This window comes from Pristiophorus japonicus, chromosome 9 (genome assembly GCF_044704955.1).
Source record: "Pristiophorus japonicus isolate sPriJap1 chromosome 9, sPriJap1.hap1, whole genome shotgun sequence".
Lineage (NCBI taxonomy): Eukaryota > Metazoa > Chordata > Chondrichthyes > Pristiophoridae > Pristiophorus > Pristiophorus japonicus.
Genome location: NC_091985.1, coordinates 59,454,642 through 59,598,820, shown reverse-complemented (window position 1 = coordinate 59,598,820; position 144,179 = coordinate 59,454,642). Strand labels below are relative to the sequence as shown.

Here is a 144,179-nt window from a genome sequence, read left to right as displayed (position 1 = left end):
AGATTTGGGCATTCTAGTGCATACATCCTTAAAGGTACATGAGCAATGCTGTGCAGTGATAGCTAGAGCAAATAGGGTGTTGGGGTGTATCCATAGGACATTTGAGTATAAGACGAGGCGTATTGTTTTGTCCTTGTACAAGATCTTAGTCAGGCTGCACTTGGAGTACTGTGTCCAGTTTTGGTCTCCTCACATGGTGGGTGATATTGAGGCTCTGGAAAGGGTGCAGAAGAGAACCACTAGACTAATTCCAAGTCTAAAGCATCTTAGTTATCAAGATAGGTTAAAATAGTTGGGACTGTATACCTTAGAGCAGCGTAGACTTAGAGTAGATATGATTGAGGTTTATAAGATAATGAAGGGAATAGACAGTGTTCCAGCTGACCGTTTATTTCAATTAAATAGATTAGACAGGACCAGGGGGCACAAATTTAAGTTGTATAAGGCCAAATCTGGGTTAGATGTCAGGAGGTGGTTCTTTTCTCAGAGAATAGTAGACCTCTGGAACAAGCTGTCGTTTCATGTGGTGGATGCAGACTCACTGAACTCCTTCAAGCAAAAGCTGGATTTGTTTCTGACTGCGGCGGAGATTAACTCTTACAGAAGATAGGTACTGCAGGGAATTCAATGGCCAGAGTGATCTCCTGGACTAGTTTTGATTGCCTAAGTTGGAGAAGAATTTCCTAGATTTTTTTCCTCAAATTGGCCTGGGTTTTTTATTTGTTTTTTTGCCTCTCCCAGGAGATCACATGCTTTTGGCTGGGGTGGAGTATACATGTTGTGATACACAAAGAATCACAATTGTGTGGGACAGGCTCGATGGACCAGATGGTCTTTACCTGTCCGTCATCCTCTCTCTGTTACCTCTCAAAAAATTCAGTGAGGTTGGTCAAGCAAGACATTTCTTTTTGAAATCCATGCTGACTATTATTATATTTTTGGTTTCTAGATGTTTTTCTATTTTCTCCTTTAGTAGGGTTAAGCTGACTGGTCTATAGTTCCCTGGACATGTTCTATCTCCCTTCTTAAATATAGGCTTACATTAGCTATCCGCTAGTCTTGTGGCATTACACCTTTTTCTAACGAATTATTAAATATGTGTAGTATTGCCTCTGCTATCTCTTCCCTAGATTCTTCTAAAATACACGGGTGTAATCTGTCCGGACCAGAGGTTTTATCCTATTTGAGCTAGATTAGTTTATTTAATATATCTCATCTTTTTATTTAAATACAGTTATCTCATTTCTAATCTCATCATCCGATGTCAAGTGCACCTGTTCTGTCTCCCTGGTAAATACTAAAGCCAAGTAATTATTTAATAATCTGTATGCATTGATATTATTCATTTGTCTAAACATTTTACAAAATCTGGATCATGTCTTCTCTCAATCTTCTTTTCATTCATGTAAGCAAGTTGAGTTTGATTGTCACTTCAGATCTTAGAATCCTAAGTCCAGCAGAATCCATTGTTGCTCTTTAATGAGCCCTCATCAATAAATCAATATCCTTTGTCTCACTTAGCCTGGTAGTTAGTCTTACATTCCAGTCTTACATTCTTTTCCTTGACAATATTAATTATTAAAATACTATAAGGGGGAGGTCACACCAGCAAGCAACAGCATAGTAGCTTTGATGTATTACTGCATTATAAACTCCATGCAAAGCTTTCATTACTGTATTCTGACAGCTGTTTCAAAATTCCAAATGTGGCCCCATCAATGCTCACCATAAATTGTATCATGTCTATAAAAACAAGTTAGGAAGTTACAGATCTTCTTCCTGCTGCTGGGCTGCAGGTATGTTGTATTGTGGCACCATGTTCACTCTCATGGATATATTCCATTGCCTTATAGTTAATGCTCATCCCTGTTTCAATGAAAGTATAGGCAAGTGTATCAGTGGGCTGCAATATGGTGCCAAAGCCATTGTCCGGAAAGAATGGCTATTTTACCCCTTCCTAAATCAAAGAGTTCACAACGAACTTGCTGGTAAATTGACTGTAATTGTTACCTCCTTTGATAGTCAAGGATGGGAAGGTTGCTCTATCTCAACTTGCACATATTGCTTTTGTCTTTGATTATGATGATTCGAGCGTGCTCCAAATACTTTTTCTTGTGCCCATTTCAAACATCTGCTTCCATAGGTAAGCCTTGCTCTCTATGAACTGAAACTTGACATTACGGGGTCGATGTTGACATTGAGGAGGCCGGCTATGGTAGGATACCTGTCCCGGCAGCAAAGAGATGATGCTCATTTTGAGGCAGTGAGCCGGTGAACTGTAGGGTGTCAAACGGGCGTCCCAATGCAGCTCACCAGATTAAGGTTGGCAAATGTTGGGCCGCTCTGTCCGGCAGCAATGTAAATGCATCAGGGTTCGATCACAAACAGGAGAGTCCCATGGCAGCAGTGGCCGAGATTATTTTTGTGGAGCTCTTGCTCCTCCTAGCCCCATAAAAATAATTCCAAACTTATCTTTGCTGGGAATCTATCATCTGTGGAACTGATCAGGGAGTGCCTAGCGCACACTCCAATCAATTCTCTCCCAAAATGGCAATCGGGTCCTATGTACATCATAGGACCCCAATTTGTAATTTAAAAAGGGCCTACCCTCTGGAACTGGCAGGTACTTTGACCACCTGGCGGTAGGCCCCTCTCAAGATGACAGCGGCTACAATGGAGGCGCGAACAGGGCGGTAAGTATTGCACCGCTATTTTAACTGTATTATTGTCATGTTTGCACCAGTTGGGACAAGGTCAAATCTAACCCTATGTGTGGCGTAATCTGAGATAGCATGCCCCAGACAAACAATCCTTTAATCGCTACTAAATCATATATATGGAGTTTCACTATGTCTCAAGTTACTTTCAAAGACAACATTATTAGACAGATTTAATCATAGAAAGAGCTGTTTACAGAAGGAGCAGTAAAAGTGAGTTATTAAATCAGTTCAAAAACAGCAATCAGGAGCCAGTTCAAAAGAGATTAAACAAACTAGTAAGATGAGATCATTTCAAAGCCTCCTTGTAGATCATTCAATAATAGAACAGATGGAAGGGAGGGTGAGGAGGTGGGGGGGAGAGGCGCGGGGGAGGAATTTACAAGATCGATAGATTTTTGGATACTAGGGGAATCAAGGTATATGGGGATAGTGCGGGAAAGGTGGAGTTTAGGTCAAAGATCAGCCATAATCTTATTGAATGGCAGAACAGGTTCAAAGAGCCGAATGGCCTACTCTTGCTCCTTTTTCTTACGTTCTCATGAAAATAATGTGACAAAAGTTATTGATAAATGCCTATAGAGGACAAAGAAACCACCTCACCAGAGGTGCTGCCAAGGTTGCCCTTTAATTGCCCACTGCAAGATGGGTGAATTCTCTATCTACTGATATTCCATTTCTACTTGTGAAGAATGCTTCCTTTCACTTGCTGCCTCCACCGGTTGCCTGGCCAATACCAGGAACCATGGTCAATGTACCTGCATCATAGCAGCTTAGGACACAACATGCTGCTGGACTGCCAACAATGTTGTACTGTAGCATTATATTCACTCTCCTTGATGTAGTATATTCCCCTAATAGTTAAAGTGCATCCTAGTTTCAGGAGAAAATATAGATACAAAAGATCTATCTCACTATGTCCAGGATACAAGGCCAACAAAACTTAATAGTGCAGGAAGGTAATGAGTCATGCATTGTCTGTTAGTGATTAGGAATATAGTAGTTACATTATATTCTAAGATTAGCAATTTAATTTTTTGTAATGAAACATGGAAGCAAAACACTGATTACTTCTGGTCATTATGAAAATAGCTGATTTGATTAGCAGCCACTTTTATTGACCTAAAACATTGAATAGGATGAGAAACAATAAACAATTTTGAAGATGCTGTTTGAAATTGCACTCTAGTTTTATGGGTGCCAGGTACTCTCTGGTATCTCGCTCAAATGTCCATTCTTCATGTCTGAGACAAGTCAGTCAATGTTAGCAAACTACTTGTCAATGGTTGGGGAGGTGGGGGAGGCGTGCAGTAAAGGCAGCATCTGTTCTTATCTGATATCTACAGATGTGTATTTTTAACCACTGGACAGCAATCAAGGTCAGCAACACTGGCTGATTTCCCTCTGCCTAGCCCTGTGGCACTGCAGCAATTGTAGTGTCCCTACTTTTGAGAATAGTTAACACACCAGGGATTGGGAATTGAAGTTGGAAATTAGGTTAGTTTTTTGAGTGTGGCATTGGTTGGGATTGTGGCCCTGAACAAAATTTTAATGAGTAAAATTTTCAGAGGGATTGCACGAGCACAAGTTGCTGTTGGCATCCTTCTGTCAGAAACATTTCTAATTTGAGTATGGTGCAAGGCTCTGCAACTTCCATCTCCTTCTCACAGCATGAGTGCAAATTGACAATCCTGTAATTACAATGTTTGAAGATCAGATTCTTCACTTGTCCTGACATTGAATCTCAGATGAGGCAAGACATTTGCAATTCATCTTCCTGTAGCAGGCAAGTTATTATCCAGTTATAGCCAGAGAATCACCTGCAATGGTTTCTCTTCCCGTTTGTTGTGTATGGAGAAAGAGTCAGACTGAACACTGTGAGCTCAAAATAAAGTGTGACCGTAGTCTTTTATTGCAGGTCTCCAGAGTGCCTCTCCAACCTGTGAAGCCTCCTTAAATACGCTCCCAAGGGATTATGGGATCCCCTGGGACTCCAGGGGATGACCCCTCTGGTGGCTGTACAGAATAAATACAAGTCCACATATATAATACCATTCCCACATCATTACCTCTAGTGTCCCTCAAGGATCTATCCTTGGCTTCATCCTATTTCTCATCAACCTGCTGCCCCTTGGGACATGATCTGAAAATACAGTGTCAGTTTCCACATGTATGCTGACGACACCCAGCTCTACCTCACTACCGCCTCTCTCGACCCCTCCACTGTCTCTAAACTGTCAGACTGCTTGTCCAACATCCAGTTCTGGATGAACAGAAATTTCCTCCAACTAAACCATTGCCTTTGCTCCCCGCCACAAATTCCGTTCCACAGCCACTGACTCCATCCCTTTACCTAGCATCTGTCTGAGGCTGAAGCAGACTGTTCGCAAACTTGGTGTCATATCTGACCCCGAGAGGACCTTTCGACCATGATGCGCACCATCACTAAGACCACCTACTTCCACCTCCATAACATCGCCCGACTCCTCCCCACCTCAACTCATCTGCTGCAGAAATCCTCATCCATGCCTTAGTTACATCGGGATTTGAGTATTCCAATGCATTCCTGGCTAGCCTTCCACTTTCAACCCTCTGTAAACTTGAGGTCATCCAAAACTACGCTGCCCGTGTCTTAACTCGCACCAGGTACTGTTCACCCATCATTAATGCTCCCTGTAATTTTTTGGGGGGCCTCGCGGCCCCTTTAACAGGCTGCACAACCCATTCAAAAGTCTGAGCATGCGTGTTCTTTTCAATGTAAAAGCCGGCACACTGGCTGCGCGGAACCCCTGAAGCACTATAGTTGTCCATCACCCCTGTGCTCGTTGACTCACATTGGCACCCGGTTAAGCAATACCTCAATTTTAAAATTCTCATCCTTGTTTTCAAATCCCTCATGGCCCCGCTCCTCCCTATCTCTGTAATCTGCTCCATCCCTACAAAGTATCTGCGCTGTTCCAATTCTGCTCTCTTGAACATTCACGATTTTAATCACTCCACCATTGGCTTCTATTGCCTAGACACTAAGCTCTGGCATTCCCTCCCTAAACCTGACTGCCTCGCTACCTCTCTTTCCTCCTTTAAGATGCTGCTTAAAACCTACCTCTTTGACCAAGCATCTGCCCTAATATCTCCTCATATGGCTCGGTGTCAAATTTTGTTTGACAACGCTCCTGTGAAATGCCTTGGGACATTTTACTAAGTTAAAGGCAAATTAAAATCTCCCACTGCAAGACTTTGTTGAATGTAAGTGTTTGGTTAAATAGTTTTGTTCCAGTTCCCCACATGGCCCAGTTAGTATATTAAATGCTCAGGATATTACTGAACCATTCTGAGCAGTATAACTCCAGGTTCTGTTGTTGATCTGTATTGAGTTAGCTCATTTCAGCCAACGTGGCAATCAGGGCACAACAACTGGACTCAGTGCCCGGGGACAAAGGAGGAGGGAAAAAGAATCAGCCAAATTTGCTTTCTCCTAATCACTTTCCAGTGACTTCTTCTGGAAAGTTCCCATTGTAAAGTGGAATGTTGAGTTAGGAAAAGACGTGACTGTGATGCATCATCATCATCATCATCATCATAGGTGGTCCCTTGAACGAGGATGACTTGCTTCCACGAATTCACAGGTGTTTTGATGAAGGACCCGATGTTCCAGTCCTGAACTCCAATTGAGGGGGTGGAAGGTGCCTGTGCATTAATTTTTTTAACGTGTGGTGACCGTTGCACACCAGCCACCACACGGGCTTGACAGAGCTAGGCCTTTATCCAGTGGCCAGGATTAACCATGACGACTGGAGACCTGCTCTGTTGCATGGACCTAGTGAGCACACATATCGCAGTGTGGGCTGGTCCGTGCTACCCCTGGGCCCTTGGCTCTTCTGGGCCCCGTCCCTCATCTGTCGCACCTTCACCATGATCTCTCACAGCTCCTCTGCCATAAACATTTACTGCATCTCGCCACAAACACTCCTCTGTACCTGGGCCCTGCCGATGTTCCTGGCCACGCTCCAAAATGGCGACCAGGGTTTTGATGACGTCATCCAGTCTCCCATCTCAAAACCGTTGCACACTTGGAGCAGCTTGCGCTGAAGGTTGAAGTGGTACGCCACTCCAGCTCTTTTATTGCCCGACCTGCGGAGCTGTTCTCTCGCAGGTCGGGGGGCCATGATGTCCCAGGCCCGCTGCTCCAGCTCCGCAGGCCGGGCCATAAAAGAGCTGGAGCGCCGGGCCTGGGACATCGTGGCCCTCTCACCTGCAAGAGAACTGTGATGCATTATGCAGTTGAATAGCTGAATACCACTCACTGTCTCGTCTCACACTTGTAGAATACTGAAGAAGATACTGGAGGGTAGCTGGCACCCATGCGACCATACTGCAGAGTTAGTCAGCATTGCCCGGAAAGGATTGAGAAAAAATGGAGGGATATGCAAATGTATTTGTTTTTAATTCCTATTTGCAACACCTCATTGTCTGTAACAGTTTGTTTCAAATATTTTTTTTAATCCTGTATAATTAATAAATTAGACTTTAAAAATGTGAAAATCCGGTAAGCAGTCTGTGCCCCATTGTTTGACTGGGTGTGCTTGATGCTGGGTCTGGTGTAATCTTGTGATGGGACCTGGTATTTGTTGAAGAGAGGCAGTGCTAATAAACTTCATGTTAATAATTTACAGAGACACCCGTCTTTTAAAAGGAAAAGGTGACTATTACAGGTACAGTGTTGAATATGGTGTTATGAAAAGAATACATACATGGTGGAGCTGACAATTCTGTAGGATACGAAGTTAAAGGAACTGCATGAAAGAAAGATGTTGAACTATATGCTCGGTGACTGAGGTCTGAGTGCGGAGCTGCAGGGTGGAAATGTGAAGGGTATGTGGTAGAGATGGAGTCACTGGCTTTGTGGGGTCATGATGAGAGGAACAAAGGCTGGTGGTCTGATGAAGAGGCCTGAGAGTGCAGCAGAGAAGCTGTCGGAGTGAATTGCTATCGAACATATGAAATGGCGGACAGGAAAAGACCCACTGGTCCATTTAGTCTGTCCCATGCAGCCCATTACTTGAGAAAAGATTCAGGTTAAGAATGCCTGCGGGCACTAGTGGAGATGTCCATTGAGCAGTAGTGTTGTAAGCACTAAAACCTGAAGACCTGCATGTGATTTATTCAAATTATAAGGAAAAAATTGATCTTCCAGGATTTTTTTTTTCTTTTGAATCAGTAATATCTTTTCCTTAAACATTATTGGGTAGAACGGCTGTGATCGATCTAATTATTAAATCCTAAAAAGTGTATTGCTATGTGCATTAATTCTAGGTAAAGGTGAAAACAAAGGTGTGCTTAATTTAAGCTGTTTTTTAAAAAGATTATAAATTTTCACTGCAATGAAACAAACATGTGACATCTTGCAGAACTGGTACTGTTAGAAGTTTATGGTTCTTTATGCGAACAAAGAAAGTTAAGAGGAGATCTAAAGAGATGTTCAAAATTCTGAGAGTTTTGATAAAGTAAATCAGGACAAATTATTTCCCCGGGTAGATGACTCGGTAATGCCAAGCCTCAAATTTAAGATCATCATCTGAACAAAGGGGGAAGTTGAAAGAATGTGTTTTTACAGAGAGCTTTGTTAGGACATGGAATGCTTTAGCAGAAATATTGGCGGAAGCAGAATCAATAATAGCTTTTTAAAAAGTGAATCAATATATAAAAGAGAAATGCAACTAACTGGAAAGCTCTTTCAGAGACCCTGCACAAGTGCACTGGGCTGAATGGCTTCCTTCTGTGCTGTAAGATTCTATGATTCGAGATTGTGATATTGATAGGATCCGACTTGCTATTCACAAAAACACAGAGAAATCTTTGAAATTGTCTCAAATCTGCTCATGTGGTAAGCTTGTGACTGATCAGCAAGCAACCTGCAGGAAAATGTCTGAGACTGAATTCACAGGGAGAAAGAAACTAAATACTTGTAATGAAATGCATACATTACATACAGAGACAAGAGCACCATAAAGGCAAATGCGTAGATTATAAATGCACTGCAGTAAAAGTGTGCCTGTACTCTATAGCAGTGTAATAAAGTATGAAACAAGAAACAATAATTATGTTCATGGGGTTGCTTTTTCAACAAATTAGGTAATATTTCCAATGTATTAAATATTAAGAGATCTTATAAATCAGAACTCTAAATTGAACAAGAAACAATGAAACTAATATATTTCATGGTTATTAGACAAGTGCTGAATGCATTCCTAGGTTTTAAGGAGGATCTTAAAGGAGGAATGGGAGATGGAGAGGTTAATTCAAAATTACAAGATTGAGGAGATGATTCAATGGAGGTTTTCATAAAACAATTGACATTGCTTTCATGGCCCACACCATCACAATCTCAAGATAGATACAGATGAGGAAGGCCATCTTAGCTCATCCTCCAGAAACACTGTACCGTCTCGCCTTCCCGCCGTCTCCCCAAAATAATCACACCATGCAATGTTTTTTAAATAACTCCAGGTTTTTTGCCTCCATGACTCTACCCTGAAGTCCATTCCTTGTGCCAATCATTATTTGTGTGACAGATAACATAATGTGGAAAATTAAAATCTCTTTTAACTGTAGACCGGTTGGTGTGGAACATGTTTGTACATTCCATTTCCAAGGCACTTTGTCTTCCATGGTAATGTAGCTGTTCAGTGTTCACAGGAATTTCTGTAATGTTGCTTCATTGGCTCTTAGAGAGTGGACGTTCTCTATTCAACTTAGCATTAACATTATTAATGTTCTTTTACAGTTTGATAGACAAAAGAGTTCCAGGAAAAAGTGGAAGTTGCAATCAGAGACAGCTGAACATCATGGAGGCCCTCACTACACTTTCCAGATGGTACCTATATGCTATACATGGTTACTTTTGTGAGGTAATGTTTACAGCTGGATGGGAATTCGTAGAAAATACAAACTGGAAATTCCCGGGGGTTACCAGTGTGTGGTCCCTCTTTATCTACGGCACTTCAATCCTCATTGTGGAGAAAATGTACCTTTACCTTCGGACTAAGTGTAACCTCCTAATAAGATGCCTGATTTATACACTCTGGACGTATGTCTGGGAGTTTACGACTGGCTTTATTCTCCAACAGTTTAATGCCTGCCCGTGGGATTATTCCTCTTTCCGGGGGAACTTTATGGGGCTAGTTACTCTTGAGTATGCAATGCCATGGTTCCTTGCTTCAATAGTCGCAGAGCAGATGGTGATTAAAAACACTTTGCGGTTACGTTTTGATGGACATGGAGAGCCAGATTCAAGTCAGAAAGGATGCAAAGAATACGTGATGCACAAAAAACACTTATAAATGTAAATGTTTTGGGTCTGGTTAATTATTTCAACCTTGCTAAACTTTTTCTTACTTAAAATCCATCAGTTCATTTTATTTTTTGTTATTTATTCTGGTATATTTTTTGTCTTATTCCAGTTTTCTCCCTTTTTGTTCCTGAAAATGCTCTTGTTACAGTTCCATGATGTACCAGCAGTATCCATTTGCTAGTTTGCTCATGGTGACATTCTTCATGTATAAGCCTTGCTTACTATAGGCATCACAGCTGAGCTTGATCCTGTCTTCACCCAATGTCCACACACTTGCTTTGTCAACAGGTATCATTAGTGGCAAACAGCAGTGGCAACTTTGGTGGGTTTTTTGCATTCCTATTTCACAGGCACTGAGGCTGATTGTAGCACTCCAATTTCTGATCTGGCTGAGGTAAACTAACTCAGTATGGGCTGGATATCTAACCTGGTCTGTATGGCATAGTATTGCACCACATGGACCAGAAAAGACTCTGCACTATTTGGTGGGGTCCAAAAACCCATAGCCCTCAAATATCCATCCAATTTTCCTTTAAGTATGTGGCAGCATTGCCTCCCTGAGCAATCCATTTGAAGCATTTGCTGCTCTCTGCATAAAACACGTACATCCAAGCTCGCTGTGCACCTTCCCTCTTCTAAGATTGAGTATGTCTCCCTGGTTCTAGAGTTTATGGTAAGCTCGAATATATTATCAGCGCTCAAGTTAGCATTTTCCTTAAGAATCTTGAATACAAATATGTTCTTGCATTCTGGAAATCCTGCAGATCTCAAAATAATGTGATTATGTTTTGGATCAAGTGGAGTCCTGATGTACCTCATCGTCTCTGCTACTCTTGGTGGTGTCCTGCACTGTAGATCGCGGCGCTTCACCTGAGCTTCCCCAACTTGTCAAAGGTCCCTTGTAGCAATCCCATATTTTTCACTGATAATGCTTGTCCAAATTACTGGAAGGAAGGGAACAAGTGATTGTAACTGAAAGAAATTGTTGCGTTTTTCATGGGTCTGTATCACAATAGATATTTAAGCCTGTAATTTAATACAATAAATTAAAATTCATTTTAACTCTACAAAAATTACAGTGAAACTGCATTTTAATAACTTGCTGCACAGGCACTTGCCCATGTAGTAATGTAACTGAAACTATGTTTGGGATGTGGTGCATTCCATCTGTTGCCCAGTTGTGCAGTAGTAACAATGGTTGCTGACAGGGATGGAGTGAAGTGTGATTTGCTGTGCCCGATGGTTCTTTCCTTGGACAGTGGACAATATCATGGCTTTAAGCCAGAAGCCTTATGCCAGTCTTCCAGTTGCTTGGAGGCAGGTGGAACATTATGAAGCAACTTGAGCAACTTCCAGTAATGATAGTAATGAATTTACTACACCAGCATACGATTCAGCATTCACACAAACCAATGTCACAGTGTTATCAGTACCAAAGTCATCAAATGTACTTACTATTCCATTAGTTTCTTTCAGACCATTAATATTTATAAGAAGAACATAAGGAATAGGAGCAGGAGTAGGCTATATGGCCCCTCGAGTCTGCTCCGCCATTTAATAAGCTCATGGCTGATCTGATCATGGACTCAGCTCCACTTCCCTGCCCGCTCCCCATCACCCCTTATCTCCTTATCATTTAAGAAACTGTCTATTTCTGTCTTAAATTTATTCAGTGTCCCAGCTTCCACAGCTCTCTGAGGCAGCGAATTCCTCAGATTAACAACTCTCTGAGAGAAGAAATTTCTCCTCATCTCTGTTTTAGATGTGGAGGCAAACATCCTCTCTGCATCCACCTTGTCAAGCCCCCTCATAATCTTATACATTTCGATAAGATCCCCTCTCATTCTTTTGAATTCCAGTGAGTAGAGGCCCAATCTACTCAACCTTTCCTCATAAGTCAACTCCCTCATCCCCGGAATCAACGTAGTGAACCTTCTCTGACCTGCCTCCAAAGCAAGTACATCCTTTCGTAAATATGGGAATCAAAACTGTCATGTATCTTACATTATTATATATAACTGTATCCTAACATGCTATACATGACTGTAATAAGATATGATCTGTAACCACCAGCATACCTTACAACCAGGGGTGCACTTGTAAAAGACAGGTATATAAGGACAGGTCTCAGGCAAGTGCAGCATTCCAGAGCTGTGAAATAAAGGTGCAGTTCCAGAGTGACCTTGACTTCACTACATGCCTCGTGTGAATCTGTACTGAGGGGACAGGACTTTACAGTGGCGACGAGTTACGGGATTACAGAATCCACAGAATGGCGAACAACGGATCAGATGAAAAGTACAATGCTGGAGACAATTGGGAGAACTTTATAGAAAGGCTCCAGCAAAGCTTTGTAACCAAAGACTGGTTAGGAGACGACAAAGCAGACAAGAGAAGAGCCCATCTCTTGACCAGCTGTGGCTCGAAAACATACGCTTTAATGAAGGATCTGCTGGCACCCGAGAAACCAGCAAGCAAGTCGTTTGAAGAATTGAGCACACTGGTAAGAGACCACCTGAAGCCAGCGAGAAGCCTACATATGGCCAGATACAGGTTCTACAACTACAGACGCTATGTGGGCCAGAGCATACCTGACTTTGTGGTGGAACTTCGGAGGTTGGCTAGTTTATGTGAGTTCTCCGATGAACTGAGGAGAGAAATGCTGAGAGACTTTTTCATTGAAGGAATAGGCCATGCAGGCATATTCCGAAAGCTCATAGAGACCAAGAACCTGACCTTAGAGGCAGCAGCACTGGTTGCACAGACATTCTTGGCAGGGGAAGAAGAAATGAGGTTGATTTACAATGCAGGTACGACAACTAACGAAATAATGGAACAAGGAGTTCACAACATTAGACAAGCTGCTACCCCCACACACAGACAAAACCGGGAGAACAGGCTCTCGACAGCAGGCAGTGGCGCCAGAAGCCATCAAGGGCCACAGGAACGGCCGTTCACACCTCATCAACCCAAAATGCGAGCAATCAACTACAAACTGAGAGAAGCTCAAGATAGATCAGCCAGACGCAGCTCATTCTTTGGGAACAATGGAAGCAGTCTGTGCTGGAGGTGTGGGGGTGGGCACTCATTAAGGGGATGTCGATTTCAGCAGGCTGTTTGCAGAAATTGTGAATATACAGGGCATTTGGCCCGCATGTGCAAAAAAACGGCAGCTCGGCTGGGTCGGAAAGCGGACCAGAAGACGGTGGGGACAATACCCGGGACACTGATGGACAGCGGGTCAACACGATCAATGGCCGCTGCTCCTACAACAGGATGCCTCCTATAATGATGAGGGTCCTTCTCAACGGGATATCTGTCAACATGGAGCTGGATACGGGAGCGAGTCAATCTCTCATGGGCGCTCAACAATTTGAAAAACTGTGGCCGCATAAAAGAGACAGACCAAAACTCACAAGGGTCGACACCAAACTAAGAACCTATACCAAAGAAATCGTACCAGTCCTCGGCAGCGCCATGCTCTCTGTCACACACAAAGGGACAGTGAACCGACTTCCCCTGTGGATTGTCCCCGGAGACCCCCCAGCACTGCTGGGGAGAAGCTGGCTGGCAAAACTAAACTGGAAATGGGATGATGTCCATGCCATGTCATTAGAGGAACGGACCTCCTGCTCAACAGTTATAAAGCGATTTGAACATCTCTTTCAGCCAGGTGTGGGCACTTTCAAAGGGACCAAAGTCAAAATCTACATCACACAGGATGCTAGACCGGTCCATCACAAGGCCAGAGCTGTACCCTATGTGATGAGGGAAAAGATTGAACATGAACTAGTCAGGCTTCTGCGGGAAGGCATTATATCACCTGTGGAATTTAGCGACTGGGCAAGTCCCATCGTCCCAGTCATAAATCCTGAAATCACGGCTAACTGCTTTCTGAATTATTATACACAAACCAGATTGTTTAACATACACACAATGTCATCAGATCATTATTCGCATAAGATAATGTCATGAATTACTATACACAACTCAGATGATCAGCAGAGGAGTTTTTTTGATTCCATGCATAGATTATTATTCGCATAGTAACAAGTTAGACTCAAATACTCAACATTTCAATGGCTAAAAGGCACCATATCGTCTAGCAGCCTGTTTTAATCCAATCTTGAATCTTCCAACTTTTAACCCGACCGCGGCCAAAGCAAAGCGTTCAGAAATCAGGATCGCGCTCCCACATACAGCACCATTCACGACCACCGGACGTCTCACAGTGTTTTACAGCCAATGAAGTAGTTTTGGGGTGTAGTCACCGTTGTAGTGTAGGAAACGCTGCAGCCACTTTGCACACAGCTAGCTCCCACAAAGAGCAATGTGATAATGACCAAATAATCTGTTTTTGTTATGTTGTTTGAGGGATAAATGTTGACCAGGACACCGAGGATAACTCCCCTGCTCTTCTTCAAAATAGTGCACGGGATCTTTTTTATCCACTTGGGAGAGCAGATGGGACCTCGGTTTAACATCTCATCCGAAAGACGACACCTTTGGTAGTGCAGTGCTTCCTCAGCACTGCAATGTCAGCCGAGATTTTTTTTGTGCTCAAGTCCCTTGAACCCACAACCTTCTGACTCAGAGGCGAGTGTGCTACCCACTGAGCCACAGCTGACACTAAATGGGTCATTTTCAGGTTGGCAGGCTGTAAATAATGGGATACCACAAGGATCAGTGCTTGGGCCTCAGCTATTTACAATCTATATCAGTGACTTAGAGGAGGAGATCAAATGTAATGCACCGAAGATTAATGATGATACAAAGCTATGTGGGCACGTAAGATGTGACGAGGCTGCAAAGGGATATAGACAGATAATCAGAGGGACCTGGGTGTCCTTGTAAATGAATCACTGAAAGAGTTAACATGCAGGTACAGAAAGCAATTAGGAAAGCAAATGGTATGTTAGCCTTTATTACAAAAGGATTGGAGTATAAGAGTAAGGGGGGGGGGCGAAATTGCCCTTCGCCCAGTTTGGGTCGGATAAGTAGAATCATAGAAACATAGAAACATAGAAAATAGGTGCAGGAGTAGGCCATTCGGCTCTTTGAGCCTGCACCACCATTCAATAAGATCATGGCTGATCATTCCCTCAGTACCCCTTTTCTGCTTTCTCTCCATACTCCTTGATCCCTTTAGCCGCAGGGGCCATATCTAACTCCCTCTTGAATATATCCAATGAACTGGCATCAACAACTCTCTGCAGTAGGGAATTCCACAGGTTAACAATTCTCTGAGTGAAGAAGTTTCTCCTCATCTCAGTCCTAAATGGCCTACCCTTATCCTAAGACTGTGTCCCCTGGTTCTGGACTTCCCCATCATAGGGAACATTCTTCCCGCTTCTAACCTGTCCAGTCTCGTCAGAATCTTGTAAGTTTCTATGAGATCCCCTCTCATCCTTCTAAACTCCAGTGAATAAAGGCCCAGTTGATCCAGTCTCTCTTCATATGTCAGTCCCGCCATCCCAGGAATCAGTCTGGTGAACCTTCGCTGCACTCCCTCAATAGCAAGAACGTCCTTCCTCAGATTAGGAGACCAAAACTGAACACAATATTCCAGGTGAGGCCTCACCAAGGCCCTGTACCACTGCAGTAAGATCTCCCTGCTCCTATAGTCAAATCCCCGAGCTATGAAGGCCAACATACCATTTGCCTTCTTCACCGCCTGACTGATGAACCATGATACACAGGTCTCGTTGCACCTTCCCCTTTCCTAATCTGCTGCCATTCAGATAATATTCTGTCTTCGTGTTTTTGCCCCCAAAATGGATAACCTCACATTTATCCACATTATACTGCATCTGCTATGCATTTGCTCACACACCTAACCTGTCCAAGTCACCCTGCAATCTTTTAGCTTCCTCCTCACAGCTCACACCGCCACCCAGTTTAGTGTCGTATGCAAATTTGGAGATATTACACTCAATTCCTTCATCTAAATCATTAATGTATATTGTAAAGAGCTGGGGTCCCAGCACTGAGCCCTCCGGTACTCCACTAGTCACTGCCTGTCATTCTGAAAAGGACCCGTTTAGCCCGACTCTCTGTTTCCTGTCTGCCAACCAGTTCTCTGTCCACATCAGTACATTACCCCCAATAACATGTGCTTTGATTTTGCACACCAATCTCTTGTGTGGGACCTTGTCAAAAGTCTTTTGAAAGTCCAAATACACCACATCCACTGGTTCTCCCATGTCCACTCTACTAGTTACATCCTCAAAAAATTCCAGAGATTTGTCAAGCATGATTTCTCCTTCATAAATCCATGCTGACTTGGACTGATCCTGTCACTGCTTTCCAAATGCGCTGCTATTTCATCTTTAATAATTGATTCCAGCATTTTCCCCACTACTGATGTCAGGCTAACCGGTCTATAATTACCCGTTTTCTTTCTCCCTCCTTTTTTAAACAGTGGTGTTACATTAGCTACCCTGCAGTCCATAGTAAATGATCCACATTCGACAGACTGTTGGAAAATGATCACCAATGCATCCACTATTTCTATGGCCACTTCCTTAAGTACTCTGGGATACAGATTATTAGGCCCTGGGGATTTATCAGCCTTCAATCCCATCAATTTCCCTAACACAATTTCCTGCTTTATAAGGATATCCTTCAGTTCCTCCTTCTCACTATACCCTCGGTCCCCTAGTATTTCCGGAAGGTTATTTGTGTCTTCCTTCATGAAAACAGAACCAAAGTATTTGTTTAACTGGTCCGCCATTTCTTTGTTCCCCATTATAAATTTACGTTTGTCTTCACTAATCTTTTTCTCTTCACATATCTATAGAAGCTTTTGCGGTCAGTTTTTACGTTCTAAGCAAGCTTCCTCTCATACTCTATTTTCCCCCTCCTAATTAAACACTTAGTCCTCCTCTGCTGTATTACAAAATTCTCTCAGTCCTCAGGTTTGTTGCTTTTTCTGGCCAATTTATATGCCTCTTCCTTGGATTTAACACTATCCTTAATTCCCCCTGTTATCCACGGTTGAGCCACCTCCCCCATTTTATTTTTACTCCAGACAGGGATGTACAATTGTTGAAGTTCATCTATGTGATCTTTAAATGTTTGCCATTGCCTATCCACCGTCAACCCTTTAAGTATCACTTGCCAGTCTATTTTAGCTGGTGCACGCTCCGATGAGGTCATTATCGCCGTTCGTACAGGAGCGGGGCAGATACCTTCTCCACATCAAAAAAATCAGTTGGTGAATTACTGCCCCAATCGATGGGGCGGGGAATAGAGGGAAATTGCTCTCTTTTCTTCTGAAAAATCATTGGAGCGGACTTTGGGGCGGCAGAGGGGCAGAAGCGAGTTGGGAACAGGGTGGAAGGCGGGCAGTGTCATCAGCGCTGTGCTGAGCACGTCAGGATGATGCTTAACAACGTCCCTCCCCTTCACTTAAAGGCCAACTTGGCGTCCACTGGGCCACCAGGGAGGGCTTCGGCCCAGCCAGCTGGCCGGCACACGAGGAGGTGCTGAGCTGCCTGTGGGTGGCCCGGCCGAATATATGGCCGCTATTGTCGGGCCGATTGCAGAGTTGGCCGACAATTAAAATAAAATGGCAGCTGCGGCGGTGCGCCCTCCCCTTTAAGGGCGGACGCCTCACCCAGCCACTGGCAGCATCCTGCCGTGCGAAGCTGTCGGGGGCACCGACAAGCGGCTGATTGATTATTTGCGGGGAAATGTCGCTTCCGGGTGGGGACTAGGTGGTGCGCGCTCTAATGAGGTCATTATTGCCGATCGTACAGGAGAAAGAGGGCAATGTCCCGATCGTCGTAGAGTCCGCCCCGACTGGACACAAACTCATTTCCACCCCGTTACCGCCGTAAGTGCTCTTAAAAAAAAGGGGGGGGGCAATTTCGGCCACAAGAAGTCTTGCTGCAATTATATCATCATATCATCGGCAGTCCCTCGAAAGAGGATGACTTGCTACCACATGCGATCACAGGTGTTTCAATGAAGGACCCGATGTTCCAGTCCTGAACTCCAATTGAAGGTGCCTTTGTGTGGATTTTTTTTAACGTGTGGTGACCGTTGCACACCAGCCTCCACATGGGCGTGACAGAGCTAGGTCTTTATCCAGTGGCAAGGGTTAACCAGGACAACTGGAGACCCGCTCTGCTGCACGGACTTAGTGCACACACATGTCGCAGTGTAGGCTGGCCCGTGCTGCCCCTGGGCCCTCGCCTCTTCTGGGCCCTGTACCCTCATTCGCTGCACCTCCGCCAAAATCTCTCGCCGCTCCTCCGCCACGATCTTTTGCCGCTCCTCCGCAATTATATAGGACCTTGGGTGAAACCACATCTGGGTTACTGAGTATAGTTTTGGTCTCGTTATCTAAGGAAGAATATACTTGCCTTAGAGTGTAACGAAGGTTCACCAGACTGATTCCTGGGATGGGGGGTTTGTCCTATGAGGAGAGATTGAGGAGGCGAGGCCTATATTCCTTAGAATTTAGAAGGTGATCTCATTGAAACATATAGGGGAAGAAATTGTCCCCCGCCCGAAATGGGATGCAAGCACCCTGTTTCATTGGTTTTTAGCGCAGCTGTGGTTGAGGTCGCCTCTTGAGCGAAATTCCGCTCTTTGTTGTTTTTTTAAATTCATATCCGGAAGTCGCTCTTAATGGGAGCGGTAACTACACGAGGGGGTGGAAACGTGGCAATGGCAACACTTGAGGGGTGGAAGTACAGAGTGACCGCCGTGGTGATGTCAACACGGCGCCATGTCACCACAGCTCTCCCCTTCACTTAAAGGGGAGAGCCTTGGCAATGTTAAAACTTTGGTCCACTGGTCCACCAGGGAGGGTTTCGGCTGGGCCAGCGGCCTGGCACCCAGGAAGGGGTGTCAGGCTACCTGTTGGCAGCCTGGCCGAACCTGGGGGCATAATTGTCAGGCTGCCATGGCAGTCAGCCGACAAAAGAAACATGGAAGCAGTGGTAGTGCATCCTCCTCTTTAAGGGAAGCTGCGCCGGCATTGCAGAAGGCCACAGCCTCACTGGACCACCGGGAAAAAAATGGTTTTGGCACAGCCGGGCGGGCAGAAGATTTTCAGAGGGGAATGTCGTCGGTGGGGGAGGGGGGGGTCATGGAGGAGGGTAGATCAGCGGTGCGCACTGTGATGATACGCTTAAGACGGATTGGCAGCAGCGGTGTGGTGGGGGGGGGGGGATAGGGGTGCCCTGGGAAAATTTGGAAGGGTAATTGGGCTATCAGCGGCTATTCCACAAAAAGCCGCCGGCCATTGCACTCCGCAGCGACGCAGCCGATTTGCAGTGCTAACAGGCCTTAAGGGGCAATTTTGGCCCTATAAAATTCTTACAGGACATAGAAATATAGACATAGAAATTAGGTGCAGGAGTAGGCCATTCGGCCCTTCAAGCCTGCACTGCCATTCAATAAGATCATGGCTGATCATTCAACCTCAGTACCTCTTTCCTGCTTTCTCTCCATACCCCTTGATCCCTAACTCCCTTTTGAATATATCTAACGAACTGGCCTCAACAACTCTCTGCGGTAGAGAATTCCACAGTTTAACCACTCTCTGAGTGAAGAAGTTTCTCCTCATCTCGATCCTAAATGGCTTACCACTTATTCTTGGACTGTGACCCCTGGTTCTGGAACTCCCCAGCAATGGAAACATTCTTCCTGCCTCTAACCTGTCCAATCCCATCAGAATTTTATATGTTTCTGTGAGATCCCCTCTCATTCTTCTAAACTCCAGTGGATACAGGCCCAGTTGATCCAGTCTCTCCTCATATGTCAGTCCTGCCATCCCGGGAATCAGTCTGTTGAACCTTTGCTGGGGGGGGTCTAGAACTAGTCTCAGAATAAGGGGTCGGCAATTTAGTTCTGAGATGAGGAGAAATTTCTTCACTCAAAGGGTTGTGCATCTTTGGAATTCACTATCCCAGAGGGCTGTGGATGCTCGGTCGTGGAGTATATTCAAGACAGAGATCGATAGATCTTTGGATACGAAGGGATTCAAGGGAAAAGGGGATAGTGCAGGAAGGTGGAGTTGAGGTAGAAGATCAGCCATGATCTTATTGAATGGTGGAGCAGGCTCGAGGGGCTGAACGGCCTACTCCTGATCCTATTCTTATCCACATTTTCTAAATATTCGAATCTAATCCAGATACATTTTAAAAGTATCTGGGAAGGCCAATGAAACTCTGGAGCACTTTTTAAACCGGGTTTGACAGCATACTGGCGTAAAATTCTAAACAGTATCAAAGTTAAGTGTTGTCTTTCAGAAAGACTCAGCTGTCTTTCCCCTGTGGTCGGTTCGAGCAGCCTTGCTGAATTTGCAGTACAAATCAGTCTTCCTTCCTGCTCTCTCTGTTTTCTCCCATATTTAAAGCATGTTTCTCTTCTTGCTTAGGCCCAACTGTGTGAAGACCAGGCATGACATCCTACAACACAGAAGGAGACCATTTGGCCCATCGTGCCTGTGTCGGCTCTTTGAAAGAGCTATCCAATTCGTCCCACTCCCCTGCTCTTTCCCTATAGCCCTAGTAAATGTTTCCTTTTCAAGTGTATATCCAATTCTATTAGCATATACTAGTACTACTATGAAAATGGTTAAGAATGGTGTGAGAGGACCCTGGGATGATTCACCCCCTGACTTACCATTCCCCCCATGGTAATGTATCTGATCTCCACGGAGCAGTAACTGAAATCATTGTAATTATATCAATCTGTTGTTGCTGAAGTTTAAAAGGGCACAGCATATATTAGGTTGCTTGCACTGCCAGTGGTTCGAGACAGGAAGTCAGAGCTGCTCTGTGTTAAATCCAGTCAGCTACGGGAACACGCCGATATAATAAAGACTCTGAACAAAGTCCTCCCGAGTCCGGAAATGTTTTTAGTCCTAAAACACAATCTAATCAGGGAGTGCACATTCAGAGAAAGGCTAGGCACAACAGGGCAAGTTTATAAAGCATTTTTTCCATTCATAAATGTTTTTTAAAGGACACGTAATGCTTAGGGGGAAGAGTTCCAGTAAAGATGTATAATGGATATTCTGTAAAATGCATTTGTTCATTTCACTGAGAACCTGCTGCTTGGTTTCCCCCTGGCAGTGCTTTTTTGCTTCTTTAAGGAATACACAGGATAGCTCTGTCAGGTTTATTACAAGGCTTTTATCTTGAAATATTCCTTTAAATTATTTTCTCTCTTCTGGTTCACTTTTTACAACAACAACTTTAATTTATGTAGCACCTTTAAAATAGTAAAACGGCCCACGGCGTTCCACAGGAGCATTATCAAACAAAATTTGAAATTGAGCTAAATAAGGAGATAATAGGTCGCAAGAGGTAGATTTTAAGGAGCGTCTTAAAAGAGGTAACGAGGTGGAGAGGTTTAGGGAAGGAATTCCAGAGCTTAGTGCAGCTGAAAGCATGGCCACCAATGGTGGAGCGATTAAAATCGAGGAATTGCAAGAGGCCAGAATTGGAGGAGTGCAGGGATCTCAGAGGCTTGTAGGGCTGGAGGAGGTTCGAGAGATAGGGAGGGGTAAGGCCAAGGAGGGATTTGAAAACAAGGATGAGAGTTTTAAAATCAAGGGAGCCAGTCCGGGAGTAAGCCCAGGGGTGATTGTGAGAATGGGACTTAGTGTGAGTTAGGATACGGGCAGCCGAGTTTTGGATGAGCTCAAGTTTATGGAGGGTGAAAGATGCTATGCTGGCCAGGAGAGCATTGGTATAATTGAGTCTAGAGGTAACAAAGAAATGAATTAGGGTTTCAGCAGCAAATGAGGTGAAGCGGGGCAGAGATGTGCGATGTTACGGAGGGGGAAGTAGGCGGTCTTGCTAATGGAGCGGATGGCGGGGGGGGGTTGTAAACTCATCTTAGAATCAGATAGGATGCCAAGGTTACAAATGGTTTGCTTCAGCCTTGGACTGTGGCCGAGGAGTGGGAAGGAGTCGGTTGCTGAGGAACGGAGTTTGTGGCGGGACCGAAGACTTCAGTCTTCTCATTATGTATGGCAAATGAAACTTTGCATCTGAAAAATTGCATTGCCTGTTTATTTTTATATCTGTTAAGGGTGTTTGAGGTTCATTAATCTCTTTTATTTATATATATATATATATATATATATATATATCCGAGAGAGAACTCAAAAACAATACCACCAGTGGAACTGCTAACTTAAAGTGGGAAAATCCAGAAGGACCTTACCATCAAAGGGGAAATGTTCGAAATAAGTCCTGAATTTAGACAACTAAGCTCTTCACTAATAATAAGTATTATTGCAAAAATGTTTGCTGTAAATAACAAGTGAGAGTTAGTTTGATATCAAGTTTTGGAATTATGATTTTCACTGTAAACCCCCAAACGCTTGCCCACTGGAACTGTATGCTAATTCAATAAAGGTAGGTAAGATTACTTTGCTTTCAGAAAGCTATTAGAATTTGCATTAATATTGGTCAGAACAGTGTGCCACTAAAGAGGCAGGAAGCGTGGGAGGAATTGTAAGACAGATTATTTAATATCTGAACTTTCATTTGCAGTGAAAATGCATATTTTATGGTAGTCGTCCTATTTGATTATAGTAATGTGCTGACTCAATGAAATCACTTTGGTGGCAAATAAAAGTAGCGTTTTAAGTACACTTGGCTGACTTCCTTGACTGAGCTAGACAGTGGGAGAGAGAACGAGGCCATAACAGAAAGAAAAAGTAATCAATACAGAAATGCAACACTGAATATCCATTAAAACCCACTAGATACATAATGGAAAATTAAAGGACCAAAACTGGTTTCCATCTCACGGGAGCAGAGTGTGGTCGCAGTGCAGCGGTTAGCGAGTAGGGGGACGAGGTTTGTGGTTGATGTCGCTTTCAATCTTTGAAATTTCCCCAAGGGCCAGAGAAAAGAAACGGTGAATCGAACCGTCCCAGTACGTGACAGATGAAGGGAATGGCGCTCCAAGCAGAGTTGGAAAATGCGCAGTGCAGTAATAGGTTTCGCAACAGTAAATGTCAGTTATTAAGTGTACAGTAATTAAACATACTTATGACAAAACCTTGCCATTATACAAGTCTGTTGTTTTGAACGTGGTACATTGTGCCCTCATAATGAATTGGGATTCTCTTCAATATCAATGTTGCCTGGACTGGAGAATTTTGGCTATGAGGAAAGATTGGAGATGCTGGGTGTGTTTTCTTTGGAACAGAGCAGGCTGAGGGGAGACCTGATTGAGGTGTATTAAATTGAGGGGCCTGGATAGAGTGGATAGGAAGGACCTGTTTCTCTTGGCAGAAGGATCAACGACCAAAGGCATACATTTAAAGTAAATGGGGGGAGGTTTAGAGGATATGAGGAGAAATCTTTTCACCCAGAGGGTGGTGCGGGTCTGGAACTCACTGCCTGAAAGGGTGATAGAGGCAGAAAGCCTCACCACATTTAAAAATTACTGGGGTGTGCACTTAAAGTGCTGTAACCTACAGGGTTACGGACCAAGAGCTGGAAATTGGGATTAGGCTGGATAGCTCTTGGTTGGCCAGGGCAGACACGATGGGCCGAAATGACCACTTTCCGTGCTGTAAATTTCTATGAAAATCCCACAGACCCTTTTTAGGGGAAGGGGCAGATGTGTGGCAATTGGGATTTGGACCAACAATTCCGCCAGACTGCTGAATCCATCCCAACTTGTGAGGAAGGGTTGTTTAAATATTGAGGGTGGCTGCCTTGTGCCGGTACAGATGCAGCAGAGTTCCACCTCCACCGCTGGGCACCTGGATCAGCACCCTGGCACTCCGAGGGGGAAGCTCGGGGCTCTTTCTGGTCCGAAGTTTAAAAAGTTTAAAAATTCCGAAGTCCAGCAGGGCATCAAGCTGCTGCATTCTTAAGGTAATTGATCCTTTTAGGATCCAGTAGCTTTGGTCCTGTTTATCTTTGGTGCCTTCAGGAGGTCCAGCGTGGAACCCATCCTTTGCTTATCAGGCATGTGATTGCCTAGCTTAAGATTGGAGAACTGGATGTTGGGTAGCCCTGGACCACTCAGACACCCCAGAAATCAATGCAAGGCTTAAGTGAGCAAGCTTAACAACCCAGGAAAAGATAAGCGAGACAGAAGCTCAGCAATTCTGCATGCAGTCCCTGCAGCCTACTGGTACTGGCAACAGGCTCAGAAGAGCGGCTCGTCACTTAGACCAGTTTCGACCAGATAGTCTCAACCAGTCCTTGGAAGCCCTGTGACCATATTTATGGCAGTACTCTTGGCTGTCACTCCAGAAGTCATCAGTGTCCTTCGAGGTGGAGCAGGGGAGTTCTCCCCAGTGTGCTGGCCAATATTTATTCCTTCAAGTCAACATCACTCAAACAGATTATCTTGTCATTATCACATTGCAGCTTGTGGGAGCTTGCTGCGTGCAAATGGGTTGCTCAGTTTCCTACATTACACTTCAAAAGTACTTCATTGGCTGTAAAGTGCTTTGGAACACCCAGAGGTCATGAAAGGCGCTATATAAATGTAAATCTTTCTTTTTATTTAATAAACTTTTGCTGGTGTCTTAATGTTGCAGTAGTCTCCTGGGCTGTCAGTCTCCAGGGTACTGCAGGTCGTGGGAAACTTCCTGCAATGTGTTGCATATACTGGCGTTGAACGCCTCCCATTTTTCCATCAACGCAACCATAGGCATGGAAACAGTCTTCACGCGTATTGATGTTCTGTAATCATAGCTTTTTTGAAGGCTGGGTCCCTAGGTTCCTCAGTTTCCATGGATGTACAATACACTGCCTCTCCCACTCCCAGGTCGTCATTCTCATTAGTGCTCAGTGCTTCACCCAGTGACAACCCTTCTGACTCATTGGTTTGTGTGGATGCTTGCACAAGGGGAGATGTTCAACTGAACAGCAGACTGGTCCTCAGTTTAATATAAAAAGATGCAATGGTAATTTTTGGAGCAGGGACTTCTCCCAGTGTTCTGGCCAGAATTAATTGGTCATTATCTCATTTCTAAAAATCTTACATCTGTGAGCACTATACATAAAACCTTATTGCTGTTATGTTAATATCACACTTTCATGTCAACTTTTTCCATATTAATTTCCACATTTATAATGGAAACTGCCCATTTAACTGCCATGATGTGATTAGACTCTCCTACCAGTGGTGGCACTGAAATGCCTCAGTTTTTCACCTCCCTGCTCCTCGGTCTGTTTCCCAAATTCCCATAAGTTTTGCTATTTAAATATAAATTCAAATGATTTAGAAAAATAAGGACAGGCTTTAAAACAGACAGCGAGTTACATCTGCATGTCCTGGTCCAATTACTTCCCCATCACCCAAATCAGCCCATCATCCATCATCAGCGGTGTCTTGAGTCTTGACTCCCCATTTGCAACAACAACAACAACTTGTATTTTATAGCACCTTGAACATAGTGAAACATCTCAAGATGCTTCACAGGAATATTATGAGATTTAAAAAAAAAAATGTACACCGAGTCGCATAAGGAGAAATTAGGGCCGGTGACCAAAAGCAAGGAGTGTCTTGAAGGAGAAATGAAAGGTAGAGAGCAACAACAAGAAAGATCGAGTATTGTAATAATAATAATGTGTTTATTTGAATAGCTTTGTTGTACAATTCACTAGGATTTTTTTGGCACAGCTGATCCATGATGAATCCCACATGAATGGATTTATAACCATTATTACAGCAAAACAATTACCACCAGGAAATCATCGAATCAATATATGTTACATTCTACTGCAAATTGATTGAGCTCTCGTATCTCAAACATTCCTGTGATTCAACTCATGACATGATCAATGGAATAGTCTGCTAATTTAATATAAGAAATAGGAGCAGGAGTAGGCCCGAAGGCCTCGCGAGCCTGCTCCGCTATTCAATAAGATCATGGCTGATCATCGACCTCAACTCCACTTTGCTTTGCTTTCTGTCCCTCTCCTTTGAAGATTGTCATTATTTTAAACAAGCAATTCACTACTTGTCCAACATTCGAAAATTTGCATTTATAATAAATGCTGAGGATTCACTTCAAATTATTCAAACTATTGCATATACGATGAAATGAAACAGGTGAAGAAAACCCTATGCCTTCAGGACTGTTATTTATCATAGGATTTCTTCAGAGTTGGATTTTGTACGATATAAAGCGCAATAGTTCCTTCAGCCCTTTTCCAAAAGTACCTTGTATAAAAAAAAAGATAGTAAGCTTGAGCTCAGAGTATGCATTCTTTATTTCAGTAGTGATAATATGCAAGATTGTTTTTATTTCTGGGTCACATGGAGCAGGAAGGTTGCCGGGTTCTGTTCCTGCTCTGTGGTGGGTTAATGGACATCAGTCGAGATGATGTTTGGGTGCTGTAGTTATCCTGAGCACCCCTTGGACTAGCAAGTGGGAGAATAGAAACATCAGGCAGGGTTTCCACTCCTGATCACTATCCATTCACCCCAGCTGGGAGTGTGGTCTTCAGATGAGAATAGGATTGGCCTCTGTTGTGTTGCCTCCCCTCCCTGGTGACTGAATAACCCAACGACATTCGCTGTCTGGGTACACACGTGAATAATGTCCATTTGGGACAGACAGTGGAGAGTGACTGGTGACTGCAGACGAACACAAGGAGAGGAGGGCAGAAAACTGAGGTGGTGGGGATGGGGGAATGGTCTGGTTTGGGATTCATATAAATAGCACCAGGTCAAATCGCTTGCAACTCAGTACTTAGGTAAAACAAACGATTCTGGTGTGCGCTCTCAAAACCTGGAGTATATGTTTCAAAATTAGACTGGTAGCAACCTGACCTGGTCCTTTTTTATTAAAACCAAAAAAAATCTTACTTCCGTCATTGTAACCACTGTATGCAGTGTTACTATATGAATATGTCATAGTTTGATCCTATAAACAGGGAAGAACATAAGAAATAGGAGTAGGCCACCTGGCCCCTCGAGCCTGCTCCGCCATTTAATAATATCATGGCTGATCTGATCATGAACAGCTCCACTTCCCTGCCCATTCTCCATAACCCTTTATTCCCTTATCGCTCAAAAATCTGTCTGTCTCCACTTTACATTTATTCAATGACCCAGCCTCCACAGCTCTCTGGGGCAGAGAATTCCATAGATTTGCAACCCTCAGAAGAAATTCCTCCTCATCTCAGTTTTAAATGGAGGGCCCCTTATTCTATATCCCCTATTTTTAGTTTCCCCTCGGAGTGCAAATATCCTCTCTGCATCCATCTTGTCGAGCCCCCTCATTATCTTATATGTTTCGATAAGATCACCTCTCATTCTTCTGAACTCGAATGTGTATAGGCCCAACCTACTCAACCTATCTTCATAAGTCAACCCACTTATCTCCGGAATCAACCTAGTGAACCTTCTCCGAACAGCAGGAGTAATAAAACCAGTTGTCCAATTGAAAGGTCCCATTTTCTCGAGGTAGCATTGTGGATCTAGTGATATTGCAGAGTCAGTCGTCTTCAGCATATACACTTACTTAGTCTTTAATGGGATGAGCAGGCTGCTTCCTGCAGTCAGATTGATAGATTTGCCATCCATCTCCACAACAGATGCACCCTCCTGAAAAAGGGAACACGGTGGAAAAAAAAGTCAGGATCGTGCTTAGTTGTGATCTGCCTGACATATTGAACACCCGGGTGGCACACACCATCAAGACTGTTGTCAGTGACCACTTATGGATGTGTGAGGTTCAGGTCTCTTAATCCAATCTCTGCTAAATACATCGATTGTATCCAAAATACAATGAAGTGATTGGGAACTTCATGAAATCACTCAAGCAAATTCCTTGCTACTGGAATTGCTTAAGAAACAGGCCATCTAAAAATTCATGAGACTGCAGAACAATAAGAGGGCCCTCAGATGGTCAAATTTAGAATTACAGCCCGCTATTACATTACAGTGAATGTAGTAGGTATGCTAGCAGACTTCGGGAGGACATTTTCATGACACAAAGGAAGTACATTTTTATATAACAGCTCTTCATTAGTTTATATTTTCTACCACCATGTAAATTGTTGCATTGTTGACACTCATCACCAAATAAAGTCTTGGTCTCTTCTGCTGTTCCTCTGGCACCTTCTCTTTCTTCAAGTATCTACTTTATTCCACCCCCTCACCTTTCCTTTAAGACCCTTGCTGTTTACCACCTCTGAAGCCTCACCCAGAGTCTCTCACCGAGATATCCTCCCTCAGTCGCTGCACTGAACAACTCCTCATCCTCAGGTGATTTCAATCTCCATTTCAGCTCACCTTATCCTCTCTCTCCTCCTGTTCCCCCTCAAACTCTCTCTCCATATAAACTCCATAGCCAGCCTCTCAATCATGCCAGCTCCCTTAGCCTTTCTACTCCCCTGGTCTCGATCGATGACAAGACCACCTCCGACCACTTCTTTGTATCCCTCAGCACCCACAACCCTTAGACACTACCTCTTTACAACCTCTATTTCTCTGTTCCTACGGAACAAATGATATGTAATGCATTGGATGCTGGGTATCAATCATTTGAATGTAATTTCAATACGCTCAGCCGGATACAAGCAACGTATTGTAGATCTTTAGCGGAAAGCCCAATGAGAGGGAAAATGTCTAATTTTCTGCCCTGCTCGGTCCAGTTCCACCCAGACATCAGTAGAGGAAGGGTGGCAGTTCCTTTCAGATGTCTTAGTGGGCAGTAAAACAAACATATTGCATTGAGTAAATTAAAACTGCCTCTCCTAAAATAAATTTTACCAAAATTATGAAAACATTTTTAAATATTGAAAAACATCTAATAAAATCAACAATACAAAAAAAAACTGACCGTAAAAACATACAAACAAAAAAAAATGCAAAGTCCATTCACCTTTAAAACAGCTCTGTTGCAGCTGGAGCTTGTCTTCTTCCCATTCAAAATGTGCTCTGATAGCAATAAAAAAAAAACTAATTCCAAGGGAAAAACTCAGCAACTTGGGCCAGGTATTCATTGAAATATTCCGGGGCCTTATTGAGGGCTTGACATGAAAGGTGCACTGATGACACAAAATGATGCAAGATGGAAACTTGTGGGCATAAGGAATTGGGCAAAAACATGCCTAAACGCCCAATTTTCCCATCCCTCTGTTCCGTGCTGTGCATGCACAGCTGATGGAAAACGTAGCCTGAACTTTAAAAAGCCATGGGCTACACAATGACAATTTTGTTCATTCTGGCACATGTGGTGCCAGAAATGTTTTAACTGTTTATACCGTTGGCATCTGGAGAAGGATACATTTTTTTTTTAAGCTGCAGTACCTCTGCGTTACTTTTTCTGTCAACTCTGAAGAAAAAAATGAAACCTTATATTAAAAAGATATGGGAGAACTGAAATCTAGATTCAAATCATGTGCAAGAGTGTCGGCAAAATATTACAGGATAAATATTAAAGTCTCTCACCAGCTGCCATATCCAGATGTCTACACTCTCCTTTCCCTCGCTCTCTCCAGTTGCATATACAACCGTCTGTCAGAACAACACACATAGGCACTTTATGATTATCAAGTCGACACTGAAGCATAATAGGAATGAACATGTTATTACTTTAAATTCCAAAGACACATGTAATATTCCATCCACAGTATAATGTGGATAAATGTGAGGTTATCCACTTTGGTGGTAAAAACAGAGAGACAGACTATTATCTGAATGGTGACAGATTAGGAAAAGGGGAGGTGCAAAGAGACCTGGGTGTCATGGTACATCAGTCATTGAAGGTTGGCATGCAGGTGCAGCAGGCGGTTAAGAAAGCAAATGGCATGTTGGCCTTCATAGCAAGGGGATTTGAGTACAGGGGCAGGGAGGTGTTGCTACAGTTGTACAGGGCATTGGTGAGGCCACACCTGGAGTATTGTGTACAGTTTTGGTCTCCTAACCTGAGGAAGGACATTCTTGCTATTGAGGGAGTGCAGCGAAGGTTCACCAGACTGATTCCCGGGATGGCGGGACTGACCTATCAAGAAAGACTGGATCAACTGGGCTTGTATTCACTGGAGTTCAGAAGAATGAGAGGGGACCTCATAGAAACATTTAAAATTCTGACGGGGTTAGACAGGTTAGATGCAAGAAGAATGTTCCCAATGTTGGGGAAGTCCAGAACCAGAGGTCACAGTCTAAGGATAAGGGGTAAGCCATTTAGGACCGAGATGCAGAGGAACTTCTTCACCCAGAGAGTGGTGAACCTGTGGAATTCTCTACCACAGAAAGTTGTTGAGGCCAATTCACTAAATATATTCAAAAAGGAGTTAGATGAGGTCCTTACTACTAGGGGGATCAAGGGGTATGGCGAGAAAGCAGGAATGGGGTACTGAAGTTGAATGTTCAGCCATGAACTCATTGAATGGTGGTGCAGGCTAGAAGGCCTACTCCTGCACCTATTTTCTATGTTTCTATGTTTCTTCGATGAAGGGAACATGTGTGTTTATTGGAGCTGAGCTCAACAAAGCTGCAACAGAATTAAACTCCTTTTACCTCAGTTTCAAACCGGTCACCAAACATGTCCACAACCCGCTTCACTTCAATATCCTGATGGTGCTGGTGGAGCCAGTCTTGCAATGAAAATGCCTCCATAACAGTACTGACAGTATTGATGCAAAATGGAATTTGTTTGCATAATTTGTCTGTGAATCAAGCAAGACATAAAATCAGGACTGTTTATCCTACTGATCCACACAACAGTCAAATATCACCCAACTATAATGCTGTGACAGAGAACATAACAATATAAGAATTAGGAACAGGAGTAGGCCATCTAGCCCCTCGAGCCTGCTCCGCCATTCAACAAGATCATGGCTGATCTGGCCGTGGACTCTGCTCCACTTACCCGCCCACTCCCCGTAACCCTTAATTCCCTTATTGGTTAAAAATCTATCTGTGATTTGAATACATTCAATGAGCTAGCCTCAGCTGCTTCCTTGGGCAGAGAATTCCAGAGATTCACAACCCTCTGGGAGAAGAAATTCCTTCTCAACTCGGTTTTAAATTGGCTCCCCCGTATTTTGAGGCTGTGCCCCCTAGTTCTAGTCTCCCCGACCAGTGGAAACAACCTTTCTATCTCTATCTTGTCTATCCCTTTCATTATTTTAAATGTTTCTATAAGATCACCCCTCATCCTTCTCAACTCCAACGAGTAAAGACCCAATCTACTCAATCTATCATCATAAGGTAACCCCCTCATCTCCGGAATCAGCCTAGTGAATCTTCTCTGTACCCCTTCCAAGGCTAGTATATCCTTCCTTAAGTGAGGCGACCAAAACTGCACGCAGTACTCCAGGTGCGGCCTCACCAATACCCTGTACAGTTGCAGCAGGACCTCCCTGCTTTTGTACTCCATCCCTCTCGCAATGAAGGCCAACATTCCATTCGCCTTCCTGATTACCTGCTGCACCTGCAAACTAACTTTTTGGGATTCATGCACAAGGACCCCCAGGTCCCTCTGCACCGCAGCATGCTGTAATTTCTCCCCATTCAAATAATATTCCCTTTTACTGTTTTTTATCCCCCCCAAGGTGGATGACCTCACATTTTCCGACATTGTATTCCATCTGCCAAACCTTAGCCCATTCGCTTAACCTATCTAAATCTCTTTGCAGCCTCTCTGTGTCCTCTACACAACGCACTTTCCCACTAATCTTTGTGTCATCTGCAAATTTTGTTACACTACACTCTGTCCCCTCTTCCAGGTCATCTATGTATATTTTAAACAGTTGTGGTCCCAGCACCGATCCCTGTGGCACACCACTAACCACTGATTTCCAACCCGAAAAGGACCCATTTATCCCGACTCTCTGCTTTGTTAGCCAGCCAATTCTTGATCCATGCTAATACATTTCCTCTGACTCCGCGTACTTTTATCTTCTGCAGTAACCTTTTGTGTGGCACCTTATCGAATGCCTTTTGGAAACCTAAATACACCACATCCATCGGTACACCTCTATCCACCATGCTCGTTATATCCTCAAAGAATTCCAATAAATTAGTTAAACATGATTTCCCCTTCATGAATCCATGTTGCATCTGCTTGATTGCACTATTCCTATCTAGATGTCCCGCTATTTCTTCCTTAATGATAGCTTCAAGCATTTTCCCCACTACAGATGTTAAACTAACCGGCCTATAGTTACCTGCCTTTTGTCTGCCCACTTTTTTTTAAACAGAGGCGTTACATTAGCCGCTTTCCAATCCGCTGGTACCTTCGCAGAGTCCAGAGAATTTTGGTAGATTATAACGAATGCAACTGCTATAATTTCCGGCATCTCTTTTAATACCCTGGGATGCATTTCATCAGGACCAGGGGACGTGTCTACCTTGAGTCCCATTAGCCTGTCCAGAACTACCCCCCTAGTGATAGTGATTATCTCAAGGTCCTCCCTTCCCACATTCCCGTGACCAGCAATTTTTGGCATGGTTTTTGTATCTTCCACTGTGAAGACCGAAGCAAAATAATTGTTTAAGGTCTCAGCCATCTCCACATTTCCCATTATTAAATCCCACTTCTCATCTTCTAAGGGGCCAACATTTACTTGTCACTCTCTTCTGTTTTATATATCGGTAAAAGCTTTTCTATCTGTTTTTATGTTTTGCGCAAGTTTACTTTCGTAATCTATCTTTCCTTTCTTTATTGCTTTCTTAGTCATTCTTTGCTGTCGTTTAAAATTTTCCCAATCTTCGAGTTTCCCACTAACCTTGGCCACCTTGTACACATTGGTTTTTAATTTGATACTCTCTTTTGTTTCCTTGGTTATCCTCGGCTGGTTATCCCTTCTCTTACCGCCCTTCTTTTTCATTGGAATATGTTTTTGTTGAGCACTATGAAAGAGCTCCTTAAAGGTCCTCCACTGTTCCTCAATTGTGCCACCGTTTAGTCTGTGTTCCCAGTCTACTTTAGCCAACTCTGCCCTCATCCCACTGTAGTCCCCTTTGTTTAAGCATAGTATGCTCGTTTGAGATACTACTTCCTCACCCTCAATCTGTATTACAAATTCAACCATACTGTGATCACTCATTCCGAGAGGATCTTTTACTCGGAGATCATTTATTATTCCTGACTCATTACACAGGACCAGATCTAAGATAGCTTGCTCCCTTGTAAATTCTGTAACATGCTGTTCTAAGAAACAATCCCGTATGCATTCGATGAATTCCTCCTCCAGGCTACCCCGTGTGATTTGATTTGACCAATCGATATGCAAGTTAAAATCCCCCATGATTACTGCCGTTCCTTTTTCACATGCCTCCATTATTCCCTTGATTATTGTCCACCCCACCGTGAAGTTATTATTTGGGGGCCTATAAACTACGCTCACCAGTGACTTTTTCCCCTTACTATCTCTAATCTCCACCCACAATGATTTAACATTGTTCATTAGAGCCAGTATCATCTCTCACAACTGCCCCGATATCGTCCTTTATTAACAAAGCTACCCCACCTCCTTTCCCTTCTTGTCTATCCTTCTGAATTGTCAGATACCCCTGTATATTTAATTCCCAGTCTTGACCATCCTGCAACCACGTTTCTGTAATGGCCACCAAATCATACCCATTTGTAATGATTTGTGCCGTCAACTCATTTACTTTATTTCGAATGCTGCATGCGTTTAGGTAGAGTGTTTTAATACTAGTTTTTAAACCATGAATTTTAGTTTTGACCCCTCCTGCAGCCCCTTTATATTCATACATATTGTCCCTTCCTACCACCTTGTGGTTTACACTTACCCCAGTGCTATTCTGCTCTGTTGCCTCCTGCCTTTTGCGTTCTTTCTTGGGGTCCTGTTCATCTGAGCTCTCACCCACCCTAACTAGCTCAGAGCCCTCTCCTGTGTTCCGAATACTCCTTGCATTGAGGCACAGAGCTTTCAGGCTTGCCTTTTTATTACACTTTGACCCTTTAGAATTTTACTGTACAGTGGCCCTTTTTGTTTTTTTGCCTTGGGTTTCTCTGCCCTCCACTTTTACTTATCTCCTTTCTGTCTTTTGCTTCTGTCTCCATTTTGTTTCCCTCTGTCTCCCTGCATTGGTTCCCATCCCTCTGCCATGTTAGGTTAAGTCCTCCCCAACAGCACTAGCAAACACTCCCCCTAGGACATTGGTTCCGGTCCTGCCCCGGTGCAGACTATCCGGTTTGTACTGGTCCCACCTCCCCCAGAACCGGTTCCAATGGCCCAGGAATTTGAATCCCTCCCTGCTGCACCACTGCTCAAGCCATGTATTCATCTGAGCTATCCTGTGATTCCTATTCTGACTAGCACGTGGCACTGGTAGCAATCCTGAGATTACAGGGAGCTTCACTCCACATCTTGACCCGGGATTGTTCAGTGGTGTTGCCAAGTGCAAAAATTGGGTAGACTGTTCCATTCACCATTAATGGCATTATTGTTGAACATAAACTTATACAAAAAATTCAAATGAAAAAAAATTTTAAAGCCACATTTTAACACAGTTTTGAATTACTGTATTTGGATACTTTCTATACCTGGATTTGGTTTCCCAGTTTTGTATTCTTCAGAGCTGAAAAATCTGAAACAGAAAGGAAAGAATATTTTTCAACTGATTTGCAGCAGTCATGACTTTGCTGGTTGATGTACCCAGGGATATTCAGCATCATTCTGCTGAATAGGGCGAGATAAGGTGGAGGAGGTTTGCGTGATGCACAAACACTGGCATAGTGGCTGTTGGGTCTAATGGCCTGTTTCTGTGCTGTAAATACTATGTAATTCTTTTAAAATATATTACTCAGCAACAGCATAGCTTGAAATTCAAAATAAAAAAGCAATTGTACACCGGGCAATGTCAACAACTGTGACGGAGAAAAGGCACTACTCTTGATGGAATCCCCAAGACTTAATAGAGAAAAGTTCAATGAGGAAAGAGTCCATTTTAAAAATAAAGCAGTTGCACTCTGGATCTGAAAGATTTTTACAAAGAATTGATGTGCATTTGTGCTGTTAATGGTAGAATTCAGCCACCAAATAATCTGCAAAGTTTAAGTACTCTGATGAGGCATTCACTGGGGCCGAAATTGCTCTCCGCCCCAAATGGGACGCACCTTTCGATACGAATGATTGTGGAAGGCAGGCGGTGTCATCAGCGCGATGTTGCACTGACGCGTAGTAATGTCTCTCCCTTTCAGCTCTGCAGCCACTTTAGTGGCACCCACTGAGCCACCAGGGTGGGTTTCGGTCAGGCCAGTGGCCCGGCAACCAAGAGTATCGGCTGGGCTGCCTGTTGGCGGCCTAGCCGAACCTGTGGCCGCAATTGTCATAGAAACATAGAAACATAGAAAATAGGTGCAGGAGTAGGCCATTCGGCCCTTCTAGCCTGCACCGCCATTCAATGAGTTCATGGCTGAACATGCAACTTCAGTACCCCATTCCTGCTTTCTCACCATACCCCTTGATCCCCCTAGTAGCAAGGACTTAATCCAACTCCTTTTTGAATATATTTAGTGAATTGGCCTCAACAACTTTCTGTGGTAGAGAATTCCACAGGTTCACCACTCTCTGGGTGAAGAAGTTTCTCCTCATCTCATTCCTAAATGGCTTACCGCTTATCCTCAGACTGTGACCCCTGGTTCTGGACTTCCCCAACATTGAGAACATTCTTCCTGCATCTAGCCTGTCTAAACCCGTCAGAATTTTAAACGTTTCCATGAGGTCCCCTCTCATTCTTCTGAACTCCAGTGAATACAAGCCCAGTTGATCCAGTCTTTCTTGATAGGTCAGTCCTGCCATCCTGGGAATCAGTCTGGTGAACCTCCGCTGCACTCCCTCAATACCAAGAATGTCCTTCCTCAAGTTAGGAGACCAAAACTGTACACAATACTCCAGGTGTGGCCTCACCAAGGCCCTGTACAACTGTAGCAACACCTCCCTGCCCCTGTACTCAAATCCCCTCGCTATGAACGCCAACATGCCATTTGCTTTCTTAACCGCCTGCTGTATCTGCATGCCAACCTTTAATGACTGATGTACCATGACACCCAGGTCTTGTTGCACCTCCCCTTTTCCTAATCTGTCACCATTCAGATAATAGTCTGTCTCTCTGTTTTTACCACCAAAGTGGATAACCTCACATTTATCCACATTATACTTCATCTGCCATGCATTTGCCCACTCACCTAACCTATCCAAGTCACTCTGCAGCCTCATAGCATCCTCCTCGCAGCTCACACTACCACCCAACTTAGTGTCATCTGCAAATTTGGAGATACTACATTTAATCCCCTCGTCTAAATCATTAATGTACAGTGTAAACAGCTGGGGCCCCAGCACAGAACCTTGTGGTACCCCACTGGTCACTGCCTGCCATTCTGAAAAGTACCCATTTACTCCTACTCTTTGCTTCCTGTCTGCCAACCAGTTCTCAATCCATGTCAGCACACTACCCCCAATCCCACGTGCTTTAACTTTGCACATTAATCTCTCGGGCCGACTATTAAAATAAAATGGCAGCCGCTGCGGAGCGCCCTCCCCTTTAAGGCCAGCCATTGGCAGCTTCCCGCCGGGAAAAGATGTCGGGGTACTGATCGGCAGTCGCTCCACTACAGCGGAGCAATTTCCCTCGCGGGGCAGAAAGGGGTCGGCGTGTGCCCAACGGGACAGGAACACAGGCGGGCCGGAAACCCGATTCCACCGCTCCTAGCCTGGGGGCAGTTTCTGAAGGGTTTGTCCATCCATCTGCACCCGGTTGGAAAGGCCTTACCGCTCGAATGGACTTTGAGGGGGGTTCAATTTCGTCCCCATTATTATTTTTTTTTTTTAAAAAAGCTTTTAAAAAGCCGACAAGGACTGGTTGGGCCGAATGGCCTGTTTCTGTGATGTATATCCTATGTAATTAACTGGAATTGTATTTTTGACAAAAGACAAAAGGTTATACAATAGTTCTGAAACAATTTTCAACTCGGCCAGAGGAAATCACAGGGCCAAAGCTCACTGCATTACGTTGTACTCTCTGATCAACTCTTCAGTATTTGACAGGAGTCTCAAACAGGAGATTGCAAAAGCCATCATGTGTCTGCAGAGCCAGAGAACGCCCAGGGGGCAGAGGTGTTGCAGCATTCTATCAGGATAATGAAAGCTCTCTATTCAAACCTGGTTGAGAGCTCTGTGGTTGCTGTGTACAATATCTGCTCTTAAGGGTGAATTTACACTAACGGCAGTGGCAGCATGAAGCTGTTGCACTTCACAGTGACAGTGCAATTAGTAATTTGTGCAAGGCACTGGAGAACACACAGTGCTATTGGGCTGGCACTCCTTCGAGGAGTCAATGCCTTCAGGAAAGGAAGGAGTGAATAAAATTGGAGAAAAATATTTTAAAGTAAAAAGTGAAAACAATTTTGACATTGAATTCATGTTCTAATCTACATCCAGCAGGAAGATGTCTGAACTATGGTTCACAAAATGGAGGGGGAAAAAAAATCATGTTGTAAATGACAGTAAGTCCTCACATTCAAATGAGGCCCTGCCGGTAAATTTGGCAGGGCCTGCGAGAAACCTGGCCTCCCGGATTTCTCTCCTGCCTCAGATCCCCTCTGCCCCCAACCCGCCTCCCTGAAGAAAATTCAAATTGTTCTTTCAACTTATTTGCAAAGAATAATGGAAGAACTCTTACTCCTTTATTATGGGCCCAAGCTGGGTGCCAAGGTCCTCGCAGTAGAACCATTTTTCAAACAGCACATCAGTGGAATCCCCTACATAATATCTGTCAAAAGAAATGTGATTATTAACCTTGCTGCACTTGCATCTTTTAGAGAAATAACACTGCATCACAAATAATACAGCAGCCCAATGCAGGTGATAGTTAGCAACCATAAAGAGCGATGAATGACAACCTTAAAAGGGGTATTGTCACGATCTAGTGGAATACTCAGTTATGCGCAAAGCTATAGAAGAGCCTGCTCTGAAAGTTCATGAACACTGCCAGGCTGGCAAACCCTGCATAGCAGGAGGTGATAAGCTCTGCTGCAGTGTGAATTGTTGGAATCTGATTATTTTAATAAATAGAACCATTTCTTTTATTGCCAAGCAACAACGAGGGAAGATTTCCTCAGTGGGTTAGATATAACAAAATTATAAAACACATTTATAAAGATTGGATTTCTGATTTTACAACACTTAGTGCACAGAGGAAATTCTTGCTCATTGTCCTTCGGAATATCACTTTGAATTTCTTTTGCAACCTATGGTCCAGTTTTTCTTTGTGAAATCTAGCCGTAGTTTGCAACTCCCCCTCGGCAAGAAGCTGGGCTGGAGAGCTCCTCTCAAACCTTTTCCAATGCTGCTCTGTAATTGGCCAGTAGAAGGTGTGAGCAGCGCTCCGATTTCCTGTCCACCTTGGAATTGTTCATGGTTTTTCTGCTGACTTCAGTGCTGTGCATTTTTTCTTTGGAAGTAAGCTCCTTTCCCGATTCCTTCTGTTTCCAGCCTTCTTGATTCTCTCCCTCTAGCCTCTTGGCCTCCCTTAATCTTTTCAATGAAATCTTCCACTGGATTATTGGTAGCCAGAGTTCCTCTACTCTTCTTGTCTATGATAATCTATCTCCCTCTGAACTTCTACCTCTTGTTCTCTTAGGGCTAGACTTTCCACTCATGATTGCTCATCTATAGACTTTCCACTCATGATCGCCCATATAAGCAGGCTATCGCCCATTTTTGCTCAAAAGTGGAAAGTAGGTCTGGAACATCGCCCATTCATCGCCGGCCCAACTTTCAGCACACATGAATGTGCTGCATTGCCCGGCTTAAGGCTATCGCCCAGATGATCACCGACCGCAACTTTCGCCATATTGTCCACACTTCGCCGAGCTGATCGCTCGCCGAAAAGATCGCTGGAGAAAAGTTGCACTTAACTAACCTTAAGTCGGCACTAGTTGGCAGTACTCGGTACTATGGATGCCACTTTGAATGTCGGAGGATCTGTACTGGAAGGCTGCTTCAAGTGCTTTTGAGGAGAGTCAATTTGAGAGTGATTTTAAGGGCCTTTTTGACTCTTGCCAATCATCTAATCACATTTGTATCTGTTGAGGACAAATTTAGGGCATTTATCGCGATTTATAGTGATGGGGTCTGTAATTTCTCTACCAGTATTGGTCACTAACCACATGCTGCAGATTGAAGATGGGAGAGCATTATGTGCCCAATCAAAGAGATGGCAGACTGCGGAGGAGGAGACCTTACACCAAACGCATTTACAGGGAAAAGCGATCATACCTGAACTTGCCTTAGCAGGCTGCACTTCCGAAAGGAGGTCATCATAGAAACATAGAAAATAGGTGCAAGAGTAGGCCATTCGGCCCTTCGAGCCTGCACCGCCATTCAACAAGATCATGGCTGATCACCCACCCCAGCACCCCCCCGCCCCCCACCTCCGACCCCCCCCAGCCGCAAGGACCACATCCCACTCCTTCCGAACAAATCCAATGAACTGCCATCAACAACTCTCCGCGGCTGGGAACCCCACAGGCCAACAATCCCCGAGTGAAGAAGTCTCCCCCCATCCCAGCCCCAAACAGCCCACCTCCCCATCCCAAGACCGTGCCCCCCCGCCGGCTCCGGACCCACCCAACACCGGGAACACTCCCCCCACACCCAACCTGCCCCGTCCCGTCAGAATCCTTTCCAAATGCACCCCTAGACCTCCGCTGCAATGTGGCCCCTTCTGTCCCCCGCCCTGGATTTCTCTGCCCCCCACCTCCACCACTCTCCCCTCCATCCCCCGCCCCCGTCTCCCCTCATCTTCCCTCTGCCTCCCCGCACAGGCTCCCATCTTGGGGGCGGTAACCTTCTGGGGCAGGGAATTTTAGCCCCCAGCGTGAAGTCCTGCTCCCGCCACAGAATTGGCCTTACCACCCCTCAATGGAAGCGGAGTGCAATTTCCCACACTCCACTTCCCTTGGGGGCAGTTACCGGGACACGACTGGATGCTCCTGTGACAGTTTGAACTGGTGCTCTCCACTCTCTCTCCTGTGACAGTTGGAACTGGTGCTCTCCACTCTCTCTCCTGTGACAGTGGGAACTGGTGCTCTCCACTCTCTCTCCTGTGACAGTTGGAACTGGTGCTCTCCACTCTCTCTCCTGTGACAGTTGGAACTGGTGCTCTCCACTCTCTCTCCTGTGACAGTTGGAACTGGTGCTCTCCACTCTCTCTCCTGTGACAGTGGGAACTGGTGCTCTCCACTCTCTCTCCTGTGACAGTGGGAACTGGTGCTCTCCACTCTCTCTCCTGTGACAGTGGGAACTGGTGCTCTCCACTCTCTCTCCTGTGACAGTGGGAACTGGTGCTCTCCACTCTCTCTCCTGTGACAGTGGGAACTGGTGCTCTCCACTCTCCCGTCCTGTCATCGATGAGATATGCCAGCTAATTAAAGGAGATCTGCAACCTACCAGCACCATCAGGACCGTACTGCCCGTTGAGATAAAGGTTACTGCGGCACTTTCCTTCTATGCATCGGGCTCCTTTCAGGCTTCAGATGGTGACATTTGCCGTATCTCTCAGCACGCCACACATTGCTGCATTCGACAGGTGACTGAAGTCCTTTAGGCATGCAGCATGGACTTTATAAGATTCCCTATGACCAGGGAGCACAGACTGAGAGGGCTTTGGGTTTCTTGCAAATAGCAAACACCCCCAAGGTGCACGGAGCAATAGACTGTACGTACATCGCCCTGCGAGCACCTTTGCAGGATGCAGAGGTGTTTCAGAACTGAAAGGGATTCCACTCCCTGAATGTGCAGCTCGCTGTTGGCCACAACCAAATAATCATGACAGTAAATGCAAATTTTCCAGGCAGCATCCATGATGCGCACATCTTGCGTGAGAGCACTGCTTATGACCTGTTTAAGAGTCAGCCACAAGGTCATGGTTGAATGCTGGGGGATAAAGAATATGGCCTTGCCAGCTGGCTCATGACCCCGCTGTGTAATCCCCAGATGGAAGCCTAGCAGCACTACAATGAAAGCCATATAGCTACACGCAATGTCATGGAAAAGACAATTGGCGTTCTTAAGCAGCGCTTCAGATGCCTGGACCATTCAGGAGGCAACCTACAATACCACCCTGAGCAGGTCGCTGAGTTTATTGTGGTGTGCTGCATAACCTAGCGTTGAGGAGAGGACAACAATTACTAGATGGGACCGCTGGTCCACCTCAGGAGGGGAGGCGGAAGAGGAAGAGGAGGAGGAGGATGATGACGAGGATCTTGGGGAGGACAATGGCGATGAACCCATGCCCCCGAGGGAGTTACGCAGCTACAAAACTCTTGAGTCAGCAGCTCATAAATGAACGCTTTGCAGGAACTTACATCAGTGACAGTTACAATTGCGTTACGTTTCATCATTGCCTCGCCTGGCGCCTGGCCATGGCCACTGTTTCCAACCATTGTATTCATGTTTTATCTTACATTATTAGAATACACTTCAGGACAATTGTAAAGTTAAATGAAAGAATTTAATAATGACAGAGAAATTTTAAACTTTTTAAGAACAAACATATATAACCCCCACCACCCCCACAGACTTCTTTGCAAAAAAAAACACCCCGCATGCGCAGAATGGCTGTTGCTATGGACGCCAGCCTTCCGCATTGCTAAGGTCCATTTCACATTGCTAAGGCTATCACCCAAAATAAAAAGCTGAAAGTAGTGATCAAAAAATGGGCGCTCTTCCAGCGATCCTGAAAAATAAAAAAAAATTTTAAAAATCGCTAAGGTCGAAACATTGCCCATTTTTTGGGCGATAGTGATCGGCGTGCAAAGTGTAGCCATATTAGTTCCAGCCCCAACATTGCCATCAAACCTGCTGACAGTGATGCTGCTGTTGTGTGATGCATGGAGTTCTACCTGACTGAGATGAAATAGGAAAAGTTATGACAGTGTGGTGGTTCTGTTACTGGGGTAGTAATCCAGAGGCCTGGACTAATAATAGCTAGAACACAAGCTCTAAAGCCCCCAAAAAGCAGTTTGAGAATTTGAAGTCAGCTTAAAACATTGGAAATAAAAAGGTGGTTATCAGTAAAAATGTTCATGAAGCTGCCGGATTGTAGTAAAAACTCAACTGGTTCACTATTTAACGCAATCTTCTCATTCATTGTTAGATTTTAGGATCCATGCATTTTGACTCCTGCAGCACCTACTTTACCTGAGTCCATCCAACTCTGTCTTCAGTCTTGTCCTCTCAAAAACCAGTCCGACAGTGTTTGCCTGTCGCTGAGGGGAATGGGGTATTCGAGCTGGAAGCAAAAACATCTGGGGGGAGGGGAGCGGGAGAGAAAAGAAATTCCTGTCACACTGTTGCACAGTTTATATATTAAGAGCTCTACTGCACAAAGGATTCTGCATAGAGATATAATGGCAGCTGTTGGTTATGAAAAGAAAAAACTTTTGCGGCAAGAAATTGTATGAATTGCAATAGCTAAAAACCGGCATTTATAAATGGGGAATCCTTTGCTTGAAATGAAGTTTACAACAGATTACGGTGGAGAACTTAACAGGAAAAGGTCACAAATATAAGGTCTAACATATTGCGTGTCACTTTACTGACCAGACGGCAAACTTCTTCTTTAATCCCATCACCTGCACACACTGAAAGTTTTGATAAAATTAAACAGAAAGAATTCTAAATTTCTATCTGCAATTATTTTATTAGCAGATTGACATCAAAATAACACATTGGATCCAATAACACAATCCTGCCCTGGGATCAGACTGCTTGCATCTGCAGTGCAGAGCGCCAACTGTACATTATAATACAAGATCAGATCATTAGCATATTATAACAGTGCTCCTACGCATGATACATGACATACAGGAAGCACACCAGGGCCAAGGGGAGGGTTATCTGTTGCCAATAGCTCTTAAAGGGTTACTGGTCACCCTTAAATTCTGTCAGCTGTGTACTGAACGTGGCAGTAATTGAGGAAGGAAGTTGCTGGTCTCAGACTGCAAGGCACGTACTGGTCACATTTTGCTTTAAGGGTTGTCATACAATGAAGGGCAGTCAAGAAACACAGAAATCTACAGCGCAGAAGGAGGCCATTTTGGCGATGTCCGCGCCGGCTGACAAAGAGCCACACTGCCCTCGGTCAGCAGCCCTGAAGGTTACATATAAACCTATGAACAATGAACAATGGCGGAAAGGAAAAGAGCACCCAGCCCAACCAGTCCACCCCACACAACTGCAACACCCCTTGCACCAAAATATTCTACACTTCACCCCAACCGGAGCCATGTGATCTCTTGGGAGAGACAAAAACCAGATAAAACCCCAGGCCAATTGGGGAAAAGAAAATATGGGAAAATTGCTCTCCGACCCATCCAAGGCGATCAAAACTAGCCTTGGCGATCACCTTGGCAGTATTCGATTCCCTGCAGTACTTACCGTCGTATCTGCACCAGTCTAATCCCACTTACCAGCTCTAGATCCATAACCCTGTAGGTTATGGCACTTCAAGTGCCCATCCAAGCACCTTTTAAATGTAGTGAGGGATTCTGCATGCACCACCCTTCCAGGCAGTGAGTTCCAGACCCTCACAAACCTCAGAGGAGAAGCCTCCCCTCAAATCCCCTCTGAATCTTCCACCAACCACCTTAAAACTATGCCCCCTCGTAATTGATCGCTCCACTATATCCACTAGTGCTATCCACTATATCCAGGCCCCTCTAAATTTTGTACTCCTCAATGAGGTTGCCTCTCAACCTCCTCTAATCCAATGAGAACAAACCCAGCCTATCCAATCTGTCCTCATAGTTAAGATTCTCCATTCCAGGCAGCATCCTAGTACATCTCCTCTGCACCCTCTCTAGTGCAATCATGTCCTTCCTATAATACAGCGACCAGAACTGCACGCAGAACTCCAGCTGTGGCCTAACATTGGATCCAATAACACAATTTAAGCATAACCTCCCTGTTCTTGTATTCTATGCCTTGGCCAATAAAGGCAAGGATTCCCTATGACTTCTTAACCACCTTATCCACCTGGCCTGCTACTTTCAGGGATCTGTGGACATGCACTCCAAGGTCCCTTTGTTCATCTACACTTTTAAATGTTTCTACCGCTTAATGTGTATGCCCTTTCCTTATTAGCCCTCCTAAAGTGCATTACCTCACACTTCTCTGAATTAAATTCCATTTGCCACTGCTCTGCCCACTTGACCAATAGATTGTTATCCTCCTGTAGTCCATGACTTTCCTCTTCATTATCAACCACACAGCCAATTTTAGTGTCATTTGCAAACTTCTTAATCATACTCCCTATATTCAAATCTAGATCATTGATATGTACCACAAAAAGCAAGGGACCCAATACTGAGCCCTGCGGAACCTCACTAGAAATATCCTTCCAGTCACAAAAACATCCATCAACCATTACCCTTACCCGCTAAGCCAATTTTGGGTCCAACTAGCCACTTTGCCCTGGATCCCATGGGCTTTAACCTTCGTGACCATCTACCATGTGGGACCTTATCAAAAGCTTTGCTAATGTCCATATACACTACATTGCACACACTACCCTCATCGACCCTCCTGGTTACCACCTCAAAAAATCCAATCAGGTTAGTCAAACACGATCTTCCCTTAACAAATCCGTGCTGACTGTCCCTAATTAATCCTTGCCTTTCCAAATGTAGATTTATCTTGTCTTTCAGGATTTTTCCAATAATTTTCCCACAACGGAGGTTAGGCTGACAGGCTTGTACTTACTCGGCCTATCCCTTTCTCCCTTCTTAAACTAGGGTACTACATTAGCAGCCCACTGGCACCATGCCCAAATCCAAAGAGGACTGGAAAATGATGGTCAAGGCCTCTGCTATTTCCTCTTTTCCTTCATTCAACAGCTGGGATGCATTTCATCCGAGCCTGGGGACTTATCTACTTTCAAAGCTACTAAACCCCTTAATACTTCCTCTCTCACTATGTTTATTTCATCCAGAATTTAACACTCCTCCTCGATAGCAGTATCTGCATTGCCCTTTTCCTTTGTGAAAACAGACGCAAAGTATTCATTATGAACTATACCAACATCTTCTGCCTCCACACAAAGATTACCCTCATGGTCTCTAATAGGCACTACCATTTCTTTAGTTATCCTCTTACTCTTAATATATTTATTGAACATCTTTGGGTTTTCCTTGATTTTACTTGCCAAGAATTTTTCATGCTCTCTCTTAGCATTCCTAATATCCTTTTTAATTTCACCTCTGAACTTTCTATATTCCTCCAAAGATTCTATAGTATTTAGCCGTTGGTATATGACATAAGCTTCCCTTATTTCTTTATCCTTCCATGCAAGTCCCTAGGCATCCAGGGGGCTCTAGAATTGTTATTCCCACCCTTTTTCTTTAAGGGCACATGTTTGGCCTGAGCCTTCCGGATCTCCTCCTTGAATGCCTCCTACTGTTCCAACATGGATTTACCCACAAGTAGCTGTTTCCAGTCCACTGTGACCAAGTCACTCCCCAACTTAGCAAAGTTAGCTTTTCCTCAATTTGGGACTTTTATTCCAGGTCTATCCTTGTCCTTACCATAACCAACTTGAATCTGACTCAATTATGGTCACTGGCACCCAAGTGCTCTCCCACTAATACCCCTTCAACCTGCCTAGCTTCATTCCTCAAAACTAAATCCAAAACCGTCCTCTCTCATGTTGGGCTTGTTAAATACTGACTAAAAAACTTCTTTTGAATGCATTTTAAGAATTCCACACCCTCCATACTCTTCACACTATATTTGTCCCAATCAATATTAGGATAGTTAAATCCCCTACTATTACTGCCCTATGGTTTTTGGACTTCACAGCAATTTGCCCACATATTTGCTCCTCTATCTCCCTCCCACTGTTTGGGGGTCTATAATCACGCCCAGCAGTGTGATCACCCCTTTTTTATTGTTCAATTTGACCCATAGGGCCTCATTTGACGATCCCTCTCACATATCATCCCTCCTCACCGCTGTAATAGTTTCTTTAATCAATATCGTGACTCCCCTTCCTTTTTACCCTCCCCCCCCATTTGTCTAAAAATCCCGTAACCAGGAATATTGATCTGCCAAATCCGCTCCTCTTTCAGCCATGTCTCTGTAATGGCTATAATGTCATACTCCCAAGTGTCTACCTGTACTCTTAGCTCATCTGCCTTATTCGCTATGTTTAGAGGAATATCACAAAAGGAAGAATGTGCCTCATTCTGGCAACTATTCTTGTACTTTTCAAATGCCTATGCTTCTAACTAGAGAGCTGGCCATCCTAGACTGGGTGATGTGTAATGAGAAAGGACTAATTAGCAATCTTGTTGTGCGAGGCCCCTTGGGGAAGAGTGACCATAATACGGTAGAATTCTTTATTAAGATGGAGAGTGACAAAGTTAATTCAGAGACTAGGATCCTGAACTTAAGGAAAGGTAACTTCAATGATATGAGACGTGAATTGGCTAGAATAGACTGGCGAGTGATACTTAAAGGGTTGACGGTGGATAGGCAATGGCAAATATTTAAAGATCACATGGATGAGCTTCAACCATTGTACATTCCTGTCTGCAGTAAAAATAAAACGGGGAAGGTAGCTCAACCGTGGCTAACAAGGGAAATGAAGGATAGTGTTAAGACCAAGGAAGAGGCATATAAATTGGCTGGAAAAAGCAGCAAACCTGAGGACTGGGAGAATTTTATAATTCAGCAGAGGAGGATAAAGGGTTTAATTAGGAGGGGGAAAATAGAGTATGAGAGGAAGCTTTCTGGGAACATAAAAACTGACTGCAAAAGCTTCTATAGATATGTGAAGAGAAGATGATTAGTGAAGACAAATGTAGATACTTGCAGTCGGATTTAGGTGAATTTATAATGGGAACAAAGAAATGGCAGACCAGTTGAACAAATACTTTGGTTCTGTCTTCAGGAGGGAAGACACAAATAACCTTCCAGAAATACTAGGGGACCGAGGGTCTAGTGAGAAGGAAGAACTGAAGGAAATCCTTATTAGGCTGACAATTGTGTTCGGGAAATTGATGGGATTGAAGGCCGATAAATCCCCAGGGCCTGATAGTTTGCATCCCAGAGTACTTAAGGAAGTGGCCATAGAAATAGTGGATGCATTGGTGATCATTTTCCAACAGTCTATCGACTCTGGATCAGTTCCTATGGACTGGAGAATAGCTAATGTAACACCACTTTTTAAGAAAGGAGGGAGAGAGAAAATGAGTAATTATAGACTGGTTAGCCTGACATCAGTACTGGGGAAAATGTTGGAATCAATTATTAAAGATGAAATAGCAGTGCATTTAGAAAGCAGTGACAGGATCGGTCCAAGTCAGCATGGATTTCTGAAAGGGAAATAATGCTTGACAAATCTTCTAGAATTTTTTGAGGATGTAACTGGTAGAGTGGACAAGGGAGAACCAGTGGATGTGGTGTATTTGGATTTCAAAAGTCTTTTGACAAGGTCCCACATAAGAGATTGGTATGCAAAATTAAAGCACATAGTATTGGGGGTAATGTACTGACGTGGATAGAGAACTGGTTGCCAGACAGGAAGCAGAGAGTCGGGATAAACGGGTCCTTTTCAGAATGGCAGGCAGTGACTAGTGGGGTGCTGCAGGGCTCAGTGATGGGACCCCAGCTATTTACAATATACATTAATGATTTAGATGAAGGAATTGAGTGTAATATCTCCAAGTTTGCAGATGACACTAAGTTGGGTGGCGGTGTGAGCTGTGAGGAGGACGCTAAGAGGCTGCAGGGTGACTTGGACAGGTTAGATGAGTGGGCAAATGCATGGCAGATGCAGTATAATGTGGATAAATGTGAGGTTATCCACTTTGGTGGCAAAAACACGAAGGCAGAATATTATCTGAATGGCGTCAGATTAGGAAAAGGGGAGATGCAACGAGACCTGGGTGTCATGGTACATCAGTCATTGAAAGTTGGCATGCAGGTACAGCAGGCGATGAAGGCGGCAAATGGTATGTTGGCCTTCATAGCTAGGGGATTTGAGTATAGGAGCAGGGAGGTCTTACTGCAGTTGTACAGGGCCTTAGTGAGGCCTCACCTGGAATATTGTGTTCAGTTTTGGTCTCCTAATCTGAGGAAGGACGTTCTTGCTATTGAGGGAGTGCAGCGAAGGTTCACCAGACCGATTCCTGGGATGGCAGGACTGACCTATGAGTAGAGACTGGATCGACTGAGCCTTTATTCACTGGAGTTTAGAAGGATGAGAGGGGATCTCATAGAAACATATAAAATTCTGACGGGACTGGACAAATTAGATGCAGGAAGAATGTTCCCGATGTTTGGGAAGTCCAGAACCAGGGGACATAATGCTAAGGATAAGTGGTAAGACATTTAGGACTGAGATGAGGAGAAACTTCTTCACTCAGAGAGTTGTTAACCTGTGGAATTCCCTGCCCCAGAGAGTTGTTGATGCCAGTTCATTGGATCTATTCAAGAGGGAGTTAGATATGGCCCTTATGGCTGAAGGGATCAAGGGGTATGGAGCGAAAGCAAGAAAGGGGTACTGAGGTGAATGATCAGCCATGATCTTACTGAATGGTGGCGCAGGCTCGAAGGGCTGAATGGCCTACTCCTGCACCTATTTTCTATGTTTCTATGTTTCACCAGGGCACTCTGCATTACTGCCATAACAATGGGCCTGAGATTCCACAGGGAACTCCAGCAGACCCACAAGAGAAACAGAATCAGTTTGACAGGGTTTCCATGGGGGTTGCAGCAGGAGAACCCTTGTGGAATTTCAGGACCAATGCAGCCATCTTGTGGCCTTTTAAATGTAGCATGCAACAACTATGAAGTATCCTACCAACACAAGGTTCCTTCATTCTACACATTCAGGCACTCAAATAAGGTGTTACGGAGCTCAACACTTCGGTGACAAACAGCTTCATTCCTAGTCCTCATGATCTTTGGCTCCTCATGGAGAGGGCCCCGGAGATTCTGGGCCTGAAGGAGTAGCAGAGGAGGAAGTTAGAGGACTCCTTCAACCTCAATGCGAGCATCCTGTCTTTTTCATTCTTTGCCTCCTTACTCACTCATTCACTTCCTTATATGCAGTTATGCTATGCAGTGCTCCAGCATGACGTACCAGAATGCAAGCTCTGTTTCAAGGGGTGTCACACTACCAACATTCTAGGTACTCAACAGCAGGTGTGGGGCTGAACCCAATATCTGGTTTCAACTGAGCATTTAGACCCACTGCAACAGTGGTGAGTATCAGCATAGAGACAGCCACTCCAGAAGGAGCACTTGATGAAGCACATAGCACAAGTGAAGAAGAATCAGCACAGCTGGAATTGGAGAAGGTGCAACACAATGAAGGCGAATGAGTGTGAGGATTTCATCAGCCATTGAGCTCAAGGAATTGGATGTTCTTGGACCTGCTTACAAACACAGTTTAGTAGATTATCATTTGAGAGCGTGCACAGCTTGGGGGCATCTATGCTAGAGAAGACAACCCCTTTGAGCAGTGCCGCATGACCATCTGACCAAGCTGTAGATCATCGAGGACAGTATGGCTACACCAGAGCCTGATTTACCAAGGTCATAAGCTTATTCATAACATCCATGATGAATGCTCTGACTGGGCTCCCAGAGAACTCTGGCTCAAATCTTAGGCATTCTATCTGGTCTGGATTCACTGCATTGGGGATTCAGTTTGAAACAGCCATAATGCAACCTCACTGCTACCCAGCGATCCCACGTCGATCTCTGACCATTCTGAAAGGGTTTTCCGCAGCAAGGAGATGACAAAAGATGACACACAGGGCAAAGCCTCATCTGTATCATTATCTGCCCATTTAAATAACTAGACATGACAGAAAACAAGCTGACCCAGGCAGCCAGTGCACCAATACCCATGTCACCTGAAGCTGCAAGGCCATCTATTAACTCAGCATAAGGAAGAACTGAACACGCTTCATCCCAAGACACTGCCTTTTGTGTGAGGGTACTTAGATGTGTAAACGAGTGGATGTATCAGAGAGCGGCACAAACAGTCAAGGAAACTTGCACATAGCAATGTTTCTTCATACATCAGTTGTGGTGAATTTCCTCAGAAAAACAGCAAGAACGTTGCTTTTATGCCGTAGTCACGCTGAAAAGTTCCAGGAAATTACAGGACAATATTGGAACCATTGGCTGCTATAAAGTAAAGGAATCATGACAACTATCAGGGTAGTGGGTATTAATGGGCATGATTCTCTACGAAGCTTCACAGGGATGGCGTTTAACCCCCTTCTGTCCCTGAAGGAAGTAGCATTGAGGATATGGCCCATATGTCCACATGTGTGCCATCAATAATATTCTGCACTTTGAGGAGTCCAGGCAGATTGTAAAGTGCAGGCACCTTTTGCATTGCTGGCTGTTTTCCATGGGTAAATTTATGAAATCTCTAGCCAGGGCAAACAAGATACATGATACATTTGTACAAGGCAAGTTCTGAAGTTTGACAGATTTCTCTTGCTGTTATTTGGACGTATTGAGTATCATAAAAAGTCAAGGCAGCGATCACTTTGACAGCCATTAACATAACAATCCTACTCTGGAAGTGTTTTCTAGGTCTAGCTGCAGGAGACTGCACGGTCATGTCACAGTTTAATTGAGAAATTGTTGGCCTCGATTTTACCCCCCTCCCACAGGCAGAAGAGGGTCAGGGTATTAAAATATCAGGATCAAGCAAGTCGACCCCAAACTGACTCTATTCCCGGGCATTTTTAATTTTAACATTCCGAAATCTGGTCATTGACGAGGCGGACAGAGGCCTAATTAACATTCCAAAGTCGCGGCTAACTGGAAGTGAGGAGGAAACCTGAGCTGTCGGCTGATCCGAAGTGGGAGCTGCTGACTCCTGAAGGCAAGTGCTAAAGATTTGTTCTTTTAGCAATGTTTGCGGGCCAGGAGTGCTCCCCCCAGGCCTCACAAGGAAGCCTTCGCCCTCCACCAGCCCTGATCACTGCCTTTCCCCACCCCAAGCCCAGCCGCGATCTCTGCCCGGAGCCTTCTGCTTCCCCTCATCGTCAATCTCCAGCCTCCCCCCTCCCAATCGCGAGCCTGGAGTTGATGCTCCCTTCCAAGTGCTGGGGAGCACTCCCATGGGTCTCAGGCTGCAGCTTCCTACCACTAGTTTTGCCTCGTGCCCATTTGGCTGGCTGTCGGGTGGGATGCGGTCCAACTATATTCTAATGAGACCCCATCATTAAGCTCGGCTGAGCCTCCGTGTCTGCAGCCTTGCCAGGTTCTCCTCCGCTCCCCATTAATATGGGGGTCACAGATTCTGCATGCAGATGCCCTCGGGCATATCCATGTTTGACCACCTTGGCCTGTATACCTGGATATGGCATAATACTGGCTTTTTCCTCAGCACCCAAGGTGTAAATGCACGTCTTGCGTGCCTCCTCTGATCTCTTCTTCCTCCTCCAGAAACTGCAGACAGAGATGGATGACCAGTCAGATATCCAAAGTTCCTAATTTGGCCGTCTGTACAGATGCTGAATGATCTGCTGTGTATTTTGGGCTTTTTCTGTTTTTATTTCTTGTTGTATGCTGTCTTCTTTTAAGAAGGGAATAAGCACACAAGTCGTGCAGTATGCTTTCACCTCCAGCAGTTTTCTGGCCTCATGTAGATTGTTGTTAAGATTCTGTAGGGACAGTACTCGTGAGCTGACTGAGACCACTGCCAGGTGTATGTGTGAATAATTAGTCAGTTTTCAGTTCCTCGCAGCTGCAAGTTTCTACATCATTATTTTTAAAAATAAAAAGGCAACTGTACTAGATTTTAATTATGTTCATTATTTTTTGTCACCAGAAATAAGACATTACTGGTAGTTCAGGGTGAAAATACCTCTTCAATGCCTTCAGCTGTCCATCGTCTCTTTATTGATTATAATTTCTAAGAATATCATCTCAACCTAGACATTCTACCCCAAGTACAGGAAGGCAATCTGAGGTTTCATCCACAAACACAGACAGGAAGAATTCACCTCCTCTCCTCCTTTAGGGACCTCCTTAAAACCCACCTCTTTGAACAAGCTTTATTTTTCCTTATTTCTTGGGACATTTTTCTACATTACCGGCACTATATAAATACATGTTGTCATTCTTATAATAGTCATTCCTTGATCATTTGCTAAGTCCTCTTGGAAGTCTTTCATGGCTCCTGACTGTTAGAAAGGAGTAATGTAAACACATGTTGGAAGGCTTGTTAGATGGTTCTTTTGAATGGCGTGGGGGGGAGGGGGGGGGCGGGATCTATTTCCTCAGAGTGTTTTACCTCCTAAATAGCATAAACATTGAGTATTAACAATGACCCTGAGTCACATCCAATTGGATTGGATAATAATGATTTACATTTTAGAAAAATACAAGGAGAGTTGTAAAAGAGAAACAGTTCACACATAGATTTTATATTAAGCCTCGGCCACCACTGAAAAATCCCATCTTGAAAGCAGCTCACTGACCTCTCCTTCTCGAATGTGTACATCTTTGTGTTTGCCTTTCTCTATGATCTTCAGGCACATGTCTCCTTTGATCTGGTAAAACAACTAGAAAGCAAATAAAAGAAAACACATACCTAATCAGTAAAGTGAGTACTTGTACAGAATAAAATGTTCTAGTTTTGTTTCACAAAAGGCTACTAGTTCGTCTCAAATCTGTGAGAATTCAAGGTAAAAGTGGGTATTGGGCAAGAAATTGACTGAAGGATAGAAAACAGGAGTTGTTGTGTCGGTTGGGCGGAAAGTATTAGGTGGGTTATCCCAGGGCTCGGTCTTGGCACCACTACTTTTTCTAATTCAGATCAATGATTTTGATTTGGAAACTCAATCCAAATGAGTCAAATTTGCAGATGATATCAAACTAAGTATTAAAGCAAGCTCAGAAAGGGTAGAATGAGTTATTCAAAATAAACAAGTCGGCAGAATAATGGCAGATGAAATTTAAGGCTCAGTGTAAAGTATTGCACATAGGAAGGAAACATGGGTGACACAGTTACTCCACGAGTGTTGTTAAAATAGCTAAGATGTTGAAAGAAACCAAGGAGACTCAAAACTCAGCAAGCTCCTCTGCAGGGCAATAAGCAAAGAACAACAGATTGTTGAACTACATAGCCAAAACAGCAGAGGAAGTTGTGACCAAATGGTACAGTGCTGTGGTCAAACCACACCTTGAGTACGGTGTCCAGGTCTGATCACCAGGACACATGGGAGATATTTCAAGCATTGGAGACATTGCGGAGAAGAGCCACAAAGCTCATTCCTAGTGTCAGCGGACTCAGTTATGAGGAAAGATGAGAAGTCTGAGCATTACATAGACATATATAATTTTACTTAGGATATATGACACAGAAACAGGCCATTCCGCCCAACTAGTCCATGCCAGTGTTTATGCTCCACTCGAGCTTCCTCCTGTCTTTCCTCATCTAAATCTATCAGCATAACCCTCTATTCTCTTCTCCCTCATATGCTTGTCTAGTCTCCCCTCAACTGCATCGATACTATTTGCTTCAACCACTCCCCGTGGTAGCGAGTTCCACATTCTCACCACTCTTTAGGTAAAGAAGTTTCTTCTGAATTCCCTATTGGATTTCTTGATGACTGTCTTATATTGATGGCCTCTAGTTATGCTCTTCCCCACAAGTGGAAACATTCTCTCTGTATACACTCTATCAAAACCTTTCATAATTTTAAAGGCCTCTATTAAGTCACCCCTCACCCTTTTTTCAAGAGAAAAGAAACCCAGCCTGTTCATCCTTTCCTGATATGTATGCCCTCGCATTTCTGTATCATCCTTGTAAATCTTCTCTGCACCCTCTTCAACGTCTCTATATCCTTTTCATAATATGGCGACCAGAACAGTACTCCACATGTGGTCTAACCAAGATTCGATACATGTTTAGCATAACTTCCCTACTTTAGTTAAGGGAATGGAAAAGGTAAATCCAGAATATGACTTTAAATTAAATTGCAAGAGTAGGGCAGGGCAGCACAGGTTCAAATTAGCAAAAAAGTAAATTTAAGATGGATATCAGGAGGTACTTCATCACACAGAGAATGAGCAATACTTGGCATGGACCCCCAAACAAAGTTGGAGGTGAAAATCCTGGAATCATTTTAGAAATAGTTATTTAGAATTGTAGGGTTTTTTGAATGGATGGAACAAGATGGGCCGAAAGCACTTCCTTAAGTATCTTGTGATTGTAGTTGGCTTCACAATTTGTTGTTGATCAGAATTATTATTTCACAGAACCCATGATAGTCAAGTTCATAAGTACATTGCCCTGTGTACAGAAAAGAAAGGTCGCAGTTTTCATCCTTGAACTGTACTAAGTTTGTTGATCCAAGCCCAGGTTGCAGTCGGAGCTACAGTGAGGCTCACCAGACTAGACAGGGGAAAAGTCATCGAGAGTTCTCATTTCTCATCACTATCTAATGACTTCTGATGAGAACTGTTTATGCATGGACTTTGCATGAGGATAGGACCAGGCTTGGCTGTGATGCCCTTCACACTCAAATAATCTGCCAACAGGTTTACACATGATGAATAGCCATTTGAGGGAGGTAGCAGAGGACAATGTACCTCTTGACAATGTCGTGGTTCCAGGAAATTCTGGGCCCGTGACTTCCAGCAAGTTATTTGTTCATGGAGATCTCGATCTCGATCCCAACACTTTCCAGCAGGAGTCACTGGATAGTAATCTGGACTGGAAGCCCTATTTCTGCCAAATTTGAGATCAGCTAACTCAGCACAGACTGAAAATTGGATCTGGGACCTCTGGCCTAGAAACCTTAAGTGCTACACTGTGTGGTGTCATGTACAGCTTTTAACTTGGCATCAAAAACACATTTTGCTACATCAATGTGTTCCCAGAAAAAAAATGCTTAACTTTGAGAGCTGCTTGTGTCAGCCTTAAAACAAATATTGGCCCAGGTTGTGGGGTCAGTTGTTCATTACTTTCTATGGAAATTTGCACTGGAATTTACTGTAATTAGAGATCAAGTTAGGTGTGGTATCCGGGACCTGTGTGGACAGGAAAATGCAACAGCATGTCTCCTTAACCAATCAGATTAAAAATTCTTCAATTAGCACCGCAACCTGAACCAGAAAGTGTCAGTAAGAAACATAGAAAATATGTGCAGGAGTAGGCCATTCAGCCTTTCGAGCCTGCACCACCATTCAATATGATCATGGCTGATCATTTTTGCAACTTTAGTACCCCATTCCTGCTTTCTCCCCAGACCCCTTTAGCCGTTAAGGGCCATATCTAACTCTATTTTGAATATATCTAACGAACTGGCCTCAACAAGTTTCTGTGGTAGGGAATTCCACAGGTTCACAATTCTCTGAGTGAAGAAGTTTCTCTCATCTCGGTTCTAAATGGCTTACCCCTTATCCTTAGACTGTGACCCCTGGTTCTGGACTTCCCCAGCATCGGGAACATCCTTTCTATATCTAACCTGTCCAATCCCATCAGACTTTTATATGTTTCTATGAGATTCCCCTCTCATTCTTCTAAATTCCGGTGAATATAAGCCTAGTCGATCCAGTCTTTCTTTATATGTCAGTCCTGCCATCCCGGGAATCAGTCTGGTGAAAATTCGCTGCACTCCCTCAATAGCAAGAATGTCCTTCTTCAGATTAGACAAAAGCTGAACACAATATTCCAAGTGAGGACTCACCAAGGCCCTGCACAACTGCAATAAGACCTCTCTGCTCCTATACTCAAATCGTCTCGCTATGAAGGCCAACATGCCATTTGCCTTCTTCACTGCTTGTTGTACTTGCATGTCAACTTTCAATGACTGATATACCATGACACCTAGGTCTCGTTGCACCTCCCCTTTTTCTAATCTGTCACCATTCAAATAATATTCATCTTTTTGCCACCAAAGTGGATAACCTCACATTTATCTACATTATACTGCATCTGCCATGCATTTGCCCACTCACCTAACCTGTCCAAGTCACTCTGCAGCCTCTTAGCATCCTCCTCACAGCTCACACTGCTACCCAGCTTAGTGTCGTCTGCAAACTTGGAGATATTATACTCAATTGCTTCATCTAAATCATTAATGTATATTGTAAATAGCTGGGGTCCCACCATTGAACCTGGCGGTACCCCACTAGTCACTGCCTGCCATTCTGAAAAGGACCCGTTTATTCCTACTCTTTGCTTCCAGTCTGTCAACCAGTTCTCTATCCATGTCAATACATTACCCCCTATACCATGTGCTTTAATTTTGCACACTAATCTCGTGTGGGACCTTGTCAAAAGCCTTTTGAAAGTCCAAATACACCATATCCATTGGTTCTCCCTTGTCCACTCTACTAGTTACACCCTCAAAAAATTCAAGAAGATTTGTCAAGCATGATTTCCTGTTCATAAATCCATGCTAAATATTTAATTCAATGTCAAATCAGGTGCAGAAACTGAAATAAAGAGACAGAAAGAAAACTGGGATTAAGACTGAGATTTTAAAAAAGTCAGAAAGAAAAAGTAAAATAATGATTTAAAGTTAATCTAACAATAATTAAAATGTGAAGGAATGAGACTCCACATTTGTTAAAGCAAATTTTTAGTGCCTGAGGGGTTGTTTGGCAGTAATTAAGACTTACTACACTGTTAAATATATGTAAAAAGGAAGAGAGTAGCAAAAGTAAACGTTGGTCCCTTAGAGGCTGAGACAGGAGAAATTATTATGGGGAATAAGGCAATGGTAGAAACATTAAACAAATATTTTGTATCTGTCTTCACAGTGGAAGACACAAAAATCATACCTAAAATGATGGGGAATCAAGGGTCTAATGAGGGTGAGGAACTTAATGTAATTAATACAAGAAAAAGTCTTAGAGAAACTAATGGGACTAAAAGCTGAAAATCCCCTGGACCTGTCGACCCACATCCTGGGGTTCTAAAAAGAGGTGGCTGCAGAAATAGTGGATGCATTGGTTTTGATCTTCCAAAATTCCCTCGATTCTAGAACAGTCCCAGTGGATTGGAAGGTAGCAAATATAACACTGCTATTCAAGAAAGGAGGTTAGCCTGTCATCAGTTGTCAGAAAAATACTGGGATCCATTGTTAAGAAAGTGGTATCAGGGCACTTAGAAAATCATAACATGATTAGGTAGAGTCAATATGGTTTTATGAAAGGGAAATCATGTTTGACAAATTTATTAGAATTTTTTGAGGAAGTAACTAGCAGGGTAGATAAAGGGGAACCAGTGGATGTACAATATTTGGATTTCCAAAAGGCATTCAATAAGATGCCACATAAAAGGTTATTACACAAGATATAGGCCATTGGGATAGGTATTAGCACAGATAAAGGATTAGTGAACAGACAAAAAAACAGAAGGTAGGGATAAACAGGTCTTTTTTAGGTTGGCAGGCTGTAACTAGTGGGGTGTCGCAAGGATCAGTGCTGGGGTCTTAGCTATTCACAATTTGTATTAATAATCTAGATGAAGGGACCGAGTGTAATGTATCCAAGTTTGCTGACAATGCAAAGCTAGGTGGGACAGTAAGCTGTGAGGAGTACACAAACAGTCTGCAAAGGGCTATAGATAGACCAAGTTTGTGGGCAGTAAGGTGGCAGATGCAGCATAATGTAGGGAAATGTGAGGTTATTTATTTTGGTAGGAAGAATAGAAAAACAGAATCTTTTTTAAATGGTAAGAAACTTTTAAATGTTGGTGTTCAGAGAGATCTAGGTGCCCTCGTGCAAGAAACACAGAAAGCTAGCATGCAGGTACAGCAAGCAATAAGGAAGGCAAATGGCATGTTGTCCTTTATTGCAAGGGAGTTGGAGTACAAGAGTAAGGAAGTCTTGCTACAATTGTACAGGGCCTTGGTGAGACCACACCTGGAGTATTGTGCACAGTTTTAGTCTCCTTGTCTAAGGAAGGATATACTTGCCTTGGAGGTGGTGCAACAAATGTTCACTAGATTGATTCCTGGGATGAGGGGGCTGTCTTATGTTGAGATATTGTGTAGAATGGGTCTATACTCTCTGGAGTTTAGAAGAATGAGAGGTGATCTCATTGTAACATACAAGATTCTGAAGGGGGTTGACAGGGTAGATGCTGAGAGGTTGTTTCCCCTGGCTCGAGTATCTAGAACTAGGGGGCACAGTCTCAGGATAAGGGGTAGGCCATTTAAGACAGATGAGGAGGAATTTTTTCACTAAGAGGGTTGTGAATCTTTGGAATTCTTTGCCCCCAATATAGATTTTTGGAGTCTAGGGGAATCAAGGGATATGGAGATGGTGTGGGAAAATGGAGTTGAGGTAGATGATCAGCCATGATCTTATTGAATGGCGGAGCAGCCTCGAGGGACCAAATGGCCTACTCGTGCTCCTATTTGTTCTGTTCTTCTGTTCTGATGTAAAAGAGTACTTACACTTTTTCTGCCACCTTTAGTTCCTATCTCTGAGGCAAGTACAGGAACGTCAAGCCGTTCAATGTATTCGAATAGTGAGTCAGATGGCGAGATACCATGATAGCACATCTTTTGGAGGAGCAACGCATCTCAGACAGCAACTTACGGATTTCTGCGTTTATCTGCGCATGTGCAGTTGACGGAGGTTGTGGTCCAATTTCCACATAATTAACAGTCAGTATTTTTCGTCTCACCATTATTTCTACAGCAAAATTCAGCCCAATGGAAACTAATAATTTTATTAACTAACATAGCTTCAAGTAGCCACACACACAACATTACATTGAAGCTGTAATCAGGAGACAACAAAAAAATGCTTCAGGGAAAATGGTAGCTCCCATGCCATTCAGTTTTAAAGTTAATGGGCCAAATATTGAGGCTTCGCCGGGCGTGTATGAAGTGCGCATGGACCTGGCAAGGCCTCGCAAATGGTGGTTCTTAGCGTATGATGGGCATGCGCCGAGAACGGCCTTTCCGATCTGTCAACATTTCTTTCGACAGATCCTACACATCCCTGCAGGAAGGACATCCGCGGGGCAGAGATTGGGCTATTTGCCCAACTCTTGCCCAGTGAATGTCCTTCAAACTCTTATGCCTGGTAAAAGCAGGAGTATAGCTTACTTTTACCAGTGTAAGAGTTTTAAAACATAGAAAAATTAAATTTAAATCACATTTTTATATTAAAAGCCCTGTCCATTAAAGTAAGTTTTTTAACCCTATTAAAAAAAATGCAAAAAAAATTTTTTTTTCTAAAACGTTTAATTTCAATTAATTTTAAATATGTGAGGTATTTTTTTTTTAATTTAGTGTGTTGTGTTTCTTGATTTAGGGGTGTATTCTCACTGATAGTAATGGAAGCTCGCACAAACTCTTTGATTTCCCAATTAGTTTAGGTTAATGTCTGATGAGTGTAATATAGCCAAGTTTGCTGATGATACAAAGATGGGTGGGAGAGCAAATTGTGAGGAAGACACAAGAAATCTGCAAAGGGATATAGACAGGCAAAAATTTGGAAGATGAAATTGTGGGCCCAAGTTTCCACAAGAAAAAAAACGGGCGCCCCTCCGAGCTGGGCGCCCGTTTTTCGCGCCTAAAAAAATCCTTGGTATTCTCCACCTACTTACAGGTCCTCTGGCCCTCGGCGCAGCCAGCACGAGCTGTGGGGGGGGGGGGGGCGGAGCCAGGTCCCGGCGCTGAAAACAGTGCCGGGACCTCTGCACATGCGCGCTACAGTCGGCACGCAAGTGCAGTAGCTCCAGGCGCTGAACTGTGTGGGAGGGGCCCGAAGCACGCAGCCCCGAGCCCTGGCTGAATGGCCTCACTGGGGCTGCGTGGATAAGGCTCCTCCCACGGCCAGCTCCTGCTCCCCGCCCCCGACAACCACTCCCCCCCCCCCCCCCCCGTCCAGACCCGACCACATACCCGCTTCCCCCCCCCCGTCCCGAGACCCGAGACCCGCTCCCCCCCCCCACCCCCCCCGACTGACCCGACCCGCGCTCCTGTTTCTCTCTCTCTCTCTCTCTCTCTCTCTCTCTCAGCGGCACGAACGCCTGCAGAATTCTCCCTGGCTGAAGCACTTTCACACAGATAGGAAGATTTTCTTGGCTTATAAATGTTTATTCAGGTTGGATTTATTTATATAATATTTGTAGAAGTATAAATAAGGATTTATTGTCGAATTTAATGAGTTCCCTTCCCGCCCCTCCCCCCTCCCCCTCCCCCTCCCCCCCACCTCGTTCTGGACGCCTAATTTGTAACCTGCGCCTGATTTTATTAATGTGTGGAACAGGTTTTTTCAGTTCTACAAAAATCTTCACTGGCTCCATTCTACTTTAGTTTGGAGTACATTTTCACTGTGGAAACTTTCAAATCAGGCGTCAGTGGCCGGACATGCCCCCTTTTGAAGAAAAAATTCTGTTCTAAACTAGAACTGTTCTACCTGACTAGAACTGCAGAAAAAAAAAATGTGGAGAATTGAGATTTCTAAAATAGTCCGTTCTCCACTAGTTGCTCCTAAAAATCAGGCATGAATCATGTGGAAACTTGGGCCCATAATGTGGGAAAATGTGAGGTTATCCACTTTGGCAGAAAACATAGAAAAGAAAATTATTATTTAAATGGAGAAAGATTGCAAAGTGCTGCAGTACAGAGGGACCTGGGGGTCCTTGTGCTTGAAACACAAAAAGTTAACATGCAGGTAAAGCAAGTAATCAGGAAAGCAAATGGAATGTTGGCCTTTATTGCAAGGGGGATGGAGTATAAAAGCAGAGAAGTCCTGCTACAACTGTACAGGTATTGATGAGGCCACACCAAGAGCACTGCGAACAGTTTTGGTCTCCGTATTTAAGGAAGGATATACTTGCATTGGAGGCTGTTCAGAGAAGGTTCACTAGGTTGATTCCGGAGATGAAGAGGTTGACTTATGAAGATAGGTGGAGTAGGTTGGGCCTGTACCATTGGAGTTCCGAAGAATGAGAGGTGATCTTATCGAAACATACAAGATAATGAAGGGTCTCGACAAGGTGGATGCAGAGGTGTTATTTCCACTTATAGGGGAAATTGGAACTAGTGACATAGTCTCAGAATAAGGGGCCGCCCATTTAAAACTGAGACGAGGAGGAATTTCTTCTCTCAGGAGGGTTGTAAATCTGTGGAATTCTCTGCCCCAAAGAACTGTGGAGTCTGGGTCACTGAATATATTTAAGGTGGAGATAGACAGATTTTTGAGCAATAAGGGAATAAAGGGTTATGGAGGAGCGGGCAGGGAAGTGGAGCTGAGTCACTGCAGGTAAAGGTTACTCTGGCCTTTAGGGAATGGGTGACCATCAGGCAGAGCAGTGGAGGAAGGTAATGCAGGGGTCCCCTGCGGTCATCTCCTTCCAAAACAGATACACCGTTTTGGGTACTTTTGGGGGAGATGACTCATCAGAGGAAGGCAGCAGCAGCCAAGTTCATGACACCATGGGTGGCTCTGCTGCACAGGAGAACAGGAAAAAGAGTGGGAGAGCTATAGTGATAGGGGATTCTATTGTAAGGGGAACAGATAGGCATTTCTGCGGCCGCAAACGAGACTCCAGGATGGTATGTTGCCTCCCTGGTGCAAGGGTCAAGGATGTCTCGGAGCGACTGCAGTGCATTCTGGAGGGAGAGGGTGAACAGCAAGCTGTTGTGGTGCATATTGGTAAAAAAACAGGATGAGGTCCAAGCTGAATTTAGGGAGCTAGGAGTTAAATTAAAAAGTCTGATCTGAAAGGTAGTAATCTCAGGATTGCTACCAGTGCCATGTGCTAGTCAGAGTAGGAATCACAGGATGGTTCAGTTGAATACGTGGCTTGAGGAAATGGTGCAAGGATGAGAGATTCAAATTTCTGGGGCATTGGAACCGGTTCTGGGAGAGGTGCGACCAGTACAAACCAGACGGTCTGCACCTGGGCAGGACCGGAACCTATGCCCTAGGCGGAGTGTTTGCTAGTGCTGTTGGGGAGGTGTTAAACTAATATGGCAGGGGGATGGGAACCTATGCAGGGAGGCAGAGGGAAGTAAAAAGGGGCAGGAGCAAAAGGTAGGAAGGAGAAAAGCAAGAGTGGAGGGCAAAGCAATCAAGAGCAAAAATCAACAAGGGCCACAATACAACATAATTCTAAAAGGACAAAGAGTGTTAAAAAAACAAGCCTGAAGGCTCCGAGTCTCAATGCGAGGAGCATTCGTAATAAGATGGACAAATTAACTGCACAGATAGCTGGTAACGGATATGATGCAATTGGGATTACGGAGACATGGCTCCAGGGTAACCAAGGCTGGGAACTCAACATCCAGGGGTATTCAATATTCAGGAAGGATAGACAGGAAGGAAAAGGAGGTGGGGTAGCGTTAATGGTTAAAAAGGTTAATGCAATAGTAAGGAAGGACATTAGCTTGGATGATGTGGAATTTATATGGGTAGAGCTGCAAAGCACCAAAGGGCAGAAAACATGAGTGGGAGTTGTGTACACACCACCAAACAGTAGTGGGGAGGTTGGGGATGGCATCAAACAGGAAATTAGGGATACGTGCAATAAGGGTACAGCAGTTATCATGGGTGATTTTAACCTACATATTGATTGGGCTAACCAAACTGGTAGCAATACTGTGGAGGAGGATTTCCTAGAGTGTATATGGGATAGTTTTCTAGACCAATATGTCAAGGAACCAACTAGAGAGCAGGCCATCCTAGACTTGGTCTTGTGTAACGAGAGAGGATTAATTAGCAATCTGGTCGTGTGTGGCCCCTTGGGGAAGAGTGACCATAATATGGTAGAATTCTTCATTAAGATGGAGAGCGACACAGTTAATTCAGTGACTAGGGTCCTGAACTTAAAGAAAGGGAACTTCGATGGTATGAGACGTGATTTGGCTAGGATAGACTGGCAAACGACATTTAAAGGGTTGGCAGTGGATAGGCAATGGCAGACATTTAAAGATCACATGGATGATTTACAACTATTGTACATCCCTGTCTGGTGTAAAAATAAAACAGGAAAGGTGGCCCAACCGTGGCTAACAAGGGAAATTAGGGATAGTGTTAAATCCAAGAAAGAGGCATATAAATTTGCCAGAAAAAGCAGCAAACCTGAGGACTGGGAGAAATTTAGAATTCAGCAGTAGAGGACTAAAATAGAGTATGAGAGTAAGCTTGCAGGGAACATAAAAACTGACTGCAAAAGCTTCTATAGGTATATGAATAGAAAAAGATTTGTGAAGACAAATGTAGGTTCCTTGCAGTCAGAATCAGGTGAATTCATAATGGGGAACAAGGAAATAGCAGACCAATTGAACAAATGCTTTGGTTCTGTCTTCACTAAGGAAAACACGAATAACCTCCCGAAAATACATGGGGACTGAGGGTCTAGCGGGAAGGAGGAACTGACGGGAAATCCTTATTAGTCAGGAAATGGTGTTAGGGAAACTGATAGGACTGAAGGCCGATAAATTCCCAGGGCCTGATAGTCTGCATCCCAGAGCACTTAAGGAAGTGGCCCTAGAAATAGTAGATGCATTGGTGGTCATTTTCCAAAATTCCATGCACTCTGGTTAGTTCCTATGGACTGGAGTGTAGCTAAGGTAACCCCACTTTTAAAAAAAGGAGGGAGAGAAAACAGAATTATAGACTGGTTAGCCTGACATCGGTGGTGGGGAAAATGCTGGAATCAATTATTAAAGATGTAATAGCAGCGCATTTGGAAAGCAGTGACAGGATCGGTACAAGTCAGCATGGATTTATGAAAGGGAAATCATGCTTAACAAATCTTCTAGAGTTTTTTGAGGATGTAACTAGTAGAGTGCTTAAGGGAGAACCAGTAGATGTGGTGTATTTGGACTTTCAAAAGGCTTTTGGCAAGGTACCACACAAGAGATTGGTTTACAAAATTAAGGCATATGGTATTGCGGGTAACATATTGATGTGGATAGAGAACTGGTTGGCAGACAGTAAGTAAAGAGTGGGAATAAACAGGTCCTTTTCAGAATGGCAGGCAGTGACTAGTGGGATGCCGCAAGGTTCAGTGCTGGGACCCAAGCTATTTACAATATACATTAATGATTTAGACAAAGGAATTGAATGTAATATCTCCAAGTTTACTGGTGACACTAAGCTGGGTGGCAGTGTGAGCTGTGAGGAGGATGCTGCAGGTTAGGTGAGTGAGCAAATGCATGGCAGATGCAGTATAATGTGGATAAATGTGAGGTTATCTACTTTGCTTGCAAAAACAGTAAGACAGATTATCTGAATGGTGACAGATTAGTAAAAAGGGGAGGTGCAACGAGACCTGGGTGTCATGGTACATCAGTCACTGAAGGTAGGCATGCTGGTACAGCAGGCAGTAAAGAAAGCAAATGGCATGCTGGCCTTCATAAGAGGATTTGAGTATAGGAGCAGGGAGGTCTTACTGCAGTTGTACAGGTGAGACCACACCTTGAATATTGCGTGCAGTTTTGGTCTCCTAATCTGAGAAAGGATGTGCTTGCTATTGAGGGAGTGCAGCGAAGGTTCACCAGACTAATTCCTGGGATGGCAGGAATGACATATGAAGAAAGACTTGATCAGCTAGGCTTATACTCACTGGAATTTGGAAGAATGAGAGGGGATCTCATAGAAACATATAAAATGATGACAGGACTGGACAGGTTAGATACAGGAAGAATGTTCCCAATGTTGGGGAAGTCCAGAACCAGGGGACATAGTCTAAGGATAAGGGGTAAGCCATATAGGACCGAGATAAGGAGAAACTTTTTCACCCAGAGAGTGGTGAACCTGTGGAATTCTCTACCACAGAAAGTTGTTGAGTCCAGTTCGTTGGCTATATTCAAGAGGGAGTTAGATGTTCAATACAGCCATGACTATATTGAATGGCAGTGCAGGCTCGACGGGCCGAATGGCCTGCTCCTGCACCTATTTTCTATGTTTCTCGTTATGTTTCCATGATCAGATCAGCCATGATCTTATTAAATGGCGGAGCAGGCTCAAGGGGCCAAATGGCCTACTCCTGTTCCTATTTCTTATGTTCTTATAAGATAACATGCAGTGAATTGGAATATTCAGCTACTGAGCAGTCAATATATGACTGCCCAAAGAGTCTATATGATACATGGAGCAAGGGGGCTCAATAATGAGAAGAAAATAACTTACAAAGGTGAAGAATAAAGCTGTCTTGTGGATTAATATCATAATGTTGTTGCTGAGTGTTTAATTATGTGGAATCATTTACCAGTCAGTAAACCAAACTGTTGACTGTCTAGACTTTGAACTCCGGTTACGTAATATGTTTCTCATGTATTTAGCAAGAACTCTGATTTGAAGCTTTTGCTCATCGAAAAACTGTTGTTTCAAATTGCTTAATATTACTTAACTGACCGAGAGTTGAAGGTCAAGCCAATTGTGATTTGTCCTGTGTAATATTTTATCATCTTAAATTGCACCTTCTTATGAAGAACTAATTGCACATTCTTATGAAGAACCTTTTCAATTAAATTAATTGAAATTTCTAAACATTTTCTAAGATTACAGTTCATGAAGGTCTGACGCAAGTTACACACATTGTTCACAAAGGCGAGAGATTCAAATACCATGGGACAGAATTTTAAAATTGACAAATTAGCTCCCTCCAGGGGTCCATGGGTAAAGCAAGAAGCCTAATGTAACACTAAGCTAAAGAAACAAAAATATCCCAGGTTTTATTCTTGATCTGTGCTGAATTAGCTGATGCCAGCTGAAGAAGCTGTTTGGGTGCAACAAATGGGCTCAGCAATCCTAACTTAGAGGGGAAAAAAAACAATTAAAGTTCCTGTTCCCATCCATTGAGTCCTACTGGAAAGTGTTCATGTGTGGAAGTCGGGTGAAGACAGGATTGAGCTCAGCACACATGAATTACATTTAGGAAAGGTGGAGAGAAAAGAAGATTAATTATTCTCTGAAATCATCATCTGTTGCATTCCTGAATGTACAACAACCATTGCATAATTATGTTTCACCTCTTCTCCTTCTTCTAGGTGATAATCTTTCCTTGAATTAGGTCCTCCAACAAACATAATCTTTAACTGGCCACTGTGCCTAAAAAGCATTGTTATAAAACAAAGTATTAGCCAAAAGCTTACAGTTTTGAGGTTATTAACATTTCAAAATACTGGTCAGTATAAATTGAAATAAAGAGCATCGATTTACTCGATTAATCAACTTAATGAACTAGGACAATGTATCCCGACTATCTCCATATTTATACAGAATTAGCTGATATTTATGCTTCCTTTAAAAAGTGTTGAATAATTCTAGAAAGATACAGCACAGAAGGCCATTCGGCCCAGTGTGACTGATGCTAGTTGTCTCGCTAAAGGTGCATTGTTTTCAGCATCATCATCATGGGTTTTACTGGATACAATGTTTCTTTGCACCTTCACCAATTCAATGTTTTCCACACTTTCAATTAAATCCGGCACAGACTGATGAGGTGAATAAAACACACAGTTTACAGTACTGTTTGCTGTAACTTCTAATGAAAGAAAATAACTTGCATTTATATAGTGTCTTTCACAACCTCCGGATGTCTCAAAGTGCTTCACAGCCAATTTAAGTAATTTTGATATGTAGTCACTATTATAATGCAAGAAAACATGTCAGCTAATTTGCACACAAACAGCAATGAGATAAATGACCAGCTAATCTGTTTTAGTGGTATTGGTTGAAGGATAAATGTTGGCCAGGACACTGGCAGAACTTCCTGCTCTTCTTCAAATTGTGCTATGGTCTTGGTTACGTTCACCTGAAAGGGCAGATGGAGCCTCGATTTAAGGTCTCATCCAAAAGATGACATCACCAACAATGCAGCACTCAGCCTAGACTATGTGATCAAGACCTGGAGTAAGGCTTGAACTCTCAACTTTCTGACTCAGCATCAAGAGTGCTATCACTGAGCTACAGCTGACACCTTAATGGGCATGGATCCACAATAATGACTGCTATTAGATTAATAATCTCCATTCTGTCACAAGGACTGATGAAATACAGATGAAAATTGTCAGATTGTTGCAATTGTGGTTGCTCTTTTTCTCTACTTTTACCCTGAAGGGTTGTTAGTCGAGGCAGAGAATACAAAGAGCAAGGAGGTTATGCTTGAACTGTATAAAACACCGGTTCGACCGCAGCAGGAGTACTGTGTGTAGTTCTGGTCACCGTATTACAAGAAAGATGTGACTGCACTGAAAAGGGTGCAGAGGAGATTTACAAGAATGTTGCCTGGACTGGAAAATTTTAGCTATGAGGAAAGATTGGAAATGCTGGGTCTGTTTTCTTTGGAACAGAGAAGGCCGAGGGGAGACCAGATTGAGGTTTATAAAATTATGAGGGCGCTGGATAGAGTAGATAGGAAGGACCTGTTTCCCTTGGCAGAGGGGTCAACAACCAGGAGGCATAGATTTAAAGTAATTGGGAGGGAAGTATAGAGGAGATATGGGAGGAAATGTCTTCACCCAGAGGGTGGTGGGGTTCTGGAACTCACTGCCTGAAAGGGTGGTAGAGGCAGAAACCCTCACCACATTTAAAACATATTGGGATGTGTACTTAAAGTGCCATAACCTACAGGGCTACGGACCAAGAGCTGGAAAGTGGGATTAGGCTGGACAGCTCTTGGTCGGCCGGCGCAGATACGATGGACCAAAAAGACCTCCTTCCATGCTGTAAATTTCTATGATTCAATGAAGGCTTCTATACATGGAATATAGTTCCAAGGCAGTGAGCTGCCCGCTAATACATGACCTAAGTGGTTACTAAGTGAGCTTGACCTCTGACAGTGACAAGTGGGAATCTTCCCGATGGCCCTATTGAAGGGAGGGGGCCACCTCTCTATCCCTTCTGCCCTATCCACACATCTTATATAGACCTCAGCTTACTCAAAGGCTTCAATAACATCAGTGCCCCTTCCACAGCAGCTCCTCTCTCTCTGAACATGGCCTGAGCTCTTGAATTCCCTCCCAAAACATCACCGCCTCTCTACCTCTCCTCCTTTAAGTTACTCTTCGGTCAAGCTTTTGGTCACTGGTCCCAATATCTCTATGTGGTTCGGTGTCAAATTTTGTCTGATAATGTGCCTGGGAAGTGTCTTCGGACACTTTACTATGTTAATGGCACTATATAAATGCAAGTTGTTGTTGGTACTACTATATTTTGTTGCCTGGTGATGGTGGGCTCTCTGTGTAGTTATGATCCCAGCAGGAGCACAGTCTGCATTCTTCATGAGCCTCAATCCAAGAAAATAGGTTTGGGGTTACACTGGGGTCCGGGCAGCAGATGGAACTACAGTACTGCCCCAACCCACCTCTACTGGTGCAGTCCACCCCACAGGAAGATAAAGCCCGAGTATCAGTACGCTCCTGGGCATACACTGTCAAGGCAAGGTCAGCTTAATGGGTCAAAGATGCACGAGAAGAAGTACTGTGCATGGGTCACATCAGCCCCTATACTGCAACCTATTACCCAACATGTTAACAATGCACACTATCCTCTATGTAGCACACAGCGTTATTCTATTTGTATTATATTTGACCCTGAAATGAGCTTTCGCCCACATATCCATAGCATAACTAAGACCGCCTATTTCCACCTCTGTAACATCGCCCGTCTCTGCCCCTGCCTCAGCTCATCCGCTGCTGAAGCCCTCAGCCACGCCTTTGTTACCTCTAGACTTGACTATTCCAATGCACTCCTAGCTGGCCTCCCACATTCTAACCTATGTCAACAAGAGAGATCAAAAACTCGGCTGCCCAAGTCCTAACTCGCACCATGTCCCAGTCACCGATCACCCGTGCTTGCTGACAGACATTGGTTTCCGGTTAAGCAACGCATCGATTTCAAAATTCTCATCTTTATTTTCAAATCCCTCCATGGCCTCACTCCTCCCGATCTCTGTAATCTCCTCCAGCCCCACAACTCCCACCCCTCCCCCCACCCCCTCTCCACCCACGATGTCTATGCTCCTCTAATTCTGCTCTCGAACATCCCTGAATATAATCGCTCAATCATTGGTGGCCATGCCTTTTCTTGCAACACAAGAACATAAGAACATAAGAAATAGGAGCAGGAGTAGGCCATAAGGCCCCTCGAGCCTGCTCCGCCATTCAATAAGATCATGGCTGATCTGATCATGGACTCAGCTCCCCATAGCCCCTTATCATTTAAGAAACTGTCTTAAATTTATTTAATGTCCCAGATTCCACAGCTCTGAGGCAGCGAATTCCAGATTCACAACCCTCAGAGAGTCAACCCCCTCATCCCTGGGATCAACCTAGTGAACCTTCTCTCACTGCCGCCACAGCAAGTATATCCTTTCGTAAATATGGAAAGCAAAACTGCACGGAGTATTCCAGGTGTGGCCTCACCAATATCCTGTACAACTGTAACAAGACTTCCCTGCTTTTATACTCCATCCCCTTTGCAATAAAGGCCAAGATTTCATTGGCCTTCCTGATCACTTGCTGTACCTGCATACTATCCTTTTAGAAACATAGAAAAATAGGTGCAGGTGTAGGCCATTCGGCCCTTCGAGCCTGCACCACCATTCAATAAGATCATGGCTGATCATTCTTTAGTACCCCTTTACTGCTTCCTTTCCATGCCCTTTGATCCCCTTAACTGTAAGGGCCACATCTAACTCCCTCTTGAATATATCCAATGAACTGGCATCAACAACTCTCTGCGGCAGGGAATTCCACAGGTCAACAGCTCTGAGTGAAGAAGTTTCTCCTCATCTCAGTCCTAAATGGTCTACCCCTTATCCTTAGACTATGTCCCCTGGTTCTGGACTTCCCCAGCATCGAGAACATTCTGCCCACATCTAACCTGTCCAGTCCCGTCAGAATCTTGTATGTTTCTATGAGATCCCCTCTCATCCTTCTAAACGCCAGTGAATAAAGGCCCGGTTGATCCACTCTCTCCTCATATGACAGCCCAGCCATCCCTGGAATCAGTCTGGTGAACCTTCCCTGTACTCCCTCAATAGCAAGAACGTCCTTCCTCAGACTAGGAGACCAAAACTGAACACAATATTCCAGGTGAGGCCTCACTAAGGCCCTGTACAACTGCAGTAAAACCTCCCGACTCCTATATTCAAATCTCCTAGCTATGAAAGCCAACATACCATTTGCCTTCTTTACCACCTGCTGTACCTGCGTGCCCACTTTCAGTGACTGATGAACCATGACACCCAAGTCTCGTTGCACCTCCCCTTTTTCTAGTCTGCCGCCATTCAGATAATATTCTGCCTTTGTGTTTTTGCCCCCAAAATGGATAACCTCACATTTATCCACATTATACTGCATCTGCCATGTATTTGCCCACTCACCTATTCTGTCCAAGTCACCCTGCAGCCTCTTAGCGTCCTCCTCACAGCTCACACCGCCACCCAGTTTAGTGTCATCCGCAAACTTGGAGATATTACACTCTATTCCTTCATCCAAATCGTTAATGTACATTGTAAAGAGCTGGGGTCCCAGCACTGAGCCCTGCGGCACCCCACTAGTAACTGCCTGCCATCCTGAAAAGGACCTGTTTGTCCTTACTCTCTGCTTTCTGTCTGCCAACCAGTTCTCTATCCACATCAGTACATTACCCCCAATACCATGCGCTTTGATTTTGTACACCAATCTCTTGTGCGGGACCTTGTCTGTTGTAGAGAGTCGAAAGATATATATAGACTTAGGCATTAGGCACCTGCTGGATATTTAGAACTCACATAAGCTTAAATGGACACACACATAAAATGGCTGCCCAGGCATTATGGGAAATCAGGTAGTCAAACTGTGAACTGTTGAACGTTCACTGACCGAGCAATAACCCTGTGAGGCCCACTGTAGGAATGCCTGGGAAGACAGAGATAAGAAGGAAACCATCTCCTGTGAACAAGGCCATGAAACCAATTATTTCAAGAAGAAAGATAAGAGGGAAACCATTTGCTGTAAACAAGGCTATATACCAATTATTTCTCCCAGATGAAAGAACTAGGGAGAGAACCTATAAAGCCATCAATCAGCCCAAGCTGACAAAAGACGAACACATGGTTCCTGAGACATAAGGGGAATTCTATTGGGTTAAAATAACCTATATGTAATCTATAATCATTGTGATTGGCTTGTGTCCAGCCGTGATGGGCTGTGTAGCTGTAGTAAAATGTTTTGTAACTGTTGTGAAACATATAAAGGTGCATGTAATCCTTTGTTCTGTGAAGAGAAACCTGGATACGGTCCTGAGTTTTTCCTTCCCGCTGAGCGTAATAAAAGCTGCTTCAGCATTGGAACCGACCCTGAGTGTTGAGTGATTCTTCTAAGAAAACACTAACGCTAACAATGGCGTAGTCGACGGGATTTCCCGGAGTCGCTGGACGCCCTTGGAAAAAACCCGGGTGAGTATAAAAAAACTATTTTTAAGTATAAAGGGTGCGGAAGGTGGAAGCTGGTTGATCGACATGAGGAGACGGTCTAATATCTCAAACGCCTAGCCTGAGCCTGAATTAAGAGGACTTTTGTCCCACGTGACGGCCAGGAACCAAGTAGGCGTAGGGAACACACTTAGACCGTGGGATCGTGATACCGAGAGACATCTTCCGGACCCAGTAGTGTAATTTGAAATACCCCGGGATAGAACCAAGCGGTGTACAGCGGCTAACGGAATCCAAACCTGTGAACAGGGTCGGACCAACGGGCTGAGCGGTGGTAGGTAGTCGTTAAGGATATGTAGAGCACTGCGGGAATTGCTTAAACGCGTTTTTAAGAATTGTATAAGTTTGTGCAACAGCAGAACTTGTGACCTGACAGTAGCCAAGAGACAGTTTACTACAAGTCGCGCTAGAAAGAAAGCGGACCTCTGAGAGTAGATTCCTAACGGTAGTAGTCCTACCCAGGAATGGCCATGAAAACAAGTAAACTCGAGTGGGGACCAGAAGGGTCGCTTACCCGCCACCTGGCGGAAAAACAAAAGAAGCTTATTGAAAATATGATTAAAGCAGGGTGGAATCCTCAGGAATTAGTTATGTGAGGAATTATTTAGATAAAACTACGAATTCCCTGAAAGGTCATGGATCCAAAAATAGAGCCGGCCAAAACAAGAAGAGAGACTGTTGTAAATCGTTGAGTGAGAAGTGTCTGTGTGATTTTTGACTGCAGAATGAATTTTTTTATGTTTTCATGTTCCGAAAGTCTGGTTGGAAGAGGAATGCAAGTGTCTGTTTATTTTAGAAACAGAGTGAAAGTCTTTTTTTTTAAACCCTTTGTAATGTTGTCCTGTATGTGGGAAGTTTTAAGACATTTAAGTTAGAAACGCAGGTGTGGATTTATTCGGATGATAAGTTACGGAGCTAGGAAAATAAACAAATAAAGAATAGGTTTGTTGAGCAAAATATTTATTTGACATGCTCACTTACTTGCCGAAAGAAAACATGCAATGATTGATTGGGTTGAAAGACATAAATTTGGTCTCGGAATGAGATAAAGAATGCTTAAAAAAAAAAGAGAGCTTCTAAAAAAAAAAAGTTTTAAATAAAGATTGAAATTACAAAGTTTGAATTGGGATTTTGAGATATTCAGAGAAGGCACAGGAAATACTGAGGTGGATTTAAAAAAAAAAAGATTAAATTAAATCTGATCAGGTCAAACTCCTGGGCAAGTGGCGAGCTATCTGCGAAGGTGTAAAAGGAACTTTTGGAAAATGTTAAAAAACAGCAAGCTTTAGTAACGACTTTGAAACTGGAGCATTTTGAGATAACGAAAAAGCACTCAAACTCTCAAAGATGGACTTCATTCCAGTTATGGAGAAAAAGAAAAAGATAAAGACGCCACTTTGAAAGTAAACAAATGATTTTAAATTAACAACTTTATGGAGTTACGAACCCTCCGTGTAAAATACAAAACCTAATTTGAAGAAAGAAAAAAAAGATGTAACAGACTAAATGGAAAAAGACATAACTTACTAAATACTAGTTGATGTTTGCTGTGAAAAAGATATTGGTTTAATTAGAAGAAAAAAAATTGGAATAAGTAAAAAACACTACATGGATTCGAATTTTCAATTATGAAAAAGTTTCAATGCAGTTTGAAAAGATTTCCAAAATGTCCCGAACAGTCTAAACAAGCAGGAGGGTTTTGAAGATAACGAGGAGAAAGAGAGAAATAAAAAAAAAACAGAATTGAATTTCAGTAAACAAAATTGCTATTGTATGTGTGGTCTTGTTTTAAAACAATTTAAAAAAAAAAAATTCTTTGGCAAGTACTTGAATTAGAAGTTAAGAAAACATTGGAGTTTACTCTAATGATTTATGCTGTTTAACGGATTCCTAATTTCGAAGCCAGTTTTGAAGGCACAAAGACTTTTTTTTCCAGATGATTACGTGAAGTCACGTAATGACATCAGGTCTTCTTACAAACCTGGAAAGGAGTTAACCCTTTCCATTGACAGCCGTTTTATACTGAACATTATTAATTTGGATTTCTTAATAGGAAAAAAAAAGACTCACCTAACAGAGGAAACAAAAATAAAAACAGAACTAGCTTATGTAATAATACTTGCCTGATACAATAAAGAAATAGATATTCAATAAAACAAATTGAAGAGTTAAAAGCTAAGATAAACAGGCTGGAAGAGATAACGGGACTAGACGGATAGTGCAGTGCGCAGCCATAGCACCATCACCTCTGGCAATAGAGCCAATGTACCCCACGGTGGGTAGGTGTAGTCCACAATCCCAACCTAACGGTAAAGCAGACAGCGATGTTTGGAGGAATAGCTTTGGCCTTGGTCATAGGAGTTTGGGTAATATTTAAGTGGGTAAAGACACGGGCGCACGCCCTACAGATTCAGCTCGAAATGGTTCGATTATAACCTTGTGCTTCTGATTTTGCAGGGTGACAGGGACTCTCGTAGAGCAAAAAACTTAACCCCTGGTGACGACCAGGCCGTCTGTTTAAAATTACAGATAATACTTACCGGAATGGGAATACGAACGGCGCTACTCGTAATCTGGATAGCCCTGCGACATGCACGTACCCTGGGCAACACCGACGGACAGCAGAGCACGCTGGAAATAAACAACTATATGAACTATGGTGTCTTGTTTAATTTAACGGCCGGAATGTGCATCCCAGCAGCCAAGGACTGGAGCAAGGACAGGACTTATTTTAATGCATGGTTACAAGTGAATCCTAATAAGAATCCTAATAAGAATAAGAGTATGTGTACAGTGCTCCACGGGTATAAGGAGCAGATGCATTAAACGGAGGGATGTCAAAGGGCCTGATGAATGTACTTTCGGCATAATTTGCGCGCCTCCGGGACAATCCCAGCAATCAGTCATCCGCAAGAAGGGAATGGGGCTGTGTGGGTATTACGAGGAGGCGGGGGCGGCTGCAATATAATTGTATGTATGTTTCTCACCCCCTCCGACACCGCGCCCCATAAGAATCACTACATTGCCCGAAGAACTGCCTTGTCCCATAACTACTAAGGGACCAGAAAATGGGATTGCAATGTACAACGAAGGGGAATTATTGTATGATAATGTTAAACATGAAATTGTGCCTGTTCTGATCAATATTTCAGGCATCCAGATGCCGGAATATTGTACCGAACAGTCAAGGAAGATGTACAATGTATTAAGTAAAGTCGTAATGCAGCAGGCTGCCGATGCCATGGGTGCCAGTAAGTTCCGGGGACAGGGGTTAGCACCCAGGGTGAAGAGGGAAATAGTAAATGATGTTGCTACCGTTTTCAATACAGGAACCTCCGTAGTGAACTCGATAGACATACAAGGGCTAAATGAGAGAGTAGAACAGCTTAAAGGGGTGATGAAGGGGTTATTGGAGAGGGTGGAGCAAAACCAGGAAGACCAGGCCAACCTAGGAAAGGAGGGTGCCGAAATCCAGTTGGATGGCATCTCAGTCCTGGAAGCTCACGCTAAAACCATCAATCACCTCATTGATAGAGAACAAGAAGATACAATAAAGCAAAGACAGGGGCAACTCTGTCATGCTTATGGTCTGTGGATGGTGGGACAGATCCGCCACAACCTCGACCAGATCCAACGCGGGGAAGTACCCGATTGGATAGACAGTTCACATTTAGCTCAGTTGGCGAACCAAAGGGGGACACTGGATAATTGTACTCTGAAGGGACTGACCCGAGTATACCCCGCAATTCCAGATTGCCAGATGGGTAGGACTACCGGGATAGGGATAGTCCTGTTGATCCCTATAGCAACGCCGGACTCAGGGCCGTTCCCCTTATACCAACTAGAGAATATCGGAGTAATACGGGAAAATGTCTCCATACGCTACTACCTGACCACCACCTCTGCCGTTCGTCGAAACAACATACTTACTGGGATTTCCCTAGCAGATTGCAAGCAAAGGGGGGGAAATCACAGTATGCCCTCACCCGGTGGGCCGAGGTGAACTAGACGAGTGCGGGTTTAACCGAACCAACGGGTGTGTACTAGAAATAGTGCCCGCACACATGCACTTCGCGAGGGCAGGCTACGGAGGGAGGGGAAGATACTGCGTCTCTACTACTGAGAGTTCATACCAGTATAATGACCTGCAGTGCCCTATACCGCAGCCAAACTTTTGCTTTACACCACTACGACCTGTCGCGATCGGGCAAGCGCATATCACCCAAGTTAGGCGCCGGAAGTCCGAAGTTATTGAAGTAACTGATCAGCTCCATGATCATTTGCAGGATTATGACGAGCCAGAGCAGGTCCCTATCCCACATCTCACGGAGGTATTATGGGAGTTAAGGCTCAGAGTGGGGCAATCCGTAAAACTCTATCCACCAGCTACAAACTAAAATCAAAGAACTGGAAGAAGATACCGAGGTAGACTTACAAAGTCAGAGTTGGTGGAGAAAGGTCTGGGACTGGGGAATAAATGTGAACATCCACCCATGGATCCGAATTATTTCACACACACTGGTCGGAATACAATTAATCTTAGCAATAACATGGGGCGTGATGGCCTGCCAGGTATGCAGGCGCCACAAACGGCGGAAACGGACCAATCACCGTTCCCTGGATATTAAACAAGTCTGTTTGATAAGGGGACGGGAGGAGCTAGCCTTTGTTAATTTGATTTGAGCAACCGGAACTCCTGAAACCGCGTGACTGGCCAGCACGTTGAGGCAAGGAATACCGGGCCGTGCACAAATATCAGATAAAGGCAGTATTTCGGTTAAAAGGGGACTAGGACTAGTCCCTTTACCGAAAGGGGGAATTGTTGTAGAGAGTCGAAAGATATATATAGACTTAGGCATTAGGCACCTGCTGGATATTTAGAACTCACATAAGCTTAAATGGACACACACATAAAATGGCTGCCCAGGCATTATGGGAAATCAGGTAGTCAAACTGTGAACTGTTGAACGTTCACTGACCGAGCAATAACCCTGTGAGGCCCACTGTAGGAATGCCTGGGAAGACAGAGATAAGAAGGAAACCATCTCCTGTGAACAAGGCCATGAAACCAATTATTTCAGGAAGAAAGATAAGAGGGAAACCATTTGCTGTAAACAAGGCTATATACCAATTATTTCTCCCAGATGAAAGAACTAGGGAGAGAACCTATAAAGCCATCAATCAGCCCAAGCTGACAAAAGACGAACACATGGTTCCTGAGACATAAGGGGAATTCTATTGGGTTAAAATAACCTATATGTAATCTATAATCATTGTGATTGGCTTGTGTCCAGCCGTGATGGGCTGTGTAGCTGTAGTAAAATGTTTTGTAACTGTTGTGAAACATATAAAGGTGCATGTAATCCTTTGTTCTGTGAAGAGAAACCTGGATACGGTCCTGAGTTTTTCCTTCCCGCTGAGCGTAATAAAAGCTGCTTCAGCATTGGAACCGACCCTGAGTGTTGAGTGATTCTTCTAAGAAAACACTAACGCTAACATTGTCAAAAGCCTTTTGAAAGTCCAAATACACCACATCCACTGGTTCTCCCTTGTCCACTCTACTAGTTACATCCCCAAAAAAATCCAGAAGATTCGTCAAGCATGATTTCCCTTTCATAAATCCATGCTGACTCGGTCATCCTGTCACTGCTTTCCAAATGGGCTGCTATTTCATCCTTACTGATTGATTCCAACATTTTTCCCACTACTGATGTCAGGCTAACTGGTCTATAATTACCCGCTTTCTCTCTCCCTCCTTTTTTAAAAAGTGGCATTACAGGAACTGATCCAGAGTCGATAGATTGTTGGAAAATGATCACCAATGCATCCACTATTTCTAGGGCCACTTCCTTAAGTATGCATAAGTACCCCCAGGTCCTGCTGTACTGCAGCACTTTGCAATCTTTCTCCATTTAAATAATAACTTGCTCTTTGATTTTTTTTGCCAAAGTGCATGACCTCACACTTTCCAACATTATACACCACCTGCCAAATTCTTGCCCACTCACTTAGCCTGTCTATGTCCTCCTGCAGCCTCTATGTCCTCCTCACACATTGCCCTTCCTCCCATCTTTGTATCGTCAGCAAACTCGGTTACGTTACACTCAGTCCCCTCTTCCAAGTCATTAATATAGATTGTAAATAGTTGGGATCCCAGCACTGATCCCTGCGGCACCCCACTCGTTACTGATTGGTTCATTCTCTGGTTGGCATTTATCCCGACTCTCTGTTTTCTGTTTGTCAGCCAATCTTCTATCCATGCTAATATGTTACCCCCAACCCCGTGAACTTTTATCTTGTGCAGTAACCTTTTATGTGGCACCTTGTCAAATGCCTTCTGGAAGTCCAAATACACCACATCCACTGGTTTCCCTTTCTCCACCCTGTTCGTTATATCCTCAAAGAACTCCAGCAAGTTTGTCAAACATGACTTCCCCTTCATAAATCCATGTTGACTCTGCCTGACCAAATTTTGATTTTCCAAATTCCAAATGTCCTGCTACTGCTTCTTTAATAATGGACTCCAACATTTTCCCAACCACAGATGTTAAGCTAAGTGGTCTATAGTTTTCTGCTTTTTGTCTGCCTCTTTTTTTTTTTAAATAGGGGCATTACATTTGCAGTTTTCCAATCTGCTGGAACCTCCCCAGAATCTGGAGAATTTTGGTAAATTACAACCAATACATCCACAATCCCTGCCACTACTTCTCTTAAGACCCGAGGATGCAAGTCATCAGGTCCAGGGGAATTATCTGCCTTTAGTCCCATTATCTTACTGAGTACTGCTCCTTTAGTGATTGTGATTGTGTTAAGTTCCTCCCCCCCCCCCTTATAGCCCCTTGACTATCCACTGTTGGAATATTGTTAGTGTCCTCTACCGTAAAAACTGATACAAAATACTTGTTTAGAGTTTCTGCCATCTCCATGCTCCCCATTACTAATTCCCCGGTCTCATCCTCTAAGGGACCAACATTTACTTTAGCCACTCTTTTCCTTTTTATATACCTATAGAAACTCTTGCTATCTGTTTTTATATTTTGTGCTAGTTTACTTTCATAGTCTATCTTCCCTTTCTTAATCATTTTTTTAGTCATTCTTTGCTGACTTTTAAAAGCTTCCCAGTCTTCTGTCCTCCCACTAGTTATGGCCACTTGTATGCCCTTGTTTTTAAAATCAGATACCGTATTTTATTTCTTTGGGTAGCCACGGATGGCTTTCTTTCCTCCTTACTGGAATATATTTTTCTTGAGAGTTGGGAAATATCTCTTCAAATGTACACCAGTGTTCATCAACCGTCCCACACTTTACTCTGTTTTCCCAGTCCACTTTAGCCAACTCTGTTGCCTTGGCCCCAAGCTCTGGAACTCCTTGCCTAAACCTCTCCGCCTCTTTCAGCCTTCAAGACGCTCCTTCAAACATACCTCTTTGACCCCTGCGCTAATTTCTACTTATGCGGCACAGTGTCAAATTTTTTATCTCATAATAGTCCTGTGAAGTGCCTTGGGATGTTTCACTACATTAAGGGCACTATATAAATACAAGTTGTTGTTGTAACAGATTATTTTCTGTGTTACCATATGTGTATACAACATTCTATAGACTCTCCCTGTTGAATCCTATATATGAACTTCACTCTGTAGGTAGTAGCTTGCAAACTATGAGCTATCTTGTATGTAACACATTGTAGGTGGGATGTGTGGGAGAAAGAGTTTATTCATGGGTTAATAAAACAAGAACAATAGCAAAACTATGATTAACAATAAATCCAAGCCTTCTGTGTCAGTCTTCAATACTACTGGAAAAGTTCTACAACGAAGTGCAATGCCTTTTTAAATCAACATCGAAGGTTTGAGAAACATCACATTAAAAGGAACGGATCAAGATGGTGCCCTAAAGCTGGAATACATTATTGAGGATCCCTTCCAAACCAAACTATTGACGCTGAACGTTTAGAATCGGCGACAGGTGCACGGTTCGGTAACAAACATTGAAAAACGACAGAAGTGCAATTCCTTCCATTGCTCGACTTTCTGACACAGCAGAGCATCGAGTGTTGCGATTCCCCTTACCCAGCAAAGACAGCTCCGGGACACTTACATGAGTTTGTTGCAGACCGGGGGATTAAAGAATTTCTTGTTATCTTCAATCCAGCTGTTCACATTGTAAAACAGCTCCATCGTTTTGATATTTTTGCGAGCTTAAGGTTGATACTTGAGAGAAAAAAGACGCCTGCTTAACACACAAGTGTCTTTATACTGAGCTTTAAAACATAGGCGTTGCCCTTCGCTCCGATTGGTGACCTGCCGGAGCGAACTTGCTGCGCCGGCCGGGACGTCCCGCCCCCGACCCAGAATTGGACCGTGCGTCCCTCAAAGGAAGCGGAGCGCTGTCTCCATGAAATGGGAGGGCCGCAGTGGACTCCGCAGGTCCTTTGGGCCACCAAGGATCCAAAACGGAATGTCGGGCTGTACAATGGAGGCCTGGGCAACACGAGGTCCACCATTGTCCAGCCGACCCAAGGTTTGGCCGACAAATAAAGATTGCGACCCGGGGCGGTAAACGCCTACCCTTGGCGGCGGATATTCCGCGAAGCAGACGTTAACATCCACCCGCTCTATCCGCCCACGCCAGTCTTGCGGCCCGCGGCGATGAAGTCATCGGCGGTTGCGTGCTGGCCTGGGGCGCTAATCGGGGAATGCACCGCTGCCGGGCAGCGCGCGCCCCCCCCCCCCCCCGGCAATTTCCCGGGAAGCGGTAGCATCCCCTCCCCGGGCAAAAATGCCATCGAGACCCGGAGGAGCTAATGGGGCTATAAAAAGAAACAATCTTGCCCCATCCAAGCTTTATTTCAGACCCGTTTTAATGACGTAGACGAGCTGGGAGACCTGGAAAACTACCTGTGATTCGGAGTTTCCCCGGTAATGCTCTGCTTCTGTCGCAGGATTATGCTTACAACAAATTTCAACAAATTGCAGCACCCACTCCTTTTTTCTCTCCATCAGGACGCAGAATTATCTATTCCCTGGATGGGGCCCTTTAAATTCTACTGGAGGCACAGAAAGGTGATCCCCGTTCAGGTGAAGATAGAAAGGTTGGCATCACTCAAAGTTAACAAGCCACACCATCCAGATGGAATACATCCTCGGTTGCAGACGGAAGCTAGGGTGGAGATAGCAGATGCTCTGACCACAATCTTTCAATCCTCCTTGGATATGGGCGTGGTACCAGAGGACATGGGAATTGCAAATGTTCCACCCCTGTTCAAAAAAGGGAGGGATAAACCTGGTAACTAACATCAGTGATAGAAAAACTATTCGGAACCATTGTCAAAGACAAAATTAATTCTCACTTAGAGGAGCACGGGTTGATAAGGGACAACCAGCACAAATTTGTTAAAGGAAAATCGTGTCTGACGAACCTGATTGAGTTATTTGAAGAAGTAACAAAGAGAGTTGATGAAGGTAGTGCAATAGATGCTATATATAGCGACTTTCAAAAGGCATTTGATAAAGGTACCACGTAACAGAATATATCACATTTCCCAATATGTCTCTATCAACATCACTAATAAGCACGCTACACATAAGATGGCTTTACAGAAACTCATCATGTGACCTTGCCCCATGATCCTTTATTATTTACATCAGTAGTTGCAGTACATCAGTAGTCCACTAGGCGAAGCTCTATTACAGGAGAATAGAAACATGTGGTATTAAAGGGATGGTGATAACCTGGGTCATCATTGGCAGTCCTTTGAAATCGAGGAAGACTTGCTTCCACTCTAAAAGTGAGTTCCCAGGTGACTGTACAGTCCAATACGGGAATAGATAGCGGTTGAAGGAAAGTGTGGGTGGAGAGTCGAGTTTGCTGCACGCTCCTTCTGCATGCTCTCGGCGACAAGACTTGAGGTGCTCAACGCCCTCCTGGATGTTCTTCCTCCACTTAGGGCAGTCTTGGGCCAAGGATTTCCAGGAGCCGGTGCAGTCGTTGCACTTTATCAAGGAGGCTTTGAGGATGGCCTTGAAACATTTCCTCTGCCCACCTGGAGCTCGCTTGCCATGTAGGAGTTCCGAGTAGAGCACTTGCTTTGGGAGTCTCGTGTCGGGCATGCGGACGATGTGGTCCTGGGTACGTAATTGGTGAACGGATGTTTTTCTGAATGGAGAAGTATGGAGAAGTCCCCATGAGTTGGTATTCTGACCATTGCTTTTTTTGTCATATACAAATGACTTGGAGTTGGGTATAGGTGGTACAATTTTTAAGTTTGTAGATAATACAGAACTTGGCAATGGAGTAAATAGTGATAAGTTTAGTAGCAGATTACAGGAAGACATAGACCTACATTGGCTCCCAGTTAAGCAACACATCAATCTCAAAATTCTCATTCTTGTTTTCAAATCTCTCCATGGCCTCGCCCCTCCCTATTTCTGTAATCTCCTCCAGCCCCACAACCACTCCTCCCCCTCCACCGCCCCCCCCACCTCACCTCCACCCACCCCTCCAAGATGTCTGCACTCCTGTAATTCTGCCCTCTTGAGCACCCCGATTATAATCACTCAACCATGGGTGGCCCAAACTTCTGGAAATCCCTGCCTAAACCTCTGTCTCTCTACCTCTCTTTCTTCCTTCAAGACGCTCCGTAAAACCTACCTCTTTGACCAAGCTTTTGGTCACCTGTCCTAATTTCTCCTTATGTGGCTGTGTCAAATTTTTTATCTCATAATATTCCTGTGAAGCATCTTAGGACATTTCACGACATTAAAGGCACAATATAGTTATTGTCGTAGTAGACTTTCTCTCTCTCCCCAGTACAGACTCTCTCTCTCTCTCTCTCCAGTAGACTCTCTCTCTCTCCCTCTTCCCAGTACAGACTCTCTCTCTCTCTCTCTCTCTCTCTCGTAGACTCTCTCTCCCATCCCCATGTACATTCTCTCTCTCTCTCTCTCTCTCTCTCTCCGCCCCAGTACACACACACTCTCGTTCTCTCCCCAGTACACACTCCCTTCCCCCTAGTACACGCTCTCACGTTTTTCCTTCCCCCAGTACACACTCTCCCTCTCTTCCCCCCAGTACACTCTCTCTCTCTCCCCCAGTACACACTCTCCCTCCCCCTAGTAGACTCACACCCTCCGCCCACCCCAGTAGACACTCTCTCTCTCACCAACCCCCTCCCCCCCAGTACACACACACGCTCTCTCTCTCTCTCTCTCTCTCCCCCAGTACACACACTCTCTCTCTCACTCCCCCCCATTACACACACCTCTCTCTCCCCCCAGTACACATTCTCTCTCTCTCTCCCCCCGGTACATTCTCTTCCCCCCCGCAGTACACACACATTCTCGCGCTCTCCCCCAGTACACACTCTCTCCCCCTAGTACACGCTTTCTCACGTTTTCCCTCCCCCCGTACACACACTCTCCCCGCCCCCCCCATTACACACTCTCTCTCCCTCCCCCAGTACACACACACACACACACACTCTCTCTCTCCCCCCAGTACACACACTCTCTCTCTGCCAGTACACACACTCTCTCTCTCCCTCAGTACACACTCTCTCTTTCTCCCAGTACACACACACACTCTCTCTCTCTCCCCCCAGTACAGACCCTCTCTCTCGCTCTCCCCCCCAACCCGTACACATTCATTCTCTCTCCCCCCCCAGTACACACACAGTCTCGTGCTCTCTCTCTTCCCTCCCCCCCCCCACCCCAGTACACACACACACTCGCTCTCTCCCCCAGTACACACACTCTCCCCCTTGTATACGCTCTCTCACGTCTTCCCTCCCCCCAGAACGCACACTCTCTCTCCCTTCTCCCAGTGCACCTTCTCTCTCTCTCTCTCTCTCTCTCTCCCACAGTACACACACTCTCTCTCCCTCAGTTGACACTCTCTCTCTCTCTCTCTCCCTCAGTACAAACACACACACTCTCTCTCTCCCTCAGTACACACACACACTCTCTCTCCCTCAGTACACACACACTCTCTCTCTCTCTCTCTTCCCCCAGTACACACACACACACTCTCTCTCTCCCCCCAGTACACACACACACTCTCTCCCTTTAGTACACACTCTCTCTCCCCCAGTACACCCATTCTCTCCCCCAGTACACCCACTCTCTCTCTCCCCCAGTACACACACACACACTCTCTCTCTCTCTCACTCAGTACATTACTGGCTTTGGAGGGGGTACAGAGACGATTCAATAGGATGATTCCGGAGATGAGGGGGTTACCTTATGATGATAGATTGAGTAGACTGGGTCTTTACTCGTTGGAGTTCAGAAGGATGAGGGGTGATCTTATAGAAACGTTTAAAATAATGAAAGGGATAGACAAGATAGAGGCGGAGAGGTTGTTTCCACTAGTCAGGGAGACTAGAACTAGGGGGCACAGCCTCAAAATACGGGGGAGCCATTTTAAAACTGAGTTGAGAAGGAATTTCTTCTCCCAGAGGGTTGTGAATCTGTGGAATTCTCTGCCCAAGGAAGCAGTTGAGGCTAGCTCATTGAATGTATTCAAATCACAGATAGATAGATTTTTAACCAATAAGGGAATTAAGGGTTATGGGGAGCGGGCGGGTAAGTGGAGCTGAGTCCATGGCCAGATCAGCTATGATCTTTTTGAATGGCGGAGCAGGCTCGAGAGGCTAGATGGCCTACTCCTGTTCCTAATTCTTATGTTCTTATGTTCTTATGTACACACACATACACTCTCTCTCTCTCCCCCAGTACACACACACTCTCTCTCTCTCTCTCTCTCTCTCCCCAGTACACACACACTCTCTCTCCCACAGTACACTCTCTCTCTCTCTCCCCCACAGTACACACACTCTCTCTCTCTCCCACAGTACACTCTCTCTCTCTCTCTCCCACAGTTCTCCCTCCCGCAGTACACACACTCTCTTTCCCACAGTACACACATACACTCTCTCCCATCGTCCACACACTCACTCTCTCCCGCAGTACACACACTCTCCCTCTCACAGTACACACTCTTTCTCCCACAGCACACACACACACACACACTCTCTTTCCCACAGTACACACACATACTCTCTTTCTCTCCCACAGTACACGCACTCTCTCTCTCTCTCCAGTACACATTCTCTCTCTCTTTCCCTCCGGTACACTTTCTTCCCCCCCCCCCCCCCAGTAAACACACGTTCTCGCTCTTTCCCCCAGTACACACTCTCTCCCCCTAGTACACGCTTTCTCACGTTTTCCCTCCCCCCAGTACACACACTCTCCCCTCCCCCCCCCCACCAGTACACACTCTCTCCCTTCCCCTGTGCACACACACACTCTCTCTCTCTCCCCCCAGTACACACAAACTCTTTCCCCAGTACACACACTCTCTCTCCCAGTACACACACACTCTCTCTCTCTCGCCCACCCCCTTCAGTACACACTCACTCTTCCCCAGTACACACTCTCTCTCCCATAGTACACACACACTCTCACTCTCTCCCCCAGTACACGCTTTCTCATGTTTTCCCTCCCCCCAGGACACACACTCTCTCTCCCTCCCACCACCAGTACACACACTCTCTCCACCTCCCCCCCGCCCCCCCCCCCCGCCACCAGTATACACTCTCTCTCCCTCCCCCAGGACACACACACACACTCTCTCCCCCCAGTACACACACATTCTTTCCCCCAGTACACACACTCTCTCTCCCAGTAGACACACACTCTCTCTCTCTCTCTCGTGTTGTTGTGCCTTGGGTGTCTCTCTCTGGGCTTCTGCCCTCGCAGCTTATGCCTGGCCTGTGAGGTACCCTGAGTGCTGCAAGAGCACCCCTGGAGAGACTGTGTCCACAGCTTATGAAGGGGGTTTTGAGACTCGTGCATCCCCACAGCTTATGCCTAGCCTGTGAGGCACCTGTGAGTGTCAAACACTCCAAACCCCTTCTTCCCTAGCCTGTGACACACAGTTGAACGTTTTTGTGGCGCTCCGAGCTTCCCTTACACTGTTCTGACATAAGACTCACGATCAGGAGATGTAATACAATAGAACTGAGACAAGGTGATTCCAAGAGGAACTTAGGCTTCCAATTTATTTGACAAAATGTATCTCAACAAACAGCAATAGACCAACAAAACAATCCCACTAAATCCCACTAAACGGACACAACGAAAATATTTACACAAGTTTAGCAGTACAATGCCCAACCTCCCACCTTTCCTGGCCTAACTGAGTTGGGAGTTCCGGGGACCAGAGGTTATACTCACTACTGTGCCTTCTGCAAGTCTGGTGATTTGTTTCTTCTATCTTCGGTGTCTTCGGACACTGGTTTTCCTTCAGTGTCAAGAGGCTTGCTGGTTATTGGATCACGAGAGCAGGGAACCACCCACACTACGTCAGAAACCCCTTTTTATAGCCAGATTATCCAGTCCGCCTCTCCTGCTGAAATCGATTCTTCCCATTGGTGGGCTTTGTGATTTTGAAAAATGCAGCAGTTTTAGATTATTGCTGGGTTTTTCCACTGATGTTAACCTACTCAAGGTTTGAGTAGGTATTAATTGGGTTGGCCTACTGTAGCCATTGTGTAGGCCCTTGGTTTGTTTTGGGTTCCCTAGTTTTCTGAAGGTCTGCATAATTTCCTTCCATAGTGTAAACATGGGGAAGACAATAGCCCGATAATGGCTATGGATCAATCCCACAGTTTTCGAGCAAGTGCTCTCCCATTGGCTTGAGAGCCCCTTGCTTCGGGCTGACTCTGCCCTACCATTGGCCCTCTGATGTCCTCCCCCGTCCAATCACTGCTCTGCCAATGTCAAACCGTCTCGGTTTCAATTCACAGCACAGACCGATCCCACAGCCCTTTTCCTTCTGGGTAAAATGAAGGGGTTTTCGTCCTCCCCTACATAATCCCCCATCTGACACAGTCCGACACCACTCAAGTGTGTCAAAGTTCAGGGTGGTGAGAAAACCCTAGGTCTCCCAAATTGCCCAACTTTCCCCAGTTTAACTCTAAACTGATCCCGTCGATATATATCGTAATTCCTTTTAACGCGGTACAAAACACAGAATCCAACCGGTTACAATATACGACAGCAATATACATATATGTACTTTTTAAGGTTACAGCAGCGATTATACATTGAGTCTCATTTCAGTCTTAACCGTAAAACAAACAAACCTGCCCTGCATACTCCCCAGGGGCCATGTATGAAAACACAGTCATCCCTGGGAATAACAAAACTGCCTAAGTGTCGCGGTCAAGCTTTGTTTACACGCCTTGAGTGTTTAGCAATGGCTCTCCTGTCTGTGTAGTAGCCTGAGGAACTGCTTTCTTTTTCTTTTTTCTCCTGAGCTTACAGCTTGTAACTAGCAGATAAGCTACAATCAGGAGTTGGCCGATTACTAAGGCATGCGATCCCACCCGGATCCATGCAGGTATGTCTGCCCGTATTCCCAAATCCCACCATGCTGGGGGTTTAATCTGGGCAATCTCCCCTGCTAGAACTTCAGTTTTCTGCTCCATGGTGTAAAAATGTTTTTGAGACTAATCCACTGTCTGGAGGAGGGCTGTAAGTTTCTCAGGTAGTGGGGCAATGGGATAGCCAAAATGGGCGACATATTGTTGTAGGTGGCTGAGGTTGTTTTGTACCGTGAGGTGAATTGTGGAAGGTTCAGGGATGGGTGTGATTCTGGTGTGTGCCACTTGAACTTCTGCCCTGGATTTAAAGCAAAAGCTGCTGTACGGTATTGGACACCACCTTCCCGGCCCGTGTTCATACCGTTGGGCACTTGTGGTGACACAATCTGTCCCACCGCCTACATATGCTACCTGTGGAGGCATGTGATTAGGGGCCATTACCTCCATTGTGCAATTGATAGGCTCTGCCCCAGCAGTGCTGAACCCGCATTGTGGCCTTGCAAAAGTGTTCAAGTGCTGGGGGCACAGGATTACCTGTGCTCCCCTGCTCCGACAACCCGAGAGGTCTGTACCTGTCACAGTGTGCTCCCACATTGTGACATAAGGTGGGACCTCTTGGAATCGAACATGCACCCCTCCACGAATGACTCCCACATTCTCCACTCGGTACAGGGGTGCTGGTCGTGGGGATGCCCCCATCACGGGCATCCTAACCACCACACCCATGATGGTATGGTTTGACTTTCCACAGTCCACCGGCACCGGGTAGGCTTCCGACGCTACACGAAGTTGGCAAGGACTCAAAACATTATCATAAGGGTGCAGTGCTACTAAGTGTTGGTTGCTGATCCAGGAGGGGACCTGTCCCTGTCTCAGATCCTCGAGGTTACTCCGTCCCTCTCCCAGCAACCAGGCCCCATAGAGCATGCACACCTCATTTTGGGCAGCTTGATCGGAGGCATTTCTATCCTCCCGAATCAAGGCGTTTACAGCCCTGGCCTGTGCCTCCAATTGAGAGATAATCTCCTTTAAGTGAACTGTCATTGCCACCTCTTCGTGGAGCGCGGATCCCACTACGGTATTCTCGTCCCCCAGGATTTTGCGCAGCTGATTCTTTAACCCATTTATCTGGAGGGCCAGCTGCATGTTATCCAAACTGTTTATGGCGGACGCCCCGGTGTTAAACCCCGTGAAAAAGTCATTTAAAGTGCCACGCCTCTGCCTGCCCGGTTCGGCCCTATCCCACTGTTTATACAAGTTTGTCACTCTCACTCTGGAAGTGACCACAGTGATCTCCGGGCAGGGAATGGAGGCCTCTCCGTAGGTAATGTCCTTATGGTTGGAGTATGGTGGAGTTCGATCCCAACTACCCAGGCCATCTCCCCTCGTGGGAGTAGGTGACCCGGCCATCCGCCGCCGGATCCCTTCTCCTGTGGTCACTGTCGGCGCTCTGCCCCCGGAGCATCCGAAAACCAGGGAGTCCTCTGTGTCCCCTCGGTGCCCGGTGCAGATCCTTAGCGATACCAGCATCACTAACGTCCAGTAGGGAAGTGTTGACATCTGAAAGACAAGAAGAGCATGGCCTTGCCTTGAGCGACCTCTCCAGGCTCGGCCCGCGTAACATGTTCCGAACACAAAAATGCTGTACCCAACCGTCACTGCCTTACCTAAACACATATGCACACAACACAAAGTAACAAAACAGGAAGGGAAAATATATACACCGCCACCCGTCCCCGGGTGGCCAGGCTACATCCTGTCACTGTACAGGCGTCGTCGACCACTCGGCTGACCGTACCCAGGGGACCAGGATGCCCTCCGCTGAGGGGCTCGTATAGTCCCCCTTAATGAGTCTTGTGCTGCCCTCCAAGGCCCTCCCGAGCCCTGGATAATCGGTGGGAGACTCTTGCTAGCGCAACAGAGCACCCTCCCTGTTGTCTTTCGCCTTCTCAGTCTGGGGCGGGGAGCTAAGTAAACGGGGGACCACGGCGCCCTGGGCTGTGGCACTCTGTCACTCCTCCTTACTGTCGGTGCAGAGTCCCACGTTATGGGCTGCAATGCTATCTCCACCACCTCTTGGGCTAGCCCCAGCTGATCCACCATGGGAGGTTCAGCTTCCCCTTGGACCTTGCTAATGGTAGAGCCTTTCTCCCTACTTCTGTTAGTGGGCTGGGAACCTCTACCCAGTGGTGGGATAGCCTTACAGAAGCAGTGAACCATCCCCGGCTGTAGAGCTTCGGGGCCCGCTGCCTCCTCCGGAGCCTCCAAATCCACCGGGACCTGTTCTTCCCACAGTGCCTGATTCCCTTCCCTTGCTCGTCCCCTCTGTTTTTTTACCTCTTTTGGGGTCAAACAATTTACACTGATTAATGTGATACCACTTCACCCGGCGATGAAATCGAACCGCATAGACCATAGGGCTAGCCTTGTCGACTATGCTGCATGGTCCCATATACAGTGGTTCAAATACCCCGACCCGGGCGAAGCTTCTCACCATCACCTGGTCGCCCAGCTCCCAATCATGGTGACTGCAGGGTTCCAGCAGCAGCCGATTGGCACGGTGCTGTTTACCCATGTTGTTGGCCACCCGCCAGTGAATCTGTTGAAGCTGTTCAAACAGATTCCTGACGAAGCGGTCCCGGTTCATCTCTTGAAGCTGCCCTTCGGTGAGAACCGGCACCAACACATGCACTGGGGTTCTCATGATCCGGCCCGTCATCAGCTCATGGGGTGAGTACCCTGTGCTCTTTGACTGACTGGCCCGGATTCCCATGAGGACCAACGGTAAGACCTCCACCCACTTGTTCGGTGAGTCTCCCGTCTCCTTGCGCAGCCTTTCCTTTAGGGTCCGGTTCAGGCATTCTACGGGGCCTGAGGACTGAGGGTTGTAGGTGACATGCCATTTGGCTCTTATCCCCAGCACCTTTAGGGTGGCCTGCATCACCTGGCCGGTGGAGTGGATAGACAGGTCCCTGCTGCAAGTGAGTTTGGTCAAATGGGCCACCATGGCCCTGAGTGATTGAACTCCATGGGGAATAATAAAGTTGCTCTCCAGCGCTCCCTGACCTTGGCCACCTCCCTGTGGAGGACTGTACTTGCGCTGCCTGACCGGGCACATCCGCCCTGGTTCAGCATCTTTCTGCGCTGGTCCCTCTACCTCCGGCTGTCCCACCATACCCGGTGCAGCAGACAGTGCCTGGTCGCCTGATCCAGCCTTTAACTGACCCTCGGCGGGAGCCTCACATCCCTGCTGCCGAGCGGGACACATTGGTCCTGCCCCCAGCCCTGGGTATGCTACTACCTGCGTGCCCCGCTCCTCCTGGTACCCCACCGGACAAACCACCGGTGCCTCAGGAGGTGTCGGGCGTCTCTTGCCTTTGGATTCTCCTCTACCCCCCAATACTCTCCTTTGTCCCCTGTGGACCCTCCAGGTCCTATCAGGGCGACCATCCCCTTTGCCTGGGATAGAGCGTGGGTGAGAGTTTTAATCCTCTCCTGGCAGGGACCGTGATCTGCAAACTCACTGCTACTGGCCACTTTATAGGCTGCCTGTACGTCTTTTAATTTATTCTCCAGTTCCCAAATTTTCTGGGTGTACCGAGAGTTCTGTTCCCGGAGGGACCCCTCACTACCCTTGGCCTCAGTGACCTGACACTGAAGATAGTCCCGGCTATTTCAGAAGGTCTCCTCCAACTGCCTCTTCCTTTGCTGCTCCTCAGCTAATTCGGCCAGCAGGTTGTCCCCAACCGCAGCCCGGTTAGCAGAGAGCTCCTCTGATTTCTGAAGACTCTGTTCCAAGTCCTTCACCTGCTGGTCGAGCTTTCGGACTTGGCAGGTGAGGCAGATAAGGCAGATGGCCTTTTCCACCCTGTGGTTGTGGTCCTTCCCTGCTGTCCACTGGGCAGCAGCATCCACTGGGCGCTCTGCCCGAGTGAGGGCTTGCACCCAAGGTTTGGTGAGGTTCACCGTGCCAAAAATGTATGAGGAAATTCTCTCCTCCATTTTAGTTTCCTCTCTTATCACCTCATCTGTTATATTAACATCTCCTGTTTGCTTATGTCCTGCCGCGGTCACCATGTTCTGTAAGGGGTTCTCGGGGAGTGTTGTTGTGCCTTGGGTATCTCTCTCTGGGCTTCTGCCCTCACAGCTTATGCCTGGCCTGTGAGGTACCCTGAGTGCTGCAAGAGCACCCCTGGAGAGACTGTGTCCACAGCTTATGAAGGGGGTTTTGAGACTCGTGTGCCCCCACAGCTTATGCCTAGCCTGTGAGGCACCTGTGAGTGTCAAACACTCCTAACCCCTTCTTCCCTAGCCTGTGACACACAGTTGAACGTTTTCGAGGCGCTCCTAGCTTCCCTTACACTGTTCTGACATAAGACTCACGATCAGGAGATGTAATACAATAGAACTGAGACAAGGTGATTCCAAGAGGAACTTAGGCTTCCAATTTATTTGACAAAGTGTATCTCAACTAACAGCAATACACCAACAAAACAATCCACCTAAATCCCACTAAACGGACACAACGAAAATCTTTACACAAGTTTAGCAGTACAATGCCCAATCTCCCACCTTTCCTGGCCTAACTGAGTTGGGAGTTCCGGGGACCAGAGGTTATACTCACTACTGCGCCTTCTGCAAGTCTGGTGGTTTGTTTCTTCTATATTCGGTGTCTCCGGACACTGGTTTTCCTTCAGTGTCGATAGGCTTGCTGGTTGTTGGATCACGAGAGCAGGGAACCACCCACACTACGTCAGAAACCTCTTTTTATAGCCAGATTATCCAGTCCGCCTCTCCTGCTGAAATCGATTCTTCCCATTGGTGGGCTTTGTGATTTTGAAAAATGCAGCAGTTTTAGATTATTGCGGGGTTTTTTCCACTGATGTTAAACTACTCAAGGTTTGAGTAGGTGTTAATTGGGTTGGCCTATGTAGCCATTGTGTCGGCCCTTGGTTTGTTTTGGGTTCCCTAGTTTTCTGAAGGTCTGCATAATTTCCTTCCATAGTGTAAACATGGGGAAGACAATAGCCCGATAATGGCTATGGGTCAGTCCCACAGCTTCCGAGCAAGTGCTCTCCCATTGGCTTGAGAGCCCCATGCTTCGGGCTGATTCTGTCCCACCATTGGCCCTCCAGTGTCCTCCCCCATTCAATCACTGCTCTGCCAATGTCAAACCGTCTCGGTTTCAATTCACAGCACAGACCGATCCCACAGCACTTTTCCTTCTGGGTAAAATGAGGGGGTTTTCGTCCTCCCCTACACTCCCTCCCCCCACCAGTACACACACACTCTCCACTGCCACCCCCACCAGTACACACACTCCCCCCCCCCCCCACCACCAGTATACACACTCTCCCCCCCCCCCACCACCAGTATACACTCTCTCTCCATCGCCACCCCCACCAGTACACACACTCTTCCCCCCCCACCAGTATACACACTCCCCCCCCCCCACCAGTATACACTCTCTCTCCCTCCCCCAGTACACACAAACACACACACTCTCTCTCTCTCTCTCTCTCTCTCTCTCCCCCCAGTACACACACACTCTTTCCCCCAGTACACACACTCTCTCTCCCAGTACACACACTCTCTCTCTCTCTCTCACCCTCCCCCTTCAGTACACACTCACTCTCCCCCAGTACACACTCTCTCTCCCCCAGTACACACACTCTCTCTCTCCCCGAGTACACACTCATTCTCTCCCAGTACACACACATACTCTTTCCCCCCCAGTACACACACACTCTCTCCCCCCCCAGTACACACACTCTGTCCCTCGCTCCAGTACACACACTGTCTCCCCCCCGCAGTACACACTGTCTTCCCCCCCCTCCTACCAGTACACACTCTCTCTCTCCCCCCCACAGTACACACTCTCTCTCCCCCCCACAGTACACACACAATCTCTCTCTCTCTCTCTCTCTCCCCCACAGTACACGCACACACACTCTCTTTCCCACAGTACACACACACACTCTCTCTCTCTCCCCCACAGTACACATACACTCTCTCTTTCTCCCACAGTATACACACACACTCTCTCTCTCTCCCACAGTACACACACACACTCTCTCTCTCCCACAGTACACACTATCTCTCTCCCACAGTACACACTGTCATGTATCTCACATTATTGTATATAACTGTATCTTACCATGCTATACAGGACTGTAACTGGATATGACCTGTAACAATAAGCACACCTTACCACCAGGGGTGCACTTGCAGGAGACACTCCATACCTGTCCCACTGTGGTATATAAAGGGAGGTCTCAGGCAAGTGCAGCACTGGAGAGCTGGAATTAAAGGTGCAGGTCCTGAGTGACCTTGACTTCAGCATGTGTCTCGTGTAAGTCAGTACATTAGAGTCAGGACTTAACAGTGGCGACGAGTTACGGGATCACAGAATCCACAGAATGGCTACCAACAGCTCAGATGAGAAATACAATGCTGGAGACAATTGGGATGACTTTATAGAAAGGCTCCAGCAAAGCTTTGTGACCAAAGACTGGCTGGGCGACGATAAGGCAGACAAGAGAAGAGCCCATCTCTTGACCAGCTGTGGCTCGAAAACATACGCTTTAATGAAAAACCTGCTGGCACCCGAGAAACCAGCAAGCAAGTCGTTTGAGGAGTTGAGCACACTGGTGAGAGACCACCTGAAGCCAGCGAGCAGCCTACACATGGCCAGACACAGGTTCTACAACTACAGACGCTGTGTGGGCTAGAGCATACCCGACTTCGTAGCGGAACTTCGGAGGCTGGCTAGTTCATGTGAGTTCTCCGATGAACTAAGGAGAGAAGTACTGAGAGACATTTTTATTGAAGGAATAAGCCACGCAGGCATATTCCGAAAACTTATAGAGACTAAGAACTTGACTCTACAGGCAGCAGCACTGGTCGCACAGATGTTCTTGACAGGCGAAGAAGAAACGAGGCTGATCTATACTTCGGGTACAACAACCAACGAGGCATCGGAACAAGGGGTTCACATTGTGAAACAAACCGCTACCCCCACACACAGACAAAGGCAGGAGAGCAAGCCTTCAACAGCAGACAGTGGCGCCAGAAGCCATCAAAATCAAGGGCCACATGAACGGCCAATCACACCTCATCAACCCACAATGCGAGCAATCTACAACAGATTGAGAGAAGCTCAAGGGAGATCAGCCAGACGCAGCTCATCCTTCAGAAACAATGGAAACGGTCTGTGTTGGAGATGTGGGGGAAGGCACTCAGCCAGGGTGTGTTGATTTCAGCATGCCGTTTGCAGAAACTGCAACTACACAGGGCATCTGGCTCGCATGTGCAGAAAAACAGCAGCTCGGCTGGTATACGAATCGGAAGGGTCGGAAAGCGGACCAGAAGACGGTTGCAACAGTGTACGGGCTGCCGAGGTACAGCGGGTTAACACGATCAATGTCCACTGTTCTTACACCAAGACGCCTCCAATTATGATGAGGGTTCTACTCAATGGGATACCCGTCAACATGGAACTCGACACGGGGGCCAGTCAATCCCTCATGAGCGTTCAACAATTTGAACAGCTGTGGTCGCACAAAAGCAACAGACCAAAACTCACAAAGATCGACACCAAACTAAGGACCTATACCCTAAAGAAATCGACCCAGTCCTTGGCAGCGCCATGCTCTCAGTCACACACAAAGGGACGGTGCACCGACTTTCCCTGTGGATTGTCCCCAGGGATCTCCCAGCCCTGTTGGGGAGAAGCTGGCTAGCAGAACTTAACTGGAAATGGGATGATGTTCACGCCATGTCGTCAGAGGAACGGACCTCCTGCTCAACAGTTCTAAGCCGTTTTGAACATCTCTTTCAGCCAGGTGTGGGCACCTTCAAAGGGGCTAAAGTTAGAATCTACATCACACAGAATGCCAGACCGGTCCATCACAAGGCTAGAGCTGTGCCTTATGTGATGAGGGAAAAGATTGAAAATGAACTGGACCGGCTTCTGCGGGAAGGCATAATTTCTCCCGTGGAATTCAGCAACTGGGCAAGCCCCATCGTCCCCGTCATGAAGCCTGATAGATCCGTGCGAAACTGTGGGGATTACCAGTCTACCATAAACAGAATCTCCCTACAGGACCAATACCCGCTGCCCAGAGTGGAGGACCTATTTGCCACGTTGGCTGGAGGAAAACTTTTCTCGAAACTTGACCTCACATCTGCGTATATGACGCAAGAACTGACCGAAGAGTCTAAGCTACTCACCACCATCAACACATTAGGCCTTTTTGTGTATAATCGATGCCCATTCGGCATCAGGTCGGCAGCTGCTATATTCCAGCGCAACATGGAAAGTGTGCTCAAGTCCATCCCGGGGACGATTGTGTTTCAAGATGACATACTCATCACGGGCAGGGACATCGACTCTCATCTCCGCAATCTTGAGGAAGTACTAAGTCGATTGGATCGGGTAGGCCTAAGAGTTAAGAAATCCAAGTGTCTGTTTCTCGCACCTGAGGTTGAATTTTTGGGCATAAGGATTGCCGCTAATGGAATCCGCCCAACCGAATCCAAAACCAAAGCGATTCGCCTGGCACCCAGGCCCCGGAATGTCTCGGAACTGCGCGCCTTTCTCGGGCTACTCAATTACTTTGGGAACTTTATGCAGAACTTGAGCACGCTGCTGGAGCCTCTCCACATGCTACTCAGAAAGGGGTGCAATTGGTTTTGGTGGGACGCCCAAGAACGCGCCTTCAATAAGGCACGCAACCTTCCAAGAGTGTTTTAGCCCTTTTTGACCCCGGTAACAAGTTAGTCCTTATGTGTGATACGGGGTCGGGTGCGTTTTACAGCACATCAATGATGCGGGTAAATTGCAGCCCGTTGCTTATGCCTCCAGGTCACTTTCGCGGGCGGAGCGCGGGTACGGTATGGTTGAGAAGGAGGCGCTCGCGTGCGTGTACGGTGTCAAAAAGATGCACCAATACCTTTTCGGGGCCAAGTTTGCGTTAGAAACCGACCACAAACCCTCACGTCCCTACTATCCGAGTGCAAGGCAATCAACGCCAACGCCTCGGCGCGCATTCAGCGGTGGGCACTCAGGCTGGCGGCTTACGACTATACGATAAGGCACAGATCAGGCACAGACAACTGTGCCGACGTGCTTAGCAGGCTACCCCTGGCGACCACAGAAGGGTCCGACGAACAGGACTGTGAGAGGGTCATGGCAATCAATGCCTTTGAATCCACAGGTTCGCCCATGACGGCTCGCCAAATCAGAGCCTGGACGACCAGCGACCCCACGTTATCTCTAGTTAAAAGATGCGTTTTACTGGTGACTGGGCAGAGGCTCGCGATGCCTGCCTCGAGGAGGTTAAACCCTTCCATAGGTGCATGCATGAACTCTACAGGCAGACTGCCTGATGTGGGGCAGCCGAGTAGTTATGCCCTTCTGAGGCAGGGCGGCGTTTGTCCGGGAGCTCCATCGCGAGCACCCGGGGATCGTCCTTATGAAGGCCATAGCCAGATCTCATGTCTGGTGGCCTGGCATTAACGCGGACTTGGAGCTCTGCGTCCGTCGGTGCACCATTTGTGCCCAACTCAGTAATGCCCCCAGGGAGGCCCCCCTAAGCCCCTGGCCGTGGGCGCGGGTGCATGTAGACTATGCGGGCCCATTCATGGGCAAAATGTTCCTCGTAATTGTTGATGCATTTTCAAAATGGATCGAGTGCACCATTTTAAACTCGAGCACCACCTCCATCACTGTGGAGAACCTTAGAACCATGTTTGCAACGCACGGCATTCCTGACATATTGGTCAGTGATAATGGTGCGTGCTTCACCAGAACAGAATTTCACGATTTTATAGTTGACCACGGTATAAATCACGTTAAGATGGCACCTTTCAAGCCGGCCTCCAATAACCAGGCGGAGTGAGCAGTGCAGATCATTAAACAAGGCATGCTCAGAATCCAAGGTCCCATGCTGCAGAGCCGCCTGTCGCGGCTGCTGCTGGCATACAGATCTCATCCGCATTTGTTGACTGGGGTTCCCCCCGCGCAACTATTGATGAAACGAACCTTAAAGACCAGGCTCTCGTTAATCCTCCCAGACATGCATGAAATTGTTGAGGCTAAGCGTCAAAAGCTAACTGAGTACCATGACCGAAATTCGAGAGGGAGATGGAATGAGATAGGGGACAAAGTGTTTGTGCTTTACTGTGGCCGGAGTCCCAAATGGCTTGCAGGGACAGTAACAGGCAAGGAAGGAAACAGGCTACTGGTTGTACAAATGGCAAATGGCCAAACCTGCCAGAGGCATGTAGACCAAGTAAAATGTAGATTCACTGATAACACTGAAGAACCAGAGGCAGACTACAATGTCGAACTCACACCACACCTGGTGGACAGACAGGTGGAACAACCTGAGGAAAGTGCAGTCTCAACAGTCAGCCCAGGCGAGATACCAGCAATCACACCGAACGAATCAGACAGCCCAGGCGAGATACCAGCAATCACACCGATCGAAAAACAGGTACCAAGGCAAATAACTGAACCACAACTAAGACGCTCCACGCGAGAGCGCAGACCACCTGAGGGACTGAATCTATAAAGGTAATAAGACCTTGGGGGAGGGTGATGTCATGTATCTCACATTACTGTATATAACTGTATCTTACCATGCTATACATGATTGTAACTGGATATGACCTGTAACAATAAGCATACCTTACCACCAGGGGTGCACTTGCAGGAGACACTCCATACCTGTCCCACTGAGGTATATAAAGGGAGGTCTCAGGAAAGTGCAGCACTGGAGAGCTGGAATTAAAGATGCAGGTCCTGAGTGACCTTGACTTCAGCATGTGTCTCGTGTAAGTCAGTACATTAGAGTCAGGACTTAACACACACACTCTCTCTCTCCCACAGTACACACTCTCTCTCTCTCTCCCACAGTACACACACACACTCTCACTCTCTCTCACAGTAAAGACACACACTCTCTCTCCCACAGTACACACACACTCTCTCTCTGCCACAGTGCACACACACTCTCTCTCTGTCCCACAATACATACACACACACTCTCTCTCCCACAGTGTCATGTATTCAACTGTCATTGTAATCCATGTATAAACTGACCTAAATTGTACACCGTGAGCACACTGACCACTAGGTGGTGAACTTGTGGGAGACACTCCTAACCTGGACTTTCAGATATGAAAGGGGAAGCTCCACCCACCTTCATCACTTCAGTGCTGGCTAATAAAAGGACTGGTCACAGAGTGACCTTCTCTCTAGTATGGGCCTCATGTGCATTTGTACTGTATAGTAAGGACATATTATTGGTGATGAGAAACTGGGATTTAAACCACGCGAGCATGGCCACTAGCACCACAGACGAGAGGTACTGTGTTGGTGATGATTGGGACGATTTTATTGAGAGACTACAACAAAGTTTCGTCACTAAGGAATGGCTGGGACAGGAATCGGCCGACAAACGCAGGGCTCATCTCCTGACGGTTTGTGGATCCAGGACGTACTCCCTGATGAAACATAGAAACATAGAAAATAGGTGCAGGAGTAGGCCATTCGGCCCTTCGAGCCTGCACCGCCATTCAATGAGTTCATGGCTGAACATGCAACTTCAGTACCCTTTCCTGCTTTCTCACCATACCCCTTGATCCCCCTAGTAGTAAGGACTACATCTAACTCCTTTTTGAATGTATTTAGTGAATTGGCCTCAACAACTTTCTGTGATAGAGAATTCCACCAGTTCACCACTCTCTGGGTGAAGAAGTTTCTCCTCATCTCGGTCCTAAATGGCTTACCCCTTATCCTTAGACTGTGACCCCTGGTTCTGGACTTCCCCAACATTGGGAACATTCTTCCTGCAACTAACCTGTCTAAACCCATCAGAATTTTAAACGTTTCTATAGATCCCCTCTCATTCTTCTGAACTCCAGTGACTACAAGCCCAGTTGATCCAGTCTTTCTTGATAGGTCAGTCCTGCCATCCCGGGAATCAGTCAGGTGAACCTTCGCTGCACTCCCTCAATAGCAAGAATGTCCTTCCTCAAGTTAGGAGACCAAAACTGTACACAATACTCCAGGTGTGGCCTCACCAAGGCCCTGTACAACTGTAGCAACACCTCCCTGCCCCTGTACTCAAATCCCCTCGCTATGAAGGCCAACATGCCATTTGCTTTCTTAACCGCTTGCTGTACCTGCATGCCAACCTTCAATGATTGATGTACCATGACACCCAGGTCTCGTTGCACCTCCCCTTTTCCTAATCTGTCACCATTCAGATAATAGTCTGTCTCTCTGTTTTTACCACCAAAGTGGATAACCTCACATTTATCCACATTATACTTCATATGCCATGCATTTGCCCACTCACCTAACCTATCCAAGTCACTCTGCAGCCTCATAGCATCCTCCTCGCAGCTCACACTGCCACCCAACTTGGTGTCATCTGCAAATTTGGAGATACTACATTTAATCCCCACGTCTAAATCATTAATGTACAATGTAAACAGCTGGGGCCCCAGCACAGAACCTTGCGGTACCCTACTAGTCACAGCCTGCCATTCTGAAAAGTACCCATTTACTCCTACTCTTTGCTTCCTGTCTGACAACCAGTTCTCAATCCACATCAGCACACTATCCCCAATCCCATGTGCTTTAACTTTGCACAGTAATCTCTTGTGTGGGACCTTGTCAAAAGCCTTCTGAAAGTCCACATATACCACATCAACTGGTTCTCCCTTGTCCACTCTACTGGAAACATCCTCAAAAAATTCCAGAAGATTTGTCAATCATGATTTCCCTTTCACAAATCCTTGGACCTATCATGTCACCTCTTTCCAAATGCGCTGCTATGACATCTTTAATAATTGATTCCATCATTTTACCCACTACCGATGAAGGACCTTTTAGCGCCAGAGAAGCTGCCGGACAAGACTTTTGAAGAGCTCAGTATGTTGATCGGGGAACACCTTAAATCGGCGAGCAGCATGCACATGGCGAGACACCGGTTTTACACGCACCGGCGGCGAGAAGGGCAAAGCGTTCCAGACTTCGTGGCAAATCTCCGGCGACTGGCGAGCCTATGTAAGTTCCCAGATGCATGCAGAGCGGAGATGCTGCGAGACTTTTTTATTGAGGGCATCGGGCACGATGGGGTTTTCAGGAAACTGATTGAGATCAAAGAATTGACCCTGGAAACGGCGGCTTTGATGGCCCAGACATTTATCTCAGGGGAGGAAGAGACCAGAATGATGTTTGACAAAAATCTTGGTTTAAATAGAGCAAATGGACAGGGAGTTAACATTGTTAACACGGCACACAGTTCTCCAGGCAGACAGGGGCAATTGGACATGCCCGAGCATGTAGTTGAACCCAAAGGGGGAATTCAACAGAGACAATGGCTAGCTAAACGGAGATTCATGCCATCGCAAGGGACAATACGGCCAGTAATGGGGCCACCACCACCTGTCAATGGTGCGCTTAAGGACTGTTACAGAGACAGTCAGAGACGATCGACTAGTAATGGACCTTTTGTTTCCAATAACGGCTCATGTTGGAGGTGTGGAGGCAAACACACAGCCAGAGCTTGCAGGGATCAGCAATACACCTGCAGAAATTGCAACGTCAGTGGTCACTTGGCGCGTATGTGCAGGAAGCCTGCAGCCAGGTTGATGTACGAGGAGGACGGGCCTGATGTAAGCCCTACGAGGCCAAATGAACACTGGGGGAAATCGCTGGAAGCTGAAGTTCAGCGAGTTCATGTGGAGCACATATACAGTTCATACACCAGGACGCCACCAATAATGATGAAAGTGCTGCTCAATGGCATTCCAGTATCAATGGAGCTAGACACGGGGGCCAGCCAGTTCCTGATGAGTATCAAACAGTTCGATGAGTTGTGGGCGTCCAAGGCCAGGAGGCCAAAATTATTGCCGACTGACGCACAGCTACGGACATATACAAAGGAGATCATTCCGGTACTAGGCCACTGTAGTCGTAACACACAAAGATTCAGAGAACAGGTTGCCACTCTGGATTGTCCCGGGGGACGGTCCTGCACTGCTGGGGAGGAGTTGGCTTGCTGTCATGAACTGGAAATGGGGCGATGTCAATGTAATTTCTTCTGTAGAGCGAATATCATGCTCACAGGTCCTGGACAAATTTGACTCACTATTTCAACCCGGCATTGGAACTTTCATGGGGACCAAGGTAGTGATTCACATAAACCCGGATGCCAGGCCAGTACACCACAAGGCCAGAGCGGTGCCGTACGTGATGCGGGAAAAGATAGAAGGCGAATTGGACCGCCTGCTGAGGGAAGGCATCATCTCGCCAGTCGAATTCAGTGACTGGGCGAGCCCGATTGTGCCGGTGCTCAAGGCGGATGGGTCGGTCAGGATATGTGGTGATTACAAGGCCACCATCAATCGGGTGTCACTGCAAGACCAGTACCCACTACCGAGAGCGGAGGACTTCTTTGCGACGCTATCCGGCAGCAAACTTTTTTCAAAATTGGACCTGTCCTCAGCTTACATGACCCAGGAGCTGGCAAGTGAGTCGAAGAAGCTGACCACCATCACGACACACAAGGGGTTGTTTCAGTACAACAGATGTCCGTTTGGGATTCGCTCGGCTGTCGCGATCTTTCAACGAAACATGGAAAGTCTCCTCAAGTCGATTCCAAGGACGGTGGTTTTTCAAGACGACATCCTCATCACGGGTTGCGATACTGAAGAACACCTCCACAACCTGGAGGAGGTGCTATGCAGACTGGAGCTGGTAGGTCTGCGACTAAAAAAGTCAAAGTGCGTCTTCCTAGCTCCAGAGGTCCTGGGGATGAGGGTAGCAGCAGACGGGATCAGACCTACTGCGTCCAAAACGGAAGCGATCCAGAGTGCACCCAGACCCCATAACACGACGGAGCTGCATTCGTTCCTGGGGCTCCTAAACTATTTTGGTAACTTTCTTCCCAAATTGAGCACACTATTATAGCTGCTACACGTGCTCCTGTGCAAAGGTCGCGAATGGGTCTGGGGGGACAGCCAGGAAAGGGCTTTTGATAGAGCACGCAATTTGTTATGCTCCAACAATCTGTTAACGCTGTATGACCCATGTAAGAAACTTGTTTTAACGTGCGATGCGTTGTCCTATGGGGTCGGGTGTGTGTTGCAGCACGTTAATGCCAAGGGTCAGTTACAGCCGGTAGTTTATGCCTCCAGAAGTCTGTCCCAGGCAGAAAGAGGCTACGGGATGGTAGAAAAGGAAGTGCTTGCATGTATATATGCAGTAAAAAAAATGCACCAGTACCTGTTTGGCAGGAAATTTGAGCTGGAGACAGATCCCTAACGTCCCTTTTGGCCGACAACAAGGCCATAAATGCAAATGCGTCGGCCCGCAGACAGAGGTGGGCACTCACATTAGCCACCTCTGACTATACAATTCGGCACAGACTGGGCACTGAAAACTGCGCTCATTGCATTCAGCAGGCTCCCACTAGCCACCACCGAGGGGACAACCAAGCATGCTGCTGAGATGGTCATGGCTGTTGAAGCTTTTGAAAGTGAAGGCTCACCCATGACAGACCGTCAGATCAAAGTCTGGACAAATAGAGAAGGAATGTGTCCTGAATGGGGACTGGGCAGCCACGTACGGGGCATGCCCTGAGGAATTTAAACCATTTCACAGGCGGAAGGATAAACTCTCGATTCAGGCCGATTGCCTATTATGGGGTAACCGAGTAGTCATGCCCCAGATGGGCAGAGAGGCGTTCATCCGAGAACTCCACAATGAGCACCCGGGCATTGTCATGATGAAGGCAATTGCCAGGTCACACGTTTGGTGGCCAGAGATAGATCCAGACCTGGAACTTTGTGTTCGCAGGTGCAACACATGTGCCCAGCTGGGCAATGCGCCCAGGGGAAGCCCCCCTTAGCCCCTGGTCCTGGCCCGCCAAGCAATGATCACGCATCCATGTGGACTACGCAGGTCCTTTCATGGGAAAAATGGTTTTGGTTGTAGTAGACGCCTACTCCAAATGGATCGAGTGTGATATTCTCAATTTAAGCACATCCTCTGCCACGGTAGAAAGTCTACAGGCAATGTTCGCCGCCCATGGTCTACCGGACGTCTTGGTCAGTGACAATGACCCGTGCTTTACAAGCATTGAATTTCAGGACTTCATGGCAGGAAATGGTATCAACCATGTCAGAACGGCACCGTTCAAGCCGGCCTCAAACGGCCAGGCGGAACGAGCAGTGCAGATAATTGAACAGGGGATGCTCAGAATCCAAGGGGGTTCCCTACAAAGCCGCTTATCACGCCTCCTGTTGGCCAATAGATCCCGACCACACTCGCTCACAGGGGTTCCACCCGCAGAGCTGCTTATGAAAAGGACACTCAAAACCAGGGAATCCCTCATACACCCCACCATGAAAGAAATTGTTGAGAGCAGGCGCCAGTCACAATGTGACTACCATGACAGGAATGCGAGGGTGCAATGTATTGATGTCAATGACCCTGTTTTTGTCCTCAACTACGCTGCAGGGCCCGAATGGCTCGCAGGCACTGTGATTGCCAAAGAGGGGAATAGGATTCTGGTAGCTAAACTTACCAATGGACAAATCTGCCGCAAACATGTGGATCAAACAAAAAGGAGGTTCAGCAATCCCATAGAAGAAGCAGAGGAAGAACACGATGTAGAGTTCACTCCACCACAGGTGACCGAACACTGGAACCAAATGGAGGAGAGCCCAGTCACTGTGGGCAGTCCGGACAGGCCTGAGGCACCGCAAACAGCAGACACTCAGGCCAGTGCCCAACAACCGGAGCACCAACTCAGGCGCTCTACAAGGGAGCGTAAACCACCAGAGAGACTTAACCTGTGATCCCAATAAGACTTTGGGGGGGTGGTGATGTCATGGATTACAATGACAGTTGAATACATGTATAAACTGACCTAAGTTGTACACCGTGAGAACACTGACCACTAGGTGGTGAACTTGTGGGAGACACTCCCAACTTGGACTTTCAGGTATAAAAGGGGAAGCTCCACCCACATTCATCACTTCAGTGCTGGCTAATAAAGGTTGCTGGTCAGAGAGTGACCTTCTCTCCAGTATGGACCTCGTGTGCATTTGTACTGTATAGTAAGGACATATTTCTCTCTCTCTCTCCCACAGTGCATACAAACTCTCTCTCTCTCTCACAGTACACACACATACTCTCTCTCCAACCACACACAATCTCTTTCCCACAGTACACACTCTCTCTCCCCCAGTACACACACACTCTCTCTCTCCCACAGTACACACACACTCACTCTCTCCCCCCCCCCCACAGTACACACTCTCTCTCCCCCCCAGTACACACACACACACTCTCTCTCTCTCCCTCAGTACACACACTCTCTCTCTCCCACAGTACACACACACCCTCTCTCTCTCACAGCACACGCACACCATCTCTCTCTCCCACAGTACACACACTCGATCTCTCCCCCAGTACACATACACACTCTCTCTCTCCCTCAGTACAAACACACACTCTCTCCCCCACAGTACACACACACACACACTCTCAGTACACACTCTCTCTCTCCCACAGTTCACACTCTCTCCCACAGTACACATTCTCTCTCCCCAGTACACACACACACTCTCTCTCCCTCAGTACACACACAACCACTCTCTCTCTCCCACAGTACACAAATACACACTCACTCTCTCTCCCACAGTACACACACACTCTAACTCTCTCACCCACAGTACACACACACTCTCTCTCTCTCTCACTCAGTACACACACTCTCTCTCCCTCAGTACACACACTCTCTCCCTCAGTACACACACATTCTCCCACAGTACACACACACACTCTCTCTCTCCCTCAGTACACACACTCTCTCTCTCCCACAGTACACACACACTCCCTCTCTCTCTCAGTACACACACACACATTCTCCCACAGTACACACACTCTCTCGCTCTCTCCCTCAGTACACACGCTGTCTCTCTCCCTCAGTACACACTCTCTCACACAGTACACACACACACTCTCTCTCTCTCCCACAGTACACACATGCACACTCTCTCTCTGTCCCACAGTACACACACACACACACTCTCTTCCAGTACACACACACTCTCTCTCTTTCTCTCTCCCACAGTAATCACACACTTTCTCTCTCTCCCACAGTACACCCACTCTCTCTCTCTCAGTACACTCGCTCTCTCCCATAGTACACACACACACACTCTCTCTCTGTCCCACAGTACACACACACACACACACACACTCTCTTCCAGTACACACACACACACTCTCTCTTTCTCTCTCCCACAGTAATCACACTTTCTCTCTCTCTCTCCCACAGTACACCCACTCTCTCTCTCCCACAGTACACAATCTCTCTCTCCCACAGTACACTCGCTCTCTCCCATAGTACACACTCTCTCTCTCCCACAGTACACACACACTCTTTCTCTCTATCAGTACACACAAACACTCTCTCTCTCCCTCAGTACACACACACTCACTCTCTCCTTCAGTACACACTCTCTCTCTCCCTCAGTACACAGACAGACTTTCTATCTCTCTCCCACAGTACACACACACACTCTCTCCCACCATACACTCTCTCTTTCTCTCTCACTCCCTCAGTACACACACACTCTCTCTCCCCCAGTACACACTCTCTCTCTCCCTCAGTACACACATACTCTCCCCCTCAGTACACACACTCTATCTCTCCCACAGTACACACATTCTCCCTCTCCCACAGTACACACACACTCTCTCTCTCTGTACACACACACACTCTCTCTCTCCCACAGTACACACACACTGTCTCTCTCTCTCCCTCAGTACACACACACTCTCTCTCCCACAGTACACACACTCTCTCCCATAGTACACACACACTCTCTCTCTGTCCCGCAGTACTCACACACTCTCTCTCTCTTTCTGGACACACATACACTCTCTCTCTCACAGTACACACACTCTCTCTCTCCCTCAGTACACACACTCTCTCCCACAGTACACACACTCTCTCCCACAGTACACATGCACACTCTCTCTCTCCCACAGTGCACACACTCTCTCCCATAGTACACACACACTCTCTCTCTGTCCCGCAGTACTCACACACTCTCTCTCTCTTTCTGGACACACACACACTCTCTCTCCCACAGTACACACACTCTCTCTCTCCCTCAGTACACACACTCTCTCCCACAGTACACACACTCTCTCCCACAGTACACATGCACATTCTCTCTCTCCCACAGTGCACACACTCTATGTCTCCCACAGTACACACACTCTCTCCCACAGTACACACACACTCTCTCTCCCACAGTATACACACTCCCTCCCTCAGTACACACACACTCGCCCTCTCCCTCAGTACACACACTCTCTCCCTCAGTACACACACTCTCTCTCCCAGAGTACACACACACTCTCTCCCACAGTACACACACACACACTCGCTCTCTCCCTCAGTACAGACACTCTCTCTCTCCCTCAGTACACACACTCTCTCTCAAACAGTACAGACACTCTCTCCCACAGTACACACACTCTCTCTCCCTCAGTACACACACTCTCTCTCAAACAGTACACACACTCTCTCTTCCAAAGTACACACACTCTCTCTTCCACAGTACACACACTCTCTCTCTCCCACAGTACACACACTCTCTCCCACAGTATACACACGCTCTCTCTCTCCCCCTCGGTACACACACTCTCTCTCTCCCACAGTACACACATTCTCTTTTCCATAGTATACACACACTCTCTCCCACAGTACACAAACACACACTCTCTCTCTCTGCCACAGTACACACATACTCTCTCTTTCTCTCTCCCACAGTACTCACACACTTTCTCTCTCTCCCACAGTACACCCACTCTCTCTCTCCCACAGTACATCCACTCTCTCTCTCCCACAGTACAATCTCTCTCTCCCACAGTACACACACTATTTCTCTCCCTCAGTACACACACACTCTCTCTCTCCCTCAGTACACACACTCACTCTCCCCCTCAGTACACGCATACTCACTCTCTCCCTCGGTACACACACACTCTTTCTCTCCCTCAGTACACACACACTCACTCTCTCCCTCAGTACACACACAGACTTTCTATTTCTCTCCCACAATACACACACTCTCTCCCACAGTACACACACTCTCTCCCTCCCACAGTACACACATTCTCTCTCTCCCCCAGTACACACACTCTCTCTCTGTACACACACACACACTCTCTCTCTCCCACAATACACACACACTGTCTCTCTCTCCCTCAGTACACACACACTCTCTCTCCAACAGTACACACACACTCTCTGTTCCACAGTACTCAACACACTCTCTCTCTCTTTCTGTACACACACACACACTCTCTCTCTCCCTCAGTACTCACACTCTCTCCCACAGTACACACACTCTCTCCCTCAGTACACACACTCTTTCTCTCTCCCACAGTACACTTTCTCTCTCCCACAGTACACACTCTCTCTCTGTACACACACACACTCTCTCTCTCTCCCACAGTACACACACACTGTCTCTCTCTCCCACAGTACACACACACTATCTCTCTCTCTCTCCCTCAGTACACACACTCTCTCTCCCCCCCCCCAGTACTCACACTCTGTCTCCCCCTCAGTGCACACACACTCTCTCTCTCCCCCAGTACACACACACACTCTCTCTCGCTCTCCCGCAGTACACACACACACTCTCTCCCCCCCAGTACACACACACTCTCTCTCTCTCCCACAGTACACACACACTCTCTCTCTCCCTCAGTACACATGCTCTCGCTCCCTCAGTACACATCCTCTCTCTCCCTCAGTACACATACTCTCTCTCTCTCTCACCCACAGTACACACAGTCTCTCTCTCTCCCTCAGTACACACACACACTCTGTCTCTCCCATAGTACACACACATTCTCTCTCTCTCTCAGTACACACACTCTCCCAAAGTACACACACACACACTCTCTCTCCCACAGTACACACACACACACTCTCTCTCTCTCCCACAGTACACCCACTCTCTCTCTCCCACAGTACATCCACTCTCTCTATCCCACAGTACACTCTCTCTCTCTCTCTCCCACAGTACACATACTTTCTCTCCCTCAGTACAAACACACACTCTCTCTCTCCCTCAGTACACACACACTCACTCTCTCCCTCAGTACACACACACTCTCTCTCTCCCACAGTGCACACTCTCTCTCTCTCTCTCTCCCACAGTACACACACTCTCTCTTTCCCACAGTACACACTCTCTCTCTCTCGGTACACACACAGACTCTCTCTCTCCCACAGCACACACACACTGTCTCTCTCTCTCTCTCCCTCAGTACACACACACTCTCTCTCCTCCAGTACACACACACTCTCCCACAATACACACACACTCTCTCTCTGTCCCGCAGTACTCACACACTCTCTCTCTTTCTGTACACACTCACACTCTCTCTCTCCCACAGTACACACTCTCTCTCACACAGTACACTCTCTCCCACAGTACACACTCTTTCTCTCCCTCAGTACACACACTCTCTCTCCGACAGTACACACATTCTCTCTCTCACACAGTACACATACTCTCTCTCTCTCCCCACCCCCCCCCAGTACTCAACACTCTGTCTCCCCCTCAGTACACACACACTCTCACTCTCCCTCAGTAGACACACTCTCTCTCCCACAGTACAATCTCTCTCCCCCAGTACACACACACACTCTCTCTCACTCTCCCCCAGTACACACACACACTCTCTCTCTCTCTCCCCCCCCCCCAGTACACACACACTCTCTCTCTCTCTCTCCCACAGTACACACACACTCTCTCTCTCTCCCTCAGTACACACTCTCTCTCTCCCTCAGTACACATACTCTCTCTCCCTCAGTACACATACTCTCTCTCCCTCAGTACACATACTCTCTCTCTCTCTCTCACCCACAGTACACACACACAGTCTCTCTTTCTCCCTCAGTACACACACACACTGTCTCTCCCATAGTACACACACTCTCTCTCTCTCTCTCTGTACACACACACACACACTCTCTCTCCCACAGTACACACTCTCTCTCTCTTCCACAGTACACCCACTCTCTCTCTCCCACAGTAAACTCTCTCTCCCCCAGTACACACACACACTCTCTCTCTCTCTCCCACAGTACACACACACTCTCCATCAGTACACACACACACTCTCTCCCACAGTACACAAACACTCTCTCTCCCACAGTACACAAACACTCTCTCTTTCTCAGTACACACACTCTCTCTCTCTCTCTCTTCCACAGTACACCCACTCTCTGTCTCCCACAGTACACACTCTCTCTCCCACAGTACACACACTCTCTCTCCCACAGTACACACACTCTCCCACAGTACACACACACACTCCCACAGTACACACACTCTCTCTCCCACAGTACACACAGGTAAAAAAACGGGATGAGGTCCTACGAGACGAATTTAAGGAGCTAGGAGCTAAATTAAAAAGTAGGACCTCAAAAGTAGTAATCTCGGGATTGCTACCAGTGCCACATGCTAGTCAGAGTAGGAATCGCAGGATAGCTCAGATGAATATGTGGCTTGAGCAGTGGTGCAGCAGGGTGGGATTCAAATTCCTGGGGCATCGGAACCAGTTCTGTGGGACCAGTACAAACCGGACGGTCTGCACCTAGGCAGGTCTAGAACCAATGTCCTGGGGGAGTATTTGCTAGTGCTGTGGTGGAGAAGTTAAACTAATATGGTAGGGAGATGGGAACCTATGCAGGGAGGCAGAGGGAAACAGGAGGGAGAGAGAAGCAAAAGATAGAAAGGAGAATAGTAAAAGTGGAGGACAGAGAATCCCAAGGCAAAAAACAAAAAGGGCCACATTACAACAAAATTCTAAAAGGGCAAGGTGTGTTAAAAAGACAAGCTGAAGGCTCTGTGCCTCAATGCAAGGAGTATCCGTAATAAGGTGGATGAATTAACTGTGCAAATAGATGTTAACAGATATGATGTAATTGGGATTACAGAGACGTGGCTCCAGGATGATCAGGACTGGGAACTCAACATCCAAGGGTATTCAACATTCAGGAAGGATAGAATAAAAGGAAAAGGAGGTGGGGCAGCATTGCTGGTTAAAGAGGAGATTAATGCAATAGTTAGGAAGGACATTAGCTTGGATGATGTGGAATCTATATGGGTAGAGCTGCAGAACACCAAAGGGCAAAAACGTTAGTGGGAGTTGTGTACAGACCTCCAAACAGTAGTAGTGATGTTGGGGAGGGCATCAAACAGGAAATTAGGGGTGCAGCAGTTATCATGGGTGAATTTAATATGCATATAGATTGGGCTAACCAAACTGGAAGCAATACAGTGGAGGAGGATTTCCTGGAGTGCATAAGGGATGGTTTTCTAGACCAATATGTCGAGGAACCAACTAGGGGGAGGCCATCTTAGACTGGGTGTTGTGTAATGAGAGAGGATTAATTAGCAATCTCGTTGTGCGAGGCCCCTTGGGGAAGAGTGACCATAATATGGTGGAATTCTACATGAGGATGGCGAATGAAATAGTTAATTCAGAGACCACGGTACAGAACTTAAAGAAGGGTAACTTTGAAGGTATGAGGCGTGAAATGGCTAGGATTGGCGAATGATACTTAAGGGGTTGACAGTGGATGGGCAATGGCAGACATTTAGAGACCGCATGGATGAACAACAACAATTGTACATCCCTGTCTGGCGTAGAAATAAAAAAGGGAAGGTGGCTCAACCATGGCTATGAAGGGAAATCAGGGATAGTATTAAAGCCAAGGAAATGGCATACAAATTGGCCAGAAATAGCAACGAACCCGGGGACTGGGAGAAATTTAGAACTCAGCAGAGGAGGACAAAGGGTTTGATTAGGGCTGGGAAAATAAGAGTACGAGAGGAAGCTTGCAGGGAACATTAAAACGGACTGCAAAAGCTTCTATAGATATGTAAAGAGAAAAAGGTTAGTAAAGACAAACGTAGGTCCCCTGCAGTCAAAATCAGGGGAAGTCATAACGGGGAACAAAGAAATGGCAGACCAATTGAACAAATACTTTGGTTCGGTATTCACTAAGGAGGACACAAACAACCTTCCGGATATAAAAGGGGTCAGAGGGTCTAGTAAGGAGGAGGAACTGAGGGAAATCCTTATTAGTCGGGAAATTGTGTTGGGGAAATTGATGGGATTGAAGGCCGATAAATCCCCAGGGCCTGATGGTCTGCATCCCAGAGTACTTAAGGAGGTGGCCTTGGAAATAGCGGATGCATTGACAGTCATTTTCCAACATTCCATAGACTCTGGATCAGTTCCTATGCAGTTGAGGGTAGCCAATGTAACACCACTTTTAAAAAAAGGAGGGAGAGAGAAAACAGGGAATTATAGACTGGTCAGCCTGACATCGGTAGTGGGTAAAATGATGAAATCAATTATGAAGGATGTCATAGCAACGCATTTGGAAAGAGGTGACATGATAGGTCCAAGTCAGCATGGATTTGTGAAAGGGAAATCATGCTTGACAAATCTTCTGGAATTTTTTTGAGGATGTTTCCAGTAGAGTGGACAAGGGAGAACCAGTTGATATGGTGTATTTGGACTTTCAGAAGGCTTTCGACAAGGTCCCACACAAAAAATTAATGTGTAAAGTTAAATCACATGGGATTGGGGGTAGAGTGCTGACGTGGATTGAGAACTGGTTGGCAGAAAGGAAGCAAAGAGTAGGAGTAAATGGGTACTTTTCAGAATGGCAGGCAGTGACTAGTGGGGTACCGCAAGGTTCTGTGCTGGGGCCCCAACTGTTTACATTGTACATTAATGATTTAGACGAGGGGATTAAATGTAGTATCTCCAAATTTGCGATGACACTAAGTTGGGTGGCAGTGTGAGCTGCGAGGAGGATGTTATGAGGCTGCAGAGTGACTTGGATAGGTTAGGTGAGTGGGGAAATGCATGGCAGATGAAGTATAAAGTGGATAAATGTGAGGTTTTCTACTTCGGTGGCAAAAACAGAGACCGACTATTATCTGAATGGTGACAGATTAGGAAAAGGGGAGGTGCAACGAGACCTGGGTGTCATGGTACATCAGTCTGAAGGTTGGCATGCAGGTACAGCAGGCGGTTAAGAAAGCAAATGGCATGTTGGCCTGCATAGCGAGGGGATTTGAGTACAGGGGCAGGGAGGTGTTATTACAGTTGTACAGGGCCTTGGTGAGGCCACACCTGGAGTATTGTGCACAGTTTTGGTCTCCTAACTTGAGGAAGGACATTCTTGCTATTGAGGGAGTGCAGCGAAGGTTCACCAGACTGATTCCCGGGATGGCGGGACTGACATATCAAGAAAGACTGGATCAACTGGGCTTGTATTCACTGGAGTTCAGAAGAATGAGAGGGGATCTCATAGAAACGTTTAAAATTCTGACGGGTTTAGACAGGTTAGATGCAGGAAGAATGTTCCCAATGTTGGGGAAGTCCAGAACCAGGGGTCACAGGCTAAGGATAAGGGGTAAGCCATTTAGGACCGAGATGAGGAGAAACTTCTTCACCCAGAGAGTGGTGAACCTGTGGAATTCTCTACCACAGAAAGTTGTTGAGGCCAATTCACTAAATATATTCAAAAAGGAGTTAGATGTAATCCTTACTACTAGGGGGATCAAGGGGTATGGCGAGAAAGCAGGAATGGGATACTGAAGTTGCATGTTCAGCCATGAACTCATTGAATGGCAGTGCAGGCTAAAAGGGCCGAATGGCCTACTCCTGCACTTATTTTCTATGTTTCTTTCTCACCCACAGTACACACATTCTCTCTCTCCCCCAATACACACACACACACACACTCTCTCCCATAGTACAAACATTCTCTCTCTCTTCCCCATTACTCACACTCTGTTTCCCCCTCAGTACACACACACGCTCTCTTCCCCCCGCCAGTATACACACACTCTCTCTCTCTCTCTCTCTCCCTCCCTCAGTACACACAGTCTTTCTCTCTCTCACATATACACTCTCTCTCTATCTCTCCCCCTCAGTAATGTCGCTGATCTACGGCCTGTGGTTTTCCCCTCCCGGGCTCCAATCGAGCCCTTCAGTTTAAATCAGTGAAATGTTGGGGGAAGCGGCCGGGAAATCTCAGCCCCATCCACAGGGGCCTAGAGCGGCCCGGGCCGCGGGGCGGGAGTGTGCTCGCCGGCCGGCCCGGGGAGCGAGTGGAGGGGAGGCGGGGCTGGCTCTCGGCAGCAGCAGTAGAAGCCGCAGACAGTGAGATTGGGCAATGGCGTCCACTCAGCCCGCGCTACAGCCGGCCCACATTCCCGTGAGCCGGCGGTGCGGGTCCAGCCCGCCGCCTGCCCCTCACCCGCGGACCGAACGCCGCCGCCTGCCCCTAACCCGCCGGCCCAGCACCGCCGCCTGCCCCTAACCCGCGGACCGAACGCCGCCGCTTGCCGAGGGTAGATGGGAGCTGTGTCGGCCGTTGATGTCAGAGCTCCAGTGGCGCAATCGGTTAGCGCGCGGTACTTATATGACAGTACACAGTGAGCCATGCCGAGGTTGTGAGTTCGAGCCTCACCTGGAGCACATGTTTTACAAGAGCCACATCGCCACAGTATTCATGACCCAAAAATCAGCCCTCTCTGTTTTGGGAGAAAATAATTTTAAAAAAGCAACACAGTAAACTTAAATTGCATCTCTCCAAATAAAGAAACTGTTGCAGCGGACTGTCATTTAAAAAAAGTACGATAAATAATATTTTATAGTAACTGTATTCTAGCAGAATTAGAACAATATTGTTAATTTCTAAAATATTTTTTAACAGTTAAACTGTATGTTTTTGCAAAAAGATATAACGCAAGTTTTTTTTTCAAAAAGATATGTTTACTACAATTATCCAAAATGTATTCTTGGTACTTAGTGATTCGAAATGTGCTTAAACGTGTGGGATGGAGAACACAGCTAATATTACAGACCAATTTATTATTCTTGTACTTGCATATCTAAAATTGTAGATTTAGGGCTGCAGAGTTCATAAGCAAAACATTGAGAATCTTGTTCACTGCAAACAGCATTGTTATAAGATCTTACGATGTTTAATTGCTATTTGCATTTTTAAAAACATTTATCTGTTCAATTAAGAATTACTTGAGGAGCTTTGGCGAGGCTATTTACATTGGATCGACTGCTAAAAAAAGAATGAACCAATGCCCAATTAATATTTGGAATTATTGGCCAGCTCACTGCTCGTTCTCCTATTGGACCTGAATTTAAATCCAGCTCAAACTGATAGGCGAGAAATCTGCTTCTCTATTTAAGTAAGTTTGCATCACTTCAACCCAGTTACTAGTGCGAGTGGATCAACACCACAACTGGACACTAAATTGGGAATCTTACTCAGACTTTGTAACATTGCTTTATGTTTGGATGAGAGAACCTCACACCAGTAACATAGAAACATAGAAAATAGGTGCAGGATTAGGCCATTCGGCCCTTCGAGCCTGCACCGCCATTCAAAAATTAAGTTAATCTAGGGGTTAAGTCATGGCAGGACAGCTCGGACACGTGTTATGCTCCTCCTGTACTATGTGGGAAATCAGGGACGCTTCCGGTGTCCCTGACGACTACGTGTGCGGGAAGTGTGTCCGCCTCCAGCTCCTTACGGACCGCATTGCAGCACTGGAGCTGAGGGTGGATTCACTCTGGAGCATCCACGATGCTGAGAATGACGTGAATAGCACGTTTAGCGAGTTGGTCTTACCGGAGGTAAAGGGTATACAACCAGATAGGGAATGGAAGACCAACAGGAAGAGCAGTGCAAGGAAGGTAGTGCAGGGGTCCCCTGCGGTCATCCCCCTGCAAAACATATACACCGCTTTGGGTACTGTTGAGGGGGATGACTCATCAGGGGAGAGCAGCAGCAGCCAGGTTCATGGCACCGTGGCTGGCTCTGCTGCACAGGAGGGCAGGAAAAAGGGTGGGAGAGCGATAGTGATAGCGGATTCAATTGTAAGGAGAATAGATAGGCGATTCTGCGGCCGCAACCGAGACTCCAGGATGGTATGTTGCCTCCCTGGTGCAAGGGTCAAGGATGTCTCGGAGCGGGTTCAGGACATTCTGAAAAGGGAGGGTGAACAGCCAGTTATCGTGGTGTATATAGGTACCAACGATATAGGTAAAAAACGGGATGAGGTCCTACGAGACAAATTTAAGGAGCTAGGAGCTAAATTAAAAATTAGGACCTCAAAAGTAGTAATCTCGGGATTGCTACCAGTGCCACGTGCTAGTCAGAGTAGGAATCACAGGATAGCTCAGATGAATACGTGGCTTGAGCAGTGGTGCAGCAGGGAGGGATTCAAATTCCTGGGGCAATGGAACCGGTTCTGGGGGAGGAGGGACCAGTACAAACCGGACGGTCTGCACCTGGGCAGGACCGGAACCAATGTCCTGGGGGAGTGTTTGCGAGTGCTGTTGGGGAGGAGTTAAACTAATTTGGCAGGGGGATGGGAACCAATGCAGGGAGACAGAGGGAAACAAAATGGAGACAGAAGCAAAAGACAGAAAGGGGATGAGGAAAAGTGGAGGGCAGAGAAACGCAAGGCAAAAAACAAAATGGGCCAATGTACAGCAAATTTCTAAAGGGTCAAAGTGTAATAAAAAGGCAAGCCTGAAAGCTCGGTGCCTCAATGCGAGGAGTATTCGGAACCCAGGAGAGGGCTCTGAGCTAGTTAGGGTGGGTGAGAGCTCAGATGAACAGGATCCCAAGAAAGAATGCAAAAGGCAGGAGGCAACGGAGCAGAGTAGCACTGGGGTAAGGGTAAACCACAAGGTGATAGGAAGGGACAATATGTATGAATATAAAGGGGCTGCAGGAGGGATCAAAACTAAAAATCATGGTTTAAAAACTAGTATTAAAACACTCTACCTAAACGCACGCAGCATTCGAAATAAAGTAAATGAGTTGACGGCACAATTCATTACAAATGGGTATGATTTGGTGGCCATTACAGAAACGTGGTTGCAGGGTGGCCATTACTGGGAATAAAACATACAGGGTTATCTGACAATTCAGAAGCAGAGACAAGAAGGGAAAGGAGGTGGGGTAGCTCTGTTAATACAGGATGATATCAGGGCAGTTGTGAGAGATGATATTGGCTCTAATGAACAAAATGTTGAATCATTGTGGGTGGAGATTAGAGATAGTAAGGGGAAAAAGTCACTGGTGGGCGTAGTTTATAGGCCCCCAAATACTAACTTCACGGTGGGGCGGACAATAATCAAGGGAATAATAGAGGCATGTGAAAAAGGAACGGCAGTAATCATGGGGGATTTTAACCTACATATCGATTGGTCAAATCAAATCGCACAGGGTAGCCTGGAGGAGGAATTCATAGAATGCATTTGGGATTGTTTCTTAGAACAGTATGTTACAGAACCTACAAGGGAGCAAGCTATCTTAGATCTGGTCCTGTGTAATGAGTCAGGAATAATAAACGATCTCCAAGTAAAAGATCCTCTCAGAATGAGTGATCACAGTATGGTTGAATTTGTAATACAGATTGAAGGTGAGGAAGTAGTGTCTCAAATGAGCGTACTGTGCTTAAACAAAGGGGCTACAATGGGATGAGGGAAGAGTTGGCTAAAGTAGACTGGGAACACAGACTAAACGGTGGCACAATTGAGGAATAGTGGAGGACTTTTAAGGAGCTCTTTCATAGTGCTCCACAAAAATATATTCCAGTGAAAAAGAAGGACGGTAAGAGAAGGGATAACCAGCCGTGGATAACCAAGGAAATAAAGGAGAGTATCAAATTAAAAACCAATGCGTATAAGGTGGCCAAGGTTAGTGGGAAACTAGAAGATTGGGAAAATTTTAAACGACAGCAAAGAATGACTAAGAAAGCAATAATGAAAGGAAAGATAGATTACGAAAGTAAACTTGCGCAAAACATAAAACCAGATAGTAAAAGCTTTTACCGATATATAAAATGGAAAAGAGTGACTAAAGTAAATGTTGGTCCCTTAGAAGATGAGAAGGGGGATTTAATAATGGGAAATGTGGAAATGGCTGAGATCTTAAACAATTATTTTGCTTCGGTCTTCACAGTGGAAGACACAAAAACCATGCCAAAAATTGCTGGTCACGGGAATGTGGGAATGGAGGACCTTGAGACAATCACTATCACTAGCGGGGTAGTGCTGGACAGGCTAATGGGACTCAAGGTAGACAAGTCCCCTGGTCCTGATGAAATGCATCCCAGGGTATTAAAAGAGATGGCGGAAGTTATAGCAGATGCATTCGTTATAATCTACCAAAATTCTCTGGACTCTGGGGAGGTACGAGCGGATTGGAAAGCAGCTAATGTAATGCCTCTGTTTAAAAAAGGGGCAGACAAAAGGCAAATAGGCCGGTTAGTTTAACATCTGTAGTGGGGAAAATGCTTGAAGCTATCATTACGGAAAAAATAGCAGGACATCTAGATAGGAATAGTGCAATCAAGCCGACGCAACATGGATTCATGAAGGAGAAATCATGTTTAACTAATTTACTGGAATTCTTTGAGGATATATCAAGCATGGTGGATAGAGGTGTACCGATGGATGTGGTGTATTTAGATTTCCAAAAGGCATTCGATAAGGTGCCACACAAAAGGTTACTGCAGAAGATAAAGGTACGCAGAGTCAGAGGAAATGTATTAGCATGGATCGAGAATTGGCTGGCTCACAGAAAGCAGAGAGTCGGGATAAATGCGTCCTTTTCAGGTTGGAAATCGGTGGTTAATGGTGTGCCACAGAGATCGGTGCTGGGACCACAACTGTTTACAATATACATAGATGACCTGGAAGAGGGGACAGAGTGTAGTGTAACAAAATTCGCAGATGACACAAAGATTAGTGGGAAAGCGGGTTGTGTAGAGGACACAGAGAGGCTGCAAAGAGATTTAGATAGGTTAAGCGAAAGGGCTAAGGTTTGGCAGATGGAATACAATGTCAGAAAATGTGAGGTCATCCACCTTGGAAAAAAAAACAGTAAAAGGGAATATTATTTGAATGGGGAGAAATTACAACATGCTGCGGTGCAGAGGGATCTGGGGGTCCTTGTGTATGAATCCCAAAAAGTTAGTTTGCAGGTGCAGCAGGTAATCAGGAAGGCGAATGGAATGTTGGCCTTCATTGCGAGAGGGATGGAGTACAAAAGCAGGGAGGTCCTGCTGCAATTGTACAGGGTATTGGTGAGGCCGCACCTGGAGTACTGCATGCAGTTTTGGTCACCTTACTTAAGAAAGGATATACTAGCTTTGGAGGGGGTACAGAGACGATTCACTTGGCTGATTCCAGAGATGAGGGGGTTACCTTATGATGATAGATTGAGTAGACTGGGTCTTTACTCGTTGGAGTTCAGAGGGATGAGGGGTGATCTTATAGAAACATTTAAAATAATGAAAGGGATAGATAAGATAGAGGCAGAGAGGTTGTTTCCACTGGTCGGGGAGACTAGAACTAGGGGGCACAGCCTTAAAATACGGGGGAACCAATTTAAAACCGAGTTGAGAAGGAATTTCTTCTCCCAGAGGGTTGTGAATCTGCGGAATTCTCTGCCCAAGGAAGCAGTTGAGGCTAGCTCATTGAATGTATTAAAATCACAGATAGATAGATTTTTAACCAATAAGGGAATGAAGGGTTATGGGGAGAGGGCGGGTAAGTGGAGCTGAGTCCATGGCCAGATCAGCCATGATCTTTTTGAATGGCGGAGTAGGCTCGAGGGGCTAGATGGCCTACTCCTGTTCCTAATTGTTATGTTCTTATGTTTAATAAGATCATGGCTGATCATTCCCTCAGTGCCCCTTTCCTGCTTTCTTTCCATACCCCTTGATCCCTTTAGCTGTAAGGGCTATATCTAACTCTTTCTTGAATACATCCAATGAACTGGCATCAACAACTCTCTGCGGCATGGAATTCCATAGGTTAACAACTCTCTGAGTGAAGAAGTTTCTCCTCATCTCAGTCCTAAATGGCCTACCCCTTATCCTAAGACTATGTCCCCTGGTTCTGGACTTCCCCAACATCGGGTCATTCTTCTCGCATCTAACTTGTCCAGTCCCGTCAGACTCTTATACGTTTCTATGAGATCCCCTCTCATCCTTCTAAACTCCAGTGAATAAAGGCCCAGTTAATCCAGTCTCTCCTCATAGGACAGTCCAGCCATCCCTGGAATCAGTCTGGTGAACCGTCGCTGCACTCCCTCATTAGCAAGAACGTCCTTCCTCAGATTAGGAGACCAAAACTGAACACAATATTCCAGGTGAGGCCTCACCAAGGCCCTGTACAACTGCAGTAAAACCTCCCTGCTCCTCTACTCAAATCCCCTAGCTATGAAGGCCACCGTACCATTTGTCTTCTTCATTGCCTGCTGTCCCTGCATGCCCACTTTCAGCGACTGATGAACCATGACACCCAGGTCTCGTTGCACCTCCCCTTTTCCTAATCTGCCGCCATTCAGATAATATTCTGCCTTCGTGTTTTTACCTCGAAAATGGATAACCTCACATTTATCCACATTATACTGCATCTGCCATGCATTTGCCCACTCACCTAACCTGTCCAAGTCACCCTGCAGCCTCTTAGCGTCCTCCTCACAGCTTACACCGCCACCCAGTTTAGTGTCATCGGCAAACTTGGAGATATTACACTCAATTCCTTCATCTAAATCGTTAATATATATTGTAAAGAGCTGGGGTCCCATACTGAGCCCTGCAGCATTCCACTAGCCACTGCCTGCCATTCTGAAAAGGACCCATTTATCCCGTATCTCTGCTTCCTGTCTGCCAACCAGTTCTCTATCCATGTCAGTACATTACCCCCAATAGCATGCGCTTTGATTTTGCACACCAATCTCTTGTGCGGGACCTTGTCAAAAGCCTTTTGAAAGTCCAAATACGCCACATCCACTGATTCTCCCTTGTCCGCTCTGCTAGTTACATCCTCAAAAAATTCCAGAAGATTCGTCAAGCATGATGTCCCTTTCGTAAATCCATGCTAACTTGGTCCGATCCTGTCACTGCTTTCCAAATGTGCTGCTATTTCATCCTTAATGATTGATTCCAACATTTTCCTCACTACTGATGTCAGGCTAACCGATCTATAATTACCCGTTTTCTCTGTCCCTCCTTTTTAAAAAGTGGTGTTACATTAGCTACCCTCCAGTCCATAGGAACTGATCCAGAGTCGATAGACTGTTGGAAAATGATCACCAATGCATCCACTATTTCTAGGGCCACTTCCTTAAGTACTCTGGGATGCAGACTATCAGGCCCCGGGGATTTATCGGCCTTCAATCCCATCAATTTCCCTAATACAATTTCCCGCCTAATAAGGATATCCTTCAGTTTCTCCTTCTCACTAGACCTAGTACAATCGGAAGGTTATTTGTTCTTCCTTCGTTAAGACAGAACCAAAGTATTTGTTCAATTGGTCTGCCATTTCTTTGTTCCCCATTATAGATTCACCTGAATCCGACGGCAAGGGACCTATGTTTGTCTTCACTAATCTTTTTCTCTACACATATTTACACAAGCTTTTGCAGTCAGTTTTTATGTTCCCTGCAAGCTTCCTCCTGTACTCTATTTTCCCCCTCTTAGTTAAACCCTTCGTCTTCCTCTGTTGAATTCTAAATTTCTCCCAGTTCTCAGGTTTGTTGCTTTTTCTAGCCAAGTTATATGCCTCCTCCTTGGCTTTAACACTATCCTTAATTTCCCTTGTTAGCCATGGTTGAGCCACCTTCCCCGTTTTTTGTTTACTCCAGACAGGGATGTACAATTGCTGAAGTTCATCCATGTGATCTTTAAATGTTTGCCATTGCTTATCCACTGTCAACCCTTTAAGTATCCTTTGCCAGTCTATTCTAGCCAATTCACGCCTCATACCGTCAAAGTTACCTTTCCTTAAGTTCAGGACCCTAGTTTCCGAATTAACTGTGTCATTCTCCATCTTAATAAAGAATTCTACCATATTATGGTCACTCTTCCCCAAGGGGCCTTGCACAACACGATTGCAAATTAGTCCCTTCTCATTACACATCACCCAGTCTAGGATGGCCAGCTCTCTGGTTGGTTCCTCGACATATTGGTCTCGAAAACTATCCCTAATACACTCCAGGAAATCCTCCTCCACCGCATTGCTACCAGTTTGCTTAGCCCAATCAATATGTAGATTAAAGTCGCCCATGATAACTGCTGTACCTTTATTGCACACATCTCTTATTTCTTGTTTGATGCTGTCCCCAACCTCACTACTACTGTTTGGTGGTCTGTACACAACTCCCACTAGTGTTTTCTGCCCTTTGGAATTCCGCAGGTCCACCCATACCGATTCCACATCATCCAGGCTAATGTCCCTCCTTACTATTGCATTAATTTCCTCTTTAACCAGCAATGCCACCCCACCTCCTTTTCTTTTCTGTCTATCCTTCCTAAATGTTGAATACCCCTGGATGTTGTTCTCAGCCTTGGTCACCCTGGAGCCATGTCTCCGTGATACCAATTACATCATACCCGTTAACTTCTATCTGCGCAGTTAATTCGTCCACCTTATTCCGAATACTCCTCGCGTTGAGGCACAGAGCCTTCAGGCTTGTCTTTTTAACACACTTTGCCCCTTTAAAATTTTGCTGTAATGTGGCCCTTTTTGTTTTTTGAATTGGGGTTCTCTGCCTTCCACTTTTACAATTCTTTTTTCTATCTTTTGCTTCTGACTTCATTTTATTTCCCTCTGTCTCCCTGCATAGGTTCTCATCCCCCTGCCATATTAGTTTAACTCGTCCCCAACAGCACTAGCAAACAGTCCCCCAAGTACATTGGTTCCGGTCCTGCCCAGGTGCAGACCGTCCGGTTTGTACTGGTCCCTCCTCCCCCAGAAATGCCCCAGAAATTTGAATCCTTCCCTCCTGCACCACTGCTCAAGCCACGTAATCATCTGCGCTATCCTGCGATTCCTACTGTGACTAGCACGTGGCACTGGTAGCAATCCTGAGATTACTACTTTTGAGGTCCTATTTTTAAATTTAACTCCTAGCTCCCTAAATTCGTCTCGTAGGACCTCATCCCGTTTTTTTACCTATATCGTTGGTACCTATGTGCACCACGACAACTGGCTGTTCACCCTCCCTTTTCAGAATGTCCTGAACCCGCTCCGAGACATTCTTGACCCTTGTACCAGGGAGGCAACATACTATCCTGGAGTCTTGGTTGCGGCCGCAGAAACGCCTATCTATTCCCCTTACAATTGAATCCCTTATCACTATCGCTCTCCCACTCTTTTTCCTGCCCTCCTGTGCAGCAGAGCCAGCCACGGTGCCATGAACTTGGCTGCTGCTGCCCTCCCCTGATGAGTCGTCCCCCTCAACAGTACCCAAAGCGGTGTATCTGTTTTGCAGGGGGATGACCGCAGGGGACCCCTGCACTACCTTCCTTGCACTGCTCTTCCTGTTGGTCTTCCATTCCCTATCTGGCTGTGGACCCTTTACCTGCAGTAAGACCAACTCACTAAATGTGCTATTCACATCATTCTCAGCATCGTGCATGCTCCAGAGTGAATCCACCCTCAGCTCCAGTTCCGCCATGCGATCTGTCAGGAGCTGGAGGCGGATACACTTCCCGCACATATAGTCGTCAGGGACTCTGGAAGCGTCTCTGACTTCCCACATGGTACAGGAGGTCCATAACACGTGTCCGAGCTCTCGTGCAATGACTTAACCCTTAGATAAACTTAAATTGGCAACAACAATGCTAAAGGTTACTTACTGATAAAGAAAAGAAAAAGAAAAGCTACTTACCAATCACCAGCCAATCACTTACCCCCTTGGCTGTGACATCACCTTTCGATTTCTTTCTACTTCTTTTTTGCCTCCCTGCTGCAGCTGCACCGGCTGGCCTCTCGCTGACTCCCGAGCCTCTCCGATGCTGGGCCTTAAGTAGGCCGCCTCGATCTCCTCGCTCCGCCTCTCGCTGACTCCCGAGCCTCTCCGATGCTGGGCCTTAAGTAGGCCGCCTCGATCTCCTCGCTCCGCCTCTCGCTGACTCCCGAGCCTCTCCGATGCTGGGCCTTAAGTAGGCCGCCTCGATCTCCCCGCTCTGCCTCTTGCCGACTCCCGAGCCTCTCTGATGCTGGGCCTTAAGTAGGCCGCCTTGATCTTCCTGCTCCGCCTCTCGCTGACTCCCGAGCCTCTCCGATGCTGGGCCTTAAGTATGCCGCCTCGATCTCCTCGCTCCGCCTCTCACCGTCTCCTGAGCCTTTCCGATGCTGGGCCTTAAGTAGGCCGCCTCGATCTCCCCGCTCCACCTCTCGCCGGGCACAATTATGAAGTAGGGCAAATAATCTTATCTGCTCCTGGGCTGCGGCCTTTTCCAGAACCTTCCTCGCTCAACAGACAGCCAAGTCTTGTGGCTTAGATCAATTATGATCTGAGTTGCTGTACTTGCTTTTCCAGTTTGGGTGGATCTCAATGCTGGCTGCGGCCTAACGCCAAACAGAGACGTGGGATTTGCATATGGGATGATGGCCAACAGAGGAGCGAGCCAGGGAGTTCAGAATACTGTCCGAGTGACAGTGAAGAAGGTGGAAGGAGGAGCGCCGATAGACTGCCCGTTCTTTGTCAAGAGGATCCTGTCCTAAACTCTCACGGTCAGATCCACCGACATCTCGCAGTCCTTCTCTGACCGCTGCCTCCTACTTGCTGATTGTCACCCACAGGAAGACCAGAAAGTTAGCAGGGGATATGTGTTGTGTATGCATTCCTGTTTACTGTGCGATGTCTGTAACACTGTTATGCAACACTGAATGCACTCTTACACTGTACACACCTTGCCTGTACACCAGAGGGTGCTGCTGCTGGAGATCTAAGGGTTACCTGCACACTGCACACTGCAGGTAACCCAGTATAAAAAGGAACACACAGCTTGTTGTCGGCACTCAGGAGCTGCAAATAAAGGACTGCAGGTCTGCACAATTTAAGTATCATACCCTGCCTCCTGGAATCATTACTAAAGCTGTCTACATATGCTACAACTGGCGACGGGAATACGAGGTCATGAACCACACGCTCAGCATGTCAAATCTCAGCAACTCTCAGCAATTTACCGAAGGGGAAGATTGGGACGCTTTTGTAGAAAAATTGGAACATTTAAGGAGACTGGCTGCACCGTGCGACTTTGGCGACCACCTAAATGAAGCACTAAGGGACTCTAAACTGACGAGAGCAGTGCACCGCATTGATACTTCTAAGGGCGAAACGCTGCCCCGAGTCCCGCAACCCTGAGTCCGCCACATAGGGCAAACCGGCTCGCCCCGTGCTGGCACTGTGGAGGAAACCACAGGACCCACCAGTGCTGCTACAAAGACTATGCATGCAAAGAGAAAAGGCACCTTCAAAGGATGTGCAGAGAAAGCTTTACTCACCGTGTCTCTGATGAGTTGGATGATCACCAGGGCTCTGACACAGAGGAAGGTGAAGTTGCTCAACCCCTGGAAGAAGAGTATGGAACTCATACCTGCTCCACCGAAAGTTCTCCGTGGGCGATGAAAGTAGACGTCGACGGAGTCCCAGTTTCTATGGAGCGCGACACAGGGGCGAGCCAGTCTGTGATGAGCCAAGCGACCTTTGAAGAACTTTGGATGAATCCCGCCAATCGACCACAACGGCAACCTGTCCAAACGAAGCTGCTCCCAGGCCTCCGGGCTCCGGCAATCGAACATGGATCCATCGCAGCATCCGGAGGTTGCACTGTCCAGCTCGACTGCCCATAACTCCCCGGCAAAATCTCCGAGTCCGAGGATCCAAACTCCACTTTCCGGGCCGGGGCAGCACTCCAAGAGGTGAACATCGATGAAAGAAATGGATTCCCAACATCCAGGATCGAACCTGTGGAAGAAAAGAGCACCACAGCCTACCTGCAGCAAGACCAGAAAATGGCTGCAGCACCACAAGTAGCAGAACCTGTAATCAAAATGGTCTCTGCCTGCCACGAGTGAACATGGAGGAGCATCATGTGACATCGAGTGGCCATTCGGATTTGAAGGCTCCCTTAAAGGAGACTGGTAACCGAAAAAAATTAAAGGGGAAGTTTCAACAATTTGAGTACACGGACTTTAAAGCTAAAGATGAAATTAAAGGGTGCAAGTATGAAAATGTATGCAATGTAACTATGAATTGTGATGCTGGTTCAACTAATGTGACTAATGAGATGAATGCAGGTGTCAGTAAGGTTAAGACCAAGTTTATTATGTTTAACAATAATGATAAAGAATGTGAAATGCCTAATGTAACCATGTCTGTTGAAACCAGGACACCCAAAAGTGATGCAAATGCTAGAATGTATAATGCAGGCTCGACTATGTGCGATCAGAGCCAAGGTGTCATGTATACCGGTAGGACACTGCCAAAGGACATTGGGTCCTACAGAGACCATGCTGATGCCAATGGAATCCCCCTGTGGGAGACCCCCTGGCCCAGCAGGCTACCTGACCATGTAGCCTGGACCTTTGGAACGAAGGTGATGCCCCTTGCAGGACACACACACAGCCAGTGGGAGCAGACCCAGTACAGGGACAATGGTCAATGGGCAGCCCAGCCACCACCAATGGCAACCTGCACTAGATCAGCCCTACAACCCCTGGCCACCAGGGCCAACACCAGGAGCATGAGGCCAATACCTTCCAGCTTCCCTGGCAAACCCTGGGATGACCTGACCCTCATCCCAATTGGTGGATAAGGAGCCCACCCAGTCTTGTGGCCCTGCCCACCACCCCACAACAACAGTGGACAAGGAGCCCACCCAGTCTTGTGGCCCTGCCCACAACTACCCACATCACAGTGTTTACACACCACCCACCCTGCCCCCCCGAGGGATCCCACAACAGTAACACCCACTTGGTCTGTGTGTGAGGGAGGGGAAACGTATGAGGACAGCTTCAAGCACAGGGGTCATACCTGGTAACCACACAACCCTCAGCATAACCTCCAATAGCCCTCCACTGATCACCTCCCCTGGGCATGACAATAAGGATATGAAAAATGCTTAGGGGGGAAGTGTTGTTGTGTATGCATGCCTGTCTACTGTGTGATGTCTGTAACACTGTTATGTCATTATTAAAGGTGCCTACATACGTTACAATATGGAAGCTGAACGTGAAGCTGTTGACTCCAGAAAGCATTGAGGAACTCAAAAGGGATTACAAAGGTTGGAGAACCATGAAACCCCTCTTTGATTCCCCGATGCACTGGTGGGAAACAATCAAGGTGAACATCAAGTGGTTCTTCATCCTCAAATGTGTTCAGAAGACAAAAGAGAGACAGTGGGAAATGTCCCGACTCCAGAAAAGCATGCAGAACCTGCTCCTGCTGAGTTCGATGGGGGTCGATGTCGAGGAGGAACGCCAAGAGGTGAAGAGCGAGCAAGCCTCGCTCTTTGTCTCAGAATCCTCCAAAATCATCTACCACTCCAGAATCCGCTCCACGGAGCAGGATGAGATGTGCTCGCGTTTCTTCTTTCAAAAGGTACACAGGGGGAGCTCTGTGATCAACAGCCTAAAGGAAGAAGATGGTTCTGTGATGTCCTTGCAGCCTGACATACTAAGGATCAGCAAATCCTTTTATGCCGGGCTGGGTGACGTGTAGCCCACCGATATCGCGGCCTTCCAGTTCTTCCTGTCGTCTATCTTGGAGGTTTTAGACTACAGCAAGCGGGAGAGATTGGATCACCCGCTAACTGTGGACAAACTGACAAAGGCTGTATGGTCCTTTGAGACGAGTAAAACTCCTGGAAGCAACAGCTTACTGATCGAGTTGTATTCGGCTCTGTGGGACTGGATCGGCCCAGATCTGCTGGAAGTGTACAGGGGTATGCTTCTGGCCGGCAGCATGTCAGAATCCATGAGGAAAGACATCATCACCCTTATCTACAAGCAGAAGGGGGGGAGGGAAGAGATCAAAAATTGGTGGCCCATTTCGCTGCTTAATGTGGATTACAAAATTCTGTCCAAGGCCATCAGCAACAGGGTCATGACTGCTCTGGAGCTGATGATCCACCCGGATCAGACCTGCGCCATACCTAGCAGGAAGATTTCTGATAGCCTCGCACTACTCAGGGATACGATTGCCTACGTGCGGGACAGGAGGGTGGACACCTCCTTAATCTGCTTGGACCAGGAGAAGGCCTTTGACAGAAAATTGTACCTGATGCCGTGCTCTCCAAAATTGGGTTTGGGCAGGGAATCCACAATTGGATCCAAATGCTCTACACTGACATCAATAGCGCAGTTCGAATCAATGGGTGGGAATCGGAAAGCTTTTCGATCAAATCTGGAGTCAGGCAAGGTTGTCCTCTCTCCTCTGTCTTGCTCGTGTGTTATATCGAACCTTTTGCCGAGTCCATAAGGAAGGATGCGGGCATAAGAGGGGTGACGATCCCAGGCAGCGGAGGCGCTCAGGTCAATACTACCCTGTACATGGACGACATCGCTGTTTTTTGCTCGGATCTACTGTCAGTCCACAGATTGCGTCGCATCTGCGACCAGTTTGAACTGGCCTCGGGACCAAAATTCAATCATAACAAAAGTGAAGCTTTTGGAACTGGGATCCTTTGTCCCCTTCACCGTCAGGTCAGATTACCTGAAGGTTCTGGGAATATGGCTCGGAGAGGCCAGGGCATGCACCAAAAACAGGGAGGAGCATATCGCAAAGGGGAAGCAGAAACTGGTACTGTGGGAGCAGCGCTCCCTGTCGATTGCGGGTCATCAGGTGTGAGGTGCTCTCACTGTTGCTGTACATGGCGCAGGTCTGGCCCATACACCACGCCTGTGCTGCCACAGTTAGCCACGCCGCCTTCAACTTCATCTGGAGATCAAAAATGGACTGTGTCCACAGGGACACGATGTACAAATCTCTGGATAAAGGGGGAAAGGACGTACCCAACGTCGCCCTCATCCTGATGGCCACTTTTGTGTGCGGCTGCGTCAAGCTGTGCATAGACCCTCAGTACGCAAACACCAAGTGTTGTGATTCACCAAATGAACTATCTGTCACCGGTATTGCGAAGGAGAGGTTTGGCCACGCTGCCACGGAACGCTCCAATCAGTTGGACCGTGCCGGACCACCTGTCCTTCGGAGAAAAGTTAATTCTGAAAAATACCCTTGATCACAAGGCCATAAAGCAGTGGGTGGCATGTAACGTCCTCAAGACCCCATGGAAAAAGGAGATGGTGGACCCTATTGGATGGTACCCCGAGCAGACTGTCAAAGTCATTTGGAAAAATACCTCGTCAGAGCTTTCAAACAAGCAACAAGACATAGCTTGGCTGGTGGTGAGAAGGGCCCTCCCCGTCAGATCCGCCATACACAGCCACCGTCTCAGCACCACCGCACACTGTCCTCGAGTTGGCTATGGTGGGGACGAGACCGTCATCCATCTTCTTCTGGAATGTGCCTTTGCAAAGAAGGTCTAGAAAGAGATGCAGTGGTTTCTGTTGAGATTCATCCTGAGCAGCTCCATAACTCAGGACTCTGTGCTCCACGGACTGTTTCCAGGGACACACACTGAGACAGACATCAAGTACTGCTGGAAGATCATCAACTCGGTGAAAGACGCCCTTTGGTCTCCTAATCTGAGGAAGGACGTTCTTGCTATTGAGGGAGTGCAGCGAAGGTTCACCAGACTGATTCCCGGGATGGCAGGACTGACATATGAGGAGAGAGTGGATCAACTGGGCCTGTATTCACTGGAGTTTAGAAGGATGAGAGGGGATCTCATAGAAACACATAAAATTCTGACGGGACTGGACAGGTTAGATGCAGGAAGAATGTTCCCGATGTTGGGGGAGTCCAGAACAAGGGCACACAGTCTAAGGATAAGGGGTAAGCGATTTAGGACTGAGACGAGGAGAAACTTTTTCACTCAGAGTTGTTAACCCGTGGAATTCCCTACCGCAGAGAGTTGTTGATGCCGGTTCATTGGATATATTCAAGAGGGAGTTAGATATGGCCCTTACAGCTAAAGGGATCAAGGGGTATGGAGAGAAAGCAGGAAAGGGGTACTGAGGTGAATGATCAGCCATGATCTTATTGAATGGTGGTGCAGGCTCGAAGGGCCGAATGGCCTACTCCGGCACCTATTTTCTATGTTTCTATGTTTCTATGTTTGGTCTGCCCGAAACATACTGGTCTTCCAGAGTAAGAAGTTGTCCACAACTGAGTGTTGCAGACTGGTACATTCAAAGTGTAAAGTCCTGTCCCCTCAGTACAGATTCACACGAGGCATGTAGTGAAGTCAAGGTCACTCTGGACCTGCACCTTTATTTCACAGCGCTGGAATGCTGCACTTGCCTGAGATCTCTCCTTATACACCTGTCTCTTGCAAGTGCACCCCTGGTGGTAAGGTATGCTGGTGGTTTCAGGTCATATCTTATTACAGTCATATATAGCATGTTAGGATACAGTTATATATAATAATGTGAGATACATGACATCACCCTCCCCCAAGGACTTATTGTCTTTATAGGTTCAGTCTCTCAGGTGGTCTACGCTCTCGCGTGGAGCGTCTAAATTGTGGTTCAGTTGTTTGCCTTGGTGTCTGTTTTTCTTTGGGTGTGGTTGCTGGTATCTCGCCTGGGCTGTCTGTTGTATTTGCCCTTTCCTCATGGTGTTCCCTCTGTCTGTCCACCAGGTGTGGTACGAGTTCCACATTGTAGTCAGCCTCTGGTTCCGCAGTGTTGTTGGTAAATCTGCTTTTGACTTGGTCTACATGCCTCCGGCAGGTTTTGCCATTGTCCATTTGTACTATCAGTAGCCTGTTTCCTTCCTTGCCCATTACTGTCCCTGCAAGCCATTTGGGACCCCTGCCATAGTTTAGTACAAACACTTTGTCCCCTATCTCATTCCATCTCCCCCTCGAATTTCTGTCATAGTACTCAGTCAGCTTACGGCGCTTTGCCTCAACGATTTCGTGCATGTCTGGGAGGATTAATGAGAGCCTTGTTTTTAAAGTCCTTTTCATCAACAGTTGCGTGGGAGGGATCCCAGTCAATGAGTGCGGACGAGATCTGTATGCCAACAGCAGTCGCGACAGGCGACCCTGCAGCGTGAGACCTTGGATTTTTAGCATGCCTTGTTTAATGATTTGCACTGCTCTCTCCGCCTGGCCGTTGGAGGCTGACTTGAATGGTGCTGTCTTGACGTGATTTATGCCGTGGTCAATTATAAAGTCTTGGAATTCTGCGCTGGTGAAGCACGGACCATTGTCACTGACCAATATGTCAGGGATTCCGTGTGTTGCAAACATGGTTGCGAGGCTCTCCACAGTGGTGGAGGTTGTGCTCGAGTTTAAAATGGTGCATTCGATTCACTTTGAAAATGCATCTACAACTACGAGGAACATTTTGCCCATGAATGGGCCTGCATAGTCTACGTGCACCCGCGACCACGGTTTGGTAGGCCAGGGGCTCAGTGGAGCCTCCCTGGGGGCATTGCTGAGTTGGGCACAAATGGTGCGCCTTCGGACGCAGAGCTCCAAGTCCGCGTCAATACCAGGCCACCAGACGTGGGATCTGGCTATGGCCTTCATGAGAACGATCCCCAGGTGCTCGCGGTGCAGCTCCCGGACAAATGCCTCTCTGCCTCGCAGAGGCGTGACTACTCGGCTGCCCTACATCAGGTAGTCTGCTTGTAGTGATAGCTCATGCATGCGCCTGTGAAAGGGTTTTAATTCCTCGGGGCAGACATCGCGAGCCTCTGCCCAGTCACGGGTTAGGACACATCTTTTTACTAAGGATAACGTGGGGTCGCTGGCCGTCCAGGCTCTGATTTGGCGAGCCGTCATGGGCGAACCTGTGGACTCAAAGGCATTGATTGCCATGACTATCTCACAGTCCTGTTCGTCAGACCCTTCCGTGGTCGCCAGGGGTAGCCTGCTGAGCGCGTCAGCACAGTTGTCTGTGCCTGGTCTGTGCCTTATGGTAGGACGCCAGCATGAGTGCCCACCGTTGAATTCGCACCGAGGCGTGGCGTTTATTGCCTTGCTCTCGGATAGGAGGGACATGAGGGGCTTGTGGTCGGTTTCTAATGCGAACTTGGCCCCGAAAAGGTATTGGTGCATCTTTTTGACACCGTACACGCATGCGAGCGCCTCCTTCGCTACCATTCCGTACCCGCGCTCCGCCCGCGAAAGTGACCTGGAGGCATAAGCTATGGGTTGTAATTTGCCCACACTATTGACATGTTGCAAAACGCACCCGACCCCATACTCTGAAGCATTGCATGTGAGAACTAGCTTTTTATCTGGGTCAAAGAAAGTCAAAATACTGTTGGAACACAGAAGGTTGTGTGCCTTATTGAAGGCGCGTTCCTGGGCATCCCCCCCAAAATCAATCGCACCCCTTCCTGAGTAGCACGTGGAGAGGCTCCAGCAGCGTGCTTAAGTTCTGCAATAAAGTTCCCAAAGTAATTGAGTAGCCCGAGAAAGGCGCGCAGTTCTGAGACATTCCGGGGCCTGGGTGCCAGGCGAATTACTCTGTTTTGGACTCTGTTGGGCGGATTCCATCAGCGGCAATCCTTCTGCCCAAAAATTCAACCTCGGGTGCGAGAAACAGGCACTTGGATTTCTTGACTCGTAGGCCTACTCGATCCAACTGCTTTAGTATTTCCTCTAAATTACGGAGATGGGAGTCGGTGTCCCTGTCCATGATAAGTATGTCGTCTTGAAATACAACCGTCCCCGGGATGGACTCGAGCAGACTCTCCATGTTGCACTGGAATATGGCAGCTGCCGACCTGATGCCAAATGGGCATCGATTGTACATGAAAAGACCTCGACGTGTGTTGATGGTGGTGTGTAGCTTGGATTCCTCGGTCAATTCTTGCGTCATATACGCAGATGTGAGGTCTAATTTTGAGAAAAGTTTACCTCCAGCCAATGTGGCAAATAAGTCCACCGCTCTGGGCAGTGGGTATTGGTCCTGTAGGGAGACTCTGTTTATGGAAGATTTGTAGTCCCCACAGATTCGTACGGATCCATCAGGCTTCATGACTGGGACGATGGGACTTGCCCAGTCGCTAAATTCCACAGGTGATATAATGCCTTCCCGCAGAAGCCTGTCTAGTTCGTGTTCAATCTTTTCCCTCATCACATAGGGTGCAGCTCTGGCCTTTTGATGGACCGGTCTAGCATCCTGTGTGATGTAGATTTTGACTTTGGCCCCTTTGAAAGTGCTGAAAGAGATGTTGAAATTGCTTTATAACTGTTGAGCAGGAGGTCCGTTCCTCTAATGACATGGCATAGACATCATCCCATTTCCAGTTTAGTTTTGCCAGCCAGCTTCTCCCCAGCAGTGCTGGGGGGTCTCCGGGGATAATCCACAGGGAAAGTCAGTTCACTGTTCCTTTTTGTGTGACAGAGAGCATGGCGCTGCCGAGGACTGGTACGATTTCTTTGGTATAGGTCCTTAGTTTGGTGTCAACCCTTGTGAGTTTTGGTCTGTCTCTTTTATGTGGCCACAGTTGGTCAAATTGTTGAGTGCCCATGAGAGATTGACTCGCTCCCATATCCAGCTCCATGTTGACAGATATCCCGTTGAGTAGGACCCTCATCATTATAGGAGGCGTCCTGTTGTAGGAGCAGCAGCCATTGATCGTGTTGACCCGCTGTACATCGGTGTCCCGGATACTGTCCCCACCGTCTTCTGGTCCGCTTTCCGACCCATTCGATTCGTATAGCAGCCGAGCTGCCGTTTATTTGCACATGCGGGCCAAATGCCCTGTATATTCACAATTTTTGCAAACAGCCTGCAGAAATTGACATCCCCTTGATGAATGCCCACCCCCACACCTCCAGCACAGACCTGTTCCATTGTTCAAAGTGTTCCCAAAGAATGAGCTGCGTTTGATTGATCTCTCTTGAGCTTCTCTCAGTTTATAGTTGATTGCTCGCATTGTGGGTTGATGAGGTGTGAACGGCCGCTCCTGTGGCCCTTGATGGCTTCTGCCTGCTGTCGAGAGCCTGTTCTCCCGGTTTTGTCTGTGTGTGGGGATAGCAGCTTGTTTAGTGCTGTGTGATATTTTGTTAGTTGTCGTACCTGCATTGTAAATCAACCTCGTTTCTTCTTCCCCTACCAAGAATGTCTGTGCAACCAGTGCTGCTGCCTCTAAGGTCAGGTTCTTGGTCTCTATGAGCTTTCAGAATATGCCTGCGTGGCCTATTCCTTTAATGAAAAAGACTGTCAGCATTTCTCTTCTCAGTTCATCAGAGAACTCACATAAACTAGCCAACCTCCGAAATTCTGCCACGAAGTCGGATATGCTCTGGCCCACACAGTGTCTGTAGTTGTAGAACCTGTGTCTGGCCATGTGTAGGCTGCTCGCTGGCTTCAGGTCGTCTCTTACCAGTGTGCTCAATTCTTCAAACGACTTGCTTGCTGGTTTCTTGGGTGCCAACAGATCCTTAAATAAAGCGTATGTTTTCGAGCCACAGCTGGTCAAGAGATGAGCTCTTCTCTTGTCTGCCTTATCGTCGCCTAATCAGTCTTTGGTTACAAAGCTTTGCTGGGGCCTTTCTATAAAGTCCTCCCAATTGTCTCCCGCATTGTACTTTTCATCTGATCCGTTGTTCGCCATTCTGTGGATTCTGTAATCCCGTAACTCGTCGCCACTGTAAAGCCCTGTCCCCTCAGTACAGATTCACACGAGGCATGTAGTGAAGTCAAGGTCACTCTGGACCTGCACCTTTATTTCACAGCTCTGGAATGCTGCACTTGCCTGAGACCTGATCTTATATACCTGTCTCTTGCAAGTGCACCCCTGGTGGTAAGGTATGCTGATGGTTACAGGTCATATCTTATTACAGTCATGTATTGCATGTTAGGATACAGTTATATATAATAATGTAAGATACATGACACTAATGCCAACCCTTGGGGAACATCACTATATACTTCCCTCCAGTCTGAAAAACAACCACCATTCTCTGCTTTCTGTCCCTGAGCCAATTTCATCTCTTATCCAATATATATCTATATTTATATAGAAAGGAAAAAAGATTGGGCAAATAGGTGGTTTGAAAAGACACAAAAGAAGTTTTTGTGTACAAAAACATGAATCATAAAGAACAAGAAGAAGCTGCAGATGCAGTAGAAATTAAAGTACAATAGAAAATGAAAATGAAATATATTGGACAGGCTAATAGCGAGAATAAAAGAGACCAAACTGCGGGGTCTGACCCTTGACAGTGCTGAGCTCTGATGAAGTGTCTCAGATTCAAATGTCAACCCAACACCCCTCCCATTGATTCTGACAGACCCTTCCCACATCACAAGCACTCTCTGTTTTGAAGAAGTTGGGGGTGTAGTTAAGATCTGAAGTTATTAAAATGAGTCAATGTTTAGAATTGAAGGCTAAAAAAGGTCCAGCAGAAAGATGAGATACTGTTTCTAAAGATTGCGGTGAGTTTCTCTGCCTAATACTATAAGAATAAGAGACCAAAGACAGAGATGTGAGAGTGGCTGGGAAGGAGGATAGAATCAGTGCCAATGGTACAGGCCAATTTTCGGTAGGTTTGCGACAGGTTTTTGCCGTGATTTGACCCTCCGCGGCGAAAACCCGGGCGGGATCCTCATGTACCTCTTTGCGGCGACGCTTCCCAGTACCGCCGGGGAGAGGTGCGCCGACGTGCAATGACGCGGATTGCGTTTGCCTCGTACTTTTGACACTCCTGACCCGTACGCCACGCCCAGATTACCGACAGCCTGCCAACAGCGGTAAGTCTGAAAACCTGCAAAAAAAGATAAGTTAAAGTTTTTATTTTTTAATTATTTATCAGCGATTTAGTAGCTAAGGATTTTGTGAATGTTTTTTTGAATGTTTGTTGGTATTTTTTTCCCCCCTCCCTTTTCTGCCTCTCTCGCAGCGCTCCCGGCCCCAGACTAAAGTTGCCGAAACTTGCGGTTTGGACCGCGAATCATTGTGCAGCGCCTCCTTTACCCAGATGTAAAGGCCAAAAGTTCGGCCTAAAAACAGTAGCGTACCGAAAACGGTAATTTTGGTGTAACATTACCGTTTTCACCGAAAACCGAAAATCTAGCCCTTTGTGTGGAAGACAATGGCTTCAATTTTTCCAATCAACTGGAGGAAATCATGGCTCATCCAAGACTCACTCTCAAACAAGCACTCTGATAACATAGACGCAGCGGAGGGGTCAAAAGGTTTGTGGAGAGATAGAGCTGGTATCATCAGTGTATATGGAAGCTGCCCTGATGTCTGTCGATGATATTTACAAAGAGCAGCCTGTAGATGAGGAAGAGGAGTGGGGGATGTGGGTAGGAAGAGGCACGGATTGATCCAGAAGTCAGTTTTGGGGTATGAAAAGACGCTATTGCTGGAGATGCTCCGGTTATGATTGGATCGGTAAGGTGGATACCAAATGCTGATAATGCCATTGAGCTGGACAATGAAGGAGAGGCATTGGAGGATGATGGTCGGTCGATCATATCAAAGGCCGTAGAGAGGTTGAGGAGGAATTATGCACCACAATCACAGTTATGTAATTTTGACTTCGCTACAGCCTTTTAGTGTTTGTGGCAGGGGTGGAAACCTGGTTGGAAAGATTTGAAAAAGGAGTAGCGGGAAAGATGGGCATGAATCTGAGAGATGGCAACACGTTCCAGGATTTTGGAAAGGAAACAAAGGTTGGAGATGGGGCAGTAGTTTTCAAGGATGGAGAGGGTCAAGGGTGGGTTTTTGAGGAAGTGGATGATGACAATGGTTTTGAAAGGGAGGGTGACAATACCTGAGGAGAGGGAATCATTTACGATGTCAGCTAGCATGGCGCTAGGAAGAGAAGTTGGGCGTTCAGCAAGTTAGTGGGAATGGGGTCAAGGGAGCAGGAGGTGGGTTTCAAAAACAAGAGGAGCTTGGAAAGGGCATGACAAAATATGGAACAGAAGTTAGAAAAAAACATGGTTTCAGAGCTAGGGGAGGGGCAACCTGGGAGGAAATTAGGTTTGGCTCTGATTTGGCAAAGGGAAGTGGGTGGTGGGTGGAGCGGCAGCTAAACAGGTGCTCTCGATATTAGTGACAAACAAGTCCATGAGCTACTTGCACTATTTAATACCAATTAGGTATGTATTTAAGGAGTCAATCCTTGAGGTAATGAAAATGTGGATTAGGACTTCAGAAATAGAGGCAGAGTGATAGTTTTGATGACTGAATGGATGTGGATAAGAAGGACAGATCTTGGTCGAGCAGAGTGTATGATAGTGTATAAACATGATAAAACACCCTATTCTACCATGATGATGTCCTTGTATAACACACTAAAGATGCGTACAATTGAATTCAACATACGATATAATGACAGTGCATGTAGGTTTGACATAAGTGTGTTTGGGGAGATTAAGTGGGACTAAAGTTATTGAAAAAACTGCCAGCAGCAACCAGCGTTACTTGCCAAAGTGGTGACAGATGATTGTTGATAATCTCTGGCACTGACTTTCTGTCACTTTTAAATATGTTCTTATTGTACAGATCAAAAATTAGAAACAAATTAGTGACAAAAATGAGCTCATAATGGAAAAATGTTGTGTGTTAAACTAGAAGTAATTTGGAATGAGAAGTTGTCCCTCAAGGGTTTACTTTGTTTGGCTGTGATTAAAGTGGTGAGTTACTTAAGGAGGGTGTGGCCTATCACTGTGCCAGAATGGCCTCTTCTGAATCGTCTCTTCATCATGCTGGATTCTGGGTAGAGATGTCACCCATCTATTTTTGCACCGGAAAGTCTGTTTTTCATATGGGTTTGTGGAAATTTATAAACAGGACAAAGAAAAACTTTTTAAGGCCCCACTCCTGCGCTGGGCAGTAGGTAAAGAATTAGCCAGGGCTCCTGCTTCTGATCGCTATCCAGTGATTCCTGCTGAAAAGTGCACATGTATGGATGAGTGTGGACAGATTTGGGCTTGAGTTTGATGCCTCCCATAGTCTGCCAACATTTTCAAGGGTAAATCTTCCAACCTGGGTATGGGGTCATCTGCCAATTTGGTTGGAGGTAGAGAACAATGAACATTTCAGTAGCTTGCCTCATTATCATGAAGCAAGGGAGTTTCGGTATGCGTAACTTTGTGGACAAGAGATTTGGCGTGCTGTGGGCTTTAAATATCTTCAACTGGGTTTCATAAGGGGAAGTACTTGTACAGATGCAATGTATATTGCAGTTGTAAAGAAGATGGAACAGAATGAAGGAACAGCATCAAGAGCCCCGAGCACAGGATTCCTGTTGGAGTAAGTGTGCCTCAGGAGATGTAAGGGGTTCTGGGGAGTGTTGTCCTTGGGTGTCTCTCTCTCTGGGCTTCTGCCCTCACAGCTTATGCCTGGCCTGTGAAGTACCCTGAGTGCTGCAAGAGCACTCCTGTAGAGACTGTGTCCATAGCTTATGAAGGGGGTTTTGAGACTCGTGCATCCCCACAGCTTATGACTAGCCTGTGAGGCACCTGTGAGTGTCAAACACTCCTAATCCCTTTCTTCCCTAGCCTGTGGCACACAGTTGAGCGTTTTCGAGGCGCTCCTGGCTTCCCTTACACTGTTCTGACACAAGACTCATGATCAGGAGATGTAATACAACAGAACTGAGACAAGGCAATTCCAAGAGGAACTTTAAGCTTCCAATTTATTTGACAAGGTGTATCTCAACAAACAGCAATACACCATCAAAACAATCCCCCTAAATCCCACTAAACGGACACAACGAAAATTTTTACACAAGTATTAGCAGTACAATGCCCAACCTCCCACCTTTCCTGACCTAACTGAGTTGGGAGTTCTGGGGACCAGAGGTAGTACTCACTACTGTGCCTTTTGCAGTCTGGTGGTTTGTTTCTTCTGTCTTCGGTGGCTTCGGACACTGGTCTACCTTCTGTGCCGAGGGGCTTGCTGGTTGCTGGATCACGAGAGCAGAACACACACACACACTGAGTCAGAACCCCCTTCTTATAACCAGATATCCAGTCCGCCTCTCGTGCTGAAATCGATCCTTCCCATTGGTGGGCTTTGTGATTTTGAAAAATGCAATCGTGTTAGATTTCGTGGGTTTTTTCCACTGACCATTCAGATGTTAACCTACTCAAGGATTGAGTAGGTGTGGATTGGGTTGGCAGGGTGTGGGCCTCCTGTAGCCATTGTTTAGGCCCTTGGTTTATTTTGGGTTCCCTAGTTTTCTGAAGGACTGCATAATTTCCCGATAATGGTGTAAACATGGGGAAGACAATAGCCCGATAATGACGATGAGTCAGTCCCACAGTTTTCAAGCAAGTGCTCTCCCATCGGCTTGAAGCCCCTTGCTTTGGGCTAACTCTGTCCCACCATTGGCCCTCCGGTGTCCTCCCCCATCCAATCACTGCTCTGCCAAGGCCACATTGCCTCGGTCGCAACCCACGCCTGGATCTAGGGTCTCTGTTCCTTCCAGGACACTGGCCTTCTGTTTTATTGCAGCACAGGCAGATCCCACAGCTCCTTTTCTTCTGGGTAAAATGAAGGGTTTTCGTCCTCCCCTGCATAATCCCCCGTCTGACACAGCACCACTCGAGTGTGTCAAAGTTCAGGGTGGTGAGAAAACCCTTGGTCTCCCAAATTGCTCAACTTTCCCCAGTTTAACTCGAAACTGATCCCGTCGATATATATATCGTAATTCCTTTTAACGCGGTGCAAAACACAGAATCCAACAGGTTACAATATACAACAGCAATATACATATATATACTTAAGGTTACAGCAGTATTTGTACATTGAGTCTCATTTCACTCTTAACCGTAAAACAAACAAACCTGCCCTGTAAGCTCTCCAGGGGCCATGTATGAAAATGCGGTCATTACTGGAAATAACATAACCGCCAAGCGGTCAAGCTTTGTTTACACGCCTTGAGGATTTAGCAACAGCTCTCCTGTCTGTGTAGTAGCCTGAGGAACTGCTTTCTTTTCCTTTTTCTCCTGAGCTTACAGCTTGTAACTAGCAGATAAGCTACAATCAGGAGTTGGCCGATTACTAAGGCATGTGATCCCTCCCGGATCCACGCAGGTATGTCTGCCCGTATCCCCAAATCCCACCATGGTGGGGGTTTAATCTGGGCAATCTCCCCTGCTACAACTTCAGTTTTATGCTCCATGGTGTAAAAATGTTTTTGAGACAAATCCACTGCCTGGAGGAGGGCTGTATGTTTCTCACGTAGTGGGGCAATGGGATAGCCAAAATGGGCGACATATTGTTGTAGGTGACTGAGGTTGTTTTGTACCGTGAGGTGAATCGTGGAAGATTCAGGGATGGGTATGATTCTGGTGTGTGCCACTTGAACCTCTGCCCTGGGTTTAAAGCAAAAGCTGCTGTACGGTATTGGACACCACTTTCCCGGTCCGTGTTCATACCGTTGGGCACTTGTGGTGACACAATATGTCCCACTGCCTACATATGCTACCTGTGGAGGCATGTGGTTAGGGGCCATTACCTCCATTGTGCAATTGATGGGCTCTGCCCCAGCAGTGCTGAACCCGCATTGTGGCCTTGCAAAAGCATTCAAGTGCTGGGGGCACAGGATTACCTGTGCTCCCCTGCTCCGACAACCCGAGAGGTCTGTACCTGTCACAGTGTGCTTCCACATTGTGACATAAGGTGGGACCTCTTGGAATCGAACGTGCACCCCTCCACGAATAACTCCCACATTCTCCACTCGGTACAGGGGTGCTGGTCGTGGGAACGCCCCCATCACGGGCATCCTGACCACCACACCCATGATGGTATGGTTTGACTTCCCACAGTCCACCAGTACTGGGTAGGCTTCCGACGCTACACGAAGTTGGCAAGGACTCAAAACATTATCATAAGGGTGCAGTGCTGCAAAGTGCAGGTTGCTGATCCAGGAGGGGACCTGTCCCTGTCTCAGATCCTCAAGGTTACTCCGTCCCTCTCCCAGCAACCAGGTCCCATAGAGCGCGCACACCTCATTTTAGGCGGCTTGATCGGAGGCGTTTCTATCCTCCCGAATCAAAGCTTTTACAGCCCTGGCCTGTGCCTCCAATTGAGAGATAATCTCCTTTAAGTGAACTGTCATTGCCACCTCTTTGTGGAGTGTGGATCCCACTATGGTATTCTTGTCCCCCAGGATTTTGCGCAGCTGATTCTTTAACCCATTTATCTGGAGGGCCAGCTGCATGTTATCCAAATTGTTTAAGACGGACGCCCCGGTGTTAAACCCCGTGAAAATGTAATTTAAAGTGCCACGCCTCTGCCTGCCTGGTTCGGCCCTATCCCACTGTTTATACAAGTCTGTCACTTTGACATCCCCGAAGTCCAGTTCGTAGAACTTCCGGAACATCTCCCGCAGCAGAGCCTGGTATAACAGCTCGGTTTCCCGGGGACACCACGTAGGTAGGCGGACTTCTGTCAGATTTAGCACCACTGATGCCACCGCGTAGTGTACCCACTGATAAAGTAGTTTCTCGGTAGGGACCAACACTAAACCATTCCCCGGCCCCCTGGTTGTTGTCGGGCACTCGTGTGGGACGGTGGGCTTGGCCGTGGGTGGGGGTTTCCTTTCCCGAACTACAAGTTCGGTGGCATTTACTGGTACCCGGGGATTGGGGGTCACACACGCCTCCTGCTGTGATCCCATTCCACCCCATCCCCGACATCCTGCCACCACCTATAGAAAGCAATGGAGACCCCCTCTGAACACACGCGAGTGGATCCCCACATACACAAATAAATTCCTTGGTCGTACGCCCACCATTTCTCCCAGCACACCGTGACCCCGCCAGTTGACCCCGTGATGGTTCGGTAGGTATCATTATCCAGACGTTCCCAGTCCGAGTGTTGGTCTCCCACGTCCCTCTTGAGTTTTCTGAGCCACCACCACCGTCCCAGAGGTATGTCCCCTTGGCAAGTTAGGCATACCTTCCTGCCTTCTGTCACTCTCACTCTGGAAGTGACCACAGTGATCTCCGGGCAGGGGATGGAGGCCTCTCCGTAGGTAAAGTCCTTATGGTTGGAGTATTTGGTGGAGTTTGATCCCAACCACCCAGGCCATCTCCCTTCGTGGGAGTAGGTGACCCGGCCATCCGCCGCCGGAGTCCCTTCTCCTGTGGTCACTGTCGGCGCTCTGCCCCCGGAGCATCCGAAAACCAGGGAGTCCTCGGTGTCCCCTCGGTGCCCGGTGCAGATCCTTAGCGATACCAGCATCACTAACGTCCAGTAGGGAGGTGTTGACATCTGAAAGACAAGAAGAGCATGGCCTTGCCTTGAGAGACCTCTCCAGTCCCGGCCCGCGTTACATGTTCCAAACACAAAATGCTGTACCCAACCTTCACTGCCTTACCTAAACACATATGCACACAACACAAAGTAACAAAACAGGAAGGGAAACTATATACACCGCCACCCGTCCCCGGGTGGCCAGGCTACATCCTGTCACTGTACAGGCGTCGTCGACCACTCGGCTGACTGTACCCTGGGGACCAGGATGCTCTCCGCTGAGGGGCTTGTATAGTCCCCCTTAATGGGTCTGGTGCTGCCCTCCAAGGCTCTCCCGAGCCCCGGATAATCGGCGGGAGACCCTTGCTAGCACAACAGAGCACCCTCCCTGTTGTCTTTCGCCTTCTCAGTCTGGGGCGGGGAGCTAAGTAAACGGGGGACCAATGCGCCCTGGGCTGTGGCACTCTGTTACTCCTCCTTACTGTCGGTGCAGAGTCCCATGTTATGGGCTGCAATGCTATCTCCTCCACCTCTTGGGCTAACCCCAGCTGATCCACCATGGGAGGTTCAGCTTCCCCTTGGACCTTGCTAATGGTAGAGCCTTTCTCCCTACTTCTGTTAGTGGACTGAGAACCCCTACCCAGTGGTGGGATAGCCTTACTGGAGCAGTGAACCATCCCCGGCTGTAGAGCTTCGGGGCCCGCTGCCTCCTCTGGAGCCTCCAAATCCACCGGGACCTGTTCTTCCCCCAGTGCCTGGTTCCCTTCCCTTGCTCATCCCCTCTGTTTTTTTACCTCTTTTGGGGTCAAACAGTTTACACTGATTAATGTGATACCACTTCACCCGGCGAGGCAATCGAACCGCATAGACCATAGGGCTAGCCTTGTCGACTATGCTGCATGATCCCATATACAGTGGTTCAAATACCCCGACCCGGGCGAAGCTTCTCACCATCACCTGGTCGCCCAGCTCCCAATCATGGTGACTGTGGGGTCCCAGCAGCAGCCGATTGGCACGGTGCTGTTTACCCATGTTGTTGGCCGCCTGCCAGTGAATCTGTTGAAGCTGTTCAAACAGATTCCTGACGAAGCGGTCCTGGTTCACCTCTCGAAGCTGCCCTTCGGTGAGAACCGGCGCCAACACTGGGGTTCTCATGATCCGGCCCGTCATCGGCTCATGGAGTGAGTACCCTGTGCTCTTTGACTGACTGGCCTGGATTCCCATGAGGACCAACGGTAAGACCTCCACCCACTTGTTCAGTGAGTCTCCCGTCTCCTTGCGCAGCCTTTCCTTTAGGGTCCTGTTCAGGCGTTCGACGGGGCCTGAGGACTGAGGGTTGTAGGCGACATGCCATTTGGCTCTTATCCCCAGCACCTTTAGGGTGGCCTGCATCACCTGGCCGGTGAAGTGGCTTCCCCGGTCGGACTCCACGATTTGAGGTAGACCCCACCGAGCGAACACCTCCCTCACCAGGATTTTTGCAGTCCCCACTGCGGTAGCTGTTCGGCAAGGGAAGGCTTCCACCCACTTGGAAAACACATCCACCAGGACGAGGCAGTATTTATAACCTCCCTGGGCGGCCGGTAGGGGTCCGATGTTGTCGATCTGGATCGACTGCCATGGTCCCTCTACCCGCCTGACGTGTCCCATGGACACCTTCCTTTTCTGAGGGTCTGGGTTGTTTGCAGCGCAAACCAGACAGCCCGCACAGAAGTCGCGGACGTCTTCCCAGAGGCCTGGCCACCACCCTGCCTTTTCTACCCGTTGCCAGGTAGATTCCGGCCCAGGGTGTCCTGCACCTGGACCCTCATGGGCCAGCTGAAGGAATTCCCTCCGGTGTTGTGGTGGCACTACCCATTTGTCCCCTTTAAACAACATGCCTTCCCGCACAGCAATATCTGCAGCACTGTATGGGCCCTCCGCCTTTTCCCCCTTTTTGATAGCAGCGAAGGCAGCCTTCAGGACCGGATCCTGCATCTGGACTACTTTAAGGTCCAGGGCCACAGCTGCCCCTACGCTCCTTTGTGTCCCTGGCTTGCTTCTTGCTGCTGCTATCCTGCCTGCCTCGTATGGGTACCATAGGCGACCTGTGCGAGCACCTTCCCTTCCCAGCAGGTCTGCCTGCTGGTTACCTTCCCCCCGTGGCTCAGTTTTGGAGTGGGCCTTTACCTTATGGATATATACATCCCCGGTTTCTCCCACTGCAGCCACGATCTTTTCTAGCAGGGGTTTGGTCACAAGGGGCTTCCCATCCGCAGAGGTGTACCCCCGGCGTGACCAAATCGCCAGATACCCTGTACACGAATTGCAAGTGAACATGCTGTCCGAGCAAATCGTGTATGGGGTAGGGAATTCCTCGGGGTGTGTGACCACATACATCACCGCCGAGAGTTCCGCCTGCTGGGCGCTCAGGGTGCATGGGAGTTTAAGAGCCAAGGCAATCCCTGCCTTGGGATCCCAAACTCCACAGCCCGTGAGTCTTGTACCCGCGGACACTGAACTGGAGCCATCAACGTAGATCTCGCGGCCTGTGGGCTGTATCCCTGCCCGAAATCCAAAGTTGATGTCCCATACCCCCTCCACAGAGCATCTATGCGGCTGTCCTGGATAGATTAAATTTGCTGCGAGCCTGTGCTCGCAGAGGCCCTTGACCTTTAATGCCCTTTGGGAGAGGAGGAGGGTCCAGCGAGTGATCCTAGCACTGCTCACTGTCCCGTCCTTAATCCTCCCGTCCAACAGCATCTGCGTCGGGGTATGATGGGTGAGGAGTGTAATGGGGGATACTCTAGTAAAGATCTGAGCTCTCTTTACTGCCCAGTGAGTGACAAGCAAGTGCCTCTCACAATTGGAGTATTCCTTTTCTACTTCCGTGAGGACCCTGGAGGAGTACACCACTGGTCTCAGCTGACCGTTTCGCTCCTGGAGCAACACTGCACTTAAGCTGTCGCCACTGGCTGCCACCTCCTGGAAGAATTCCTCTCCCCCATCAATTGCCCCGAGGGCTGGTGCTACCTGCAGGTCTCTCTTAA

The 144,179-nt window shown here is 46.5% G+C and overlaps 1 protein-coding gene and 1 non-coding gene across 2 annotated transcripts; one reads left to right on the top strand and one right to left on the bottom strand.

Annotated features, from left to right (window-relative positions):
* Positions 1–25,626: 25,626 nt before the first annotated feature.
* Positions 25,627–79,944, bottom strand: haao (3-hydroxyanthranilate 3,4-dioxygenase). The gene is made up of 10 exons (XM_070888691.1): positions 79,555–79,944; positions 66,008–66,086; positions 52,526–52,609; positions 42,210–42,316; positions 37,687–37,776; positions 34,550–34,593; positions 30,550–30,698; positions 29,479–29,544; positions 27,545–27,627; positions 25,627–26,238 (listed from the first exon to the last, which is right to left on the bottom strand). The coding sequence occupies exons 1-10, from the start codon at positions 79,632–79,634 to the stop codon at positions 26,157–26,159; spliced, it is 864 nt and encodes a 287-aa protein (XP_070744792.1). The 5' UTR covers positions 79,635–79,944; the 3' UTR covers positions 25,627–26,156.
* Positions 79,945–113,381: 33,437 nt separating this feature from the next.
* On the top strand, positions 113,382–113,474 carry trnai-uau (transfer RNA isoleucine (anticodon UAU)). The gene is given in 2 exon segments: positions 113,382–113,419; positions 113,439–113,474. It is a non-coding gene; the product is annotated as a tRNA-Ile (tRNA).
* The last annotated feature ends 30,705 nt before the right edge of the window (positions 113,475–144,179 follow it).

Bases quoted from the DNA above. Each gene is read 5' to 3' on its own strand.
- haao (XM_070888691.1), bottom strand. From the start codon at position 79,634: ATGGAGCTGTTTTACAATGTGAACAGCTGGATTGAAGATAACAAGAAA. The intron at 30,699-34,549 runs GTATAGAAAGTA...CTTGATTCACAG, and splicing joins AACTGGGAAACCAAATCCAG to ACAAATTATGCAAACAAATT. The intron at 27,628-29,478 runs GTGAGAGACTTT...TCCCTTTTTCAG, and splicing joins ACATCTGGATATGGCAGCTG to GAGGGTGCATCTGTTGTGGA.